Source organism: Triturus cristatus, chromosome 1_1 (genome assembly GCF_964204655.1).
Source record: "Triturus cristatus chromosome 1_1, aTriCri1.1, whole genome shotgun sequence".
Lineage (NCBI taxonomy): Eukaryota > Metazoa > Chordata > Amphibia > Caudata > Salamandridae > Triturus > Triturus cristatus.
In genome coordinates, this window is record NC_140579.1 from 1,076,795,493 (window position 1) to 1,076,939,671 (window position 144,179).

Consider the following 144,179-nt stretch of genomic DNA (forward strand, 5'->3'; position numbering starts at 1 on the left):
CAAAGAATACACAAAGGGGTATTTTCAATATTTATTTAACCAGAGTGATTCTTGTATAGAATATATGGGCTGCAATGATTAATAGACAGGAGCAGATAAAAGTTATAATGAGTGTCAACACAGAAAATTAAACAAAGAGCTCCACCATCTTGTTGAGACAGGTTATATATGCATACATACATACAAAAGATTATAACAATCGAGCATACCCTTATGATGCTAACCCTAACCTATGTGTCTAGGGTTTGAATGTATGGGTTTGAATGTATTTTTGTTGTTGTGGTGTTCTTCATTAAATTTTACCCTATTTTTCTCAGGTTAATTTAGTTACTTTTGTGTTTCACTCAGGGTGAAACACAAAAGTAATTAAAATAACCTGTGCTTAACCCTCTGGTAGACTGGCACAAAAACAGTCAGGCTTAACTTAGGGGCCATGTGTAAAGTATTTATGCAGCACACAAACAGTAGTAAAGTGAAAACACAACTCAAGAAAAATCCCACAACAATTGAGAACAATAGGGTACCATTTTATGAAGTATTTGACACCAAAACAACAAAAATCTTATCAGTAGAACCAGACATATGCAATTTCACAGATTTATGTAAATATAGCATCCAAAATAACAAAGCGCCATTTGTGGTTATCTGGTCATGTTAGGCCGGGAGAAAGTCAAAGATTCTGACTGACTAGGATGGAGCACGGGCCAGAAACAGGTAACGAAATAGTCCCCCTGAAAAAAATGACCTTCTCAAAATCTGGTGTGAAGAGTCCAGTTCATAATGTAGGAGGCCACGAGGAGCAGGGAGAGCGTTGTGGATGGTAGTCGCTGTAGCACAAAGAGCAGGCCGGGCATTGCAGACAGCCCCCGCATATCGTGAAAATCCTGTCGGGCATCGTTGACGGTCGTGTTTGGAGTTTCGCAATGGCAGTTACCACAGGCAGTTGTTGCTGTAGCGTGAGATGCAGGTATTGTGTTGCCGGTCAACGCTGGCAGTCGCAGTAGCACGAAGAGTCGGGTTAACCAGAGCTTCACATTAGCAGTCAGCGGGGAGGGCAAGATCTCAGCACAAACAGGTCCATTTGCAGTGACGAAGAGCCCAAAACTTCAGGATTTCTTCTTTTTTCTCAGAGGATCTCACTCTGATGCCAACTAAGGGCCCAGGATCTCGGGATCTGGGACTCACTCTAGCAGAGGCCAGCAGGCATCAGGCAGGTCCAGCTGCAGCTTGTTGTGTCCCTGTAGCTCCGACCAGGTCAACCAGCTGACCCTTGATGTCATTCTGACTAGGATGAAGGCAACAGAGAGCAGGTCAGGCCTCAAGCAGCCATGTAGTCCTCTGGCAGCAGGTCAGTCCTTCTTCTGTTGCATCCACAGGTCTAGGAGTGTACTGAAGAGTTGATCTGAGAGTGTACTATTTATACCTGGTGCCAGCTTTGAAGTGGAGGAAACCTTTGGGTCCCCCCCGCCCCCCCCTCATCTGATGGTTCTGAAATTTCCTTCCTCCTTGCCCTGGTCCCAAGATGTCTGGGGTGACAAAAGGCTAGTGCCTCACGCAGAGCAGAGCTCCCATTCTGGTGGCTGTCCCTCCCCACCAGAACTGGAACTCTGTTCCACAAGGTTTGTAACAACCCGCCTCCCTCCTTATACCTACGGAGCCGTGTCAGGGCACACCAAAGATGAGGATATAATATCCACCAAGTTCTCCAATAAGAGAACATATTCGCAACCAGGCGAAAGAGTCTCAGCTGGTTTATTAGCGGGATCCAAATGTCGACTCACGGTCCTGATGAAAGCCACAGACCCCAGAGGGTGCAAGTAGGCTGAAACATGTTGACTAGATATTTTACTTATAAGTGCAGGAAACCTAATCTCTCCCTACATCCATCCTTTCTCTTTTTTTAACCTTGCCACTGCCCCCATTTTTAATAAATCCACAAGTTTTAGGAGGTAGAAGGCAATTTTAATACAATTTTTTTAATCAAAGTTCCAAACTGTCTCTGGTGTGAGAGACGCTCCCTGCAGGTGGAGGCCAGATCCGATGATGTTACCATCAGTCATCTGTATGCTAGCGGGGAAACATGCCACTGACAGAACATAACTGTTGAGGGTCCCACAACAATTTCCATTAGAGATCCATGTGATTTGACACTGTTTTCCCACTCTTCCTATTTTACTCTCTAAAAGTGACATTTTCGGAATTGTGACTTAAAATTCGATTTTACCATTAAAGAGGGGTTTACATTATAATAAATTTGGGTGAAAACATTCCTACCTGTTCCCAAACAAAAGTTATTACTTATCAAATGTAATAAGGTAAACCAATGTTATCCTATAGGAGAGGTAGGCCTTGAAGTAGTGAAAACTGATTTTAAGAGTTTCTCACCGCCAGGACATGTAAAACTTGAAAGTGTGTGTTCAAGCTTTTAAATACATTGGACCCTGCCCTAGGGCTTTTTAGGGCCTACCCTTGTAGTGACATATATATTAAAAAGGAAGATTTAGGCTTGCCAAAAGGTTTATTTTGCCAGGTCGAAATGACAGTTTAGAAATGTACACAGGCTGCAATGTCAGGCCTGAGAACTGTTTTAAAAGGGCCACTTAAGTGGTAGGCACAAAACATGCTGCAGGCTAGAAACATTTAATTTACAGTTGTGGCTCTCACCCTAAGTAAATTACAGAGCAAAGAAAGAGGGATGAAGTGCTACTGTTATCTTTGACATGTGAGGAAATTGAAGTGATCAGTAATTCTTGGTGTGCGCTATGTCTTGTGCATCAAAGATACTTCTTTCTTGGATCTGTCCATATCACTTGCTTGAGGAGCTGTTTTATAGCAACTAAGCTGCAGATGTTGAAATTAAGGGATCTAGGACCAGATGTATGAAAAACTGGTTGCAAATTTCAACCATTATTTTTCCAAATGCTATGGCATTTTGTGCAATAAATTAGATACAAATAGGTAGGTTCACAAAATTTCGAATTGTACTTGACCACAACTTGACCCACCTTATGGATATTCATGCGGACGGTCACAAATTGTGACCCCCACTAGGATTATGGGCCATAATAGGGATGGTGGCCTTCTAGGGAATGTGATCACTTTTTCAATATTTTTTTTTTTAAAGCAGCCCATATTCTTTAAAAAACAGTTCGAAACGTTTTAGAAGTTTGTTTAAGATTAGGCAGCGGTCCCAAGGACCATTGCCTACTCCCGAACAAACTTTTTTACATTCACAGAAAGGGGAATGTTACAGAACATTGGCACATACCATTGCATATCACTATTTAGAAGTATAGCCCTAAACACGCCCTTTCCAAGTAACGCTTCATCACTGTAGAGATTAATCCACACTTGTGGTAAATAACAAGTATGATTTATTCCAGCCCCGATGAAAACCTAACTGTAGCTTCCATTGCTCTAGTCTTAATCTTCATTCCAGAATACATAATACTATGATGCATAAATGACATCATGGCAAGTTAATAGGCAGCAAGACAACACTGCAGTTATGCCCTTCTACACCTATTTTGTGATTTGACAACCTGTTGCTAAATTACAAAAAAGGTTTTGAACACTTTAAAAAAATTATGTGTGGCCGCAAATTTCAAATCGATCAGTTTGTGACTACAAAAATGCTTTGTACTGACCCCTAACCACTACTTCAGCTTTTGACTGAAAATCCCTTTCTCTAAATATGTGAAATCTAATTGATTTGTAAACCCCTGCTTGATGTACAAAATCTTCTTGTGTCATCTCCAAGCACCCTAACCCATAAAGTAAAAGTACAGGATGACTGGGCCTCCTACGAAGGTACACGCCATATACATCCAGAAATTCACGAGTATAGCTGCAGATGTAATAATGGTTTGTGTACCTTTCTATTTGCAATTTCTTACCAAAGAGAGAAGATGAAAATAAATGAGTCTGTCTATTAAGAAGTAGCTTCTATTTCATTTAAAAATTGATGGCAAGGTGTCACCTGTTCTATTTTTATTTTCCAAGAGACGTTTTGTCGTGCAAAGGCCATTTCACCCACACTTCCTGCCACCAAGCGCTAAATAAAGGGACAGTGAAGCACAACCTCTGATGCCAGGGGAACACCTTAGAAATAAATGGAGCACAAATGACAGTCCAACTAGCAGGGTCTATTCCTTGCAGCATTATTACCAGAGGAAACGAGGCAGAGGTTGGGAATTAATTGGAGCAAGAACCATCCTGCATTAATGACATGCAGTGTCTGCACTGTGGGATTACCACATGTGCGGCGTCCACACAAAGGTAATTCATTGAATTTAAGTATATATATATATATATATATTCACTGAAAAAACCATAGGTTTCACACATGTTATAGTTAGCTGTACATTTTATTGATAAAAAACCAATGAAATTCCCCCGTTATAGTTACTGTAGGCAACTATAACTCACACGACCGTAATCCTCTGCTGATGCTAATACTGTATTTAGACACTTATTTGCCCATGTCTTCTTCCATTAAATTTAAGCTATACATATATTACAAATATTTTTTTTCATAAAGACACATATGTCATCAGCAGAGGATTACGGTCGCGTGAGTTATAGTTGCCTACAGTAACTATAACGGGGGAATTTCATTGGTTTTTTATCAATAAAATGTACAGCTAACTATAACATGTGTGAAACCTATGGTTTTTTCAGTGAATTTGCAAGGTTTTTTAAATGCTAATTCCTAACTATAACGTGTGTGAAACCTATGGTTTTTTCAGTGAATTTGTACGGTTTTTTAAATGCTAACTTACTTTACGCCATTCGTGGCGTGCGCACCCAGTTAACGCAGTTCGTTCACCGTGCGCGCCCACTTTACGCAGTTAGTGCCATGCACGCACGCACCGCGTGCCCACATTATGCGGGATGGGCCATGTACGCACGATGCGCTTCGCGCACCGTGCGCACATGGGGGACATATTATGCGCATCGTTGTGAAATGTTTTGTTTATTATTTTCATTTATTTGATATGCCATGCACAAATGGAGCCCTTAGGGCACCATTTGCACATGGGGTGTGGAAAGTGTGGATAATTATTATTTTTTTTTAAATTTTTTACCGTACGCGTACGGTAAGCGTAATCGGCGATTTTTCGAAAAAAAAATAAAAAATTTTTTTGGGCTTTGGGGGTTGTTTGGGGGCCCGTATATCACTGCTGGGTGATTATTATCTCAATATACTGCCCCTTTACACATTTTTGGGCTTCATTTATGCTGCCCCACTCTGAGTGCGAGAGAGAAAATGGCGGCCGCCGCTTCCTGGTTTCGGCCGATTCGAATGTTTACTAAGATCTAAGAGCCAATCAGAATCGCGCTCGCGCACGCCACCGTACGCGTACGGTAAGCGCACCGTAAGCTGGCTCAGATATATATATTGATTTAAAGGCTATTTTCTCAGAATCTACTGAACATATTTACACCAAACCTACAAAAGGCACTTCCTTGACCTGAGGACTACCTCTCTGCCAAATTTCAAGTAATTCTGTTCAGCCGTTTGGGCTGTAGCTGTGTCTAAAGGTCCTATGGAAAAATGCATGGGAAAAACGCGTTTTGGGACCCCCCTTTTATCTCAGCCCCCGCTTGACGAATCCCCCCGAGACTTTCAGGGTAGGAGCGGAGCGTAGCGCCCCACCTATTTTGAAAAATTCACGAGGATTCGTCGACCGGCGCAAAAGTTATTCAAAATAGAATGTTGCGGATTTCCTATGGAAACGTGGTCCTAACTATAACTACCTACTGGCGACCGCCAGTAGATAGTTATAGTTAGGACCGTGTTTCCATAGGAAATCCGCAACATTCTATTTGGAATAACTTTGGCGCCGACTGACGAATCCTCGCGGAATTTTCAAAATAGGTGGGGCGCTCCGCTCCGCTCCTTCCCTGAAAGTCTCGGGGGGATTCGTCAAGCGGGGGCTGAGAAAAAGGGGGGGTCCCAAAACGCGTTTTCCCCACGCATTTTTCCATAGGACCTTTAGTCCAAGCTACAGCCCAAACGGCTGAACAGAATTACTTGAAATTTGGCAGAGAGGTAGTCCTCAGTTCAGGGATGTGCCTTTTGCAGGTCTGGTGTAAATCTGTTCATTAATTCCTGAGAAAATTGCAGTTAAAAGCATATATATATCTATAAGCGCGCACCGTGCGCGTACGGTAAGCATACCGTACGTGCACGGTGATGTGCGCGAGCGCAATTCTGTTTGGTTGTTAGATGTCAGTAAACATTCGAATCGGTCGAAATCAGGAAGTGTCGCCCGCCATTTTGTCTCTCGCAGTCTGAGACAATAAAAAACAAAGGGGGAAAACATGAGAAGGGGGCAGGATGGACAGGTCCTGACCCCCTAGCCTTTGTCAGGGGGTCACCGAAGGACCCCCAAGGGTAAAAAAAAAAAGTTTTTTTCTTGCGAAAAATCGCGGGGTGCGCGCACTGTACGTGCACGGCACGAACAACGGTACGCGCACGGTGAAAAAACTTTAAAAAAAAAAAAAAAATACATAACTTAGCATTTAAAAAAACGTACAAATTCACTGAAAAAACCATAGGTTTCACACACGTTATAGTTAGGAATTAGCATTTAAAAAACCTTGCAAATTCACTTAAAAAACCATAGGTTTCACACATGTTATAGTTAGCTGGACATTTCACTCGTGAAAAACCATTGAAATTCCCCCGTTATAGTTAGTGCAGGCAACTATAACTCACGCGACCGCAATCCTCTGCTGATGACGTCAGATATTACATCACTGATGACATATGTGTCTTTCTGAAAAAAAATATTTGTAATATATGTATAGCTAAAAATTAATGAGAGAAGACATGGGTAAATAAGTGTCTAAATACAGTGATGTAATATCTGACGTCATCAGCAGAGGATTGCGGTCGCGTGAGTTATAGTTGCCTGCACTAACTATAACGGGGGAATTTCAATGGTTTTTCACGAGTGAAATGTCCAGCTAACTATAACATGTGTGAAACCTATGGTTTTTGAAGTGAATATATATATATATATATATATGCACTGAAAAAACCATAGGTTTCACACATGTTATAGTTAGCTGGACATTTTACTGATAAAAAACCTATGAAATTCCCCCGTTATAGTTAGTGCAGGCAACTATAACTCACGCGACCGCAATCCTCTGCTGATGCTAATACTGTATTTAGACACTTATTTGCCCATGTCTTCTTCCATTAAATTTTAGCTATACATATATTACAAATAATTTTTTTTCATAAAGACACATATGTCATCAGCAGAGGATTGCGGTCGCGTGAGTTATAGTTGCCTGCACTAACTATAACGGGGGAATTTCATAGGTTTTTTATCAGTAAAATGTCCAGCTAACTATAACATGTGTGAAACCTATGGTTTTTTCAGTGAATTTGCAAGGTTTTTTAAATGGTAATTCCTAACTATAACGTGTGTGAAACCTATGGTTTTTTCAGTGAATTTGTACGGTTTTTTAAATGCTAACTTACTTTACGCCATTCGTGGCGTGCGCGCCCACTTAACGCAGTTCGTTCCGTGCGTGCACGGTGCGCTGCGCGCACAGTGAGCACGCGGTGCGCTTCGCGCACCGCGCGCCCACTTTACGCAGTTAGTGCCGTGCACGCACGGTGGGCACGCGATGGGCCATGTACGCACGATGCGCTTCGCGCACCGTGCGCACATGGAGGGCATATTACGCGCTTCGTTGTGCAAGGTAAACTTTTACATTTTCATTGCATACATATGCCATGCACAAATGGTGCCCTTCTGCCACCATTTGGACTCGGGGTGGGGAGAGTATGGTTAATTTTTTTTTTTTAAATATTTACATTTTCTTTAATAATATTTGCAATGCACAAATGGTGCCCTTCGGGCACCATTTGCACACGGGGAGGGGAGAGTATTTATAATTTTTTTGTTTTTAGATATTTTTTACCGTACGCGTACGGTAAGCGTAATCGCCGATTTTTCGAAAAAAATAAATATTGACTTTTTGGCCTTGGGGGTTCTTTGGGGACACCTTCATCAAGGCTAGGTGGTTAGGAGCAGTCTAAACAGCTCCTTTATATGTTTTTTCCCTTTGTTTGTCCTCCCCCCCTCAGAGTGCGAGAGAGAAAATGGCGGCCGCCGCTTCCTGGTTTCGACCGATTCGAATGTTTACTAAGATCTAACAGCCAATCAGAATCGCGCTCGCGCACGTCACCGTACGCGTACGGTAAGCTTACCGTAAGCGCACGGTAAGCGCATCGTAAGCTGCCACAGATATATATATTGATTTAAATGCTATTTTCTCAGGAACTACTGAACAGATTTACACCAGACCTACAAAAGGCACTTCCTTGACCTGAGGACTACCTCTCTGCCAAATTTCAAGTAACTCTGTTCAGCCGTTCGGGCTGTAGCTGTGTCTAAAGGTCCTATGGAAAAATGCATGGGAAAAACGCGTTTTGGGACCCCCATTTTTTCTCAGCCCCCGCTTGACGAATCTCCCCGAGACTTTCAGGGTAGGAGCGGAGCGGAGCACCCCACCTATTTTGAAAATTTCGCGAGGATTCGTCGACCGGCGCCAAAGTTATTCCAAATAGAATGTTGCGGATTTCCTATGGAAACAGGGTCCTAACTATAACTACCTACTGGCGACCGCCAGTAGGTAATATATATATATACACACATATTACCTACTGGCGGTCGCCAGTAGGTAGTTATATTTAGGACCACGTTTCCATAGGAAATCCGCAACATTCTATTTTGAATAACTTTTGCGCCGGTCGACGAATCCTCGTGAATTTTTCAAAATAGGTGGGGCGCTACGCTCCGCTCCTACCCTAAAAGTCTCGGGGGGATTCGTCAAGCGGGGGCTGAGATAAAAGGGGGGTCCCAAAACGTGTTTTTCCCATGCATTTTTCCATAGGACCTTTAGACACAGCTACAGCCCGAACGGCTGAACAGAATTACTTGAAATTTGGCAGAGAGGTAGTCCTCAGGTCAAGGAAGTGCCTTTTGTAGGTTTGGTGTAAATCTGTTCAGTAGATTCTGAGAAAATAGCCTTTAAATCAATATATATATCTGAGCCAGCTTACGGTGCGCTTACGGTGCGCTTACCGTACGCGTACGGTGGCGTGCGCGAGCGCGATTCTGATTGGCTCTTAGATCTTAGTAAACATTCGAATCGGCCGAAACCAGGAAGCGGCGGCCGCCATTTTCTCTCTCGCACTCAGAGTGGGGCAGCATAAATGAAGCCCAAAAATGTGTAAAGGGGCAGTATATTGAGATAATAATCACCCAGCAGTGATATACGGGCCCCCAAACAACCCCCAAAGCCCAAAAAAAAATATTATTTTTTTTTTCGAAAAATCGCCGATTACGCTTACCGTACGCGTACGGTAAAAAAAATTTTCCAAAAAAAAATTATCCACACTTTCCACACCCCATGTGCAAATGGTGCCCTAAGGGCTCCATTTGTGCATGGCATATCAAATAAATGAAAATAATAAACAAAACATTTCACAACGATGCGCATAATATGTCCCCCATGTGCGCACGGTGCGCGAAGTGCATCGTGCGTACATGGCCCATCCCGCATAATGTGGGCACGCGGTGCGCGCAGCGCACCGCGTGACCACCGTGCGTGCATGGCACTAACTGCGTAAAGTGGGCGCGCGGTGCGCGAAGCGCACCGCGTGCTCTTCGCGCACCGTGCGCGCACGGAACGAACTGCGTTAACTGGGCGCGCACGCCACGAATGGCGTAAAGTAAGTTAGCATTTAAAAAACCGTACAAATTCACTGAAAAAACCATAGGTTTCGCACACGTTATAGTTAGGAATTAGCATTTAAAAAACCTTGCAAATTCACTGAAAAAACCATAGGTTTCACACATGTTATAGTTAGCTGTACATTTTATTGATAAAAAACCAATGAAATTCCCCCGTTATAGTTACTGTAGGCAACTATAACTCACGCGACCGTAATCCTCTGCTGATGACATATGTGTCTTTATGAAAAAAAAATATTTGTAATATATGTATAGCTTAAATTTAATGGAAGAAGACATGGGCAAATAAGTGTCTAAATACAGTATTAGCATCAGCAGAGGATTACGGTCGCGTGAGTTATAGTTGCCTACAGTAACTATAAGGGGGGAATTTCATTGGTTTTTTATCAATAAAATGTACAGCTAACTATAACATGTGTGAAACCTATGGTTTTTTCAGTGAATATATATATATATACACACATATATACATACATGAATCCTGTGGTGCCCTCTTTAGAAAGTCGGCGCTCCTCTTTTGGCGCGGTGCGAAATTCGTACGGCAGAGCAGCCGGTAAATATCAAAGCAGGTGACCTCTGAGCCCAGAAGTCAGAATGAAAACGCACTTTCTCGGAATTTGCTGCTTTTAAAGTTGCATTTAATCCATATTCACGAGCAAAACAAAGCTATGCCCAACGCGTTTCGGTTCGCAACTCGAACCTTGATCACGGGTAACAACCAGGCATGACCAGACATCATTTATTTCCATTATTGCAACTACTTCCTGTTACCATAGTTGCAAAGCATTCTGGTCAATGTAGTGCACTCAATTTTCACATGTGCATGTTGTTAAAAATTCTTAATGAAAATTCGTAAAGAAAAAGGGGGGGGGGGGGATTATTTACAAAATCATGTATAACACCCTGTCCCAAATAATAATCAATCCTTAATTTGATGACTTATAATAGTGTCGAAGCGCAAACGGAATATTTCGACAATTCTACAATGGATCAACATTGCAATCTAAACCCGCCCGTGGGTGTATATGTTAAAGATCCTGACAGTATAAAGGGGACAATTCATTCATTTGAACATTTCCATTTTGCATTGAGTTACGGTGCATAATTTAAGTTGTCCCGCTGCCAATGTTTTGATAAGGCTGATGTCAAAAGGGCTAATGAAAAAAGGCGTTAACATCCCTCTAGTGGGCATATCCATATTTAGCCTTATTCTTGCATATGTTGCCTACCGACATACAATTAATAACATCATTTATCAGTTTTGACAAGCCCTATATTGAATTAGGATTAACATTGATGACATTTATCAGCTTATCCGCCAGAATTGTTTTCTAGAAAATTTAAATATAATGCTACTGTCCAAACTTATGCGTGCTAAATTTTACAAGTGTACAAATAGTTCCTCATCCTGATTTAACCCGTGGGGGGTCAGAGTTCTGAACGACACAATGTGCTTTGATTCTTTTCGTCGGAGAAGTTTTTCACGATTACCTCCTCGTTCTAAGTTGGGTACTTGTTCAATTGCATAGAATCTCACCAGTTCCCATTTACTCTTGTGCATTCTTTCCATGTGCTTGGCAATTGCATTAGAGCGATCCATGTTCACAGTGGCTCTAATGTGTTCTAAAATACGTTTTTTGATTTCACAAATCGTGCTGCCTATGTACTTCAAATTACATAGGCACTCCACTATGTATACCACATATTTACTTTTACAAGAGATATGTTGTTTAATCTTCCATTTTACGCCCTTTCTGACTTCAACCTCCTTTTTTGTTGTTGCTATTTTGCAGGCTTTGCAGTTTTTGCATGGCCAGAAACCTTCGATATCAGTCCATGGTCTCTGTGGTTTTAACTTGAAGTGGCTGCGGGTTAGTTTGTCACCCAAGTTGGGCGCTCTCCTGTATGTAACATTGGGGTGATCCCCTATAAGACCAGAAATAGTGGTGTCTAGTTTCAAAATGCCCCAATGCTTTTTGAGTATGTGGACCAGATCACTGGTTTCAGTCGAGTAGGTGGTAATCAATCGTATTTTAGAGAGATCCTCCTTATTTCCTTTCTGTTTGTGCTTTAGTATTTCAGTTCGATTTCTCAATTTTGCCTTCATTAAGCTTTTCTTGATTACTTTACCAGGGTAGTTTCTTTTCTCAAATCTGATTTGCATTGCTCTGCTGTGATTTTCAAATTCGTTGTCCGCTGAGCAATTCCTACGTAGCCTTAGGAATTCTCCATAAGGTATATTCCATTTTTGGTTGGTAGGGTGGAAGCTGCTTGCATGGAGAACTGAATTGGTGGCTGTTTGTTTCCTAAATAGAGTGGTTTGTAGTGTGTTATCTTTCACATATATCTCAATGTCCAGAAACGAGATTTTATTGGAACTAATCTCATATGTGAATTGTAGTTTAGTCTCATTGTTATTTAAGATTTGAAAATATGCTACGAATTCCTCTTCTGAACCATCCCATATTATGAAAAGGTTGTCAATGAATCGCCACCATGCAATGATTTTTTGTACATATTTGTCCTTTTCACAGTTCCAAGCTATTTTTTGTTCGTACCAACCCATCACAAGGTTTGCAAAGTTTGGAGAAAAAGAAAAGCCCATGGCTGTGCCTTTCATTTGTTGGTAGTGTTTTTTGTTGAAGGTGAAAATGTTATTTTGTAGACATAAGGTTATCATTTGCAGCAACATTGTATTATGTTGTTTGTATTGGATGTTCCTTTTTCCCCAGAAAGAAGCTACACGCTTTTAAGCCTATTTGATGTTCTCTACTGGTGTATAGTGAGACTAAATCCATTGATATCAATTTTTATCTTTGTTGCCAAGGTATCCCTTCAAGTTTTTGAAGTAGATCTGTTGTGTCTCGCAAATAGGAAGTGAGGTCTTTCACCATAGGAGCCAAGAAATGATCGATGTAATTTGACATTGGTTCCATTATTGAGCCATTTGCAGCAATGATAGGTCTGCCTGGTTGTTTAACTAGACGTTTGTGCACTTTTGGTAAGAAGTAGATCGTAGCTTCGACCGGATTTGCAACTGTTAAGTATTTTTTCTCATCTTCGTCTATCAGACCCTTTTCAAGCCAATCATTAAGATGTTTATTTATAGTCTTTTCAATTTCTTTTGTTGGATTAGAATTCAGTTCTTTATAACATGGCTCATCCTGTAGCTGATTGTTTGCTTCCCATATGTAGGCTTCTTTGTTTTGGATTACCACATTAACGCCTTTGTCCGCGGGTTTTATTTGAATTGTGGGATCCTGCTGGAGGTCTTTTAAAGCCTTTCTTTCACGGACCGATAAATTGTCCTGGACTTTACGCTGGTTAAGATGATATAAGTCATGTATAATTGTTTCGTGGAAGAGATCAATTTTATTGCCTGGTGGTAAAGTAGGGTAGAAATAAGATTTTGGTTTTTTGCCACTCACCCCTGCTCCTAATGATGGTAATAATGCACCCAGACTGTCACGATGATCTGCTGGTTCTACTTCTCCCATAGTTATGAGAGTTTCCAAGGCTTGTTCATCTTCTGCAAGTAGTTCACTATTGAAAGTTGTTGTAATTTTATCTTTTGTCATCATTGTCTTTTCCGCAAAGATTTTAACCAATTTGATTTTGCGAATATACTTATAAAGATCAATACGTGTTTGTGCGATGTCTAGATGTATAGTGGGACAGAAATTAAGACCTTTCTTTAGTAGTTGTTCTTCTGGGTTCGTAAATTGTCGATTTGAGAGATTAATGACATTGAGTTCTTGGGTATCACCTCTTTTATCTTTTTCTTCCTGGTCTCTTGTTACTTGGTTCGTTTTGTCCTGCCCCGGGTCTCCATTGATGGATTGTTGCCTTCCTTGCCCTCTTTGTCCTCTCCTTGTTTGCCTCTTCCTCCTCTGCCCTGTCCTCTTCCTCTTCCCCGGCCTGCTGGTTTTATCTTTTCCCAATTTTGTTGTTGCAGGGCCAGGCGCATTTCCGTTAAAACAGGAATTTTGTTGTTAATTGTTGGGGTTTGTTGGGGGACGCTAGTGCTTTCATTTTCACTTACGTCAGTGCTTGTCAGGGATTCATAGCTAGAAAATTGTGCACTGGCAGTTTCCAGCTGTTCTTTACTTCTTTGTTGCTCAAACTTTCTAGCAAAAGTGAAAATACGCCCTTCCTCGAAATCTAACTTGTCCCTCTGGAATTTGAATTGCTTACGTTGTTTGACACGTTCTTCGTGTTTTTCTAAGTTTTTGGTCATTTCCTCTTTCAGTTTTTGATGTTCTTCAGATAAAGTTAGCTTTTCCAAGAATTCTTCTATTGCACTTAATTCTTTTTGAATATCATCAAGTACTTTTTCTATGTGTTTAATGAGGATTGTTTAGTCCCATTGAGGAGCCCAGGAGGTGTTCACCCCATTCTTGCAGTAACTCTCCACTGGTGTCTTGATGACTGGGCATGAGTGTTAGGCGTAGACCTCTGGGAATTCCTTTTACCTCCACGTATTTCTTTAAAGTGATCAATTCCCACCATTTATTAATTTCTTTTCTGGCCAGTCTCTACCAATACCTGAGAGCTTCTTTATTGTCGTTCAGAGCATTGACACTAGGTTTGCCTTTTGACTGGAATGAAGTTGGAATGGTTTCAAATACTTGAGCCACTTCAGCATTACATTTGGCTTCTCTTCTTTCCATAGCTAATGTGTTGCTGGTTTGTTCTCTTTTTTTTAAAATGGATATATTGAAATTCACCTTTTCTTTGCACTATTTATGAAATAGATTCCGAGTTCTCTCTCATACAGCACTGTATAGCAGGATGAAATCAGAAATCTGCTTAAATTTTCTTGATTAGATAAATGATGTTATTAATTGTATGTCGGTAGGCAACATATGCAAGAATGGGATGTTAACGCCTTTTTTCATTAGCCCTTTTGACATCAGCCTTATGAAAACATTGGCAGCGGGACAACTTAAATTATGCACCGTAACTCAATGCAAAATGGAAATGTTCAAATGAATGAATTGTCCCCTTTATACTGTCAGGATCTTTAACATATACACCCACTGGCGGGTTTAGATTGCAATGTTGATCCATTGTAGAATTGTCTAAATATTCCGTTTGCGCTTCTACACCATTATAAGTCATCAAATTAAGGATTGATTATTATTTGGGACAGGGTGTTATACATGATTTTGTAAATAACCCCCCCCCCCCCTTTTCTTCACGAATTTTCATTAAGAATTTTTAACAACATGCACATGTGAAAAATGAGTGCACTACATTGACCAGAATGCTTTCCAACTATGGAAACAGGAAGTAGTTGCAATAATGGAAATAAATGATGTCTGGTCATGCCCGGTTGTTACCCGTGATCAAGGTTCGAGTTGCGAACCGAAACGCGTTGGGCATAGCTTTGTTTTGCTCGTGAATATGGATTAAATGCAACTTTAAAAGCAGCAGATTCCGAGTGAGTGCGTTTTCATTCTGACTTCTGGGCTCAGAGGTCACCTGCTTTGATATATATATATATATTCTTTATTCGATCAAAAATATGATCATTTGCAGAATTAAAACAATTCATAGACATAAAAACAGTTAACATTTAGTATACAATATTTCATAAAAAAGTTATATAAAACCAGATTATAGCAGCAACTAGAAAGATATAAAAATACATGGGTCCATTCCCTGGAGCTATGTTGATATGTATTATCCGGTCGTGTTTTCGGAACAGTTTTAGACATTTTTGACCTCTTCCACCAGGCAAAGAGCAAAAATCTCGATATTGCAAATACGAGCCACCTTGTGGTATCAGATCAAAAGATACGTAATGCTTCACTGGGACATGTGAACGATAGTAAGCAACAGACTGGTATTATCCAGGTTTTCCTATAATCAACGTATGAGGGACAGCAAAAGAGAAAATGATCACGGGTCTCCGATAGAGTGTGACATGTGGGGCACAGTGGTGTTACAGCTGCATTTTCCCAGGCACTTCTTCTATTGTTTAAAGGGAGAGCTCCGTATCTAAATTGAATGTTCAGAGCTCTTGCCTGGGGCGGTTCGATATCATCCAGGAACGTTTCGAAGCCAAACCCTCCTTTAAAGTGTAAACAACTAGCGGTTAAAGTGCCATGTGCAATGTCTTCTACACTTTGCAAGTCCATGTACTCCCAGAATCTTTTTTTGAGAAGGGGAACCATCGATTTTAGTATAGACCCTGGTTCCTCCCCGATACACCCCAGCCCTAATTTTAAAAAACAATCCTTGACTTTGTTGAACCACTCAATGCGGCATGATTGTTTGTGCAGAGCAATCAACTCTTCCAGGGCCTCTTTCAGTGGGACCTGTGTGTTACTGGTCCAGATTCTAATCCAAAACAGGAGTGCCCTAAGAATAGCAAAGTGGTCTATGGGTTTTACGCCAAGATCAAGTCTTAGCGGCAATAGGGGAGTGCTCACAGGTAGGTTCATGATCGCCCTGATGAATTTATTTCCAGCTAGGTTTAAGTCCTTTAGGTTTTCCAGCCCCCATAGCCCAGCCCCATAGAGGGCTGCTCCTAGACCTTTGGCCCTATGAAGTTCCAAGATGGGCGACACCAGGCAGTATGGAGACACCCTGGCCCTCCGAACTATTGCACAATCAGAGTGTTGGAGGGTCAGAGTGCTCTTCTCGATTTGTGGTGTCCAAACCAGCCTATTGCTAATACGTACACCCAGATAGTCAAAAAACTTGATCGGCTCCAGGGTTTGTGCGCCCAGCATGAGTTTTCCCTTATGAGATTTGTAGGGGTTGAATGTCATGTATTTTGTCTCGGAGCAGTTAATTTCTAACCCCCTCTCCCTGCAGGCTTTATCGAATTTGTTGAAGAGGTTTTGGATCCCTTTGGGTGTTCTAGCAAAGAGTAAAGTCTCGTCGCGAAAAGCAGACAGGGAACTACCCTGCCTGCTAATCTTGGGGGGGTCGCCACCACAATTATACAATTCTTCTATTAAACCATTAATGTAGAGGGTGAATAGTGTTGGGGCAAGGATACAACCTTGGCGTACACCTTTCCGAACGGATGTCTTTTGTCAGACTGCCATCAGAGTTCCACCTGACCTTTGCATTTGTATTGTGATGTAAACGGATCAGGATATTAAGTATGTATGATGGGAGTCCAAGTTCACTCACGGCTAGCCAAAGTTGGGTGCGATCTATCGATTCGAAGGCCGTTTTTAGATCCAAAAATACCACATACAGGTGGCCACCACTGATGGTCACTTCCTTCCAGATTATTAGGAGAAATCTAAAAACTTGGTGAGTGGTACTTGTGGAGGTCCTAAATCCCGCCTGTAGGTCTGACAGGATGTTATTTTCCTCGATCCAATTTTGGATCCTAGATAGGATAATTTTAGAAAATATTTTTCGGAAGACATCTATAAGGCTGATGGGCCTGTAGTTACTGGGAGACCCTTTATCTCCCTTTTTATATATAGGGATAATCTCGGCGCCCCTCCAGGTCGCCAGGATTTCGTCGCCAGAGATGATGGCATTAAAAACCACTTGGAGTAAAGGTACCCATATTGTAAGTTCGGCCTTGTACATGTCTCCCAGAAGCTTATCTAGGCCTGGGGCTTTCCCACTCTGTAATGAATTTATGGCTAGAATGGTTTCCTCTAAGGTAATGACAGTCTCCTCAGTTAGTTCTATATTTAAAAATCTCGATGCGGGCCTGGTTCGGATAAATCCCCTTGTCCTGCATATAACTGTTCAAAGTACTTCTCCCACACATGGGGCTGTATATGCAAGTCAGTTTCTATTTTTAAATTGGGAGACCCTTTGGACAAAAGGTGCCAGAACAGTTGGCTATTCTTTTGCTTTGACACCTCGACAAGCATGCACCAGTTTTCTGTCTCCTATTCCCTTTTTGCCTTGGCTTGAGCCAGTTTATACAGCTTTTATATATAAATTTTGATGTCTATGAGAAGTTTCAACTTTACCGCCACAATTAAGTCAGCCTTGGCTTTACCGCAGGCCTTATTAAACCAAGGAGCTGTTTTCTGTTTAAATTGAGGACCATTACATTGTTTATAAAAGAATGGTCTTAGTGTGGTGGTTAATTGTTGGAATATAGCCATGGTATCATCTGTACTGATGGCAATGGTACTCCGATCAACAAGAGTCTGCTCAACGTCAGAGTATATTTTCGGAAGAGCAGTTGGGTCAGCCTGTATCATGGGCATTTGACTCTTTTATTATTGTTATTAGTGATGACTGGGGCACTCTTGGGCCAAGGATCGCCATACAGTAAAGCTGTACCAGACAGCGTGAGAGCCAGAGCATTGTGGTCGCTATCTTCCCAAATTAATATGGCCATGTCTTTAACACTAGTCCAAAGTTCAAGATCGACGAGGATGTAATCAATCCTGGTTTTGATTGCCCCCCTCTTAAACGTGTGGCATGCTTCTCTATCGGAGTCAGTCCGACCGTTGCAAGCTCGAACCCCAAGAGTAATAGTAAATGATAGGACCTGATGCCCCACCCTAGTGCATTTCTTAATGGGTGGTATCTGGAGCTTAGCAGTCCCTCTAGATTTAGCTCCGTCTATTGTTAGTTCTTGTACATAGTCTACAGGTTCAAAAGTTGTGTTAACGTCGCCTGCAACAATGAGTTGGTGATTCCCCTTGGCAATCTCAAGGTAATTAGTTAATGTTGTTATTGTGCCGGATAACATATGGGGACTCTTGAAGCGATTGTAGATGTTAAATAACCTAACTTGGATGTTCCCTTTGAGAGAGGATAATTCCAGCCCAAGTATTTCCTCAGAGCCGAGGTTTAAGACCTTGATTTTGCAGGCTAGTATGTTTTTGACCCAGATTAAAAGACCACCAGCTGGGTGACTAACGTTAGACTGCTTTGCTTCGATGCTGTATGTGGTGAAACCCACCCTATGAACACGTCCTACCGCCCATGTTTCCTGTAGTAGGCATAGATGAAATTCGTCCACTAGCTTGCACCAGTCAGGGTCAATTAGCTTAGACTTTATGCCTGCAACATTCCAGGATAGAAGTTTAAGTTCCTGGAGTTCAATTATAGGTTCCCAAGTGAGTCCTATGATGTTAGTTACTCCCTCGGGCTCTATTTGTTGATGGTGGTGACAATTCATAATTACTTGGTTGCTAGGGACAATATTGTTATTATAAATCACAGGGGTTTCATCTGACTGTAATGTGGGTGGTTCGTCAGGGGTGCTTGTTGGGGTGAGAGGGAACTACAGGTAGTCAGTCTTGGGAATCTAAACCACTCAATATTTAGTATCTATTTCTTGTTTCCTGAGGGGTGACCTCCAGGTGCATAGAGTGCATCTTACAAGGTAGCCCAGTAGCCAATGAGTTCCCCCCTCTGCATTCAAGATGCCTATAGAAGAACCCAAGCGGTAGAATATCGATCCCTTGGCCCAGCCTCTGATTTATTAGGTGTGGCCCCCTACAAAGCAGCCGACTAGCTAAGATTGGGGAGCTGCAGTTAATCACAATGCAATCTCCTGTAAAGGATTTGCTTAGTGGTCCAACCCAGCTTACCCGCCTTAGGAACAAAATGTCATGAAAGTTTTTGTTTGAGAAACTTGTGTTCTGTAGTAGCCAGTGACATACTTTGTTCTTCAACTGGGTCTGCGATTTATTTTGGTTTTCTTGCAGTGGGGGAACATTAATGAGAATTGCCACATAAGGGCAACACTCAGGTGGAAGGTGGAGGGTCGCCTTATCATCTCAATTAACTAATTCATTTTTGCGTGGCAGTGTTGGGGTCGTTTGTTGATTGGGGACTACCCGGATCCCATTAGTGATTATGGATAAGGGGCTAGGCCTGGTCTTGCTAGGGGATGAGCGTGCTTTGCCCTGAAGTCTGGTGTTCGGGGGCCCTGGGTTCTTTTGTGACACTGCATTAGTAACATTTATGGGGTGAACACTATCAGCAGCACAGGATAATAAATCGTCACGCATTACTGAGGACCCCTCTTCAAGATTGGTACCCAGTCTATGATCAGGACCCCTATCCAAAACTTTCCTTTTAGCCCCACCCCCTGATGTCAAATCAATAAGCAAAGAATGCATTAGTTCCATTGTTGACTCTAATTTGTCAAGTCTTGCTAAAATAGATAAGAAGTTCTTGGCAATTGTTTCTTCTATAAGGGATGTGAGTGCCACGGTGATTTGCGGAGATTTGTCCTCTGAGTGGGACGGCAAAGTTAAGTTGGGACCAGTCAAGGTGAGCGAACTTTGTAGTGGTTCAGCATGGGCTACTGGGCTTGGGGCAGAGGTTTTTTCCTGGGTCTGGTCTGTGTACACCGTGTGGGCTCCCAGTGTTTGACCTTTCTTTTCCTTTTGCCTACGGTATCGCGTGCTGGTGAGGCTGGAGGTATTGTACAATGCAGCGGGACAGGTGATGAAACTGCTAGACCTCTAGTAGATACACGATTGTTTTGACTAGTGTCATTAATTTAGGCTGCCTGTGCAACAGCAACAACAGGTGGATAACCGGCGCTCCGCAACTTGGATCTCCATATCAATGGCCTTTGCGGCCCGAAGAAGAGAACAATCAAGTGTAGAGTTAGTCAGAGTTTTGGGCTTGGCCACCTTCCCCCCTCGAGATTTTGGATTAGCCGCCTTTCCAATAAGATTTGGATTGCAAACAAAATGTGCTTACTTGAGCGGGAGGGGCAGACCGTTAGTGGGGGCGTGCAGATATCCAAGAACCAAGAGCCAAGAGACCAGGCCCTGCCCCGGCTCTTCCTACCGCTGACGGGCACAGACGGGCCCGCCCTCGCTCGTCCTGTGCTGCGGGGACCCAGGGGTGGCTTTAAGCGCCCCCAGCGCAGCGGTGGCGACGCGGCTGGTGAGCGCCTCCTGGCGCGAGCGTCACTGGGAGTTGGAGTCCCCCAACCAAGCGGCAAGTTCTCTCGGGCGTCACCTTATGTTAAAATGTTTAGTTTCTGCCATGTACGGTGTTTCTAGTGACGTCATGTAGGAAGTCATTTGTGGTGCCATAATTAATCAAATCAGTCATCAGTGATGTTACTGATAATGACTTATTGTGTGAGTGACCTTGACTGATGGTTTTCTGCACCATGCACCCCGACCACTTAAGACATTGTAAGTAAAAGTGTGCTGTCCATTCCATCCATTCGTGATGCCATGTGAGATGAGAGGATTGATGTCATTGATTGTTCAGGCTCCTCTGCTAAGGTGGAGGAGCGTCGCCCCACTGCTCAAAAAGGGAAAAAAATGATAATAACGTATCTTTATTATCATTTTAGTTTTCCAATTGAGTCAGGGGCTCCTGGGTGGGGCGGGGTTGGCAGAGCAGGGGGGGGGGGGGAGTGCACATAACTGCCCTCTTGGGCCAGCCAAACAGTCATGTGCGCTCCCCCCACCCCCGCTCTGCCATCCCCACCCCACCAAGAGCCCCTGACTCAATTGGGAAACTAAAATGATAATAAAGAGCAGTCATGCACACTTTGCATCTTTCCCACTAGGCTGTAGTGCACAGCCTAGTGAGGAACATGCCCAGCCTCCCATTCTCTGCCTGAGCCCCGATCCACGTCGCTCAGACCAATCACAATGCTGCATTACTGCATTGTGATTGGCTCAGGGGAGACTGTGTGCCCGGGTGCTTCCTGCTGCTCGACCAGAGACAGGAAGAAGAGGACGGAGGAGAGGTGGCGGCTGGCCGTTTTCAGGTAAGTGGGTTTTAAAAAATATATATTTTCAGCCCCACCTGCGGGGTCTAGCAGCAGCCGCTGCTGTTGAAGTCACTTGTGATGCCACAGGTGGTGACAAGTTCAACTTGGTCAGTGAAGGCACTGGATTGTTATTAATGATATTACATATAATGTAATGTGTTGTCTCATCAGCACCAATTTCCTGAAGAAAAAATGAAAAAACAAGAACTTCCATAACTCTGTTACACCTTGGCAGGCCAAACCAAAGACATCACGATTGATGCTGAGGAACAAACTGTAAAAGTAAAATATAGCTGCATGCAGAACACATGTGAATGCAGATATCACTATAATGGCTTCAGCTGAGACCAATCCCCAAGTATGGTGACTGACGCACTGACAATAGGGGGCAGTACGCTTTGGCAAAAGAGTTTAGGCCAAAGCGCTGTTTTTCAGTGGATGCCACAGCCCATGAATTACTTGTAAAGTCTGAACATCGCAGATCAACAGGTTGGCAGCACACACAGTAATGAAGTAACAGTGCCTTGACTCTCCGGTACCAAGAACAGGCGTTTTTTCACATATCTGCTAAGACCATAACAAGGCTGACCTTAAAGACAGCCCAACCAGAGGCACAGTCAATATGCAGACCTCAAGTACCTTTGCCAGCCAATGAAAACCCTCAACTATCTAGGCCATGGTGCATCACTCCAGTGCACACTCCTCCAGGCACATGTTTGGCAAAACAGGAGACAGCCTCACCCTGCCCCCATCACCGGGGTCCATCACAGCAGCAGGGCTTTCAGAGGCACCAGGAGATCATGGACAGATTAATGCAAAACGACACCAGAGCACAGCGGATTACAATAATCCAATCCGTAAATCATTGCTGGTCTGTAGACTTGTCTTGCAGCTCTGCACAGGTCTGAACTCTGCACTCTGCGTCCTTTCTGGTCTTCTGATATGAACTTTCCCCTGTCCGTGCCACAGGCAGGGGCGCCATCTCCAGGCCCTGTGCCTCAGCCATACGCACTACTGGGGCTCAGGCTGGACCCGCTCAGCTCTAGACTAGAACACCTCCACCCCTTACGGGTATCTACGTGCAACGGGTTAGATCTAAACTATGCCACAGACCGTGAGAATAATGTAGGTGGGGGCTGCTTCATAGTGGGCAGTGCCTACCCTGGGAACAAATAATGCAATGTATTTATATCCTGCACACTTCCAGCTATGCTTTTTCCAGTGACTGAAAGTATCTTTCACAGAACGTTTCATTAGCGTGTTCCCCTCATCACTGACTGCTCCAGGGGCGCTGGAAGGTCCAGCCCGGGCCAGCATGCTCAAGGCGGATCAGGGCGCCGGTGACGCTTCCAGAAAATTAACCCATCACTTGTGTCCATGGCAGCAGGAAGAGGAGTTCACTTGTCCTCACAGTGGGATTCTGTGGGTTTCTGGCGTCACTATGGCAGCAATAAGAGTTTACATGTGTCCTCAAGAGTACCGGGAGAAGTTATGTACATCCATAAGATCATGAAGGGGACCATGCATGTGACACTGTAGAAATGATAACACGTTATCCGAGCATTGCGTTGGCTTCGCAATTTTGCACAAGTGGACAGACGTGGTAACACGTGAGCCCATAGGTGTAGTGATGAGAAACCACACCTGCTCACAAAAATATGACTAAGGTGTCACCTATGTGTCATAGAGAAGATCTCAGATGAGTGGTTATTTGAGCATTATGGAAACTTTATATATGCCCATTGCGGCATCAAGGAAAGTTAGCACGATTGTCACTTAGGATATAGCACACTTGTTTCTAGGAGGAGTTCTTCGTTCACCCTTTAAAGATTGTCTTAAGATGTAAGAACTCTCATTTTCTTTTCACTGAAAATCCACCTGCATTAAATTGCTGAACGACAATATAGTTAGAAAAAATGTAAGGGTCCTAAAAAAGTTATTTTATAAGACAATACATAGAGATAATTAACTACAGAAAACTAAAATCGTCCCCTAGAAAGGCAGTAGAAAATGTTTTTCTGTGGTAAATGCAAAAAAATATAAAAATGTCTTCTATGTGGGTGGCTAAGATCCAGATACCACCTGCAGGTGACCCATGATAAAGCACGGTCTGATTAAAGTTTATGGTCAGACCTGCTGAAAGGTTTCACCTTGGAACTTAGAAATGTTTCAAGAGGAAAATCATGTCCAGTAGGTATATCTGAAGATTGTATCTGTCTTCGTGGAGGTCTCATCAGACACTATCAATGATTTAACCATCTCCATTTGTAGCTTCAAGCTGCACACCATTAAGCTCTGTGCAGGAAAAACAGCAAAGTTGAACCTGTCGATATCACCTCCTCTTCTTTGGAGGATGCCTGTATCCTACAGTGGAAGCTTTTCGCCAAGCATTAGTTTCTACCACACGTTCTGGTAGTTCCACCTCCTTGAAAAGAGCACCTCAATCTACAGGTCTAGTTCCTCAGACTCTAACCCATTTCCTGCAATTGTAAGTGAGCATCCAGGTCCACAAGGCAGGACCAGTACCAATTGCTCCACTAGAACTATTTCAAGCAGTCTGTGGACCATCCTGTCTCAGGTCCACCTGCACTGTCTAGTCTCAAGAGGGAAGTTCCACGGGGACAAGCAGGAAATAATGGCAGAACCTTCATCTTTTTTTGCCCCCGGGGGTCCACACACCAGTGATTTTACAACTGGATCAAAATCTAGGAAGCCAAAGCTCAAACAGAGCAGTGACTGTGGAAATCACAAAAGAAGAGAAAGAGAACAGTTGTGACCCTAAGCCCTCCATCTGCCCTGCCCATTTGCAGCAGCAAAGCACTTTTAAGAGTAGAGGAAGAGGCAGGGGCTGTGGAGACTTCACCATAACCCCATCCACGGATGCCAATATTGATGATTGCTGTTGCTGCCAGGTGCGTGCATGATAGCAAGAGCCACTAACCAAAGAATGCGACATGGTTTTTTACAAAGATTGTATAATATTCTGCTATCATTGGGTGGAGTGGTTTAATAACATTCTAGCACTCACAGGAGGCTATACTGGCCATTAAACTGTCACTGTATTTTTCCACGCCAATAACACTGGAGTTGGAACACACTAAAAGGCTGGTGTGCCTTGCTGCCCAGGCTACAAGGATAAATTCCAACACTGAAGTGTTGCACACGAATATAGCACTTTACTATGTGATGTATTACATCGCATGCTATTACAACGCGGTCATTACAACTACCGCGTTGATAGTAAGCGATGCATTTACAGTCTTTACAACGACTTCTACTAGGGGGTGCACTGGACTTAGGAATAGTATTATTAACTATTCCTCCTCCAGTTTGTGCAACAGTAGGGAAGATGTTGGAATTAACTTCCAATACCTCAGCACCCCCTAGTGGAAGTCGTTGTAAAGATTTGCGATGTAAATGCATAACGTACTAACAACGCGGTCGTTGTAACAACCGCGTTGTGAAGGTATCGCGTGTAATGACTGCGTTGTAAAGGTTGTTTCCCTTTGCACACTCACTTCAGGCCATACCCCAGAGCAGCAGAGGGCCAATAGTCAGCTTCATGTTTCCATGTTTATCTTTTTGATTCTATTTGTCTAACTTATATAGTTAGTATCTTACCATCAATAGGTGGAACGTTCTGATGGGATTATAGCCTTCTGCTTTGGCTTCGATCTGTATTAGTCGATAAGTACCTTCTTCTTTGTTGTGGGCCCTCGTTTGCATCTTGAGCCTGTAAGTTGGGAAGAGTACTTTTAACCACCAACACAGCCACAGCAGCAGGCTATAATATTAATATCATGAACAAGTGGAAGATTGTGTAATATCCAATTTTTTGTGCTACAAGAAATTACTTCAATAAAGAAGGAACATTTTGCCCCACCAAGACACAATTTCACAAATATTTACAACTTAGGAATGTTCTCTACATGTATAGGGGTCGCCTGACCTCACTTATGGAACACAGCTTGTTGGAGGCTTCACTACTACTGGGAAAACTGGGGGGGGATTTCCTGCATCTACTCCACATTGATTAACAATGCCCCTGATGTCCTCACCCCTGAGAAGTAAGTGGGAAGCCTGGATCAGTGGTCTGGATGATGAGGTCTGGGGTCCGGCAATTTGTCCGCATGGCTCCCCGCGAGATCGCAATAGCTTCCTGACACAGGTTGATCCAGATGCATTACTTTCACTGTACATACATAACCCGCGGAGGTTATGGCAGGTGGGGAAGCAATGCACTCTGGCCTGTTTCTGAAGCCCTTGCCCAAATGCAGTCTTGCCGCATGACAAGGTCCCGCCCTCCACTGGGAACATGTAGCCTCTACACTTTCACAGGTTTTAGGATACACACTCACGCTGACACCCAGGGAGGCCTTACTAGGTATACCGGATGGCCTTGGCAACACTGGGGGGAATGGGACAATAAGTCATTGGCTGGCCACGGTGGTGGTGAAAAGGGCATTGCCTGAAACTGGAAAGGGTCCGCCAACATTGTATGAGTGGAGGAGGGAATGGGCCTGTGTGCTACACTGGAAAAATGCATGTAAGTGCCACAAGGCTGTCCTCGCTTACAAGAGCGTATATGGGGGATATGGATGGAATCCTATGGCCTATAGGTTTTCACAGAGACATATTTATGTATCCTTAGTGTGTATTGGGGAGGAATTATGACTGTGGAAGCAATGGCAGCATGGCGCTTGGTTCTTTCTTTTTCCTCCTTTCCTTATAGTACGTGCCTTTGTTGGAAAATAATGCAAATTGGTTATCAAAAAAGAAGGTAAGTATGTAAAATGATTATCTGGCATTGTTTTGGAACAGTGTTTGGGCTCTGGCTTATAAGCACTTCATGTAATCTGCAGGGGTGTCTCCTTCGCTTTGGCGGGGTGCGTCGCCTCACTGCTTTCTTGCAGTGCGAGAAGCCAAAACATAAAATGACAATAACTTGTAGTTATTACAATTTTCTGTTAGCTTGCGGGTGGGTGGGCGGAGCTGATCTGCTCTCCAAGCAGGGAAGGGGAGAACTGGTTTGCCCACTCTTGAGTGCGCAAAGACTGTTTGGTCGGCCCTCTTGGGCTGCCCAAACCAGTCATGCGCACTTTGCCCTTCTCCTTGCAGGATGCATTGCAGCCTGCATGGCGAACATGCACACCCCTCGAGCCCCTGGCTGAGCGCAATGTCACGGCACTCCAGACCAATCACAACGCTGCATGCAGCATTGTGATTGGCTTAGTTGAGGGAGCCTGGCTGCCTGCTCCTGTTGGAGACAGGAGAGCAGGAGCAGTGAAGAAGCGGCACCTGGCGGCAAGGGAAGTTTCTAAAGATTTGTTTTTATTTTTTATTATGACCCCTCCACATGCGAACCCCCCATGGCACTTTTCCCCCCACCACCCAGCCATGTCGGCCGCTACTGGTAATCTGGATATTAATGTTGTCAAGCCTAATTCACAGAATAGTATAAAAAGTGCAATCATACAATGTTCAGTCCAGAGAAATTCAAATATGCTGTTGTTTCCTCTTACTGTTAATTTTGTGTCTGTCCTGCACTTTCGTTTTTGTAAAGAGGAAACATGGTTGTTGCATTGTAATAAGAGGTTTAAAAAAAACATTTATATAGCACACCTGGACGTCATCAGTATTAGGGATGTTTACAGAGAAACATTCTAAAATAACATGGTACATGGAGATGAGGGAGGAGGAAGATCGTCATATTCATTAACAAATGTATTAAACATTAAAGACGGAATTCATCAGATTTGTTCAATACAGTTAGAGAAAGCACTGCCTAAGGAGGTGAGCCTTCAGTTGTTTCTAGAAGATAGTGATTGGTGTCAGATTCCGGAGGTATGGAGTGAGAGTTCCAGGTTACAAGGACCACACCAGAGAACGACTACCTTTGAGCAAGAGAGGTTATAGACTTGAAGGTTTCAAGGAAAAAAGAATGATGACTTATTAGTCCTCTTAGACCGCCGAACATCTAGAGCAAGGCAACCAGAAAATGCTAAATTTACATGAAATTACTCGTAATTACAAAAAATGCAAAACTGTCAGCACTGTATTTTAGTACAAAAAGCATTTTTTTGTCAGTTTTAGAAAAGAGGACAGACGCATTTCAGGTTAAAAATAGTGTGAAAAACACAATTACAGTAAGTACAGCCACTCATGTTCTGGCTGGTTGTTTTGTTCTCGTGCTCCTAGACTATAATTTTACCAGAAGCTGTGGCATAATAGCATAATTTCAGGAATTTTGCATAACAATAAAGCAAACTTTTAAAAATTATGCTAATTATGCATGATTAAAATTTTGCAGAGGCCTATAAAGCAACATATCTTGAATTTGATTCTTGCTGAAATGGGCAGTCAATGCAACTCAGTAAGTATAGTCATAATGTGATTGAATATACTTGTACAGTAGCTACAGGTCCAGATGTGCGGGGACCCCTCTGGTTGGTTCTTTGAGTGCCCTATGTGGCCTGTAGAGTGTAAAGAAAAAACACTGACTGGACAATAATTTATTGAATGTTGTTGTTTATTCCAGTGAATTGGGTTGCTAGCCCCTGCCATCTCCCCTGAGCAGGGCTTGGATTGCGCTCCTTTGCTACTCTAAGGACTCAAATGCTACACAGGGATACTAAGGGCCTGATTATGAGCTCCGTGGTCCATCAGATTGACGAACCCGTGGTTGAGGTGCAGTGGCGGTGGGGGACAGCCGCACCAGTGGTCCGACCGCCGTATTACAAGTAAGGCAGTCGAACCGTTTTGGGACCACCGCAACAGCAAGGGAACAACATTACCTGGCCGTGGTGCAGCTGTCTGGGGCAGCAATATGCTTGGCAGTGCCGCTGCAGCACCGCCAAGCATATTCTGAGTTTCCCCACTTTCAGCGTTGAGCTCGTCATGAAAAGGCTGGTGGTGGTGAAACAAAGGGGTCCCTACAGGGCACCCTGTTGCCCCTGTATTCTGGGATGCATGCGGGGGGCAAATGGTGGGCCCCCTGTATGCATGCACGCCCAATTCCTGCACAACATGGACTAAACAGTCCATGCCGTGCAGGAACTTGCTTTGGCATTCCCATCTTTTTCAAAGGTACTGCTGTGGGAATGCCAAAGGTCCGCCCGCCAGACCAGGAGAAAACTCCTAATCTGGCGGGCGGGCGGCGGGTGACTTTGAAGGATGCGGGCGGCGGCGTGTGCACACAACTGTCACTTATACAATAAAAACATACCGCTGTGAGCGACGCTAATGCCTTAATGTTAGCTGCCCAGCAGTCCCAGGCAAATAACAGAGACAAACACAACTTATTGTAAAAAAAAATGAGACCAGTGGAACCTTCTAATGCCCAGCCCCTAACCTATTATCACTCTTTCAGTCCTAACCCTTTAAGTTTTAGTGGAAATTTGCGTGCACACTGAATAGCACCCACTGTCACAGTGCCTATTCCTTCGGGAATCTAGATATGTGATATCAAAGCACATGTGCACCACACGAGAAAGTTAATGTTCATAATCATAAAGTTCATCTCCAACAATGTGAATTCTTCAAAGTTTTTTCTTATATTCCATTTTCATTTTACGCAGGACAAACCGAGTTCATTTCTTGTGACACAACAAACAGAACAGCTGACGCGTTTCGTCCTGATACAGGACTTCTTCAGGGCTGTTGATTACAAACAAATAGACATACATGTATAAATACACTATACACCACAAAGACAGAGCAGTAGTATACATAGGTCAATAGGCCATTACAGAGCCCTCAAACATATTACAAACAAAGATACCTATTTACATTGACATAAAAATTACAAACCACAAAGTGCAAAGTGATTAAGTAATTGACTACATTGTACATTCTGTTACTATTGTTTTCACTCATAATTTATTAGTCAAACTGAAATTTTATATCATAATAAGAAATATATTAAATATCAGAATTATATTAATCTATTGGGGCTGCAGAAAAAATGAAGCTAAAAAGCACACTAACTTAGAAGGGCAATATTCCTCAACTAATATCTATATTTATATAAATATTGTGGGTAAAAAAGGGGAGGAACTAAGAGTCAAAGGGAGGACAAAGGACAAGAAATAATAATATTTTGAGATTCGGGAAGATATAAGGGCATAAGAAAAAAACATGAGAAAGAAGCAAGAGTAAGTCGATACCCACCGCTAATAGATGATGGGAAACGAAGTTTTGTTGTGCTGGGAAGTCGTAATTAATTTTGTATAGGGAGAATTATCCTATCCAGCAAGATCTATAATGTAAATAACAACAGAAAACATCACTAAGGTCTTTTGTAGTTTAGGTAGAGCTGATAAAAATGGAAGGAGCAGGAGGGCTGCCACATATGTGTATCCACTTATTAGCAACTTACTTTGTATTTTCGTTTCTAGAGCTCATATCAGTCAAGTCATTTCCAGCAATCCATTACCACGTGCAAGCCGCAGTCACGAATACCAAGCATGCCAAAAGAGGAGAAAGGTACTTTTATTGTAAAGAAATTCCGTCCAGATTCTCTAAAATAAAGAGACGTGTCTTATAGTGACAACATCTATAAATAAATCATTCGGATCTAATAGAAGTACTCTATGTATTCGATCGGAGTAAGATATTATTGCTTAGACAGAGTTGATAATATAGCTCTTTAAATTGCCCACTTCAAAGTATAAAACCTGTTCCTCCATCCCAATCTGAAGTATAACCACACTGTATTATCCATCAGTGGACAGATGGTACATGTTATATCAGATAATGAGCCAGTACTCATCTCGTATTAAAACATTGAGTCAATAACCTCCTAATCTTACGAGGATTAAGCTAGCAAAATAAAACAGGTAAAGGCATAACGGAATTTGGGAAGATTCCATGTAAACCCAGACCCGCATTTGTAAAGCCCTTCCCTAGAGATTATCCAATATCAGCATCAACATGAAGTATCTCTTATAAGAACCAATTAAAGCCAAACCTAAAGCAATCTGAAAAGACAAAAACGCAAAGGCTCACTATGAGATTTCTAACACAGACGTCTTCGTTATCAATATACCACTCTTCTGACGGATGTAGTTGATGACCACCCCCAAAGGAGACCAGCATTCCTACATTTCCTTTCCTTTACATCTATTACCGTCAAATAGACTAATCGCAACCAATAAATACTGATGAGAAAAGGTGATCTCAGCGTCATATATAAGAGACTACGGCTGAGCGATAAACTAACTACCATAATTAACTGAAAATGCATCACTGAATCCAAAAGTTAAGTCTAATTTCCCCTCACTATTATGGTATTATATGGCGCCTGCGCGGCCATTGATGCGCAACTCAGATAGTAATAAAAGCTGGGGGGGAGAAGCCCCTCCACATGATAAGCCCCCTTAAAACCAAGTGGATGTCAACCGCATCAAAGAAATTAATACTTAGGTATTAGCGGACCAATTATTCAAAAGAAACGGGATAACGGCATTCCTCGATCAAGAAACTTACCGCAATGTGCGGTTGCCCGCGTCCCCCGCAGGGGGCCATCCTAAGCGGGCGGCCACCCTTAGTCGCATTTGGCACTCCCCCACCCCCACTAAGACGGGGGACTATAGGAGGAGTCCCCTGACCAGCTACGTCACTTCTGGCACAAAGAGGAGGGGGAAGTATTTATGCCTCCCCCGGCCATCTTGGCGTCCTCTTTGCGCCGGACACGCCGTCTGGTCGGTCACGTCGTGGTCGTGTGTCCAGCCCGTGGACCCTCCTGCTGCCCTTCACGCCGCGCTTCTCGTCGGGTTCGTGCGCGGCCTCAGCGCCTCGTGGGTTTCTGGTCTCTCCTGGAGGCGAGGTTTCCATCCCACTTCTGTCAAAACTTTGGTGAGTGCCTTCATCCCCCCCCTCATGCCTAGTCACCCCTGCTGGTGCATCATGGCGGGGCGGCCCTGGATTAGGCTGCTTGGCTTCCGGAGGGGGGGGGGCGGACGTTCTGAGGCTGCGCCGTGACCAGGTCCCTATATCCCATTAAGGGAAGGGGGGTCGCGCCCAAATTAATAAGGTGTTTTCCTGTGGGGCGGCTTAGGTCCGTGAAGGCGGGTAACAGTTTGGGTCGGCGGCGAAAGCCCTTTCGCGGGCACTAAGAGGCAATAGGGTGGGGCGAGCCCACGATAGCTCAGTTGGTTGAGTGGAGGACTGTAGTGAGTAAGCTGATATCCCTAGGTCGCCGGTTCAATACGGCTCGAAGGACATTGTGAAAGGAATTGCAGAGCTCAGCCTCAAGTCAGGTGAGAGCATGTGGCCTATCGGCCAGAGTTGCCAATTTTGGAGGTGGGGACCCAGGTTCGAGCCGTGGTGTTAGCTTAACATCCGGTCATTACCCCCAGGTCCCTCCGTCCTCGACACCGTCAGTGACAAATGAGATTTACTATCTCAATGACAGACAAAAGAACGAAGGAATGCTGGACCTACCCCTCCCCCTCCCACTGGGAGTACTTAAGGAGTACCGTCCCAGCATTCCTCCTGTTCTTTTTTCTGTCTTACTGACAGTGTGGACGCGGCAGGAGCTGGACGCTCCTGCCTTCTTCTGGACTTACTTGGGGGCTGCTGGTTCTCATTCCAGGTTCCGGCGGACCTCCGTGGATGTCCTCTCCCCCCCTGCCGGGCTTGGGGGGAGTGGCGCGGGCTTCTTCATGTCTCTGGGCCTCGCGGCGGTGTAATACCGCGTTGGCTTTCTCCTTGCCCGATGGCCGCCCCTCCTGGCCTGCCGGGCTTGCTAGGGGGCGCGGCCGAGCTGCTCCGATTGGTTGTGGCTCCTTCCTCTTCCGGGTTTTCGTCTTGCCTGACTTCCGGTTTAGGGCTTTGAGGACGGAAGTCAGGCGCCTCGAGGTTCCCGGCTGGAGGTGGCTCGTTAAAACGAGCTGAGGGGGTGAGTACCGCATAGCGGTTGTTATTTCCTTGTGTTTTGGCGGTGGTTGGTGTGTTGTTGGCGATGGGGAAACATTCCAGAAAGCGTCATCACAGGGAGAGGTCTTCCTCTTCTTCTAGTACTTCCAGGTCTCCCTCCCCTGCCAGGTCCAGGCGCCGTGATGCTGGTGCTGATGCGCATATTAAGCGCTTGATCAGGGAAACCTTGACGGAGATGGGGGATGTTGGATCCCGTCGCAAGTGCCCTGCTCCTGTTTCTTCGGACTCCAGTGGCGATGAGTCTGCGTGGTTGGGGGATGAAGAGTTGAAAGGGAAATATGTGGACAAGGATGCTATGGCTGGTATTTTGCAGCATGTTAAGGAGAACATGGGGTTCCCTGACGGGGACGCGCCTAGTACCTCTAGGGGCCCTTTGTTGCGACAGTTTCAGAGTGCTGCCACTGTCGATGTGCCTGTCCATCCCTTCATCAAAGATGTTTTGAAACGCGAGTGGGCTGATCCTGATCGCATCCTGATTCCGCGATTCATGGCGAAACTCTATCCTCTGCAGGATATGGCTACTGAACTGCCTGATTCGATTCCTATTGATTCTTTTGTGGCGAGTTTGGTGGGGCGTACTTCCCTTGCTGAGGACGCTGTGCTGAAAGATCCGGTTGACAAGAAGGCGGATGTGGCGCTCCGTAAGGTGTATTCTGGTTCCCACCTGGCCTTGAGGGCGGGCATCTACGGGACTTATGTGTCGCAGTCCCTGTTGTCTGACCTGAAGTCTCTCTATCAGTCGATGGATAATGCCACGGACTGTTCTGGTTTGCTTGAGCAGATTGAGCGTCAGGTGGAGCTGCTGTCTGATGTCTCCTTTGACGTTGTGCGTGCTTCTGCTCTGTCCGGGGGGGCTTGTGTGGCTGCCCGTCGCAGTCTTGTCCTTAAGGACTGGAAGACGGACTCTGCGCAGAAAGCATGCGCTTTGAGGTTGCCCTTTCAGGGTACAATGTTGTTTGGGGGGGAGTTGGAGGCGAAATTGCACAAGTTATTTAAGGAAAAGAAGCATTCTTCTTCTTTTAAAGTCTCCTCTACTGCTCCTGTCACTTCTAAACCCAAATCTTTCTTTCGCCCTACTTCTCGTAGGCAGTTTGTGAGAGGCCAGGGTAGGTTTGCTTCTGGCCGTGGTCGGGACCGTAAGGCTAAGTCCCCTCCTCCTGCCAAGCCACGTTCCTGACTCTTTGGCGGTGGTTCCCGGGTTGTTGGTTGGAGGGCGGCTGCGCTTCTTCCTGGATGCCTGGGTTCAGTCTTGTTCCGACGTCTGGGTGTTGGACGTGATTCGCCAGGGTTATGTTCTGGAGTTTACGGCTACTCCTCCAGACTCGGGTGTTCGGCCAACTCCTTGGCCTTCGAGTCGTGTGAAGCGGTCTCATCTTTCTCTCGGGATTCTGGACCTTCTTCGGAAGGGTGCCATTCAGGAGGTTCCCCCGTTGGAGACGGGGTTGGGTTTCTATTCCCTGGTCTTTCTGGTTCCAAAGAACACGGGGGGTTTCCGCTTGATTTTGGATCTGCGGGTGATGAACAAATGGGTGGCCAAGATTCCTTTCCGCATGGAGACCTTGCAGAGGGTGATTCCGTTGGTGCTGCCAGGTCACTTCATGTGTACCCTCGATCTTCAGGATGCGTATTATCATGTCTCGGTCCATCCTCGGTCCCGCAGGTTTCTGCGGTTTTGTGTTCAGGGGCGTCATTACCAGTTCATGGTATTGCCCTTCGGTCTCCGGTCGGCGCCGCGGGTGTTTACGAAGGTGGTGGCGCCTTTGGTCGCGTGGCTTCATCTCCAAGGGGTGATGGTGTACCCCTATTTAGACGACTGGTTGATCCATGCTCCATCTCGGGTCCTGTTGCTGGAGGCCAGGGAAGTGGTGTGCTCGGCGTTGCGGGCCCATGGGTTTCTGATCAACTTGCCCAAATGTCAGCTGACGCCGTCGCAGGACATGGTTTTCATTGGGGCCCGCTTCCGTTCGGATCTGAACCGTGTGTTCCTCCCCGAGCCTCGGGTTGTGACGTTGGTGTCCCTTGCTCGTCGTTTCCGGGTGGGGGGTGCTTTTCCGGTACGCCTTTGGTTGCGTCTTATGGGTCTGATGGCGGCGACAGTTTTTACGGTGGCCTGGGCACGTTTTCATCTGCGCCCCCTTTGGGTGTACCTCCTGTCTCTCTGGGATCCCCTGTCCCGCGACTTGGATGTTCTTATTCCTGTGTCTCCGGTGGTCCTCCCGGTTCTTCTTTGGTGGTCTGTGAGGGATCATCTGTCTTCGGGTCTGCCCCTGCAGTCTGCTCCTTCTCTGGTCTTGACGTCGGATGCCAGCGCCTTGGGTTGGGGGGCGACCTTGGGGTCTCGTTCCCTTCAGGGTCGTTGGTCCCTCCTGGAGAGCCGCCGGTCGTCCAACTGGAGAGAGCTCACGGCGGTGTCCCGAGCTGTGATGGGTTTTCGGGATCTGTTGCTCGGTCGGAACGTGTTGGTGCGGTCCGACAATATGGTAACGGTGGCTTATCTGAATCATCAAGGGGGGATTCGTTCGGCTTCCTTGAATGCGATAGTGGTGCCCCTGTTTTGTTGGGCGGAGGGCCATCTGCTGTCTCTGACGGCGGTTCATCTTCGGGGAGTGGACAACTTTGTGGCGGATGCCCTGAGTCGGTGCTTTCCGGATTCTCTGGAGTTGTCTCTCACCCCGGTTGCGTTTCGGCTTGTGTGCGGGAGGTTTGGGCGTCCCTTTCTGGACCTCTTTGCCTCCCGGCACAATGCTCAGCTCCCTCGGTTCTGCTCCCGGTTTCTGCAGGAGGGTTGCTGGGGGGTGGACGCTCTGTCTCTCCCGTGGCCTTCGCGTCTCCTCTATGCCTTCCCCCCCCTGGCTCTGGTTCCCAGGTTTCTGGCCCGTTTGTGTCAGGAGGATCGGGTGGTGGTGGCGGTCCTGCCGTTTTGGCCTCGGAGGTCTTGGTTTCCGACGGTGCGTCTTTTGGCGGTGCAGGGTCCCTGGTTTCTTCCCCTGTCTCCGTCTCCGCTTCGATCTTCCCCGTGCCTGTCGCTTCTCCGGTTGCGGTTGTCGGTGTGGAAGTTGAGAGGCAGGGTTGGAGACGGCGCGGTTTCCCAGAACATTTAGCGGTGGCTCTTCAGCGTTCCCGGCGGCCTTCTACCCTTAAGGCTTATGATAGGCATTGGGGTAATTTTGATCGTTGGTGTTCGGCGTTGGGGGTCTCCCCTTTGTTCTGTTCCTTGCAGGTTGTCCTTCAATTTTTGTGGGAGGGTTTCGAGAAGGGTTTGGCTGTGTCTACTCTGCGGGCCCAGTGGGCCGCTGTTCGGGCTTTTCGTTCCCCGTGGGGGAATCTTTCGGATATTGAGGACTTGGTTTCTCGTCTTCTCCGCAGTTTTTCTGTTTCTCGGCCTGTTCCTCGTCCTTCTTTTCCCCTGTGGGATTTGCCTTTGGTCCTTCGGGTTTTGATCGGTCCTCCTTTTGAGCCTTTGGATGTGGTGGATTTAAAATTTCTCACTCTCAAGGTGGTTTTCCTGGTGGCTGTCACCTCTGCTCGTCGTCTTGGGGAGTTGGGTGCCTTGATGGCGCGGCCTCCTTTTCTTTCATTCACGGAGGGGGGTGTGGTGCTCCGACTGGATTCTTCTTTTGTGCCGAAGGTTTCTTCGCAGTTTCACAGGTGTCAGGAGTTGGTCTTACCTGCCCTGGGCTCTGTTTTGAATTCTCCTGGGGGTCCCCAGTGGTCTTTATTGGATGTGTGCAGGGCTTTGCGCATTTATCTGGACCGTACGGCGGTTTTTCGCTAGTCGGACTCCCTTTTTGTCTCCTTTGGTGCGGCTTCGCTTGGGAGTAAGGCTTCTTCTGTGTCCATCGGCCGTTGGCTGAAGCAAGTCATTTCCTTGGCCTACTCTCTGTCTGGTTCTCCTCCTCCTTTGGGGGTTCAGGGTCGTTCTACGAGAGGGGTGGCTGCTTCTTGGGCGGAGGTTCAGGGTGTCCCTCTCTCTGAGATTTGTAGGGCTGCCACGTGGGCCTCTTCCAATACTTTTATCAGGCATTATCGCCTCCTCAATCTGTTGGGGGATGATGGAGGTTTTGCTTTGGGGGTGTTGAGCTCTGTTCGCTCCTAAATGTTTTTTTCTACTTTGTTTCCAATAAATCTCTGGGTTTGTTTGCTATCCTGGTGGTTTGTTGTGTTTTCTGGTATGAATGCCGGGGTTTGCTTTGGTATTTCTCATTTGTCACTGACGGTGTCGAGGACGGAGGGACCTGGGGGTAATGTCCTATTACTTACCGGTAATCTTCATTACTCCGGGTCCCGTAGTCCTCGACACCGTCATGACTTCCCTCCCTCCCTCCCTGTCTGCCGGCCTTCATTGGGGCTTGGTATTTCAGGAGGAATGCTGGGACGGTACTCCTTAAGTACTCCCAGTGGGAGGGGGAGGGGTAGGTCCAGCATTCCTTCGTTCTTTTGTCTGTCATTGAGATAGTAAATCTCATTTGTCACTGACGGTGTCGAGGACTACGGGACCCGGAGTAATGAAGATTACCGGTAAGTAATAGGACATTCTGGGCAAATCACTTTAATTTCCCCGGGTCTACCAATAATGAATTTTTGTCTCGTAAGCGCTCCAATACCTTCGGGTAGAGTCCGCGCTATATAAATGTGCACAAAGTTAGAACTTGAGTTGCAATGTTGTTCTGTCGGGTCGCCAACTGCGGGAGAGGGTCCGGGGTCCGCGCCTTCGGGTCCATACCCACGCAGGCGAGTGGCGGCTAGCGGGCGGGTGGTGCGCGAGCATGTAAAAAGTGGCTCCTTCCTGGCCGCGGTAGCCTCGGCTCAAATTGTGCCCCCCTCCCCCTCCTTCCCGCTTGAAGTATAGTCCTGGGACATGAATCACGGAGTCTCGTAAGGCGAATACGGTGCTCGGGTTTGGGCTCTGATATTTCGGGTCGAGCAGGCGCCATTTAGATATGTGCTAAGAGGTTTGCATTGGTCTCAAGTTGGCGCCAAGAGTCTAGCGATTGGCGCGCATGGGGGCGCGGGAGGGGCAGCCTCCGCATCGACTAGGCTACGCCCACCCCTCCCCCCGTTATGTTTACAGTTTTTGAAGCGGTGTTGGCGGTCATTGGGTTTCTCCCCTCCCGCAGCCCTGGCCACATGCGGTGCGGGGATCGGCAGGGCTGGCATGTCAGGTACTTGGAGATGGGGTGGGAGCAGAGGCGGGTGCCGTGAACACGGTCCTCGGGATATTTCGGCCACATGGTTAATGCGAGTGAGGCGGCAATCCGGGGCGTGCACCCATGTAAATGATTAATGGTCAAAAAGACACCGACGCCTCATAAAGTGCCGCTTCTAGGCCGGCAATGGTATACCATGTGGCACATGGCCTCGCTAGCTCTCAAATAATTGAGGTTTCCTCGCTGCTTGCTTCAGGCGTCCTTGCCACACAATTTGTTCGACAAGTACTAGTGGCTGTTAGCAAATGTGCTGAGGCAGCATATTTATCGCGATCGGAGTATGGGGGCAAGCCAACACCCGGTGTGCCCCGCGAATGCAACGAGGCTACAGCGGGTCTGAAGCCACTAGGGATGCTTTGAGTGATTTCCCATTGCCACCCTCAGCTAGGCCAGGCACTGGCTTCCGCGCACACTTTATCTAGATCGGGTTGATTTCTCTATCTATGCGCTGGATGGTTTGTTTCGGTAAATCGCTTTTCCACAGTGTTTTGTACCGGCAGGCACTGTTGCTTTGAAGAGAAATGTAGAGATATGGCTCATTCTGGAGCACATTCGGTTGATTCAGGCAAACGTGTTCATTTGCAATAAGTTCTTCTTTGACAGCGCTCTTTGAATACATACAGACAGAGAGCCATTTGGACAGGCAAGGTGTTCAGCTGTCGGGGGAGAGAATGTGGCCTAACGGCTAGGGCGTTCGACCTCCGAGCTGGGATACCGGGTTCGAGTCAATACCGATGCGCTCAACACTCTGTGATCGCGCCGCGAAGTGGCACGGTAGCTCAGGGCGTGCTGCTCGCGACACCCCCTTTGTCCCCCCAGCCAGCAGGTGCTTCTCTGAGAGACACGGGGGTGATCAAGGTTGGCTTGGTTTCCGACTCGTCGGCAGTCCACCGGAGGGTGTTAGTGGGGCAAGTGTACCTTGTGAGGCTGGGCGCCGGATTACCACCGGCTTGCAGGGCCCCATCTTACTGGGGAAAGTAGCAACAGAAGGCGTGTGGCTGTTAGCGATGTGTCGATGGTGGCTCGTGTTGGGGGGCGCACTGGAGTAACGCAGCGAAAACGTTGTAGTGGTAGACATTGGGGATGGACACTGAAGCGAGTGTCCTTTCGTTTTCGGTATTTGGAGCATTCGGAGCCAGTGGGGCGTTGAGGCGCTTCACAACCCCCCCCCCCCCCCCCTTTTTAGGGGCAGGGACTCAGGGAGGAGTCCCCCCACCTATAATCGAATACAGTTGATAGTTGATGAACTCCACAACAATTTCATCACGGAATACCCCCTCTTAGTGTGCTGTCGACTGCCTTGTCTGAAATGGGCAGAGGGTAGCTGGCATGGGTAGGTTGTATGCACCATATCATTGTTTGATGATTTTGCACCCAAGAAAGTGTAATTCATAGTGTTTTGAATGTCATTCACAGTTGCACTGAAATGATGGAAATGCCACACATAGAAATCTGAAACCTGGGCAGCTGTGGATGGGGGCGGACAGCTCTCGGTTGGCTAGGCAACTGATCTATAACGGTGGCTTAATTCACCTTATGCAAATGGAACCACTGATCAGCCAATAGTTGGGCTCCTTTTGTAGTAAATATAGGGATGCTATGGCTTCGATGAATATGTAATGTATCTGGCGCTCATGTGTAGCGTGTCAATGCCTTTGCATCCACATACACGTGACATTTGTATAACGGAGATGTAATTCTCAATGTGCGTTAGCTTAAGGCAATGAATGGAGGATCGGTCAGGCTTTCCACGGAGCGGAATACTTAGTAAATGCGTGGTGTGCCGGTGGCCGGTCTGAATGCCATAGTCATTGCCTGAGCAAGCTGGGTAGCCCGGCAGATTAGTTTTTTCCCTTAAACAATCATTGAAGCTTGCTCAGGGCTCCCTCAGCTCTGTTGGTGTCATTTTTATGGGCCAGGTCCTTCTTTTCTTTCATAGAACTATTTTCGCTAATGGTAATCAGTAGTTTTGGATGGCGCCTATGTTTCAAATCCAACACGATTGCATTGATCTGATTACTCACATTTAAGGGGATGTCCATGGTTCTTTGCGTGGCTAGTTAATGCTTTCAGTACACAAAGACACCTGTTGCTTAAGGCCGCATGCTCCTATTGCTTGACCTTTGTCACACCACTGCCTCCGGTGGGCCTGTTCAGGTCACTTGAGGGCATTGCTTCACTGTTCCTGAGCTAACATTGCCGATAAAGTAGTAGCATGAGCGGTTCTACAGGGAAGGCAAGTCTCTAGCAAACACGAAGCCAACCTCATCCGGGATGGCTTAAAGCCAAGTAACTGGTATTCAATCCACCCAGTTGGGGTGTTAACGTATAAAGGAGAGAATGATTGTGCTTGCAGGTCTCGTCGGCTGATGATTTTGGGACCGCGTTAGCGCACTATTTTACGCAAGCTCAGTGGTAATCCTTGTGCATCTGGTGGAGCACGCTACCACAAGACAAGGGTTCAAATCCTGCTATTGTCCCCAAGGTATCCCATGAGCTGAATGTTCATGCACGGCCTCTAGCATGCATTTCACATGTTCTCCTCGGAAGGAGTTGACTTGCTTATACGCTTGTATCTGGATATTGATATGTCACCCTCCTCTTCATTGTTGGTTTGCTCGCAATAAAGAGTCAGTCTTAGTACTTAAATGTCCCCATAGTTCATCCTTTGTCCCAACAGGGTCAAAAGATACGGGCAGGCTCTGTTTGCAAAGAATAGTTATTTTGTACCCGCATGGGCCTTGTTTGCAGTTCAGTGAGGTCAATTTTGTCTCCAACGCGGAGATGGTGCGCCGTGTTTCGTTTCCAATGGGCCCCCGCTTTCCGCATTGCACCACCTGGGTCACGTGCATGTGACCTGTCAGGCTGTTGTGGAAGTTGATTAGGGCAATTGTCCCCAGTTGCGGTAGAGCTTGCTATCCATCGAAGGGAGGCATTTAAGGAATGTTCAACACGTTAGGCATTGTTCAGGGGTGGACCCTTCAGCGGTGTCTTGGTGAGGGACTAGCGCAGGGGGTTAGGTTTGTGGTGCCTTTACTTTTGAGCTGGGATTTTCGGTGTAATCCTCGGTGTCCTGTCCGGCGCCTGGGTGGCGTGCGTCGCGAGAAGTCTTTTTCGTAGTTTGCATTGAGCGAAGATTTCGCTGCTTGGCCAACAAGGCCCTTGGCCACCAGGAGTTATGCAGGTGGCCCTTATCAATGTCTTATTGAGGTATGTTCTACTGATGACAAATGGTAAAATGGTTGTCGGTTTTGGCCGGGGATCGGCAAGTATGGTTTCATCTTTCACTTAACACTTGTGCATTATCGGCCTAGAAGCCAAGTATACTTTGCAGGGATCCGCTCACACATAAGTGGGCCAAGATCACACAAAGCACAGGATGAGTGATTGGTGTCAGACAGATATGGCGAATCATGATAGATCCCAGAGGTAGCGTATACATATCTCAGACTAGATCAGTGTATTATCATGGTTCATCCTTGTCTCAATATAGACAAAAGTTACGGATAAGCTCTGTTTTGCATGGAATAGTCAATTTGTCTCCACATGTGCCTCTTTCGCAGTACAACGAGGTCAATCTTGTCTCCAACGCGGGGACTGTGCGCCACTATTCTGTTTCCAAAGGGCTCCCGCTTTCCGGGTCCTTGTTCACGGGCAGGCGACCTGCCTGGTGGTTGCAGAAGTTGATTAGGTAATGGTCCCATTTGCGGTAGAGCTTGCTAATCATCAAAGGGAGACATTTAACGAATGTGCAACACGTTAGGGTGACAGTCCCACCAGTCAGAATGGAAGCGTTTTCAATAGACTATGCAGGGAAGAGGTACCATGTACACTGGGTGGGTATTTCCCTGCAGCCAAGGGACGGTGTCAGGTAGACTCAGGATGACATATCCACCCGTGCTTTAACCAGGGCAGCAGGCGGGTAGTGGGAGTTGACAGCTAACAAGTGTGCTGTGGCGCAAAAGTGTGGCAAACACTGCGTCAGTGCCAAATGGCGACAGGGTATTTTCTACCTTTTGGCATCCCATAATCCAAGAAAGGGTAGGTATTTTCACTCTCGTTCCCCCCTGGTTACACAGACTTGTCTGCCCCCGCCGGGTTACCCAGCTGCGGGCTAGAACCAGACAATAGAAGGGCATCTTTGGGACTGGGGTCCCTAACACATTGATAGCCAAACGCTGGGGTGATGTACCATGTATGGCATGGTCACCACTGGGGTTGCCCCCAGGTTCTGGGGTCAAGGTGGGTTTGAGCATTTAGTCTTCAGGCCTGGGATAGCATCCTGCAACCCCCCAATCCAAGTACGGGCAGTTAGGATGGATAAGTATCAGCAAGTGGGTAACATACACTGGCTAGTCAGCGTCATCGTGCCCCGGGGCATGCGCATTTTATAAATACAGAAAGCTGCAACCAGAAGGGGGCCAAGTGGCATAACAAGTAAAGATGTTAAGAGGTGTGTCTCTGGCGTTACAGCTGGGTGTAGCCAGTCCCCATAGAGGTACGTCCGGGGGATAATGGTGTGCTCCTTTGGATCCCCATGAGGTTTGCTCCCGGGCCGGGCTACGGGTCGCTTCAGTGATGCACCAAATGCCCCGTCCACATAGCCACGGGTATAGGCTGGTTTTGGAAGCGGTCCTATAAACGAGTGGGCTGCGGTTCCATTGAACCAGGTGATAGGGTGCACATAAGGCTAGAGAGCTGCAACTACAAGGTTTCAGGAGGTGGGAGCCACTTCAGCTTGAAGGAAGATAGCAGCGTTTAAGAGTAGAGCCCCCTCCTGGGAGGCCATCACATCCTTGCAGGGCATGCGGGGCACTGGTCCTTCACAGAGAACCATATACCGCTCCATGCGCGAATTCGCAGGGCAGGGGCCTTGGCTTCCACCAGTTGACTCTGGGGACCTTAGATTCTAAGAAAATCTCTGGTAATATACACACTATTCCGTGGTCTCGTGGGTTATGTAGTTCCACCCTTTCGGGTAGAATGCAACAGAACTGCGCATTGCCACTATTTAGAGCGTGACAGATGCAAAAATTTATTCCCTGCTAAAGCAAACCAAGTTTCTTGTGGCAGAAGGTATGTCTGATGTGCGTCCTGTGAGGCCATCACATCCTTGCAGGGCATGCGAGGCACTGGTCCATTCCCAGGCAAGCAGGCACCGCTCCATGCGCAAAATGCGCAGGGCTAGGGGCTTTGGCTTCATCAGGCATGAGACATGCCGGGCGAAACCCAAAGCTTAAGTTGACATAATTTGGGTGCACTTGGCACAGGTGGGCTTTGATCCGTTCTTACAGGACATGAATATGGCCCGGGAAGTTGCAGGTGGCAGTGAGAAAGGAACTGTTTTGGTGGGGGGCTCTTTAGGCGACGGTAGCCGCCTCCAGAGCTGTAGCGGAGTTACAGGGCGATCTGGAAGCATATGGGTACAGAAAGTTTACCTCTGCAAGAGCACAATAGGGGTGCCAGAGCCAAATCACAAGAACCTCATGTGGAGGGTCCTGGAACAACTACGTCGGCGCCCCGTTAGTCCTTCGGGCGGTTGTGGGCCTGAACAACCGGGGGTTCGCCTTGCTACGCTCCGCCCTGAAAAGGGCGTGAGTAATAAGGGACCAATGTGTCACATGATCCAGTAAGGGGATCACCCGTGATCCAGTAAGGGGATCACCCCCCATAAGGGGAGCGCTGATTGGTTTCTCCACAGTGCGTGGCTCATCAGGTGGGCAGGGCAGCATAGGTTTATACAGCTGCCTGCCCTTGGATCGCCCGTAAGATAACCCACCATATTGCATACTTTTGTATGGAATAAACCTGCAGCAATATTTTTCCCAAACAAAAGTTGTGTAGTGTATTTATTTATGCATGCATACTCTGCTGTGGTACGGGTAGGGCCTGGTGCCATAATGGGACTATGCGGCTGCCCGCGGCCCCCGCAGGGGGCCATCCTAAGCGGGCGGCCACCCTTAGTCGCATTTGGCACTCCCCCACCCCCACTAAGACGGGGGACTATAGGAGGAGTCCCCTGACCAGCTACGTCACTTCCGGCACAAAAAGGAGGGGGAGGTATTTATGCCTCCCCCGGCCATCTTTGCGCCGGACACGCCGTCTCCCACCCTACCGCTTACCCGGCGTGGGGTTGGCAGGCGAATTACATAGGATGTTGTAATGTTTTTCTTTGTCGTTGCAGGCGGAGTTACAGGGCGATCTGGAAGCATATGGGTACAGAAAGTTTACCTCTGCAAGAGCACAATAGGGGTGCCAGAGCCAAATCACAGGAACCTCGTGTGGAGGGTCCTGGAACAACTACGTCGGCGCCCCGTTAGTCCTTCGGGCGGTTGTGGGCCTGAACAACCGGGGGTTCGCCTTGCTACGCTCCGCCCTGAAAAGGGCGTGAGTAATAAGGGACCAATGTGTCACATGATCCAGTAAGGGGATCACCTGTGATCCAGTAAGGAGATCACCCCCCATAAGGGGAGCGCTGATTGGTTTCTCCACAGTGCGTGGCTCATCAGGCGGACAGGGCAGCATAGGTTTATACAGCTGCCTGCCCTTGGATCGCCCATAAGATAACCCACCATATTGCATACTTTTGTCGGGAGACGACGTAATGGTCCAGACGCCAAGGCAGAAAGCCTGGAGTGGTGTCTCAATGGGATTTAAATAGCGCGCGCAATTGGGGAGATCTGGATCACCTGTGTATGGAATTTTCACGGAACTCCGCATCAATAGTCCCTGGCGTCGCTATCTCGTCGGCCATATTGTAATGTGCAAAAAAGTTCCCGACGCGTATAAGCAACATAATTAGTAATTCTAACTAAATTCAAAAAAATAAAACATAATAAGGACTTGGGGGTATACTACATAGACGAGCCAGTGTCATTATGAACACTGAATGATAAAATGGTCAGAAATCTATAAAAGACGAATGACGCAAAAGTCAGAATGAGATATAAAGATAACAAAAAGTTCGGACACGATAAAGCACGAAGGAGTGCCGCGTATTTACAAAGTCTTCAAATCAGCTCATGAATAGTCAACCGACCTCAGTAAAAACGCCATCATATTCAATAGCATTAAGTGAATGGAACATGGAATAAAGAAAAGAGTGGGTCACAACAGAGTTTAGTTCAATGCACAGATGATAGTATCACCCTAATGTCTTGGGGAGGAACATACCAATGCGCAACAGAGTGGAATAAACAGGAAGGCATAAAACAACATAAGGTGTGTGAATGAAAGGTACGATAATCCATGATGGAAAACCCATTGTGTTTGCCATTCCTGAGACGCCTCGTTTGTAATCAGCCGACCCCAGAATAGACCATCACATTTAATAACAATCAAAGAGTGAGTGGTGAATGACCAAAGACGGGTTCATCAAAATCTATTTTAAAATGAGGGTGATAGTATCGCCTTTTTGTGATGAAGGAGGCCATTTCAAAATGCAAATAAAGAAAAATGGGGGAAATAAACCACCTAGTTATACCCTGTAACAATCGCTACTGTATACTGGCAAACCTTAGACAGCAATATGGAAGGGTACGTAAACAAAGAATACAAGAACTAAAACAGAAATTATGGGACGATCTGCACATTAGTGCCGTCTCTAAAAACAGTGAGGCTTTCTGGCAAACCGTTAAATCCCCCTACCTAACAGACGATAACAGTCCCAAGATAGAACTGGCCATAGAGGAAGATAGTTGGGTGTCCCACTTTTCTAAAATCTTTAAAAATACAGTACCATAAGTAGGGACAGAAATCACACATCCAACAGTTGAATACCCTGCATTTTGACATCTCCGAGGTTTTAGTGGCACTGGAAACAAGTAAAAACGGGAAAGCCCCAGGCCCAGATGGGGTCCCAGTGGATCTTTTTAAATTCAATCTGGATCTCTGGGCCCCCATTCTTACTAGAGTGTGCACTGCAGCTGCAAAAGTGGGTCTGATAAAATCTTGGACCAAATCTATCATGGTCCCAATTTTCAAAAAGGGGGATCGTCAGGACGTCAAATGCTACCGCCCCATCTCACTGCTGGATTCTCTGGGCAAGGTCGTTGGCAGGGTCGTGCTTGAGCGACTCCGGCAGTGGGCTGAGGAGTGAGGCATTATTTCCGATCTCCAATTTGGATTTCGGGAGGGGTTTGGAACGGTGGAGCAGGCCCTCAACCTTAGTCTGATAGTGGGCAAATATATCCAAGCAAAGAAGGGCACGGTCTATATGGTGTATGTAGACCTGTCCGCGGCTTTTGATTGCGTTTCACACGCAAAACTCTGGATGGTTTTGAGACAAATGGGAGTGGATCCCCCTCTTAGATTTTTTGAGAGAGCTCTATTCTAAAGCCTCTGCGAGGGTGCGCTTTGGCATGAAGGGGGAGTTGACAGCGTCTTTTGGAGTGGAGCGTGGAGTCAGGCAGGGGTGTGTCCTGGCCCCTTTTCTCTTCGCATTGTATATGAATGGCCTGGAGGAAGAGATGTTGAGGGGGGCCCAGGATCTCCCACGGGTAAAACAGCGCCTGATTCCCGCTCTGCTCTATGTAGATGATGCTGTCATTTTGGCGCGCACTCCGTGTGAATTACAGAAGTCCCTGAATAGGTATGTTGATTTGATGGGTGGGCTGGACCTACATGTGAATGTCAATAAAACGTTTGTCATGGTAGCAGGCAGTGGGAAAAATCGAGCAAAGGATATCTATCTCAAAGACCAAAAACTTGAGGTAACTGCCCAGTATCCGTATTTGGGTATCATGATTGACGAAAGGCTAAACTGGAGGCCAGCAGTAGAGGCCAGGTGCCATCTTTTTAAAAGAGCCATAATGGCCCTGATGAGCTTCTCCCAGAGACTGGGGAGAAGGTCCCCAGTGGAGCTACTAAAAATCTATAGCGCCAAGTGTCAGGCGATTGCGTTGTATGGGGCGGGAGTCTGGGGACACGTAGATGTTAGCGCCCTTCAGGTGGCAGAAAACACCTTCCTCAGATTCCTTTTAGCAACACCGAGATGTACATCAATTTACGCATCCCACTTGGAACTTGGAATCCCTTACTTAGAGGATTTGTTAAGGATCCAACCATTATTGCTCTGGCGGCGCATTTGGACCTCTGACAAAAATGCGCTGACACAGGCAATCGTGGTGGACTCAATGACTCTTGATCAATCCTTAAAAATAAAATGGCTTCGGTATGTCAGAAACTTCCTCAAAGATCTTGGTTTGGAGAAATATTACCTTGAACCCAAAGATATCATTGATCTACCAAAGAGAGCGTTGAAACAACTGGCTCTGAGTCACCTAGAGTCCCTGAGGCTGACCTCTGAGTCGACAAAACCCTCGGTCCTCCATGCCAACATGATCCAGTCCACTTATTTTATCCAGCCTTATTTAACACTACAGATTAGTACGTACGATAGAATGTTATTGACAAGATTCAGATTAGACTTCTTTCATAGACTAGTAGCTTTTCCCGAGAGAAACAGGTGGGATCCAATTCTCACTGCTTGTCCCTGTGATGAGGAATCAGTACAGACTAACTTACATACAATATTGTTTTGTAAATTCCATCATCCACATCGGAAAATTTGGCTACTACCTCTATTAAGGCGATGGGGACTTAGACAATGTCGCCCCGCAATGCTACGCCTCCAACTGTTAGAATCTGAACCGGTTTGTTATCACGTCCTTAACTTTTTAAAATGCATTATGAAGCATAGGAAAAATCTCTAAAAATTACGCTGGATCTAGTCCCAGACGACGTAATGAAATAACTTGATTCTTTGTTTTTAATATATATGATTTTGTGTCTGTATGAACTCTATTTTGTAAGATGATCTCTCTTTTAATATGAAATTGTATTATCAAATGTTGCTTTTATGGTTTTCCAATGTGTAAAGCCGAATAAAGAAAAATTATTACTATTATAATGGCAAACCATAGATATGCCGAAATATTGGCAGTCGTCTAATATCCAAAAGAGGGCAGAGGCGGCCATCCATTATCCAAGAATCTGTGAAAGACCAACAAAAGCTAGCCTTATAAGTAAGATAAAGGATAATATTTCCCAAGAGAGAACTGCTCACGAGCAGTGGCGGCTGGTGACATTTGAAAGTGGTGAGGCGTAAAATTATTGCAGCTAGATTGAGCCTGAACAACCTACGGGGATTCAGGAGGGTTCTCCACCGAGATAATTTTGAAAAAAGAGTGGACAAATGGTGCATTTTTAAGCAAATTTTAGGGAGCAGGAAGGTTGATAAAGCAATACGATTTAATTATTTATCATTTAAGAGGAGATGGGCGATGAATGGTCCGGGGAATCAACCTCTCAGATAGGAATAGAGTGATGATCAGTATGCCCAGACCTTGCACAACATGGTGGAATTCTGTGGAGTGTGATTGAGTATTTCTGGGTTTATCGCATGGCTGCTACCTGTGCAAAGAAGTTGCTCGCTTTGCCAGGAGGCTGCTCGCATGACTGCACATGATCCGCATGATACGGCCGAGTCCAGTGTGCCTGGAAGCTGCTGTGTTTTAGAGCGCTGCATGTGCACAATATCCAGAGGCTATGAGATATGGCTAGAGTGTGCCCATGCCATGCTCAATACACCAGCCAACATAGCCATACCGCGCGTCTTTACAAGTTCTAATCTGACGTGATTTGTAAATGTGGGCCCTTTCTTTGCTATCTGGTGCGCTAATGGGGGCCACTTTTATTTTGATGCCCTGGCCTATTTTTTTATTCCAGCCTTAAGTGTAGTATACACTGCCGAGCGTCAGCGTACCCTCCTTCAGGCTGGTACTACGTTCAGGGGTTGCATGGTTGATGCACTAACACAGGGCAAATAGTTTGATTTTAATCCCGATCTCTGCATTTCATTTAATCAAATAGAAGTACAACCCCCAGCGATTGAATCGGGCTTTCATACTGGTACTTGGTGCAAACCCCGGATGGCACACAAGTCTAAAGTATTAGCTATCCCCTCCCCCCACATACACCCACCCACCCACTGCAATTCAGCAGGTCAAACGTATCGACATTTCCCAGACAAAAAAGCCATGTCAATCAGGAACATGCAGATTTTAATGACATAAACACCCAAATCGGCATGGTGTTTACCATGTTCACAGGGAAGTTTACAGTCGTGTAATTCATCGCATCGGATAAACAGCGGTCACCGCAGTGGCATCATCTATGGGGTTCCATGACTCTATTCTTCTCCGTAATTGCCAGAAGAATGATTCTGGCACTCCCTCCTTCTGACTGACCACATCACAACCCCTTCAAAAAAGACTACAGCGCTCCCCTATACACTTGGCTAACTATGCATGCTTTGCAGTCGCGGCTCGCGGGGGGGGGGGGGGGGGGGGGTTCGCGCACGGGGGGAATGAAATATATATTTTTTTAAATTACCTCACAGCCGGTCCACGCCACCTCTCAGACCTCTGATCCCCTGGGCGCCTTCACTAACGGTAGTGGAGGGGCCTGCCAACCCCTCTCAGCCAATCCTGGCGCTGCCAGCAGCGCCAGGATTGGCTGAGGGCACAGCTTACGCTACGCCCGCCGCCTGCCCATTAGGAGACCGAGGGGCTCCTAATGGGCATGCGCAAGGCAGTAAAAACACAAGTGCGCATGACTGGGCACGGACTAAAAATTAATCTCCATGCCCACTCATGCGCACTTGTGCTGCCTTTCCCTGGCTTGTGACAATGCATGTCAGTCAACATGACGCCGGACCGCCCACGGTCCGACGTCATGCTGACTGACATGCATTGTAAGTTAGTTCTCCCCACCCTCGGCGCCCCACCCTCGGCGTCTCTGAACTTAAGTAAACTAAGTTCAGTGACACCAAGGGAGCGGGGGTGGGGGGGCTACGCCCCGATGGACGATCTGCGCCTGCTCATAAGGGAAAGAGAGATAGCCACGAGGTCCATGGGTAAGACAAGATGAGTCAATCATATTCAGATATCTAAACAATAACATCTAGATTGTCCTATATTAGTGTGCCCCTCAGATGGAACACTGAGTCGATATGAAGGGAAACAATCGAGGGAAAAAGGAAGGTAAGATACAGAAAAGAATATAGAATTGTAAGGAAAGAATGAAAGACTACAGTGGTTCAAGATCAAAAATGTAAACGCCCATGTAATGTTAGCATCATGCATATAATATATAATTGTTTGGACAATTAAGGTCATTTGCATGTTTGCTCAATTCACAACAAAACCAGTATATCTTACTGTTAGTTCAAATAAAGGACAATTTTTCAAAACAGGAGCAATGAAGGAGAGATAGCAGAGGCAGATTGTTATAAAAAGTAATGCATTTCATCATCACTATTATAACCTAGTTCTACACTTCGTCATTTGCATGTTTGCTCAATTCACAACAAAACCAGTATATCTTACTGTTAGTTCAGATAAAGGACAATTTTTCAAAACAGGAGCAATGAAGGAGAGATAGCAGAGGCAGATTGTTATAAAAAGTAATGCATTTCATCATCACTATTATAACCTAGTTCTACACTTCGTAATCTACAAATCCACCCTGCCTCATTTCTTCTAAGGGCCAATTCCAGATTACCACCCCTTGCGCTAACTGGTATATGGTCCCATAAACCAGAATGCTGGTATATTGATAACAAAGACGTCTCTGTTAGAAATCTCATAGTGAGCCTTTGCGTTTTTCTCTTTTCAGATTGCTTTAGGTTCGGCCTCAATTGGTTTTTATAAGAGATACTTCATGTTGATGCTGATATTGGATAATCTCTAGGTAAGGGCTTTACAAATGTGGGTCTGGGTTTACATGGAATCTTCCCAAAGTCCGTTATGCCTTTTCCTGTTTTATTTTGCTAGCTTAATTTTTCGTAACATAAGGAGGTTATTGACTCAATGTTTTACTAAAAGGCAACTCATTGTAGCTTTTGAACCACATGACTTTGGTGGCAACTTCTGCTCAAACGTGTACATCTAGCCACGTTTTTAATCAAAGGAGTTTACACAATTGGCCAGTTCTGCCGTGAATAAATTATGAAATAAAATCCTTCCTGGCGTCTCAGCTTTTGGGCTATTAAATCATGCAGAATGGATCTAATAGGTGGATAGTCATAATCAATACTTAACATATCTCTTACTTGACATAACTCAATCTAGAATTGTAATGGCCCAGATTATACTCACTGGCTCTTTGTACTCTCACGGAAGCAGAATGTTGAATTTTCCAACTTCCTCCCACGGACCTCCACCTGAGTTCTCTGATAAGAAGCTCTTGTGTGAACCCCGTTGGGGGAAGGGGACTGTTAGAATTGGGAATCTCTAGTTGGCACAGGTATGCACTTGCAACAAGCAGGGACTCTCAATTCTAAGTCAGAGTAAGGGGATCACCCTTTCAAATAACCCCTGCTCACCCTTTAGGTAGTGTGGCGCAAGCAGTCAAGACTATTCTCAGGGCGTCATAGGTTAAGCATTTGTGAACACATACAGTAATACAATGACACACCACAAATGGACACCAGTCAAGGTTATATCAAAAATAGGTTTCTTTATATAAGGCTTAGCAAAAGACCAGAATAACGATTAAAATGACCACAGTATTATTTTAAAGTTCAATGTTCTTGTAAAAAGGCTTAAAATGCAAAAATAGGCTTCTTTTACTCAATTCTGCTTCTTTTCAGGCTTTGTACGGTTCGTACCTGGGTGTGCGACTCGTCCGCATTAAAAACAAGGAAAGTACGAGTCAAACAATCGGTGCGGACTCCGGGGTCCGTGACATGCACGCTGCGGTGCGAACAGAACAAAGTACCTTAAATTCGGGGGGTCCGCGACGGACAGCGAGGGACAAGTTGATGGGTCCGGGTCGTAGTTCGGCAGCGTATTCAGATGCTGGTCGGGTCGCGGCGTCGGGACGCGGCGTTGCTACGGGACCTTCAGGGCTACGTGTGGATGGCCCGGATCAGCTTGCAGAGTCCGTGGCGTTCGGCGTTCGAGCCGTACCTTCGGTGCGGATAGGCGGCGACACTTCTCGACACCGTACAGCGTACGGGGAGGATCGGTTTGATGCAGCGTCTCAGCTCTGAGTACGGCACGGGCAGTACGTTAGCAGCGTACGGACAGCGAAGCTTGTTTTCAGCATACAGGGTTCGGCAGCCAGGGCTGTACGACTCGAATCGGCGGGGAAGGTTAGGTGCGATGCGGCCGGGAGGGATACGGCACGTACTAACGCTTTTGTATCAGCGTAGACGCACGGTGCCGGGCGGCAAAGACATGGCTTCGCGGCGGATGGGGTACGAGTCGTACTGGGGCCAAATCCAGCGGGAAACGAGCAAGAATTTTCCAGGCAACTCAGTTTTGGAAGGCCAATGAGTCCAATGGTCCTGGGACTCAGTTCAGGGGGCAAGCTCTCTTCCAAGCCCTTGGAGATAGTTGAAAACAAAGTGCAAAGTCTCTTTCAGTCTTTTCCTCTCCTTTCCCAGCAAGGCACCAACTGCAGGCCAATCCCCCAGGTCAGGGAAAGTTACTCCTCCTTCAGCTTCTTCCAGGTCCTTCTAGTCAGGCAGAGTTTCTTCGTGGTTCAATCAGGATCTGATTTCTTAGGAGCAGGGCTCCTACATTTATACTAAGTTTCTTTTGTCTTTACAGGCCAGGGGGGCCTTTGCATAATCCCAGTCCAGTTCTTTTCAGTGAGGAGCACTTTGTTGTTGGGACTCTGGCTTCTTCTTTCAGCAGGCAGGGCAGAGACATCAGACGCTCCCCAGGGGGTGGAGCCAGCATTGTGGTGGCAGAGCACTGCCCTATTCAGAGTCAAGGTGCACTCCTCCCACCCATCCTGGTGTAATCTCTCTATTCACCACCTGGTAGCCCCAGCCTGTCTCCTGGAACTTCCCAGCCCTGTCACTCAAGCTACACACAAAGAAGATAACCCCTCCCAGCAGAGGCGGACTGAAATGGTTAGGCACGCAAAGGCTAACTTTCTAAAAGTAGCATTTGCAAACCCAGGATAGTAAAATAACCTTTGCTAAAAGATGTATGTTATTATTCTGAGTTCAGGCATACTAAACATGAATTTCTACCATGCTTCCTGAGCCTGCTAGGATTATAAAGTGTTATAATCTAGCAGCCCATTCTGGCCTATGGAGAGCAGGTAGCCTTACAATAGTGAAAAACGAAAATGGCTGTAATTCGCTATTAGGACATGCCACACACTTCAGGGCCTGTCCTACCTTATCCTTACAATGCACCCTGCCCTAGGGCCTACCATAGGGGTGACTAACATGAAGGTAAGGGAAGGTTTAGGGACTGGCAAGTGGGGACACTTGCCCAGTCAGCATGACAGTACCAGACTGCATGCAGGTTCTGCAATGGCAGACCTTAGACACATTTTACCAGGATGCTTCTGTGGGTGGCACAACCAGTGCTGCAAGCCCACTAGCAGCATTTGGATATACAAGCCCTTGGCACCCCTGGTGCACTCGACCAGGGACTGATAGTAAACCAAATAAGCCAAACATGGAATCCGATGAACATCAACATTTTACCATAGGGAGAGCATATGCACCTTAGCACTGGTCAGCAGTGGTAAGGTGCCCAGAGTCATAAAACAGCCAACACCAGGTCAGAAAAAATACAGGAGGAAGGCAAAAAGTTTAGGGATGACCCTGCAAAAAGGGCCAAGTCCAACACAACCCCCTTCCAGCCAAAACGCAGAGTAGACCAATCACCACCGTGATGGTCTCCCCTGCTTGGGGCGATAGAACAAGGACCTGGCCCGCAACTGCAGGGGCAGACTCCCGTTCTACGCCAATCTGAACCTATTGGACTCCCTCTGTCCATACTCTCAGGGCCCACCAAGCCAATCCATGGGGAACCCTTCTCCTCACCGGTGGAGACCACCTGTGCAACCCCTAACCTTAACTGGCCCACAGGTGTGTCCCAACAGACAGACAGCGAAATGATACAGTGGCCACTGACAGTAGTCGGGGATGAGACCCAGGCCGTATGCCTCTCAGGGCTCTCAAACCTCTGTGGCGCCAGGGAGCGGGGGGCAGTAGCCCCAGGTGCTAGGCACCCTTTGTCCATTCTCCCTCCTGTCAGGTCAGGTATGACATCATGGCACTGACCCACCAGCCCCAGGACTGTACCCGGCGGCTGGACTAAAGACTGGGGTGGCCTCTCCCACACCCGGTCCTCCCTCTTGGGGCTCTGTACCCTCCCATCTGGAGTGGTACCCCCTTCCAGAATTGCCAGGGCACCTGGGGCAGGTGTCCTGCGCAATTCGCCCACCAGTTCAGGGGTTCTATCCTGCAACTGGGCGTCCAGGTCAGGGGGGACTCCCTGAACCTGGCCCTCCAACCTAGGGTCTAAACCCTTCAGTTGAGCCGGGGTCAGAGGCGAGGACTCCCTCCCTCTGCACCCCCTTCCAGAGTACTGCCTACTCCCAACTGGCGTGGTACCCCTAGAAGCAACATGGGTCAGGACACTGATTACAGTGGTCCCACCCTCCAGGTCAGACAACACCTGAACCTGGCTTCCCAACCCTGGGTCCAATCCATGCGGTTGAACGCTCGCCTGGCGCACCAGGACTTCCCGGGGAGCACGCATGCTCCCCCTGAGGGTGACACATAACTCATGTGTCGTGTGACAGTCTGCCTGGCGCTGATCTCCCGACCCCTGTCCATCTGACAGTGCCTGAAGATCCCACAGGACAGAAGTGGTGTCACCATGGTCATTCACTGGTGACGCAGCCCTTCTGGCTGGCCCCTGACCCACTGTTTCTTCCACTGGGGACTCTTTCCCCCCTCTCACCCCTCACTCTGGACTTCTGCACCCTCCCAACTGGAGTGGTACTGCCCGACACCAGAACCGAGGGAGGCCTGCTTACAGACACTCCCCGTCCACTAGACACTAGGGGATCCCCCTCAACGGGCGGCCCATCAGGACAGCCTAGGCGTTCCCTTAAAGAACCATCCAGGCTCTGAGACTGGGTTTCGGGCACCTGGGGGCACGCAGCCCCACACTCACTCCTTCTCCACTGAGACAGGACGTGAGCCCCTACACCCCTCCCACTACCATGGGACCTAGCTGGGCTACTCTGCACCACTTCCACCACTCTGGGTTGGAAGATACCTGAGCCACTCCCCATGGGGTCACTCCCCAATGCCCCTCCAGACCCTCTGGAATCCACCAAAAGGTCTGCCTCCAATGTGAGCCCTCTGCGGTCAGAGAACTCACCCTCACACAGGTGTTGGCATAGCTCTGGAAAACAGGGACTTACAATATGCTCTCCCACAATTGGATCACACAGCCCCCTAGCAGGGTTAACCAAACTATCCTTCACCTTACCATCCCGTGCCTCGCCCACGTACTCCACACCACTCTCCTGAGACTGGCTAGACAGCATCTGACTGTCTCTGTCACACAACCCACACTCTTCTGGGCGGTCTTCACACTCACCCACCAGGACTTCAATTTTGGGGGAACCCCTCTCCCTGTACCTCTCAGCTAGAGTCAGTAGAGTGTCCCTCCCTCCACTAGGACTATGAACCCCTGCGCCAGTTACCCTATTCCCTTCAGGGATACTGCGCACTACTGGAGCTACCTCATGCCCTTGAACCTCCTGGTGTATGTTAACCCCCTCCTTCAAGTCAGGTGCCACATCTCTGGGTGTGCGTACTACTCTCTCAGCACTATAAAATTCAATATTGCTGCCACCAGAGGGAGAGCGGTCTAAACTCTTGGCCTTGAGATCCAACTCCCTCATTTTTACCTCATGCTCCATGGCCAGCCTTTGACTTTCCATTTCCATTCGAAGTTTTGCCATCTCAACTTCATGTGCTCTTGCAGCAATCCTGTCGGCCATCTCCTCTGGCGACAGGCCTCTGCCGGGCTCAGAAGCACCTTCTGGGGGTATCGCCTCCAGCACATTCTCTGGGAACTTGGATTCGTACCAGGCCCTCAGCGCCTTTGTGTACTGCTCCTTGTTTTTCAATCTAGTTTGGTTAATTCTGTACTTGGAGAGGTATCCTTTCAAAACATTACTTGTGCACCTCAGCAGTGCCCTCTCCTCCCAATCGATGTCATCAACCCCAGAGAATATAGAGGCCGGTCTGCCTCCATTGACTGAGCTAGGCATGGTTCCTTAAAGTGGAGATTCTTCAGCAAAACAAAAATCAATACTGTGTGGCTGCGTTATCGGTCTGAACTCACTACGTGGCGTTCACTCAATCACTGTACATGAATCACAAATTCAAATCCTCACCGCTGACCACCAATGTTAAAATTGGGAATCTCTAGTTGGCACAGGTATGCACTTGCGACAAGCAGGGACTCTCAATTCTAAGTCAGAGTAAGGGGATCACCCTTTCAAATAACCCCTGCTCACCCTTTAGGTAGTGTGGCGCAAGCAGTCAAGACTATTCTCAGGGCGTCATAGGTTAAGCATTTGTGAACACATACAGTAATACAATGACACACCACAAATGGACACCAGTTAAGGTTATATCAAAAATAGGTTTCTTTAAGGCTTAGCACAAGACCAGAATAACGATTAAAATGACCACAGTATTATTTTAAAGTTCAATGTTCTTGTAAAAAGGTTTAAAATGCAAAAATAGGCTTCTTTTACTCAATTCTGCTTCTTTTCAGGCTTTGTACGGTTCGTACCTGGGTGTGCGACTCGTCCGCATTAAAAACAAGGAAAGTACGAGTCAAACAATCGGTGCGGACTCCGGGGTCCATGACATGCACGCTGCGGTGCGAACAGAACAAAGTACCTTAAGTTCGGGGGGTCCGCGACGGACAGTGCGGGACAAGTTAATGGGTCCGGGTCGTAGTTCGGCAGCGTATTCAGATACTGGTCGGGTCGCGGCGTCGGGACGCGGCGTTGGTACGGGACCTTCAGGGATACGTGCGGATGGCCCGGATCAGCTTGCAGAGTCTGTGGCGTTCGGCGTTCGAGCCGTACCTTCGGTGCGGATAGGCGGCGACACTTCTCTGCGCCGTACAGCGTACAGGGAGGATCGGTGTGATGCGGCGTCTCGGCTCTGAGTACGGCACGGGCAGTACGTTAGCAGCGTACGGACCGTACCTCCGGGGGGCAGCGAAGCTTGTTTTCAGCGTACAGGGTTCGGCAGCCAGGGCTGTACGACTCGAATCGGCGGGGAAGGTTAGGTGCGATGCGGCCGGGAGGGATATGGCGCGTACTAACGCTTTTGGATCAGCATAGACGCACGGTTCCGGGCGGCAAAGACACGGCTTCGCGGCGGATGGGGTACGAGTCGTACTGGGGCTAAATCCAGCGGGAAACAATCAAGAATTGTCCAGGCAACTCCGTTTTGGAAGGCAGATGAGTCCAATGGTCCTGGGACTCAGTTCAGGGGGCAAGCTCTCTTCCAAGCCCTTGGAGATTGTTGAAAACAAAGTGCAAAGTCTCTTTCAGTCTTTTCCTCTCCTTTCTCAGCAAGGCACCAACTGCAGGCCAATCCCCCAGGTCAGGGAAAGTTACTCCTCCTTCAGCTTCTTCCAGGTCCTTCTAGTCAGGCAGAGTTTCTTCGTGGTTCAATCAGGATCTGATTTCTTAGGAGCAGGGCTCCTACATTTATACCAAGTTTCTTTTGTCTTTACAGGCCAGGGGGGCCTTTGCATAATCCCAGTCCAGTTCTTTTCAGTGAGGAGCACTTTTTTGTTGGGACTCTGGCTTCTTCTTTCAGCAGGCAGGGCAGAGACATCAGACGCTCCCCAGGGGGTGGAGCCAGCATTGTGGTGGCAGAGCACTGCCCTATTCAGAGTCAAGGTGCACTCCTCCCACCCATCCTGGTGTAATCTCTCTATTCACCACCTGGTAGCCCCAGCCTGTCTCCTGGAACTTCCCAGCCCTGTCACTCAAGCTACACACAAAGAAGATAACCCCTCCCAGCAGAGGTGGACTGAAATGGTTAGGCACGCAAAGGCTAACTTTCTAAAAGTAGCATTTGCAAACCCAGGATAGTAAAATAACCTTTGCTAAAAGATGTATTTTATTATTCTGAGTTCAGGCATACTAAACATGAATTTCTACCATGCTTCCTGAGCCTGCTAGGATTATAGAGTGTTATAATCTAGCAGCCCATTCTGGCCTATGGAGAGCAGGTAGCCTTACAATAGTGAAAAACGAAAATGGCTGTAATTCACTATTAGGACATGCCACACACTTCAGGGCATGTCCTACCTTATCCTTACAATGCACCCTGCCCTAGGGCCTACCATAGGGGTGACTAACATGAAGGTAAGGGAAGGTTTAGGGACTGGCAAGTGGGGACACTTGCCCAGTCAGCATGACAGTACCAGACTGCATGCAGGTTCTGCAATGGCAGACCTTAGACACATTTTACCAAGCTGCTTCTGTGGGTGGCACAACCAGTGCTGCAAGCCCACTAGCAGCATTTGGATATACAAGCCCTTGGCACCCCTGGTGCACTCTACCAGGGACTGATAGTAAACCAAATAAGCCAAACATGGAATCCAATGAACATCAACAGTTTACCATAGGGAGAGCATATGCACCTTAGCACTGGTCAGCAGTGGTAAGGTGCCCAGAGTCATAAAACAGCCAACACCAGGTCAGAAAAAATACAGGAGGAAGGCAAAAAGTTTAGGGATGACCCTGCAAAAAGGGCCAAGTCCAACAGGGACATATAAGAGACTGCTTAGCTTCTCATGTTTTCTCTGCTCCTACTCGCTACACCTTCTGTCTCATTTTCAGTGTTAGTGTTTTTAATGGAGCTGTAATTAGAATAACACAACAGTTATTAACTTCTGACTATCGCTTCTCTCCTTTGCAATTCTCTTTTTAATTAACCCTTCAATCTCTTACCCTGTGGAGCTAAGAGCTGTGCCCTCTTCTGTAACTTTTCTGTTGTATTGTAATTGTTTTAGGAATATGTACATTTATATTATAGAATGACAGTTCTGTTTATCATTGACTAATGACATTTTACACCTTCTTTTATTTTATCTACTTGCGATTCTTCTGTGAAAGAACTCCTCCTGAAGTCCGAAGAACTCGAGACCAACTGGTAAATAGATTTTGGTAGGTATTTGGCTTCTCTTTTTTCCTTTTACTATTACTCTCCTTTTGAAATAACTAACTGGCTACTCGACGAACACAAAACGAAATCTAACCTATTCTAAAGCTGAGACTAAGACTTGAATTCCCTACTCTGACCTTCTAACCAAATACAAATTGTGCCTGTGCACTCATGAAGTCCGCTGGTGAAGTGCGAGGCTTAGAACGCCGTCAACACACTTCACAGCTGAATCTTCTCTCTTGCCGGTCCTCGTGACGGCACCCGCCCGTGGAAGACTAGACTGGCAACTGCTGCAGGCTTGAATGAGCATCCGGAGCACGGTTGCGGACTTTTGCATTGGGTGCTCGTTGACCTAAGCGGAGCGCGTCCCATCCTGTGTCCTCCCAGTCGACTGTGGTAGATAACTGCCGCACATTGAGCTAGTGGTTTCTTGGCATTTCTATCCTTAACAAGAATGTCACTAATTTGGGAGATATGTAGAAAACGTTGGCCTCTGTCCTTCAGACATTAGGCAAAAAGAACAATTGATGGACAGAATGCAGAACAATGTCATACATTCACCCCAGTACTAGGATGCTTGTTTCTGTTCCGGGGGGGACCTGGCTTGGCAGTTCGGGCTGGACTGTTCCCATGAGGCACAGGGCCAAGACTGAGTTGCATATAGCCAGGTCTAAACTGGGGTGGCATGGTGAGCAAAAGAATGATGGATTTAACCCACATCTCTTGACTCGGGGTAAATGTTTTGATTGGTTCTGCATTCCGTCCATCAATTGTGTGTCTTTTGCCATCAGACATTCTGGGCATATATCCGACTTCCTAGTCACAAATGCAGCAGCGGCCACTGCACTGAAGAGTGATGAGGGCGGTGGGGCCAGGTGAGGGGGGATTTCGAGAGACGACCACAAGGGAAAATTGAATAAATAATACATTTTCTCTTGTGGTCATGTCTTGAAAGGCCCCCTCACCGGGCCCCACCGCTCTTACCTGCAGCGGCCGCGGCTGCACAAATGTATATATGTGTCCTACAGTATGATATATTGAGTGAATCTTTTTCAAAAGAATCAGTCTTCTTTACCAACTTGAACTGAGCCAGGATCCACCAAAGCCTTTGACAAGCCTCTACTTAAATATTTTAACTAATTCCTGGTCCCCTGAGTGGCATAGTGTAATCCATTATTGTTACTTTATCAGCAAGAAACAGATTTAATAGATTCTGAATAGATAATTTATTTAGGTGCCATGTGTAGGAGAGTAGGATCTGCACTTATGTTGCCCCCACTTTTTTTTCTGATGTATACACTGGTTTCTGACTATAGTCTTGCTGGGTCCCTGCTAATCAGGGCCCCAGTCTCACTGATCTCTCTAAACAACTTGGTGTGCATATTAGATGCACTAGTGATTGGATACTGTGGTACCTTATGAGCCCCTAGTATATGGTACCTTAGGTACCTAGGGCATTGGTACTTCACAGGCCTACCAGGGGCTGCAGCATGTATTATGCCACCCCTGGGAAGCATTCACAATCTGACACCACAGGCCTGCTACTGCAGCCTGTGTGAGGTAGTGTTAGCACTCCTCACTGAGGTATAGGTTCCTATATCTCACCATACACACACATATAAACCTATCAGTCACCTCTCTTGCAGGCCCTAACAATCCTGAGGGCAGGGTGCTTGGTTTACCATGTGAGGGGGTGCTTCTGCCTGAGCAGGACCCCTCTGCAGCTGGCAGAGTCTATTCTCTGCTGCTGTTTGTGGATGCGGTTAAACCATATACTCTTAAGTGCATTATAACCTCGCGGTAAATGCTAACTTTGAAATGACTGCATCAAAACATGTCGTGTTTGGTGTCAAACAACTTGGAATCATACCCCCACACCAGTAACTGGTGTGGGAGTATGATCCCACCCTTCTAGAGGGGACGACATGTACCCACTGTACTAAACGGTAGAAATCTTCTAGAGCCCTGGCATCACAAAATGGATAATAACAAAAGGTGTTCCTATAGTTCCTCAGAAAATGAGTGGTGTCAACATGAAGGCTGATGTGGGTTAGATGTACTGTGTAGACCTGGTTGGAAATCCATATGTCGGATTTGAATGCCCTCACACACCCTTTCAGGTGTCATGCTTCATCATTTGGGCTTCTCCTCGTCGGGCCGGCGGTGCAATGCCCGACGGGCTCCCTCAAAAGGGGCACTTTAGTCCGACTGCCGTATTGGTGAAGTGCGGGTGTGGGGCCTGATTAATGTAGATATTGAGGTAGTGTGGTTAAAAAGAGGTCAGGAGTGCCTGGTGAAAATGATTTTTATTCTGATGGCCTCCTACTTTGGATTAAAAGCGTGTGTACATAGCACTTATTCGAGTGTAATGTCTCTTATTAAAGTGGCATGTAATTGTCAGAAGTTGGTCAACATGTTTCTCGCCTAGAGTAACTATACTCGCGATTCTTCAGGACCTTATCAGAGAAAATATCTACATTTAGCAACCTATTCAGGTTAGGGTTGTAAAAAGTCTACGTATTATGTTCAGACTCAATACCTGTTGGTGTCAGGAGCTACCTGAAAAGAAGAAAAGGTATGGTCAAACATATACAGGTGACTCTGATATAGAACAATTGGAATGAAAGCCTTCAGCCTTTGATTTGATTAAGGAAATACTGAACGCATCCATCGAGGGGTCATCTACCCCACCATCATTCATTATGGAGTGCGCCACTCTGGCACTAACTGAGAACTTTTGAATTTAAGGGCCAACTTTACCACCAGACGCAGGGTACTTCCATGGGGAGTACCTTCGCTCCTAGTCTGGCCTGCCTCTATATGGCAGCATTCGAGGGAACCCATATCCTCAATGAAACTAATCCTTACCGTAAACACATCCTTCTATGGAAACGTTTCATTGACGATATCCTGATCTTCTGGACAGGAGATCAGGACAGCTATGGTGACTTCTTTGGATGGATCAATAATCTTAATCCCTACCTCAATTTCACCATTACGGCATCCTCCTCACAGATAGCGTTCCTGGATTTGACGATTCAAATCACACAGGGTAATCTCAACACCACCATGTTCAGGAAACCCACTGATCGTAACAGTTTACTCTATTTCAACAGTCACCACCCCAAAGCTCTCAAGGAAAACCTGCCCTTCGGTCAGTTCTTGCGAATTAGGAGGAACTGTAGTACACTAGATGAATACAGAAGTGAAGCATTCGATTGCAAGACAATTTAGGAACAATGTTTAAAAATACAGAAACCTACAAAACGGACAGAATGCGTAAATATATCACTAGTAGATACAAAATTGTTAGATATACTTTATGTCATTTTATATATACATTATGAAGGATTACGTATCATTCATGTGTTTTGATACTTTCAAAATCAAGACAAAAAGTAGGACATTTGTTTCTTGTTCCTTTTAAGATGAGTCAAAAATTCAAACATAACATATAAACTCAAGTGTGTTTTTACATAAGTTTCGTACAGAATAACCGATTACAATTTCAAATAGTCATGGCAGGATCGATGATGTATCCATACTCAATACAGGCTCTATGAATATCGATCCACCCGATTCGCATACAGACGTTCGAGAAATATCAGGGATATGCTCATCAAAACTAGACCTAAACTCAAAACAACGAAAAACTCACAGCAAACATTGTGGCACCTTCCAATGGTTAAAGGACACTACCCATGTGGAGGATGCAGTGCATCTGCCTTTACATCCATACACAAGACTATAACCTTTAACAACACCTTTACTTGGGAAATGAGAGCACATACCAACTGCAATACTGCGAATTGCATTTACCTTTTGATGTGCCCCTGCCACCTCTATTATATAGGGATGACAACTCGCCCTATTAAACTACGCATTACGGAACATCGTAGTAATTTCCGCTGTTTGAAAAACAACACCAAAATAAGCACTCACTTTCTTGAACACAAAATCTCACCAGACTCGGTTAGATGGCTGATCTTAGAAGCTAACCCTAACATAACTAAACAGAGCCTGTTTGCCAAAGAACAGCGGTGGATACATCGCTTATCAACCAACACCAATGGGCTTAACGATGATATCCCCTGGGGTGCAATCAAGGTCTAACTCGACCATCGCACGGAGATTACTTAATATTGCCCACATGGGCTTATAATAGACGTATGGTTTCAGAGCAACCAATCAATATGCATTAAATATTCTCTCCACACTATTTATGATGATCTGATCATCTATTCTAGGGCGATGGTACAAAAAGTATTTTAATTGTATATCTAGATGTTGAGATTCCATCATTATACCCACATGGTATAGGCGACTAACCATTGACCAAATCCTTTGACACTCCGTGCTCCACTACTTTGCACACCCCACCCCAATATGTCTGCCAGACTTCTGGTATAAACAACAACAATGGCCTGATACAATATATATTAAATAATAAATGAATACCTATTGTCTAGTCTTCGTCGTTACACCCAAACGATACTGGCTTTTAATTTCCAACTTATTCCATTGCCTCCAGTGTATTAAGACATTGAACATTCGTTTCCTAGATGTCGGCCTAACTTCAAGCGAGAAATAATTAACCTCTCATTACACCTCATTTGATAAGGTCCATATGAATATAGCACGCCGTAAGTCTAATAAGGCGCGCATTCGATACCATTCCCTACACCAAGGCATGGCATCAGTGACTACGAACCCTACTCTAAAATGGCGACCAAAAGCAACCCCTTTCTGGTACTACACGCAACCAGGAGACTAATTTGCGAGTCACGTGACTAGCCCCCACGCAGAAGTCCTACCTTTCTCTCCACCACGTCACCTCCCGTACTCGGTGGTGAGGGTAGGTCGATTCACGCTACATGAGGAGAAGTAATGTAAGTACAAGACCAACTTCAATACTTTACACTTCCTCTACTATACGTGTCTTCCACGACGCTTACTAAAGCTCTAAGATGCGTTAGGAGACAATTATATTTCAAGTAGTTACGATTAATACTGGGGATTGCACAAGGTAATACCGTAACAGTCAGACCTATTCCCTCGACTATGTAAGTGGACGTAACCATCCACTGACTCCTCCGTGGGTCGTTAAGAAAACGTTGTTTCTTCCAGAACCGTCACATTCTAAGAAGCTTGTGAATATAGTGACTAATAAAGCATTGACGATTAATTTTGTAATTGCGATAACGCACAATGTCAGTACTTCGACCCAACCCCTTGATTACGCTAGAAGAGGTAACTTTGACTTGGGTTATTAATAAAACGAAGAATATACAACAACTCTTATGAAAAAAACTTTATTAAGAGCAGATTCGTGGTGACTATGCCATGTTAGAACGAAGGGTAACCCTTCCTTATATCATGATACTGACCCTACGACAGGCTACACACAGTCCTTATCGGTCCCAGAACACACATTTTAACAGTCAAGTTGAGGTGTAACGTTCTATAGACACTGTGAACCAGAGGCAGTTTTATGTATTTTAATATTACTTATGTAAGTCTCTTTCATACCAGACTTTTGCTTTACAGACCACTTTTTAGTGTTTAATCTTTGTTTGCCTAAAAACAACCATACCAGATCATATGATTGATGCAATTCTCGTCCAAATACAGTCCTATAACTTTGAGGAATTCACACTCATGCACAGTCCACCGAGTACTGTTGATGCCAGGCTAATGACTGATTAGGGTGAGTCAAAAATGCATGGATGCCTGCTGCTTTTAATAGATGCTCCACATCGGTGAGTAGTCACTTTAGCTCACCGAGAGATCCACCACCCCGTTGTTTTATAAATTCTGATGGATGTTGCGACACCGCACCACGTTTTATTTAAGTTACAGAGTGCGAGTCACATTGAAGGCTTTCATACCAATTGTGCTATATCAGAAGCACGTGTATATATGTTTGACCATACCTTTTCTTCTTTTCAGGTAGCTCCTGACACCAACAGGTATTGAGTCTGAACATAATACGTAGACTTTTTACAACCCTAACCTGAATAGGTTGCTAAATGTAGATATTTTCTCTGATAAGGTCCTGAAGAATCGCGAGTATAGTTACTCTAGGCGAGAAACATGTTGACCAACTTCTGACAATTACATGCCACTTTAATAAGAGACATTACACTCGAATAAGTGCTATGTACACACGCTTTTAATCCAAGGTAGGAGGCCATCAGAATAAAAATCATTTTCACCAGGCACTCCTGACCTCTTTTTAACCACACTACCTCATATATACATTAATCAGGCACCACACCCGCACTTCACCAATACGGCAGTCGGATTAAAGATCTCCGCTAAAGTGCCCCTTTTGAGGGAGCCCGTTGGGCATTGCACCGCCGGCCCGACGAGGAGCAGCCCAAATGATGAAGCATGACACCTGAAAGGGCGTGTGAGGGCATTCAAATCCGACATATGGATTTCCAACCAGGTCTACACAGTACATCTAACCCACATCAGCCTTCATGTTGACACCACTCTTTTTCTGAGGAACTATAGGAACACCTTTTGTTATTATTGTACTAGGGGCCTCTGTTCCTACTGGACCTCCCACTCAGTTGTGAGTGGAAAACTGCCTCTTTAGTCCCTCTTTTTGCATTCCATCACAAAATGGATGCCACCAGCACAGACACTGGGCTGCCCTCCTGCTGCTGACCGAAACTCGCAGTGGAGGAAGCCCAACAAAGGGTATCCTGTCACAGGGAGGTGTCACCACCCCCCAGACAGGATTTAGTGTATTGGAGCTGGGCGGGTGCACTCTTAGAGTGCTTTGAAGTCCTGCACTGGGGGAGCAGTAGGCTCCTCTGTGCATATGCTAGCTCAAACCGGTTCAGGGGCTACCTGCCCCTGCTCTGGCGCGAAACTGAACAAAGGGAAGTGGGTGTAACCACCCACTACCCTGACCCTCCTAGAGGAGTGGTCATAGAGCTAGTCCCTCCCCTATCTTCACTATAAGATACCAAGCATTGCCAATGCAATTCAGATTACACCTGGACGATGCTCTACAAAGAAGAATCCTGGCCCTTCGACGTTCCACTATCTCTGGAAGACTGAAGAATCTCCCTTGGAGTCAAGGAGTGACTCCCCAGCTTGGCAGGCACCAGTAACTTCGATCAACGGTTGCAAACTTCACCGCTCCCGCCGGAGTCCGAAGTCCCTGCATCCCCTGAAGCAGACTTCCTGACCTCTCGATGGCCATTTTGAGTCCCCAGCGAAGCTGTGGCATCTGGACCCCACGAGTGATGAGGAACAGCAATACCAGGGAACCGTGCACTGATTTGGAGTGCAAACCCTAAACAACGTTCTACGAACTTGTGCTTTGGACCATCTGTAGTCCAAGTCCCTAGCAGGTCCTGGACCGAAAATCAGTGGCCTACCCCATCCCGAGTGACCGTGGGCTCCTGTGGAACTTTTCCTGCAAAGGCGTCTTTGCGGTTGCTTGCCCGTTGGCTAGTGACTCACCCGAATACTTTCTCATCAACTTCAAGGGCTCTCCTGGTTGCTCCGTGCCTGCCCTCACTTACCCTTGCTGGGTAAGTCCATCAGACCTTGCTGGTCTGCACCACTGTCAATCTTCACTCCACACAAGACTTGCAGTTGCCAAGGTTTGTTGGCTCCAATCCGGTTGCTGACACCGTCATCAGCTGCAGACATTGTGGGACCCTCTGAATCCAGCTGCTGGTCATCGTCGATCTCTCCTGGACCTCGTGAGCAAAGAGACAAATCACCATCGACGACCTGAAGCGACGCGACATCAGTGGTCATCCATCCTGCTGGCCACCGGTCACTGGCAAGTGACTTTGAACTCTGTCCCCTCAATTTTCAGGTCCTCTTCAACTCCAATCCATCTTCAGATTCCAGCGGACACCTCTCCAGTCGTCACAAGCAGCAAGTCTTCAGTGATCTCCATTGAAAACAGCATCGCGACCCGACACCAAAAGACACCTATGCACCCGGCTTCCGTGGGTGAGGTAACTCGTGCACTCCAGTGCCCAAGTGTGTGTTGGCCCTCGAAATACTTACCCTGTAAGTGGCTTGCTTGTTGACTTCTCCGAAGTGCCCTAAATCTTTAAATTACAAACCGCGACTTGTGCCATTGAAACCAATAGGAAACCCGCGGCTGTGTTTAGACACTGCACGCGTCTCCCGTGGGCTGATTACTTACCTGCTAACACTGCAGAAGTGAAGCCCCAGCGATGCCCTAGGCCTTTTCATTTTGCAAGTCGAGTTTGTTAAACCATTTTCTTAGTATATGGTCTGGTACGCCCCTAGGGCTACAGCCATATTTGTGCTTAATTTATTGAGAAGTGTTGACATTTGAATGTGTATCTGGGTTCTAATCTCATAAAGAGATTAGTAGAGTGTATCTAAGAATAAATACATATATATTTGATATATATACCTGTGTGGTGTCCTTTTCATTTGGTAATTCAAGAGATTATAAGGTAAAACAAGCTGCTTTACATTCCTCAGAGACTTAGCCTGAAGGCTGCTCTCCACAGCTACCACTAGGATAGCTTTCTTTAAAAGGTTGTCTTAAACCTATCTTCAATAAGAGTCGAATTGGACTGTGCAAGGTGGCCACTAAAACTAGTGACCAGCATATGCCAGGCCAACTTCTCACATTGGTGGGCAGCGTGTGGGATTCCAGCTTGCCATTGTTTTACCAGAAAATCTCTATTTGAATTACTAACTGAAAACCACTAAAGGTACTCAAGGTACATATAAAGTCAAGCTAGTATCAATACATTCTACTGAACTTAGAGCTGTTTGTGAAGGGATAAGCACACCCTTGCTACAGCTCAAGCTAGGTCCAGTAGGCCTCAACTAGTGTAGGTAGTACAACACTGCACAACACTAGTATGTCTCACCAAGGTGGAGCCAGTGGGTCCACCCCATCTCAGTACAAAGATATAGCCTACACTGAACTGAAGGCCTTATGCTTTGACAGACAACTGAGGGTGGGCAGAAGTCCCTCATCACAACACCTGATAGATCTGTTAGTAGCAGATGACCTGAGACAAGCTCTAGGAGCTAGTGGGTCTGCATCAGGGAGTGGGTCAACCATAGTCTCTGGTCTGATGATGAAAATCAAGATGACCTGGAGTCTGTGATTGAAGGGCCAGACCCAGAAGGGTCTGAAAAGAACAGAGGAATTCTCCTTAAGAGAAATGACAAAGTGGGAGAAAGGGACTCTGGCCATTTATACCACTCTGGAAGAGAATCTGTTCACCAGAGGAGCTCCACCTATCCCAGGGAGTCCTCCTCTGAAAGAAGGTTCAAGATGCTCCAGTATGAGGAAGCTAGGCTTGCCCTCAGAACCAAGCAATTGGCCTTAGATAGGGAAGCCTTTGAGCTCCAAAGAGCTTCTAAGAAGGAGGGGTTAGATACCCCTGGTGGCAGCAACAGTGTCCCTAGAGGCAGAGATTATATTCCAGACCATAGGAACCTGTCCAAGGTTGTTCCTCCCTACCAGAGTGGGGATGATATCCACAAATGGATAACTGCTATGGAGAGGGCCTGTAAAGTTCAACAGGTCCCCCAGACACAGTGGGCAGCAATCTTGTGGCTCTCCTTTTCAGATAAAGGGAGAGACAAGCTCCTCACTGTTAGAGAAGAGGATGCTAATGATTATGAAGTCCTTAAGAGTGCTTTGATAGATGGGTTTGGCTTAACCACTGAACAGTACAGGTTGAAGTTCAGAGACACCCAGAAAGCACAGACTCAGGATTGGACTGACTTTGTTGATTGTGCAACCAAGGCTCTAGAAGGTTGGCTAGTTGGTAGTAGAGTAACTGACTTTAAGGGATTGTATAATCTTATAATGAGAGAACAGATCCTTAATAATTGCCAGAACCAGTTGTTGCATCAGTACCTGGTGGACTCTGATCTGACCTCTCCCGAAGAATTGGGAAAGAAGGCAGACAAATGGGTCAGAACCAGGGTGAGGCAGAAAAACTAGAACCAAGGTGGTGACACTAAGAAGCAAGATCCTAAAGGCTCAGAGAAAGGTAGGGATAAATCTAAAGATCAGAAGTCTTCACAAGGGCCCCCAAAATCTGCAACTGGTGGGGAGTCACAATCTGCAAAGGGAAAAGGCCAAAAGAAGCCCTGGTGCAAATTCTGTAAACAGAAAGGGCACTGGACTTCTAACTGTACAAAGTCCAAAGACCAAACCACCACCACTCCAGCCCCTAAGGCAACTGGTCCCCCTAGTACAGTCATTTATGGAGGTAATACTCAGAATAAGGGTGTAGTAGGGTTGACCCTGGGTTCTGATGTGGACTCTGGCCTAGTCAGAGTACCAACACAGGCATTGCTAGTTTGTGAGGGAGACCTTGATATGTCCTTCCTAGTGAGCCCCAGTAATCTGGGCAAATACAAACAGCAGCCTATCATAAATGGCAAACAGGCTTTGGCATTTAGGGACACAGGTGCTAGTGTCACCATGGTGGCAGAGGACCTAGTGGACCCTACACAGATCATCCTGGGTGAAATGTACCAGGAAACCAATGCAAGCAACACCAGGACCAACCGTAGCCTGGCAGTTGTGAATTTCTCCTGGGGAGGGGTAACTGGCCTCAAAAAGGTAGTAGTCAGTGCAGACCTCCCTGTCGAATGTTTGTTGGGCAATAATCTGGAGACTTCCGCCTGGTCTGAAGTAGAATTATGGACTCATGCTGAGATGTTGGGCATACCTGCAGAGGTATTTGCTGTGACCGGGTCACAAGCCAAAATGCATAAAGCTGAACCAGCTCTGGATCCTGACTATGGAGCAGGTGCTACCCAAGAGGAGGAGCAGTAGGATTAAGGCTGGGCCTTCCCCTCTGTCTCAGATCTCAGATTCCCCTCCTGATGGAGGAGAAGCAGAGCCTGAAGAAGGAACTGCCCCAGAGGAACTTGAGCCTGGTCAGGTTGAGTTCTTGGGGGCAGGGGGACCTTCCAGGGAAGATCTGAGCAAAGAGCAACAGTGCTGCCCCACTCTTGAACCCCTCAGACAGCTGGCTGCTGCTGAGGCTGCTGAGAGTGCTAGTGGGTCCCATAAGGTTTATTGGGATGAGGGGCTCCTATATTCTGAGGCTGGAGATCCTACCCCTGGGGCCACCAGGAGGTTGGTAATTCCTCAGAAGTTTAGGGGGTTCCTCTTGACCCTAGCTCATGACATCCCATTGGCAGGACACTTAGGCCAAAACAAGACCTGGGACAGGCTTGTACCACATTTTCATTGGCCACACATGTCTGAAGACACAAAGGAGTTTTGTCGCTCCTGTGTCACTTGTCAAGCCAGTGGCAAGACAGGTGGCACCACAAAGGCCCCCCTGATACCACTACCTGTGGTGGGGGTTCCCTTTGAAAGGGTAGGGATTGACATTGTTGGTCCCCTTGACCCACCAACAGCATCTGGGCACAGATTTATACTGGTGGTAGTGGATCATGCCACCAGGTATCCAGAAGCTATACCCCTAAGGACTACCACAGCTTCTGTGGTAGCAAGAGCCCTCATTGGAGTCTTCTCCAGAGTGGGTTTCCCTAAGGAGGTCATCTCTGACAGAGGTTCTAACTTTATGTCAGGATATCTAACTGCAATGTGGAAGGAGTGTGGTGTAAACTACAAATTTACTACTCCCTATCACAGTTGAGAGATTCAACAAAACCCTAAAGGGGATGATTAAAGGACTCCCAGAGAAGCTTAGGCGAAAATGGGACCTTTTACTTCCCTGCCTTCTGTTTGCATATAGGGAGGTTCCTCAGAAGGGGGTTGGCTACAGCCCTTTTGAACTTCTGTTTGGGCACCCTGTTAGAGGACCATTATGTCTGGTGAAGGAGGGATGGGAGTTACTGTAGTGGACTATGTACTTGGTCTCCGCTCCAGGATGGCAGAGTATATGAAGAAGGCCACTAAAAACCTTGAGGCAAGCCAAGAACTCCAAAAAGCTTGGCATGACCAAAAGGCTGTCCTGACTGTTTACCAGCCAAGCCAGAATAGTGTGGGTGTTTGGAGCCTGTGGTCCCAGCAGCTCTCCAGGACAAATGGAGTGGCCCCCATACAATTGTTGAAAAGAAGGGAGAGGTCACCTACTTGGTAGATCTTGGCATTCCCAGGAGCCCCCTTAGGGTGCTCCATGTCAACAGACTTAAGGCATATGTGGACAGGGCTGACATGAGCTTGCTCATGGGAACTGATGAGGACCAGGAGGAGGAGAGTGACCCTCTCCCTGACCTGCTCTCACAGAACCCTGATGATGGGTCAGTTGATGGTGTTGCTTTGGCAAGCAGCCTCACTGAACATCAACAAACTGAATGTAGACAAGTGCTACATCAGTTTAGACATATGTTTAGCCTGACCCCAAGTCAGACTTCATGGTGCACCCATGAGGTGGACACTGGAGACAGTCTGCCTGTAAAGAGTAAAATCTACAGGCAACCTGACCACGTCAGGGACTGTATCAGGACTGAAGTCCAGAAAATGTTGGAGCTAGGTGTTATTGAGCCCTCAGATAGCCCTTGGGCTAGCCCAGTAGTCCTTGTCCCAAAACCTCACACCCAGGGTGGTAAGAAGGAGATGAGGTTTTGTGTTGACTACAGGGGCCTCAATGCAGTCACCAGGACTGATGCCTACCCAATACCAAGGGCAGATGAACAAATAGACACTTTGGCCTCAGCCAAGTATCTCAGTACATTTGACATTACAGCAGGCTATAGGCAAATAAAGTTAGCTGATGATGCCAAGGCTAAAACAGCATTTTCGACCCCTGGTGGGCACTATCACTTTGTGGTAATGCCCTTTTAGTTTGAAGAATGCACCTGCCACATTTCAGAGGTTGGTGAATAAAGTTCTGACTGGTATGGAAACCTATTGCTCAGCTTATCTTGATGATATTGCTGTCTTTAGTTCCACCTGGCAGGATCACCTGGTCCACCTCAGGAATGTACTGGAGGCCCTGCAAAAAGCAGGCCTCACTATCAAGGCCACTAAGTGCCAGATAGGGCAGAGTCAGGTTGTGTACCTGGGCCCCCTTGTAGGTGGAGGCCAGGTTCAACCATTGCAGAGCAAGATCCAGACCATAATGGACTGGGTAGCTCCAACCACCCAGACACAGGTGAGAGCCTTCTTGGGCCTGACTGGGTATTACAGGAGGTTTGTTAAGGGATATGGATCTATAGTGACCCCCTTAAATGATCTGACCTCCAAGAAAATGCCAAAAAAGGTTCAGTGGACAGCTAGCTCTCAAAAGGCATTTGATGACCTCAAGCAGGCAATGTGCACTGCCCCCATCTTACAGAGTCCAGATTACAAAAAGAAGTTCATTGTTCAAACAGATGCTTCAGAGCTGGGTGTGGGAGCTGTACTGTCTCAACTTAATAATGAAGGTCCAGACCAGCCAGTAGCTTTCATAAGCAGAAGGCTGACCCCTAGAGAGAAACGTTGGTCAGCTATTGAGAGGGAAGCCTTTGCTGTGGTGTGGGCCCTGAAGAAGCTGAGGCCATACTTGTTTGGCACTCACTTCATAGTTCAGACTGACCATAAGCCCCTCCTATGGCTCAAACAGATGAAAGGTGAAAATCCTAAACTGCTCAGGTGGTCCATTTCCCTACAGGGGATGGACTATACAGTGGAACATAGACCTGGGACCCAACATGCCAATACAGATGGACTCTCGAGGTATTTCCACTTAGAACATGAAGACTCAACTGGTCAAGGTTAGTTTAATGTCCCTGCTTTTTTGGGGGGGGGGGGGTTGTGTAGGAGAGTAGGATCTGCACTTATGTTGCCCCCACTTTTTTTCTGATGTATACACTGGTTTCTGACTATAGTCTGGCTGGGTCCCTGCTAATCAGGGCCCCAGTCTCACTGATCTCTCTAAACAACTTGGTGTGCATATTGGATGCACTAGTGATTGGATACTGTGGTACCTTATGAGCCCCTAGTATATGGTACCTTAGGTACCTAGGGCATTTGTACTTCACAGGCCTACCAGGGGCTGCAGCATGTATTATGCAACCCCTGGGAAGCATTCACAATCTGACACCACAGGCCTGCTACTGCAGCCTGTGTGAGGTAGTGTTAGCACTCCTCACTGAGGTATAGGTTCCTATATCTCACCATACACACACATATAACCCTATCAGTCACCCCTCTTGCAGGCCCTAACAATCCTGAGGGCAGGGTGCTTGGTTTACTATGTGAGGGGGTGCTTCTGCCTGAGCAGGACCCCTCTGCAGCTGGCAGAGTCTATTCTCTGCTGCTGTTTGTGGATGCGGTTAAACCATATACTCTTAAGTGCATTATAACCTCGCGGTAAATGCTAACTTTGAAATGACTGCATCAAAACATGTCGTGTTTGGTGTCAAACAACTTGGAATCATACCCCCACACCAGTAACTGGTGTGGGAGTATGATCCCACCCTTCTAGAGGGGACGGCATGTACCCACTGTACTAAACGGTAGAAATCTTCTAGAGCCCTGGCATCACAAAATGGATGCCACCAGCACAGACACTGGGCTGCCCTCCTGCTGCTGACCGAAACTCGCAGTGGAGGAAGCCCAACAAAGGGTATCCTGTCACAGGGAGGTGTCACCACCTCCCAGACAGGATTTAGTGTATTGGAGCTGGGTGGGTGCACTCTTAGAGTGCCTTTGAAGTCCTGCACTGGGGGAGCAGTAGGCTCCTCTGTGCATATGCCAGCTCAAACTGGTTCAGGGGCTACCTGCCCCTCCTCTGGCGCGAAACTGGACAAAGGGAAGTGGGTGTAACCACCCACTACCCTGACCCTCCTAGAGGAGTGGTCATAGAGCTAGTCCCTCCCCTATCTCCAATATAAGATACCAAGCATTGCCAATGCAATTCAGTTTACACCTGGACGACGCTCTACAAAGAAGAATCCTGGCCCTTCGACGTTCCACTATCTCTGGAAGACTGAAGAATCTCCCTTGGAGTCAAGGAGTGACTCCCCTGCTTGGCAGGCACCAGTAACTTTGATCAACGGTTGCAAACTTCACCGCTCCTGCCGGAGTCCGAAGTCCCTGCATCCCCTGAAGCAGATTTCCTGACCTCTCGACGGCCATTTTGAGTCCCCAGCGAAGCTGTGGCATCTGGACCCCACGAGTGACAAGGAACAGCAATACCAGGGAACCGTGCACTGATTTCGAGTGCAAACCCTAAACAACGTTCTACGAACTTGTGCTTTGGACTATCTGTAGTTCAAGTCCCTAGCAGGTCTGGTACCGAAAATCAGCGGCCTACCCCGTCCCGAGTGACCGTGGACTCCTGTGGAACTTTTCCTGCAAAGGCATCTTTGCGGTTGCTTGCCCGTTGGCTAGTGACTCACCCGAAGACTTTCTCATTAACTTCAAGGGTTCTCCTAGTTGCTCTGGGCCTGCCCTCACTTACCCTTGCTGGGTAAGTCCATCAGACCTTGCTGGTCTGCACCACCGTCAATCTTCACTCCACACAAGACTTGCAGTTGCCAAGGTTTGTTGGCTGCAATCCGGTTGACGACACCGTCATCAGCTGCAGACGTTGTGGGACCCTCCGAATCCAGCTGCTGGTCATCGTCGATCTCTCCTGGACCTCTTGAGCGAAGAGACAAATCACCATCGATGACCTGAAGCGACGCGACATCAGTGGTCATCCATCCTGCTGGCCACCGGTCACTGGCAAGTGACTTCGAACTCTCTCCTCAATTTTCAGGTCCTCTTCAACTCCAATCCATCTTCGGATTCCAGCGGACACCTCTCCAGTCGTCACAAGCAGCAAGTCTTCAGTGATCTCCATTGAAAACAGCATCGCGACCCGACACCAAAAGACACCTATGCACCCGGCTTCCGTGGGTGAGGTAACTCGTGCACTCCGGTGCCCAAGTGTGTGTTGGCCCTCGAAATACTTACCCTGTAAGTGGCTTGCTTGTTGACTTCTCCGAAGTGCCCTAAAACTTTAAATTACAAACCACGACTTGTGCCATTGAAACCAATAGGAAACCCGCGGCTGTGTGTAGACACTGCACGCGTCTCCCGTGGGCTGATTACTTACCTGCTAACACTGCAGAAGTGAAGCCCCAGCGATTCCCAAGGCCCTAGGCCTTTTCATTTTGCAAGTCAAGTTTGTTAAACCATTTTCTTAGTATATGGTCTGGTACGCCCCTAGGGCTACAGCCATATTTGTGCTTAATTTATTGAGAAGTGTTGACATTTGAATGTGTATCTGGGTTCTAATCTCATAATGAGCTTAGTAGAGTGTATCTAAGAATAAATACATATATATTTGATATATATACTTGTGTGGTGTCCTTTTCATTTGGTAATTCAAGAGATTATAAGGTAAAACAAGCTGCTTTACATTCCTCAGAGACTTAGCCTGAAGGCTGCTCTCCACAGCTACCACTAGGATAGCTTTCTTTAAAAGTTTGTCTTAAACCTATCTACCATAAGAGTCGAATTGGACTGGTGTAAGGTGGCCACTATAACTAGTGACCAGCATATGCCAGGCCAACTTCTCACACCATGGAAATAAAATTGCACTGCATTGGTTTAATTGCATTGCTAAATTTACCAGTTCAACAACCTACCTTCGCTAATGAGTTCTAGAAGTGGATCCTACTGTAAAAAATGTAGATTCTCTTTAGTAAGTCCAGTGGACTTACACCCAACATTCTACAGTACAAACTAGGAATTACATTTTTTCGATATTATTTTAGACTATAAAACAAAAGTTTTTGGCACCTGTGTCATGGAGCAAATCAAGACTTGTCTGAGAGTGCCTGTGAAGTAGATGCATGACCATAAAAACTGAAATATAGATTTTAAGAATCCTAAAAGCAAAACTTACTCACTGCAAATACATTTTATTTTTGATTCTAAAAAAGTTAGTAGATTTCCATGTGAATTAACCCTTATTCTACTAAGAATCTATTATGATTCTTAACTAAAGGGTTTGATAATTGTATCAAGAGCAAATATTTCACAAAGGTAATTAATGCAAAACTTTCTTCAGGTTCTGCAAGTTATAACATATTCACTGAACTTACCTTGACACTAATCTACACAGATGACCTCTAAATTAAACACTAAACATACCTTTGAGGAATTGTTGCAAAGTCATCCTGTGCCTTGGGCACCCCCCAACTTTTTGCTGACTGATGCTGGTGGTAACTGACTGACTGACTCTGGGCTCTGCCTAACCAGGCCCAGGGCTATACTGAAAGAAACACATTAGAATACAGTTAAAGCACCTACATACACTAGGGTACACAATGGTATGGTGGGGTACCCCTGTGATTGGCATGACCTACCCTATAAGCCCCTAGTATATAATGGGGCACGGGGATTGAAACTACCTAGAAGTCCCTAGTACCCTAGGGTGTGGCAGTTTAGAGGCCAGCAGCTCTTTTTGCACTTGCATGTGTGCACTGCTGAAGCCTGAGGTCAGTTTAAAAGCAGCGCTGGGTGCCAGGACTGCTTTTAAAAAGTAAATTGTGCCCAAACTCGACTTTGGTGTTTGGGGCACTTAAAATGGATAACCTATAATGTTTTGGCATATTAGGGACCCCCAGGGTCTCCTCTAGGTATCCCTGGGGTGGGGGGGTCAGATATTTATAAGGTACACCCTTATAAAATGAGTTTTTATATGCCTGGGTGAAATGAAACTTCACATTTCACTCCCCATATTGTGGTACAGTGCTACTCAAATTCGACTTTGATGCTAGGAACACTGTAGAGGGAGGATCTGCAATATTTCTACAGATTCAGAACCCCTAAAGTCTCCCCTACTTGCACATGGGGTGGGGTTCCTGTAGATATAAGACAAATACTTATAAAATATGTTTTTGTAAGTCCTGGTGCTGGAAAAATGGCCCAAGTCATTTTTACCATTGCAAATCCCTTGTTACATAGGTTAACATGGTAGGAAGTTATTGATTAAAAACTATTGATAGGAGAGGACTAGAAATGCCATTCAAAGACTTCCCAGAATGGTATTAATAAATCCAACAATATATTATTGTTGAATTTCTCCTAAAGTGTACATACAAGAAATTATAAGACTTTCTTGTTTGTAAGTTCAAATTCAGCCTTCCAGGTGGAGAAGAGTCTTTTGCCGGTGGCAGTGGCAGGCTCTATCCGCTCGTGCTGTGTTGAATCTTATTTTATGTGTGTCGCACCGCTAGCGCTGATTCACAGCGTGATATTTTAATTTTAGCAAGTAGGCTAAATTTTAATAAGTTCTGTGTGTTCACCTTCTGTTCTGTCACCCACTTCCTTGCCGACTCCCGCCCCGGTCCGCCGCGTCCATTTCTGGGCGATTGTTGCGGAGGGTGAGGAGGAGCCAGCACTTCCGGGCTCGAGCGGCCAGGTTAGCGCTCTAGTGGCACTGTAGGCGATGTGTATTTAACCCGCTGCCTCACGCAGTCGCGCTGTGGAGAAGAGTCTTGCCGGTGGCAGTGGCAGGCTCTATCCGCTCGTGCTGTGTTGAATCTTATTTTATGTGTGTCACACCGCTAGCGCTGATTCACAGCGTGATATTTTAATTTTAGCAAGTAGGCTAAATTTTAATAAGTTCTGTGTGTTCACCTTCTGTTCTGTCACCCACTTCCTTGCCGACTCCCGCCCCGGTCCGCCGCGTCCATTTCTGGGCGATTGTTGCGGAGGGTGAGGAGGAGCCAGCACTTCCGGGCTCGAGCGGCCAGGTTAGCGCTCTAGTGGCCCCTACTGCCTATAAATGTGTGTTGGCCAGCGACCGCGCAGCGGACGCGTGCAGCGGGCGCGCCGGAAGCGCGCCGAAGTCGAGCCAAAGTCCAGCCCGTCTGCGCCCGTCCGCGGCCGGACGGGGCGCGGGGCTATACACCCTGGCCTACCAAACCCCCGCCACTTACGGTACGATAAACAAACTTTGTTGAATTTCCGTCCCGCTATAACACTACCCTGTCTACACTCTATGAGGGCTTTATCAGTTCACAACTGTTCTATGTGCCCTTTTACTCCTGAGGTGGCCTCCATAACAGTCCCCCCTAAAAAACTGATAAAAGCCGCTCTGCTTAACTGTAGATCTCTCAGTAAACACTGCATCCAAGTTTACAATCTACTTGAGGATGAAGCACTTGATATTTTGATGTTAACTGAGACCTGGCTCGGCGAACACTCTGACCCAGACATCATAGAGGCGATGCCTCCTGGATATTCTCTCGCAAGACTTGACAGGCAAGACAGTCGGGGTGGAGGAATAGCTATTGCTGTTAGAGTCCCACTGGAATGCTCCTTACTCCCCCTGACAATTGACCACTGCGAAGCTGCTTCATTCACTATCTCACTGGGGCCCCAACACTCCCTATCAGGTATTCTTATATACAGACCCCCAGGTAGACTGTTTGATTTTACAACTAGTCTAGTAGAGGCGACAGCACATCTCGCCTTGAGGAAATCCAGACTCCTGGTACTCGGCGACATGAACATTCATTTTGATGATGTCCAAGACAAGGATGCCTCCTGTATAAAAGATGAATTACTCTCCCTGCAGCTTACTCTTAAAAACCAAGAGCCTACTCACAGACAAGGTCACCTGCTCGACCCCATATTTGGCAACTGGAATGGAGTAGAAGCGCTTCCTCCAATACCCGTTCCTTGGTCTGACCACTTTGTCATTCCCTTACGAATATGGGTGTCCGAGTCTGAAACTAGGAGTGATAGTACGCAGATTTACCAATGTCGAAAGTGGAAAAACTTCAACTTAGACACCTTTATCGACAATCTTGAAGCGGCAGGACCTCCTGGAGGGTCCGATTGTGAGGCTGCATATACATGCCTTAAGAACTGTGTCCTAACTGCCCTAGATAATACTGCTCCTACCCGTAGGTCAGTAATTAATAAGAAATTGAGAAAACCCTCCCCGTGGTTTACCTCTGAACTTCAGGTTGCAAAATCTGCATGTAAAAAACTGGAACGTGTATGGCGCATTAAATTTTGCCCCACAGCCAAAATCCAATATAAAAAAGCACAAGCGGGATACTATAAACTTATTCGTTCCGCTAAAGCACTGTATTATAAGACCCGCATTGGAGAGGCTGAGAACTCCTCAAAAGAGCTCTTTAAAATTTTTAAAGAAATCTCGGTAGTATCTAATGAGAGCAATGCCCAGAGTGACTCTGTTGAATCATGCAATAATATTGCTAAATACTTTGCCAGTAAAATCACCAACATCTATGCAAACTTCTCTAAGGATCTACCCTTGGGCTCTGACTTTACTGAGAATCTGGAGATTACTTATGCTAAGGCATGCCTATACTGCTTCTCTGTCCCTTCTACTACAACCCTAATTAATATCTGTAAAAGCATCAAATCAGGCTCCCCTCGAGATCCTGCCCCTCCCAAGATATTAGCAGCTAGCCTTAAAGTCTTAGAACAACACTTCAGACATATTCTCCAACTCTCCTTTTCTACGGCCACCCTCCCTGTGGAGTGGAAGCAAGCCATTGTACTTCCAATAAAGAAAAAACCGAACATAAGTCAGGATATCCTAGAAAATCTACGGCCTATTTCGCTGCTACCGTATCTGGCGAAGGTGGCCGAAAAAATAGCTAACAGCCAACTCATGGCCCATCTAGAGTCTAATAATGCCTTCCACAGCTCTCAATCTGGGTTTAGGGCAGGATATTCTACTGAAACCGCCCTTCTGAGAGCTACCGAAACCTTACGAGCAGGCGCGGATGAGGGCCAGACTATGGCATTGATTATGCTTGACCTTAGTGCCGCGTTCGACACTGTGGCACATTCCATCTTACTGCAGTGTCTGAACAAAGCCGGGGTCACCCAGGAAGCACTGGGCTGGCTTAAAGCCTTTCTCACCAACCGCTGCTTCCAGGTTCAGAGAGGCATGCATCGCTCTAATAGCATAGCTTTAGAACAGGGGGTACCTCAGGGCTCCGCCCTGAGCCCCACCCTGTTCAATCTCTACATGGCCCCCTTGGCTGAAGTGGTTGAATCGTTCGGCATTGAATTAGTCTCATATGCCGACGATACCCAACTCCTCATTTCCCTGTCCCAAGCACCCTCCATTGATGCTAACAACTTTAAAACCTGCATGCAGGCTCTGGCAGGCTGGATGACCCAGCACTGCCTGAAGCTAAATGGCTCAAAAACGGAGGTTCTGGTAATTGGAGGAAGGGACGCGAGCTGGACTAAGGAGTGGTGGCCATCATGTTTGGGGCCGCTACCCACTCCCTGCAAAGCAGCTAAGAATCTGGGGATCTGGGTTGATCCCAGACTCTCTTATGACAACCATGTACACAAAGTGGTAGGGAAATGCTTCGGGGTGATGAAGACCTTGAACCGTACCCTAGACCTTCTCCCTCTTGAAGCCAGGCGCACTATGACTCAAGCTCTAGTGACCTCGAGGATAGACTATGGTAATGTGCTTCTGCTCGGAACTACACAAAAAAACTTCAGGAGACTTCAAGTACTCCAAAATACAGCAGCACGCCTAGTCCTTAGACTTCCGAAAAGATCAGCCTCTATGCCAGCCCTAGCCACTCTGCACTGGCTCCCCATAAAAAAGAGAGTCCTATTTAAAGCACTTCTAATGTGCTATAGGATCATCTCACACAAAGCTCCCCTTTACATGACAGAACTGGCTATCCCCTACGAGCCTAGCAGAACTCTCCGCTCTGGGGGAACTGGATTGCTTAAAATTCCCCGCGTCAAGAAAGCCAGAATAGGTGGCTGTTCTTTTCGTGTCATGGCTGCCAAAGAATGGAACTCTCTCCCCATGAATATCAGGCTAGCGGATTCAGAGACCTTGTTCAGAAAACTTTTAAAAACCCATCTGTTTTCTCTTTAACTTCCCTCTCTTGGCCCTGACTTTTCTCCACAGCGCGGGGACACGCCGGGATGGCGTCACCATGCGCTTTACAAGCCCCTTTATTATTATTAGTGGTCTGCCCTGATTGGTCAGAGTTAAGTGGATTTAGCCAGGTTGCCTTGACGAGGTGATAGAGTCCCTGGGGTTAACCAGCTCTGCTGGCAGGGCAGTGTGCTGTTCAATAGGCATGCCAGGCCAGGAGTAGGAGTCGTAAACCATGGTCTTCAAAGGCAGAGGGATGGCCACAGTCTCAGGTTCCACTTTACACTTTTGACCCCCACCAGCCCCAGGAATAGGGAAGGTATGTGCAGATGGTAGGGGGAGAGTCTATGGAAATAAGCCATCCTAGGGTTTGTGTTTAGCCAGCTCTTACCTCCTTGCTGGAAATTCAGCCATTATGGACTTGGAAGATTTGATGCACTCTGGGACAAAATAATGCCACACTCTACAGGATGTGGTCATAACTTTGAGGAGTTACCCTGCTCCCATTGGTCAGAAGTGACCTCCTGCATGACCCAGAGAACTTGAAATAAGTACCTGAGAGGGGCCGAGCCCTTCAGATCTGCTGCTTGAAACTTACTGAAGCAAGAAGTGCCCTGCTGAGAAGTTTTGCTGTGCAAAGATTTCTAATGCCTGACCTCTGAAAACTGCACCATCTGAAACTACAGCCCTGTGTAATATTTTTCTGAAAAAGAACTAAAGAGTGGACTCCCTGAAAGCTACGGGTTAAAAGAGCTCAACTGTAACATCACCAACTAAATCTACACCTTGGAGAACCATCAGTGGATTTGTAAGGGTTTTGTACCAGTGGATTGTGGGAACTGACATCCTCAACTTTCAAGGACCATCTTGGAGCTTCCAGACCCTTGGAGTAAGTTTGAGACACTTTGGGATCCCTTGAGGAACTTCAGGAAGAAGTTCAAGAAGTTTGGAGAACTTTGAAGCAACTTTGAAAAAAAGCTCCCTAGAGGGACCGACTCAACGTGGCCCGCCAGGCCGCCTGCCTTCAACCGTGAGCCGGCCAAGCCAACCAGGTTCATTCCACTAAAAGCTCGATCGCTCCAACTTCCAGAGATTGACCAGGACTAGAAGAAATCTGAAGCCGGCGAACCCTCACCGGATCTGGCTACATGAGGAGCATCGAGAGACCCCACGAGAAAAAGCTCCGAAAAAGTTTCTAAGTCTGCTCGTAGAAAAGGTGACCGGGAGCAACCGCGACAGCCAGGCCGCCTGTCTTCCATCGCGTGTCGGCCTGGATTCCTGGGTTGTCCCGCTGAAGCAATCTTGAAATAGATCAGTCTGCTCAAGGGAAGTTGACTGGGACCTAGTCACAAGACAAGCCGGCAAACCCTCACCGGATCTGGACTGGCTGGGAGCTTTGAGGATCCTCGGGAAGAAAAGCTCCAGAAAAGTTTCTAAGTGTGAAGGTAGAATCTGAGACCGGGACCTGCCGGGAGCTGTAGCCGCTGAGGGCTCCATTGCGCCCGGCCTGAAACTTTGACTTTAGTCCAGTCTATCGCGAGCAGGTATCACAATATGGTGCTATAATCTTCTAAGTGCTATATATTATTAAATCTTTGAAAATTCATATCTCCGGTTCCCTACATTGGATTTTTGTCGTGTTGGTGTCATTTTAAAGATAAACATTTTTCCTATTTTTATAAATTGGTGTTGGATTTTTATTATGTGTTGTGTCGTAATTATTTACTGAAATGGTGTTTTTAAATGCTTTACCTACCTGTCTTTGAAGTTAAGCCTGTCTGCTCGCAGCCACGTTACCAAGGGTTGAGAATAGGAATAATTTTCTAAGACCTATGCTGAGTCCTATCATGTGTTAGTGGCCTTATTGCCAGTGGAAGACCTACATTTGCCCCTACCAATAACCCACTTGCCAACATTTGGTGGCAGCTGTGGGATGAGGACTTGTGTTTAAAAAGTACACCTTTCAGTGAAGGATTTAAGATGATAAAAATCCTCTAAATTGCCTTAGAACAAAACTTTTGAGTTTGATTTTGGAATTTGGACTAAACTGTTTTTAATCTCTTGCTTTGATTTTTCCAAATTATTCTAAGTCTGTTGTGCCTAGTTTTTTGTGACCCAAAACTAGGGAACCATGGAGCTGGACCTGGCTAAACTGTCCCAGTTCAAGCTTTCTGTGCTTAGGGAACAGTGTAGGCTTAGGGGGCTGCATGCTGCCAAGAGGATGAGGAAGGCAGGTTTGCTTGAGTCCCTAAAGGCCTGGCCCGGGGCAGCTGAGGAGAACCCAGGGGGTGGGAGGATGTTCCCCCAACCTCACCCAAGAGGGGGGTGAGGATGAGACCTCTTCCATTGTGACTAGTGTTAGCCAGGTGAATCAAGGTGGTGGTGGGAGTGGGGAAGGGTCCCTTAATCAGGTACCACTACAGTCCCTTGCAGAGAGACAGCTTCAGGCTCAATTAGAGTTGATTGCCTTGTAGAAGGAGAAATTCGAATTGGCTAAGAGAAAATGGGAGAGGGAGGCAGCGAAAGCGAAGAAGATGCTGAGATGTAAAGGGGTGGTAGATTTGAACCTAAACTTCCCAAGGGCATAGTGCCCAATTACATTGAGGGGGATGACATTGACTGGTCGCTAGCAGCTTTTGAGAGGGCCCTTAAAATGAGTAGAGTCCACTCTAGGTATTGGGGTGCACTCCTGTGGGAGTTGATTCCAGTAGCTGGGAGGGATAGGCTCCTGACCCTGAAGGGAGAGGATGCAGAATCATACCAGCAGATGAAAGTATGCTTAGTCAAGAGATTTGGTCTGACTCCTGAACAGTACAGGGTGAAGTTTAGAGGCTCCCAGAAATTGAGTTCAAAGTCTTGGGTGCACTTTGTGGACGTTTCAGTAAAGGCACTGGAAAGCTGGATTGTTGGTAACACAGTTGGCTCATATGAGGGATTGTATAATTTGTTGTTGAAGGAAGATATTTTGACTCATTGTGCAGAAGAAAAGTTACACCAGTATCTAGTGGACTCTAAGCTGACAGACCCCAGAGAGTTGGGGGAATCAGCTGATGAGTGGGTGAGAACCCGGGTTTCCATTCAGCACCAGGGGGGTGACCAGAAGAAAGGAGGACAGGTCCCTTCCCAAGGGAAAGCCCAGGAAAATGAAGGTCAAAAACCTGAGGAGTCCTCCAAAGATCCACAAAAATCTGCACAGGGGGGGGGGGGGGGGCCCGAGCCAACCCAACCCAACCCAAATTCAAATGGAAGGGATTTCAGCCTGGTAGGTTCTTTGATCCCTCAAAGGTGGGTAAGTGCTTTGACTGTAACCAGCTAGGGCATAAGCAGGGAGATGCTGTCTGTGCCAAGAAGCTCCCCCCTAAGGGGCCATCCACAGGGATTGCCAGTGTCAGTGTAGGGGTGGAGAGTGGTGCCCCAGAGAGGGGTAGTCAGGTGGTGGAAGCAACCTTAGTGTCCCTGGGTGGGGCGAATATTGCCACCCTTGCTGCCTTACCTCCAAACATGGACAAGTACAGGCAAAGGCCTAAAGTGAATGTGACTGGTGTTGAGGCTATCAGAGACACTGGGGCTAGTGTAACTATGGTCCTGGACGAACTGGTGCCTCCAGAGAGGTTGTTACCTGGTGAGTTTCACCAGGTGACTTATGCAGACAGCACTACCAAACTCCATCCTATGGCTGTGGTGGATTTGGAATGGGGAGGTGTGACAGGCCCTATGAAGGTAGCTGAGTCAAAGGTGCTCCCAGTCCAGTGTTTACTGGGCAATGATCTTAAAGCCTCTCAGTGGTCAGAGGTGTAGAGAGGACTCCATATGAAAATATTGGAGCTCCCTGAGTGGGTATGTGCTGTGACTAGGTCACAGACTAGCCAGAAGGGAGGGGCTGGACATTTGGACCCCCGGAACAAAGGGCCAAGCATCCAAGGACAAGGGTATTGGCCTGGTGAGCCAGCCCAGGGAACTCCAGAGGTGCAGGAAGAATCTAACCCTGATGGGGAGGATCTGGCCTCTGAAGGAGGGACTCCATCCCTGCCAGAGCTGTCAGATTTGGCAGAACTGACAGGAGCAGGTGGACCCTCCAGAGAGGAGTTTAGTCAGGGACAGTGTGACTGTCCCACCCTTGCAGGAAGAGGGAGATGACAGTGGGTTTCACAAACTCAACTGGGAAGATGGATTGCTTTACTCAGAGGCCAGAAACCTCAAGGAGGGGGCCACCAGGAGGTTGGTGGTGTGCCAGAAGTACAGAGAGTTCATCCTGACTTTGGGTCAGCAAAGGGGAGGTGAGCATTCTCCACACCAGAGGGACATTATCAGTTCAAGGTAATGCCCTTTGGCTTAAATAATGCACCTGCCACCTTCCAAAGGTTGGTGAACAGGGCCTTGTCTGGGTTGGAACAATTCAGTGCAGCTTACCTGGATGATACAGCCTACTTAGACTCTAACAGTTTGTTAGACTCTTCCCAACACGGCTTTCGGCCACGACATTCGACGGAATCAGCTCTGGTTAAGACAGCTGAAGAGATCCGTAGGGAAGTCGACAGTGGTGGAAAGGCAATCCTGGTACTCCTTGATTTGTCGGCTGCCTTTGATACCGTCAATCACCTGGCCCTTGCACAGCGGCTGAGGGAAATTGGGATAGGAGGAACAGCCCTGACCCTTCTGGTATCCTTTCTCAGTAGCAAGGAGCAGAAGCTGTTCTGGGAAGGTATGACATCAGATGACTTCTTCCTTCCCTGTGGAGTTCCACAGGGGTCAGCCTTGTCTCCCACTCTGTTTAATGTATACGTGACACCTTTGGCTGATCTCGTCAGGAAACATGGCTTTGTCCTGGTTTCATATGCCGACGACTCACAACTTGTCCTAGCCACCAACAATCAGTGTGGAGCTATAGCAGGCAGATTACATTCTTGCCTCACAGAGATCATGTCCTGGATGGGTCAGAATTATCTAAAGATAAACACGGATAAAACAGAGGTGACGGAGTTTAGGCCAGGTTTGCCCCTGTGGAATAAATCATGGTGGCCATCAGAGGTAGGTATATGTCCGACTCCAGTAGAGAAAGTCAGAAATCTGGGCGTCCTCTTTGACAATAAACTTAATCTGGGAGCCCAGGTGAACAGTCTTGTATCTTCATGCTATTATCTCTTGAAAACGTAAACTTTGAGAAAGGTTTTTCCTTTCATACCATCAGAACTCCAAAAAACAGTAATGGTGGCCCTACTTCTTTCTAAGTTGGACTACTCCAATGCTTTATTCTTGGGGATCGAGAAGTGTCAGTTGCTGAAGCTGCAATCACTACAGAACGCAGCGGCTAGGCTGCTGCTGGGTCTTAATAGAGGACAACCAACTTCAGCAGGACTAAGATCTCTGCATTGGTTACCCATAAAACAACGTGTAGAATTTAAGGCGCTTACTTATGTGCACAAGGCAATATATGGTGGCGCCACAGAGGATCTAGAGAACTTTTTTGTACCCTATGTCCCTGAACGCCCCCTTAGATCAGCTATGCAGGGTCTTGTTAGAGTCCCAAAAATCAGAAGGTCACGCTGGGGGGGTCGGATGATCACATATTGTGCGGCCAGATTGTGGAATAATTTGCCTCAGGCCATGAGACTGCAACCCGACCTCCAGGCCTTCAGGAAAGGATTAAAAACTGGCCTTTTTGAAACCGTATGAGTGATTCTCTTATGTTCCCTGCTACTACACCTCAGCGCCAAGACGCCTCGGCATTCGAGCGCTTTAGAAACCTATAAACAAAACATATAGCTGTATACAGTTCTACCTGGGGGGCATCACTTAAACCACCTAAGGGAAGTGCTTCAGGCCATGCAGCAGGCAGGCCTGACTATTAAGAAAAGCAAGTGCCAAATAGGGCAGAGTTCTGTGGTGTACCTGGGCCACCTGGTAGGTGGGGGTCATGTATAGCCTCTCCAAACTATTTTGGATTGGACAGCTCCTGTTACCCAGGCTCAGGTCAGGGCATTCCATGAACTGACAGGGTACTGTAGAAGGTTTGTTCAAAATTATGGGACCATTGTGGGGCCCCTAACAGAACTCACTTCTAAAAAGAGGCCCAAGAAGGTGATTTGGACCCCAGAGTGTCAGAAGGCTTTTGACACTCTGAAAGCTGCTATGTGTTCAGCACCAGTGCTACTGACCCCTGACTACACAAAAGAATTTGTGGTTCAGACAGATGCTTCAGAGCAAGGGATTAGGGTAGTGTTGTCACAGCTAAATGAAGGGGGCCTTGATCAGCCAGTTGCCTTTATTAGCAGGAGGCTCCTTCCCAGAGAGCAGAGGTGGGGTGCCATTGAGAGAGCGGCTTTTGCTGTGGTGTGGTCACTGAAAAAGTTGAGACCATATTTGTTTGGGACTCATGTTTGTGTTCAAACTGACCACAGACCTCTCAGATGGCTCATGCAGATGAGAGGGGAGAATCCCAAGCTGTTAAGGTGGTCCATTTCCCTACAGGGAATGGACTTTACAGTGGAACACAGACCTGGGGTTGCCCATGTCAATGCAGATGGACTTTCCAGGTTTTTCCACTTAGCTGATGAGGACAACCAGGGTGTAGGTTAGTAACCCATCACCTTTCGTTTGGGGTGGGGTTATGTTGCAAAGTCATCCTGTGCCCTGGGCACCCCCCAACTTTTTGCTGACTGATGCTGGTGGTAACTGACTCTGACTGACTCTGGGCTCTGCCTAACCAGGCCCAGGGCCAGTGCTATACTGAAAGAAACACATTAGGATACAATTACAACACCTACATACACTAGGGTACACAGTGGTATGGTGGGGTACCCCTGTGATTGCCATGACCTACCCTATAAGCCCCTAGCATATAATAGGGCTCTTTTTGCACTTGCATGTGTGCACTGCTGAAGCCTGAGGTCAGTTTAAAAGCAGCACTGGGTGCATGGACTGCTTTTAAAAAGTAAATTGTGCCCAAACTCAACTTTGGTGTTTGGGGCACTTAAAATGGATAACCTACAATGTTTTGGCATATTAGGGACCCCCAGGGTCTTCCCTAGGTATCCCAGGGGTGGGGGGGTCAGATATTTATAAGGTACATCCTTATAAAATGAGTTTATATGCCTGGGTAAAGTGAAATTTCACTTTTCACTCCCTACATTGTGGTACAGTGCTACTCAAATTCGACTTTAATGCTAGGAACAGTGTAGAAGGAGGATCTGCAATATTTCTATAGATTTAGAACGCCTAAAGTCTCCCCTACTTGCACATGGGGTGGGGTTCCTGTAGATATAGGACAAGTAAGATATGTTTTTGTAAGTCCTGGTGCTGGAAAAATGGCCCAAGTCATTTTTACCATTGCAACTCCCTTGTTACATAGGTTAACATGGTAGGAAGGTATTGATTATTGATAGGAGAGGGCTAGAAATGCCATTCAAAGACTTCCCAGAATGGTATTAATAAATCCAGCATTATCATATTGTTGAATTTCTCCTAAAGTGTACATTCAAGAAGTTATAAGACTTTCTTGTTTGTAAGTCCAAATTCAGCCTTCCAGTGGTCTACCCTGATTGGTCAGAGTTAAGTGGATTAGTCAGGCTGCCTTGAAGAGGCCACAGTGGATTGTGGGAACTGACGTCCTCAACTTTCAAGGACCATCTTGGAGCTTCCAGACCCTTGGAGTAAGTTTGAGACACTGTGGGACCCCTTGAGGAACTTCAGGAAGAAGTTCAAGAAGTTTGGAGAACTTTGAAAAAAAGCTCTAGAGAGGGACCGACTCAACCTGGCCAGCCAGGAAGCCTGCCTTCAACCGCGAGCCAGCCAAGCCAACCAGGTTCGTCCCGCTGAAAGCTCCATCGCTCCAAGAGATTTACCAGGACTAGAAGAAATCTGAAGCCGGCGAACCCTCACCGGATCCGGCTACATGAGGAACACCGAGATACCCCACGAGAAGAAGCTCATGAAAAGTTTCTAAGTTCGCTTGTAGAAAAGGTGACCGGGAACAACTGCGAGAGCCAAGCTGACTGTCTTCCATCGCGTGTCGGCCTGGATTCCTGGGTTGTCCCGCTGAAGCAATCTTCAAATATTTTCTAAGTCCACTCCAGGGAAGTTGACCGGGACCTTGTCACAAGTCAAGCCGGCGAACCCTCACCGGATCCTGACTGGCTGGGAGCTTTGAGGACCCTCGAGAAGAAAAGCTCCGGAAAAGTTTCTAAGTGTGAAGGTAGAAACTGAGACCGGGACCTGCCGGGAGCTGTAGCCGCTCAGGGCTCCATTGCGCCCGGCCTGAAACTTTGACTTTGGTCCGGTCTATCGCGAGCAGGTATCACAATATGGTGCTATAATCTTCTAAGTGCTATATTTTATTAAATCTTTGAAAATTCATATCTCTGGTTCCCCACATTGGATTTTTGTTATTTTGGTGTCATTTTAAAGATACACATAGTTTCTATTTCCTATTTTTATAAATTGGTGTTGGATTTTTTATTGTGTTGTATCTTAATTATTTACTGAAATGTGTTTTTAAATGCTTTACATACCTGTCTTTGAAGGTAAGCCTGTCTGCTCGCAGCCACGTTACCAAGGGTTGAGCATAGGAATAATTTTTTATGACCTATGCTGAGTCCTATCATGTGTTAGTGGCCTTATTGCCAGTGGCAGACCTACATTTGCCCCTACCAATAACCCACTTTCCAACAGGAATATCTTACACTCAAACACAGTCAGACACAGTTGATTACCATTTCCTTTCAAGGGTGTTCCCAGTCTGGAAATGGGCTGCATTGCCACCTGCTCACGCTATATAATATCAATGTGAGTGAGGAGGCATTACATCAGTGGTGCTGACTATGGGGTGAGGGTGAACAAGGGGATCTTTGACCCCCCCCCCCCAAAACAACTTCTAGTAGGGTGTCATATCCCTTGCCTTATTTCTGACTCGGATCTCCCATATATTAGCTTGATGGGCTCATAATTCCCAAATAATTTCACATGTATCACTGTTATGTGCAATTTCATTTACAGACATGTATAATCATAGTATAGCAATGTTTTATTACTCCTTTTTAGTATTTCTATCATATGACATGAATTCATTAACAGTGGCATTTACAGAAAATCCCAGTGAAGTTGAACAAATGTGCGAGAGTTTACACGTTGTAGTTATCATCATACAGCACAACTAACTAGGTTAATTCTTCTCAACATAAGAATGAGAAATATTAAATAAGGCTCGTGAAAGAATCTCGCTGGGAGAAAGGAGCTTTTGACATCCCAGAATGAGCACCTATGACAAATAATCTGTGGCAAGTCAGAGCTTTTTCCCTTCATATCTGGCTCTTGGGGGAGTATCAACAAAACAGCAATGAAGACAGACTGGCCTTTCCCATGAGCAGGGCAACAGACGGGAACTTTATCAACAATGAGCAGGTATGAGTGCATGTAATCTCGGAAGCTTCTATTTTTGACAAACGTTTGGTGCTAATGTGGACATTCTCAATCATGGTCCCAAGTTTCATTTTGTTTGCATGCTGTAAGAAATTGTATTAGTATTTGGAGTGGGCAACTGCCTACCTCAAGGAATAATCACAACTCTTGGAAGGGTGAACCCTTAAAATTACTAAATTAACCTGAGCTCAACCCTGCACAGAGAAGACAGGCTTAGCTTAGGGCAATGTGTAAAATAATTATGCAGTTCCAAAACAGTAATAAAATCAGAACACCAAGGCATAAAAATTCAAAACGGATTTGGTAAAATGGAGTAAAATTTATTAAACCAAATGATAAATATCCAATTGGGGGTAATCACAATATATGTTTTTAAAGATATAAGCGAAAATAGAACTAAAAACACAAAGCATCAATTATAGTCTATGGCCGTTGGAGACAGGGACTTGGGTGCAATTTCAGGCTAACACAATGGAGCATGGCTCGCATACAACAACAAGGTTTGCCCTAATCGAATATTTGACCTTCTGGCTTAGTCTCTGAAGTCCCAACCAACCAGGAGTACACTTCCAAACCCACAGAACCCCAGAAGAGGCACTTAGAGACTGATTGGGTGTCAGGCAAATGTCAATAGTAGGGTTGTGTCAAGGGCAGGTGGCCGCTGGTCACACTGCTACTTCCAAAGTAAAATCACTTGCAGCATGTTGTCAGACCTGTAGCCACATAGGAGGTCAGCCATATGACCTTTAGAGTCCACGTCTTTGCCCTGGCTACAAGAGGGAGCAGCTTCAGTACCCCAGGGCTCCTCCTAGGTCACAGACAGCAGATCCAGTCCTCTTCTGATCTTCCGGAGGTCCAGAAAGTGTTGTGAAGTGGGTGCCTGGAGATGCCAAATGTATGCTTTGTGCCATATAGGCAGTGTGGTGATTCCGGTGCATCTCCTTAGCAATAGGGTAAACGTTCCCGGTGCCAACCCCACCCACTATTTCAGTAGTTCCTGTGTACATTCCTGCAAGAAGGCTCAAAATGCCATGTACAGGGCATTTTCAAGAAGGCGAAAGTATTCTGACACACTAAACTTAGGCTCCGATGGCTGGGGGTGAGTGTGGGAAGTATACTATAGGAATCCTAGTGTGCTCCCACATATAACAATAAACTACCATTTGAAGCACACACTGCACCCAGAACAACCCCAGAGACAAACGTTTTGTAGGACAAAAGCAGGGTGCACAAGAATTGTCTTAGCATCCTGTTCTATCCCTTTGAAGTGTGTCCCGATTAATATATTTGGCTCAATAGACCTACAAGCAGGATTTGACAGTGTGGTGTCACTGGATTCCCCCAGGCCACTCTATATTCTGTGGAGTTAAAAGAATCATCTATACCGATTCTGGTCAGCCTATTGTTTGCATCTGAAAGCATTGCACAACTATTTACACTTTTTCAAGGCTGAGCATGGCTGAGAACTGACAGATGCTTTTGCTAAGTAGCCTTCTGACAGTTCAAGCAGGTAAACTGAAACTTTCCTAAAGTTTCTTTTATTTAACAATCATTAAAAATCCGACTTCTCCATTGAATGGGTTTTCAAAAATTATGAAAAATAATGGTTTATTTGTTTTCCAAGGTGGGAACCATTCTCAAGATACAGTAGTAGTAATTTAGTTTGTACTCTAGTTTTCTACATAGGACAGCGACTGTAAAAATAGCTTTTAAGACCTTGAACATGGTAATATTAATTTTTACATACCATGTACCCTACCATGGGGGTTACAAGGCTGACACAGGGGTGATTTATTAATACTTAAAAGGTACACTTTCACCTTTGAAAAGGGTTATCTTGACAGGTCAAAGTGCAGGTTTTACACTGTAGTAGTCAGGATACACAGGGTAGGTCGGGCCAGGTTTGCTCTTTCACTGCAGAGGGTGGCACAATTGGTGCTGCAGTCCTAAAGTGGCATTTCACTTCCCAGCCCTGGGTACTCTTCCTACACCATATTCTAGTTTTGGGTAGGCAAGTTAAATGTGCCAAATAGGGATAAACCAATTTCGCTTTGTTTTAGGGCTCTGAGCACATACACTGGCACTTGACAACAGTGCCCCAGTGTTCAGAGTATAACACTCAGCAATAAAATAGGGTGTAGCAAAAGGCAAAAAACATGGGGTGACCACGTAGAAAAGGCAGATTTACTACACATGCAGGACCCTTGATCTCTTAGTCAGAGACCTGCTCTCCCCTCGCAGCTCCGCCGTCAAGTGCCAACGCTCCTACTGGATGTTTTCTGGATGTTTTCTGTCTCCACATGCCCGTGTCTGCCTTGTGCCTCTTGCCAATCTCTGTCTCCTTTGTGCCCTGCCTTCCCTTGAGGCTCTTGCTGATCTCTGCCTCCGTTGTGCCCGTGTCTGCCTGTGTCTGCTCTTGTGCCACTCTTCTGCCTTATTTTCTTGTGCCCGTTCTATTTCTGTGCCTTTATGGTGCCCGTTCTGTCTCTGTGCCTTTCTTGTGCCCGCTCTGTCTCTTTACCTTTTTCCGGTTATTTCGCCCCCCTCATGCCCATCTTCTGTCTCTGCTTTCCTGCTGCTACTGCCCCGCAGCCCCTCCCCTCTGCCAGTTCCCGCTTCCCGCCTCGCTCCCCTGCTTAATGGCGGCCACGTGCAGCGGGTGCACCACAGGCGCGCCAAAGGCAAGCCCGTCTGTGCCTGTCCGCGACCCGACCGCAGCGTGCACCAGGGACCCTGGTTCTCTGGCCATCCACCCCTACGACACTACCCCCCCTCCTCCCACTCAACCCCGGAAGACACAGACACTGCTAACAGGCCTCGCCGAACATGACCCACGGCCAGTTCTCCTGCCTCCACTGCCGCCAGAACCTCACCACCATCCCGGCCTCTAACACCACCGACGCACCAATGCATCCTCCTCAACGCGCGCTCCGTACACAAACACACCATGGAAATCTAGAGCCTACTCAACTCTCTCTCGCACGACATCGCCTTCTTCATGGAAACCTGGACCAACGCCTCCTCCGCCCCCGACATCAACACCGCCATCCCGGATGGATACAAGATCCAGAGGAAGGACTGCCCCCATCTCCCACAAGAGCACCCTCCGCCTCACCACCTCCAGCGAAACCTTCCCCTCCGCCAAACACCTGCACTACCAGATCCAGACCAGCCCTAACGCCGCACTGCGAGGACCCCTCGTCTAATCACCCCCAGTCCCCCGGACACCCTTCGCCACCACCATCACCGACTTCATCACGCCCCACGCCATTGCCTCAATGAACTGCATACTCATTAGAGACCTGAACTTCCACCTTGACAACCCCAGCTACCCCAACTCCACCATCCTTCATGACAACCTCGCCAACATCAGACTTAAACAACTCCTCACCACACCGACCCACAGATCAGGACACACCCTCGACCCCATCTTCACTGCAGGAAACAGCGTTCTCTTCAGCCACACAACACAACCGCCATGGACCGACCACCACTGCGTACACTTCACCGTCGACAAACCCAAGGCACCCAAACTAGCCCCGCACCCACCATGAAAGAACTGGAGCAAGGTTACTGACGAGCAACTTAACTCCACCCTCACCCGAAACAACCACACCTGGGCATCCAACGCAAACATCGCAGCCAGAGGACTCCACACTTGGATCTCCAACTGCGTAGACAAACTCACCCGCTACACAGACAAACAAAGCCCCAGGAAAGCCGCCTGGTTCACCACTGATCTCCAAGAAGCCAGGCGCACCTGCAGACGCCTGGAGAAGAACTGGCGAAAAACCAAGACAACCGAAAATTACTCCACCTACAATGACGCCATGACGGGACTACTACAACCAAATCAGAACCACCAAGAGGAACTTCATCCACAACAAAATCCTCGCCAACTCCACCAACTCCAAGGAACTCTTCTGTGTCATTCAGGAATTCACCAACCCACGCAGCGAAGCCACAGACATCACCACATCCCAAGACCTCTGCAACAAGCTTGGAACCTACTTCCACCTCAAGATCAAAAACCTCTATGACAACTTCGTCAACTATTCATCAGACGCCCTCCAGAGACACCAGCCGGCCCACCATCTCCAACTGGACACCGATCACGACCGAAGACACCGCCTCAACCATGAAAGGCATCCACTTGGGGGCCCCCACTGACCCCTGCCCTCCTCACATCTACCACAGAGCTGCGGCCATCATCGATCCCGAACTACAATGCACCATCAACACCACCTTCAAAACAGGCACCTTCCCAGATGACTGGAAGCGCGCTGAAGTCAGGCCCCGGCTCAAGAAGCCCATAGCTGACCCCTCCAACCTCAAGAACTACCGGCCCATCTCACTCCCCTTCGCAGCCAAAGTTGCAGAGAAAAAAGTCAACAGGGAACTGACTCAATTCATCCAAGAGAACGCTGTCCTAGACCCGTCGCAACCACAGCACCGAGACCGCAATACTCACTGCCACAGACGACATCCGCACCCTCCTGGACCAAGGCCACTCCGCAGCCCTCATCCTACTTGACCTATCAATGGCCTTCGACACCGTCTCCCACCACACACTAGTCGCCGGACTACACAAGGCCGGCATTCACGGAACAGCCCTGGACTGGATCCGATCATTCCTCACCGGAAGAAGCCAAAGGATCAGACTACCACCCTTCCTCCAATCCCACGAAAATCACCTGCGGAGTCCCACAAGGGTCATCACTGAGCCCGACCCTCTTCAACATCTACATGGCCCCCTCGCAGCCATCATCCGACAACACAGCCTCAACATAGTATCCTATGCCGACGATACCCAGCTCATCCTCTCCCTCACCAAAGACCCCACCACCGCCAAACTCAACTTCCAGAAAGGAATGCAAGACGTCGCAGTCTGGATGACCAACAGCTGCCTGAAGCTCAACGCCGAGAAGATAGAAGTCCTCGTCCTGGGAACCACCCCTTCAGAATGGGACAGCACCTGGTGGCCGACCGCCCTCGGAAGCCCACCTACCCCCTCAGACCACGCCAAAAACCTCAGCATCATACTCGACTTTTCACTCTCCATGAACTGACAGGTCGACGCCGTCGCCTCCAGCTGCTTCAACACCCTCCGCAAGACCTTCAAATAGGTCCCGAGTCAAGGAAGACAGTCACCCACGCACTCATCACCAGCAGACTGGACTTTGGAAACGCACTCTACGCCGGCATCAACAAGTCCCTACTCCACAAACTCCAGACAATTCAGAACACCGCCACCAGACTCGTCCTCTGTATCCCCCGGCAGAAACACATCAGCCAACACCTACGTAGACTCCACTGGCTCCCCGTGGACAAAAGAGTCACCTTCAACTTCCTTACTCACGCCTACAAATGCCTACACAACAACGGACCCAAACATCTCAGTGACAGAATCAACTTCCACGTACCCAAAAGAAACCTCCGATCATCCAACCTCGCACTGGCCGAAACCCCGAGCATCTGCAAAGCCAGAGCGGGCGGAAGATCCTTCTCTCACATTGCAGCCAAGACCTGGAACGAGCTACCGGCAGACATCAGAAGCGCCCCCTCCCTGAACACCTTCAGGAAGACCTTAAAGACCTGGCTCTTCGGCTAAACAGCTCTGTGGACCCCCCTCAGCGCCTTGAGATCCTCACGGGTGAGTAGCACGCTTACAATTCCCTGATTGATTGATTTATGCATCATTTTCATCTTGTTTAACATAATGTTTATATCTGCAATTATGGTTTTCCATATATTCTGCACTGAAACAGGACTTTAACACACATGTAAAGAAAGCCTTTTTAAATAATAGTGCGGATTTCTTGCATCCTTTAGGGCAAGGGTTTTACAGTAACCCACTAAAATAAAATATTCTCCAGGCAGTCTCTGTTGGAGGAACTCTGAAGCTTTTAGCTTAAGAGACAATCTGACCCTTTAACTAAAGGCAGTGGAAATAGTGGTCATATCAATAGCTTTCTATCCACATGGATATGCAAGCAGTTTTATGGTGTACGTTGTCTGCCAGTGACTCCTCATCTTCACTTAGCCAGAGCTCACAGTAAAGTCTGGATCTGGGCAGCATCTGCAGAGTATACCTCATCGCTGGCATAGGTGGACCCATAGAACTGAGATGAGTGGCCAGACTGTAAGTGTTATTCAGCAGTGGCCCCAAACAATCATTCCCATGAAAGAGTGAAAGAGGCGATCCCTGCGGACTGGATGTAATAGCGGTATATGCTCAGAAACCCAGCAGCTTAACATTGTCTGCTGCAGACATTCCATAAATGTCCTAAAAAGGTCCGTGGTCATCTTTGAGACACAAAGCTTGTTCTGCAGTCACTGTACTGCCACAGAGGGATCGCCAGCATTAAGAAGCCATGAATGGCGTGCTGTCAGGGACATCTCTTCAGGGGGATGCATAGCTGCCAAAGTTTCAGATTGCTATGTGTGACTTTTTCATAATTTAATTGCAATTATGAGTAACATTTCAATGACTATGAGTGACATTTTCTTGCGAGCAAATCAAGCAATGAAGATGAGGCCCACTGCTGGTTCTAAAAGTTTCAAGAGCCAGGCCAATCAGGAGCTTAGATGGGATCATTCTTCGGACAGGCCACTGCAGGGGAATCTCACTCCAGAGACATCTCAGGCGTCATTATTGGAAGTAATTCATCAAGAAATTATAGCTCACCGCGAGGAGACCCGCCAGGACAGCAAAAAATCACAAGCAGCTATGAGGAAAATGCAAGGGGCCGTGAGGAAGTTATCTAAGGCATGTACAACATTGGGCGATAGAGTTTCCAATCTGGAAGAAAGGATTGTAGCCACAGAGGCTCAGGCCACCGAGGCAGTGGCCAAAGCTGATGCTCATAACTCACAGCTTTCAGATATACAGTGGAAACTCGAGGACATGGAGAACAGATTGAGGCGGAACAATCTCAGGGTCCTGGGGATCCCTGAGGGGGCTGAAGGCCTAGATATTAGAGCTTATGTCATTAAATTGTTTGGTCAAGCCTTTCCCGAGCTATCTAGCTGGAATTGGTCCTGTGAAATTCAGAGGGTTCATCGAACTCCGTTCAGAATACGCAGAAATGCGAAAGAGGGTGACAAGCCCAGAGCTATTCTGATTTTTTTTTTGGCAATTTTGTTTTAAGGCAACTTATTGCTGAGAAGGCGAGACCGGACATGAGGAGGTCTAGTGAGGGGGTGTCCTTCTTCGTTTGCCCAGACTTCTGTCATGCCACGGTAGAAAGGAGATGGAGACTGCGGCAGCTCATCAAACCTTTCCAGGACAAAAATCTGCAAGCTTATCTGATTAATCCAGCCCAGTTGAAAGTCATTAATGATGGGAAGATTAATTATTTCTCCTCTGAGATTAAGGCAAAGGAGTTCCTCGATGCCTTGGGCTAACTGGGTTAATTGGGAGTATTGAAACAAGGAGAAAATAACTGAGCTTAAGTTTTTTTTTTTTTTTTTTTTTTTTTTCTTTTTTCTCCCTCTCTCCTTTCGCAATTTGAAGGCTCCAATGATTTGACGGGCCGTTGAGTTTCACTTGGGTTAATTATCTCTCTCTTGCGACCATGCTCGCATCACATGCTCAGACAAGCTCTGAGCGCCTCGATTGTGGGGAAGGTATGGGGGTGTAGGGGGGGTTTGGAGGTGCGAGAGGGTTGGGGGAGGGGGTGGGGGTTGTGGGAGTGGGGGGAAAAAACTAAAAAAGAGTTTATCTGGTGTGGTAGGGTGGTAGGTCAAATTGAAAGATGTCGATGGAGATGTAGTGAAGGTCCTATGTGGCAGGGCTCTTGTTTCTTCTTCTTTGGTTTACTGCACAAATTTATGATGAATTCAGATGGGTACTTTGGGGTGAAGAAGGTTTGGAATTATGAGAATGGTTAATATTAATATTTGTACTATCAACGTTAACGGGCTGAACAACTGGAAAAAGCGTCAAAATTTGTCTCATTTTGCTACATTTAATAGGTTAGATATAATCTGTATACAAGAGACTCACTTGCCTTGGGCCAGCCGCAATCTACTTTGTATGAAAGGGTTTGATATTATAGCCTGTACCACACAGACCTCCATCGTAAGGGGGGTCGCAATTCTGGGTAGAACCTCTTTGGGGGGGGGCGAAGAGGGTTAAATGCGACAGAATGGGCAGGTGGGTGATCGCAGAAATGAATTTTGGATACACAATCTGTTCAATATATGGTTCAAACTGTGATGACCCCGACCTATTTGATTTTCTGGAGGAAGAATTAGCGGACTGGCCAACCCCATTGATAGTATGTGGCGACTTAAATATCTCCATTGATAGGCATAATCCACAGAAATATTCTGGACGGAAGCCAAGGGTCTTTCGGGCCCTTTCCTCTCTTAGTAGGTCTCATGGGCTGGAGGATGTTTGGGGATTTAGGAAACCACAGAATCCGGGCTACACTTATTTCTCAAATCCGTTTCAAAAGTACTTTAGACTTGATTATTTTTTTATTTCATCGTCAGAATTGAGTACGGTTTGTATTAAGAAGCTTCCCAGAACAATATCTGATCACAATCCTCTAATCCTATCTTATGGTGGGGCGAACCCGCACTAATTGGACCTTCGAAAGAAGATTATTATCTGATTATAGATTCATAGAACATATTTTAAAATGGACTAAGGAGTTCTTTGATGCCAATCGATATAGTACTTCAAGGAATGTTGTGTGGGAAACTTTCAAGGCTGCTTTTAGAGGGGAATCTATTAGCTGCTCAGTGAATTTAAAGAAAGCAGATACGTTGGAGCTGGATAGCTTAATGTTGGATCTAGTTAAGGCAGAGGAGCTCCATGTTAGGGATATCGGCAATGGAGTAGATGGTTCAGAAAGTCTAAAAAATTTGGCTATTATTAAAGCTAATATACAGAAATTAGTCACACAGAAGGAGGTAGGCGAGTATCAGGCCTCTAAGGCCAAGCGATATGAGACAGGTGAGCAAGCAGGTAGGATCCTTGCCTTACGCATAAGACAGGATAGAACGAGGAACTTTATCACAAATATCGAAGAGGACGGTAAAAATTACTCAGTCACAAGATATCCTTAGAGTCTTTAAAAACTTTTATCAAAAATTGTATGATTGTGAGAATCTCCATATCGATCAGCAAGATCATCAAAGGTGGGAGTTTGACAATGGTGGACGAGTTCTCGATGGGCCACTCAGAGAAAAACTAGATAGAGACATCACTGAAAGTGAAATTAAGGTTGCCTTGTATGAGCTTGCTGCCGGGAAGGCTGCAGGCCCCGATGGAATTCCTTTAGAAGTCTATAAGAGCATCGAATCTGAGATCGTTCCTATTCTTTTGGATTTGTTTAATGGTATTCTGTTTACAGGCAATATCCCCGACTCGTGGAAAGAGACAAATGTAATCATCTTTCATAAAAAGGGTAAACCTAAAGAAAACCCAGGCTCGTATAGGCCTATATCACTTATTAATGCAGATACTAAACTGTATTCTAAAATTTGGGCTAAAAGGTTGGGGGGGGTTATTGGCGGTCTTGTATCCCCTTGGCAGCATGGGTTTGTGCCTGGGCAGGGCACAACAGACCACATACGGAGAGCAATTGCTCTGTTTGACACTCATGCTGCCAGGGGGGGCGAGATGGCCATGATCCTCCTTGACGCAGAGAAGGCATTTGACCGTGTAGCCTTGGATTATCTCTGGGGTATTCTCGAAGATAGGGGATTTGGTTTAAAAGCGATTAATGCTATTAGAGCCATGTATAAAGATCCGGTAGCCAGGGTATCAGTAATGGGAGAGAGTTCCGAGCAAATTATGATTAGGAGAGGTACTCGTCAGGGCTGCCCCTGTTCCCCGTTACTTTTTGCGCTATATATAGATCCCTTGATCCACAGAATCATGAACTGTCCATTGATCAGCCCAGTGATTGTCAATGGGTATAGCAATAAGTTTTTGGCCTACGCCGATGATCTGGCAATTCTTACGACCCATCCACAGCAGGCGATGACGGCACTCGTAGAGTTGGCAAAAGAATTTGGTAGCAGATCCGGGTACCTGTTAAATGAGGGGAAGACTCAGATCATCGGCACTAAGAACATCATTAAGTCAGATGATAGATATGTTGATTCAGCAGTTTATCTAGGGGTGAGGATTAATGCAGCAGTAGACAAGATCAATGCAGAAAATTACTGTCCTCTTATAGGCTCGATCGAAGCGGAGTTAAAAAGACTAGACGTTTTACACCTCTCCTTGGTTGGGAGGTAGAACGTTCTCAAAATGGCAATGTTTCCCAAGGTTCTTTATTTGTTTCGTGCCATTCCCCTCCTGTTGGAGGAAAAACTTATTGAAGAAGTTGGAAGCAATTTTCAATAGGTTTATATGGCAATATGGGAAAATAAGACGATCTATGATGCTTATGTCACTCCCGCACGATAGAGGCGGAATGGCCCTCCCAAATCTTCGACTATACCATTACTCTTCCCAGTTAGCCCAAATGTCAATCTTATATCAACTAAATGATAATCTACCAGGGATTCAGGGAGACAGTCAGGACCCCCCAACTATATTCGAGCTTTTATTGGGGAAGAAGGCTGTAGGGCTACTTCTGAGGGAGGTCGACCGCAGATACTATAAAAAGGTTAGGCTCAAGATTGTGAGCGGGGTATGGGGGATGTGGAAAGCTATTCAAAAGCTGCTAGAGATTCCCAAGATTAATACATATTTGTCTTTATGGAATTCTAATCTGTTCCCATATTTGGATATAGGTACGCACTGTCAATTTTGGAAAGAGCAGGGAATCAGGACCATTGGGGATGTGTGGGAAGGAGGAGCGGTTGTTGGGTTTGATGTAATTCAGCTCAAATACGGGGTCCCACCAACTCACTGGCTGCTCTATAGTCAGCTATTCCAGTTGTTAAGGGCCATGAGACCGAGAATCACGGCAATAACACGCTGTCCTTTGTTGGACTATTTAGGGAATGGGGGAAATAAAATTAAACACACCTATAATCATCTTATGGTAGGCATACAGGATGACTTGGAAAAAACTGAACATTCATTATCCATTAAGTTAGACGATCCGGATGTGGATCTTGATTTAGCTCTTATATTAAACAAGAAATTGCTACGTTCATCTAATTTAAGGGCCCAGCACTTTAAAACATTGTTTAATTTGTATTTTACTCCAGCTAAATTGTTCTCGTGGGGATTGGTGGAGAATGATAAGTGTCCTAGGTGCCAGACTGGCCCTGCAGACTTACTACATATGTTTTTTGAGTGCGACAAGCTATCCTTGATACTTAGGGAAATTTCAGATTTTTTGGCTGGATTGTTAAAATGCAGAATTGTTTTATCCTCTACACAGGTGGTGGTAGGTATAGATCGCAAAGCCGAACTGTCCAACACTGCAGAAGCATTGGTTTTGGTTGCTGTGTTGCGCATCCTTATCTCAACAGGATGGAAAGATCCTTCCCCGCCCACGTTTCAAATGTGGATTGCAAGGCTCCTTGCGATACATAATATTGAGTCTTGCCTATATGACCTAAAAGGGGAAAGGGTAAGGGATATGGGTAGGAATATGTGGGCCCCTCTCGATAGTTGGAGAAGATCAAACTGATGATTCCTGGAGTGGTTATTCTCTGATCTTGTGTTATGTAATTTTTTCACTTTGTTTGGTAGTAGAAGAATGTGTATATATTCTATTACTGGTTACCTGTATTGATTGATTGGATTACTGTGTATATTGGAGTGCATAAGATCGATAATTTTTCTCTGTATTGTACAGATTAATGTCGACACCAGAAAAACTTTCAATAAAAAAATTTAAAAAAAGATGAAGAAACAAATATCAAAAGTTACACCCATTTGAGCAACATGACTGCGCCAGCAAAAGCTAATCTTCACAATATAGCAAGTCAATGCAACAGTAGGAGATCATGACTTATTTTACTTTCGAAATGAGTCCGTGTCGTTTCTGTTATACATTACACGGGCAGTTGGTTGGAGAGCAGGCAAGTGGTGTTTTTATCGTGTGCGTTCCTTGAAACCTCGCCAACATAAAATGCGCCCCTCAGCACAGAGCCGGACCCCTGATTCCTTCCTCTACCTTCTAGGCGGAGGGATTGCATTATTCTTTCAGCGACCTCCGAACAGTCTTCTTTGCAGCCATTCTGGACAGGGATGCGATATCGGAGAACACAGACAAGGTGAGGAGTTAAGGTGCATGGACAGAGAGGTCAGGGGACTCGGGGTACACGGACCGATAGGTCCAGCTCTTCGGCTACAAAGGAACTTGTGGATTATTCCACAGTGTGAGGCACTTGGGCCACAGAGGGGAAAGACAATGCGAGGCAGGGCTTTAAGCAGGGTGCGTGCCTCCAGGTCTCAGTTTTTAGTAATTAAAAATGGACATCGAAAGGGCTTCCTAACAGGCTGTTTATTCATGTCCCTAACATAACTGGCAAACTGCAAGATTACTTTAGGACGGATTAATACCGGCTCACTCTCTTTCAGGCACTTACTTCTCGAGACGAGCCGGCACCGCAGCAACAGGCGAGCCCCCTGCGTGGTGGCAGCTCATAACGACTCATGGACTCCTGGGACAGTGCAACGAGCAACGCCACCGGCGCATGATTCTATGGCAGAGGTCTTCAAACTTTTGTAGGTTGAGCCCCCCAACTGAATTTTTTGAAATGTCGGCCCCCCCCCCCCACCTGACAGAAATTTCTGGAATCTGGTACACTACATAATTGACCGCCACCCGCATATCCCGGGCCATATCCAGCAAATAATGTTCAATGCAATAGGGGTTTAGTGAACTGTAGGTTTGTGAGTGGGTGTGGTTAATGACAGAGGCTTATTACACAGCTCAAAACAAAATGTTTCAAGATAAAATGCGTGCAAACTGTTTTTACTAGGATGCTTTGTTTTACACATGACAGATTGATAATAACACCACCAACATTAATGTGACAGGTGTGCCTGTTTTTCGCCACAGAGACGGTCAGTCTGTGGATGGATTTTTGCTATTGCCATCCTCAGGTTGTGCTCCACATCCAGTCTTGAACGGTACTTAGTCTTTAATACAGCAAGTGCTGAGAACCCAATCTCACATAAATACTACGAGCTGAAAGGCAAGAGAGTTTTGATAGCAGTTTCTCTCAAAGCTGAATATTCTGCAGACATTTTCAGCCAAAACTCTCCCAGTGAGACTTTGCTGAAATGCATCTGCAGAGTGCGGTCACTTTGGAGATCAGTCAGTTCTTCCTTCATATGAATCGGGAGATGGCTTGCCACCTCTGCCAGAAATGGTTGAAAGAGCCAGTCATTAAAGTGATCGTTGTTCTCAGGAAAATACTTTTGCAAACTGTGCCTGAGAGACGTCAGGTGATTTTTTATTATCTCAGCAACACTTGGAAGTTCATATTCAGTCTCCGCAAGAGCATCTACTAAACATGGAAACTGCTCAAACAGGTCATCTTTAACTAGTCTTCTCCATAATTCAAGCTTCTTCTTGAATGCAGTTATTCTTTTATTCATGGTAAAAGAAGTCATATCAGCTCCTTGCAGCGACAGATTCAGGGAATTTAATTTCTCAAAAATGTCAGCAAGGTATGCTAGAAGCACAAGCCAGCGGGGATTGCATAGTTGTTCTGCTTTGCAGCGGTCCAAACACAGAAGAAACTGCCATACTTCATTCCTTAATTCAAAGATGCGAGACCACACTTTCCCCCGGGATAACCACCGCACTTCTGTATGAAACAGCAAGCCATCATGCTCAGCTCCCATTTCTGCACATAAAATTGCAAATAGACGAGCTCTTGTGGGATGGGTCTTTATAAAATTTACTATTTTTATAGCAGAATTCTGCACATCCTCTAGTTCGCTGTCCATGTTTTGAACAGCAAGGGCTTCCCGGTGTATCATACAGTGAGTCCACAGAATATGTGGAGCCACTTTCAATACGTTAGCTTTTAGGCCAGCCCTAGCACCACACATTGAAGGAGCACCATCTGTGCAGATTCCAACACAGTTTTCCCATGTTAAGCCATGGATATTCAGGAAGTCATTGATAATGGCAAACAAATCGGATCCTGTTCCCCGCCCCTTGATTGGCTTGCAAAATAAAAAAATCTTCTAATACTAGTGTTTCATGTCAGTAACGAACATAAGCAATTAAATGGGCATCCTTTGACACATCAGATGCTTCATCCAGCTGCAAAGCAAACAAACTTGATTTCAGCCGGGCTATGAGCTGTCCCTGGATATCTTCTGACATGTCAGAGATGCGTCGGCAACCTGTTGTGTCTGAAATGGGTATACTTTTGAACTTCTCTGCTGCTTTTTCACCAAGCATTGTCCTAGCTACGTCGAGCAATGCTGAGAGAACCACCTTTTCTCCATCTACAAAGAGCCTTTTGTTTTTGGCAGTGTGGTATGCTACTTGATATGAGACTTTTAATGCATTTGCAGGAGTATTTGCCACATGTTTCACCGCTTCCTTCTGCTGAGTTATCTCTTGCAACTTCCTGGCAAACAAATCTCTGCTTTTTCCTGCTAGAGACCCATGTTTCGTTTCAAAGTGACGTCTTAATTTGGTTGGCTTCAAGCTGTTAGCTAAGATCACGCCACAAACCACACACTGTGGTCTACTTTCTCCACTAACAACAATGCAGGTGAAACCAATATCCAATTAGGAGGAATCATATTTCCTTGTTTTTGCAGCTTTTCTCTCTCCATCTGTTTCACCCTTTTCGCTTGAGCACTCCTTTGGGAGCAGAAAACGATCCATATCAAATGCTTGCTTAACCTAAGATACAAAATTTGAAGCTGTATGTTAATGAATAGTACATGGCTGCAATTTTACAGCTGCATGCGGTACAGGAGGTTTTTAACTTTGTAGTTTAAAAAAAAAATCTTTAAAAATAAGGTAAGTGGATAAAGACTCATTCCAGCTCATCCAGGCTTTAAAAGTAGGTGCTTCCAAAATTGCTCCAGTATGTATATGCTGTATACCACCGATGAGGCTCTGCAAGTTACTTGTTCAAAGGTTAGTGAGGGCAAACTTCAGCACTGCCCCTTCACCCATCACTCAAAAACAAATGCATACCTTCTTATTCACTTCCTCAGATGTTTCTTCTGCTTGAATAGGAGTCCTCGGCCTAGCGATCAAGTAGCTTTTTCCCTTGCAATGAAGAGAAAATGTTTAAGAAATATTACTTGCATGTTCTCAGTATGTTTGCATGAGACACCATGAAACTTCGCGAGATCAGAATCATAGAGATGGGCAAGGGAGTGAATGGCATGCCTAGAAGTTACTTGCTGCCTTATCGTAAGGGCAAATAAAATACGCCAGGATCTGCAAGTTATTAGTTGATGTCCTGATGGCTGGTAAGATAGTCATGATCTGCAAGTTAAAAATTTGATTTCTGGCAAGGCCACATTAGCAGTTCCTGGCACATGTGACTAATGTAATGTGCACTCTGCAAAGAAGCGCAGGATTGGATGAGCATGCATTTAGAAAAACTTTAGGACCCAGTGACAGGCACTGTGAGAAACTTGCGCTGCCTTTGATTCTCAACTTTGGATGTCATAATTGTGGTTTTTGGACTGTTTAAGTATGGACGCATAATTTTCATCGATCCCTGTCCTTTGCTCATACACCTTTGCAATATTACAGACGGACGGCCAGGGCAAAAACGCACTGGGAAAAATAACTTATTCTACTGCATCAAAAAGGGTTCATACAACATGTGGAGCTGAATGGCATCTGGAACAGAACAAGGAGGGCTCCTGGGATACTCCGTACCGCCACTCTGTACCTTTTTTTAAAATTTGTATTAAAAATGTAAATCTGTCCTATGCCAAAGCTAAGGCTCCATTGGTTAAGATACCACCTTGATATATTGGGAAAAATTGAAGGGCGAAAATGAGGAGTGTGTTGTCTGAATGTAGGGTGCATTCCCAGACACTTGAAGTATGTCAGCATGTCATTTACGGCGGCGTAGGATTTCACATATAAGTTAAACTATCGCTATTATGGCATTAACCAGGGATCGAGGGTGGAGGAAATAAATAATGTGCTGATCCTGCAACAAACTACCAGTTTTATGATTAGGGTTGCCAGCTCATTATTTTGATGTCCCAGCCGGTACAAAAATAAGAAGTCACCTAAAGTGGTATTTTCAGCAATTATCTGTGCATACTTCGAACAGCAAATATAAATAAAGCACTTTAAATTGTTTTCTAGGGCTGCCTGAAAGATCCATGACTGAAAGGGAACAAAGACAGAAAAGTCACATTACAAATGAATACATACTTCTTTATTTATAACCCATATTTAGTGCCAAGACAAGCAATTTGCAGGGTGTTCATACAACACATGGCTGGCATTTTTCTTTTGGCAACTTGAAGCCATTCTAGCCCTGTGGGTGTTGCTGCCGGCCTGTATAATTCTAAAAGAAACTACGTATTTTCCAGCTTGGCTGTTGTGCTCTTCTAAATGCAGCCCAAGTGCAACATTCAACACAATTGCCTGGGAGACCTATGTAGTTGTTGAACTCCAGTACGGGAATATTTTAGAGAAAGTTAAACATTTCCCAAATATATACAAACAGGTTTGAAATAGTGTAATTTAGCTTCTCTGTGCAGACCCAGGGGCTGCTGCCCTAAAGGTACCTCTTAATACATCCCCCTGCGATGGTGGCGCACCCCCCCTTGATTGATGAACTCTGAATTAAGTGTACCCTAACACCTCATCCACATTGTACATGTCACACCATTGCCCCCAAATCTTTCGGTATTTCCATGTGTAGGACTCTTAAAGTCAATTGGTCTCCTGAGAAGTGCAGAGCTGCCAAGGTTTCAGATTGCTATGTGTGATATTTTCATAATGTTAGTGTCTTATGAGTGACATTTCAACGACTGACACTTTCTCGCAAGCAAAATCAAGCAAAGAAGATGAGGGAAACAAATATCAGAAATCACACCCAGTTGAGCAAGGAGAAACTCTTAAGAAGTCACTGAACTAAAGTGTGCAACAGGACTCAATACTTAATGACTAGGTAAAGCACTTGGTACATGTTTCATTTAGACTTGGAAGTGGTCCTAAAATCTTACCAAATAAAACAATCAAAAACACTTAAAATTTTTGTTTGATTCTTGAAACAGCCTGTACTTAATGAGTTTCACAGATATGTGCGCTTTCCCACCATATATTTTTACAAGTCCCTCTGTGAAGCATATGCTGCAAAAAGTACTTTATTTTTCCCATAGACCTGTTTGGATACCTGACCTAATGAAGAACCAACATCTTGAACAATCAGGGTTGAAACCCAACAAACTGACTGTAATAATGAAAGATGTCTCGTAGACAGGTCACTCAGAAACAGGTTGTAGGTTTAATGGTTAAGTTACAAAGTCCATGTAAAGCTAATGTAGATCTCCTGTAGAGCCCCACCAGGAGCAGCCTCCCTGCTGCTCAGCCCCTCTCTTCCAACTGCCAACTCCTCCAGTCCCACACACTCAACATTCCAAGTGACATCACTCATGGCTGAGCAGCAAGGGACAGAATAAGGAAGATGCACCACAACAACAATAGGTTATAACACATCTCCCTTTCTTACGAAAACTAAGCATAAAGATATAAAAGCATCAAAACTAGATATCACCAAAATACCATCGCTTACATAAACAGGAATCAATAAAACATTATGCAAGTAAATATACATCAAATCAGAAAATACTTGCAAGAAAATAACTAAAGCAAAAGAATAATGAACCCCATCCCCTTCCCTAGGGAAACTAACTAGATGGGTACACACCACCAACAAATTAACATGAATAGGGTAGACACACCACCCTATAGGGAAATACACCTCCCTTACAAACACTGTAATAGGGTAAACACACCACCCTATAGGGGAATACACCTCCCTTAGAAACACTGTAATGGGGTAAACACACCACCCTATAGGGGAATACACCTCCCTTAGAAACTACAACACCTCCCTTAGACTGCAATAGGGGAAACACCTCCCTATAGGGGAAGACATCTCCCAAAGACTCCTTGAACACTGTAATAGGGAAAAACATTTCCCTATGATACTCCAAAATTCCAAATACTGTAATAGGGGAAAAACACCTCCCTATAGGGGAAAAAACACCTCCCAAAGACTCTCCGAACACTGTAATAGGAAAAAAAACTTTCCCTATGATACTCCAAAATTCCAAATACTGTAATAGGGGAAAAACACCTCCCTATAGGGGAAAAACACCTCCCAAAGATTCTGCGAACACTGTAATAGGGAAAAAAACTTTCCCTATGATACTCCAAAATTCCAAATACTGTAATAGGGGGAAAAACACCACCCTATAGGGGAAAAACACCTCCCAAAGACTCTGTAATAGGGAACCTCCCTATGAAACTTACACAAAGTAATAGGGAACACAACTCCCTGTGAACTGAAACTGGGGCACATAGCTCCCAAAACGTCTCAAAAATTGAACTGGGCACTCCGCTACAAAACTTCTCAAAATTGAACTAGAACACACACAGCTCCACAACTTCACCGTAACAGGGTACACACATCCTTATGAAACAAAATTGAAGTACTCACCACCCCACAACCTCAACATAATAAGGGACACACACCTCCCTATGAAACTAAATTGGAACACTCACACAGGATAGAGGCACTCACTCACACCCCCACAAAACAGTATTGTAGCAATGAAAATAAAAAGACATGAAATCTCTGACTCCGGTGAGCGATCTCTCACCCGAAGTCCTCCCACAAAGTGAAATCCTTGTCCATTAGATCTATGTAGCTGTAATACGATACAGTACCTTCCTCTTCCCAGTTGACGTCACACTTAAGGAGTGAGAAATAATTAAAGATGTGCTCCACCTTTCAAAACCACAGAAACTGCAGGCAAGATCCAGTGTCCTCCGTGCGCTTCAAAACACATGACGATAAACTTAAAAACGTGGTTGGCAGTCACGAATACGAAATAACACAACACCAATCATGTGCTACTTCCAAGCACAAAATGGCCGCACGTCATCATCGTCACGCCGAGTGGCTCGCGGCACATCAATGCTGGACACCTCTATGAAAGCAGCTAAGCTCCATCAGAACGGTCACGGAGCCGCTCCCCGCGACAGTTGAAACCGGTAAGAATTCAGCGCATTCGCCAGCTCGCGCACTGCTTTTATTAAAATTTCAAAATATCATGCGTGGCGGAAAGAAACTAAGAAAGTCAAAAATCACTACACAGTACCTTAGTACCCTGTGACAACCGACGGCATAAGGGCAGAAAACTCGTGGAAATAATTCCACGACAGTCACTCAAAGATCCCCTTGGCACACAAAGTCGGAGAAACAGGGCACTCAGACTGAAACGCGATGCTTTGAAGTGCGTGTGTGATGCTGACTCCCTCCGGAACACATCGCTCCCTTTCCCTTGCGCCGAAGTTCACATTGTCAGCATTGTCACCTCAGCAGCCTCTTAGAATAAACAGTAAACCACCGGGCAAGGTTGCTCGCGCTATAATTGAATGAAGAAGATGTGCGTGCTTGTAACGGCCACAGTATAGTCCAAGCACAACTCAAACCTCAAATAAAAATGCCCAAAAAAAAAATGCCAAAAACGCCTCACCAGGGGGCACCTCCGTGTTCATGTCTCCTCAGTCAGCAACACATCAGATAGCAGGAATCACTGCACGAGAGCCGCAACTTTAGACAAGGCACGGGGAGAAAATCAATTCCAAGTCAACCAACTCTTAAATTTTTGTGACACATCGATTTTCACGCTGTCGATTTTCACACTTGTTCTCAGCCTTGTGCTCAGATTAAAGCTGTCAAACACCCCATCAATCCTCAGGGTTCTCGTAGGCAGGCAGCAGGAACTAGCACTTGAACAGTAGGGCGACCGGTGGAATGGTCACTGGTGGGGCTCTTAAATGTCAGCTTCCTAAAATGCACAGCTAGTTCCAGTTCTAGTTAAATTTCTTTATTTCAGCCTCAGTTCCAGTACAATTTCCATCAGCAACACACAGGTTCTTTAAATACCAGCTCTTAAGTTCTCTTGAAGTTCCTTTGTCCTTGTAAATCCTTTAAGCACCAGAAACCATAATCCATTGAAGTAGCACACACGTAGATTCTTTCCAATCGTCGCCAGTGTAATAATGAAAGATGTCTCGTAGACAGGTCACTCAGAAACAGGTTGTAGGTTTAATGGTTAAGTTACAAAGTCCATGTAAAGCTCATGTAGATCTCCTGTAGAGCCCCACCAGGAGCAGCCTCCCTGCTGCTCAGCCCCTCTCTTCCAACTGCCAACTCCTCCAGTCCCACACACTCAACATTCCAAGTGACATCACTCATGGCTGAGCAGCAAGGGACAGAATATTAATAAGGAAGGTGCACCACAACAACAATAGGTTAGAACACTGACTTTCAACAAGGACAACAACTTTGTGTTTTGAGTCTGGGTGAGGCAGAGAACTGTGACCGTACCCTTAATAAGACTGCGCATGTTGCCCACTCTGCACTGATTTCAATAGCCACAGGGCTCTGATCATGAAGCCCAGTTTGCTCTGATTTTCCTTTAGAATTACTACTGTCACCCTACATTAAATATTACGGCTATATTACACTGAATATGAAGGCTACTCTGCACGAATGAGGATTCCCACTTTTCACTAATTTTCATGGTTATTCTGTCTCGAGTTAGCATTTCTACTGTGAGACTGACATTAATTTACTATTAAAACGAAACTCTCAACCAGCTCTGATTTTCCAGCAAGCATTGGAGTTACGGAATATACTTTTAAGTCCAAGAATGCAAAACTGTCTTGACTAAAATGGCAGGAATAGCCAATATGTTATGAATGACATGGAGGCTACTTGGAAGCTATTCAAAACAAACGTTTTCACCTCTGCTCAAATGGGCACGTAAAACTGCTTTGAAAATTGTGTGCAACAGCTGAAAATCCCCAGTGGTTGCTACTGCTAATAGAAAGCCAAAACCAACATCATTGCCAGCTCCACACCATCCCTCTGCAAACCGTGCAATGATGTTGGTTTTGGCTTTTTATTAGCAGTCGCAACCACTGGGGATTATCAAATAATAAAGATTTATTGATGAGGATAGTAGGTCTGCAGCCGTACACTCGGAAGTGGTCTAGCAGCTTCATGCGAAGCGTCTCACCTGAGAAATCACCAACATAAATACATTTTAAAACAATTTAAAAGGATGTTTCCTTGGACATTTTTCAAATAAAAAAAAATCAGTGACATGTTGAACACTCGAGTAAAAAATAATGATTGTTTGCATACTGATATGTGTAGTCCCTCCTACTTAATTGGAAAAGACAAACCAGATTGTGAGAAACACACAAGCACTGTACTCACTCTGGACATGGGACTGATCTCAAAAGTTCTTCAGCCTTCTTACTCTTTACCTCGAATAAGACTAGGAGCCTTGTAAGCGCTACAATAGGCTGCTATCACATGCCAGACGTGCGCTATATGGCTGACAGTAAAAATACAGGCTTGGGTTTGCAAAGGCTGCACTGTGGGATGATGACATATGTAAGTGAAGAAATAAGCAATGTATGGGGTACCATTGTAGGGACCACGTTCTGGCTAGAAAACTTCCCTTCTGTAACATTCATGTGCCCTCCGCCTCAGACACTGATATAATGAGTAGGCAAGGGACTTGTGCGAGCTTCGAGAGGAATCTGAACCACTGCAAATGAAAACTGTGGAGCGCCGTGAGTCAAAGATCAAATGCAATTGGAGCTAATTAGGCCTATGTACAGGCACAGAATACTAATTTAAAGAAGGTGGTTTTTGTGAGATTATGGTTGAGCACTTTATCGAAAATCCAAGCTCATGGTAAGCGTATTAGGAAATATATCGGTTAAGATATTTACCCACTTACAAAATCTAATTACAAGCAATAACATGCTCACATTTTAAAACAAGCCTCAAACACTTCTCCATAGAATTCCGCCACAGCTCCTCAAGATTGCCGAATCTCTCTGCCATGTCGGCCGTCTCCTGCCTGACTAAACAAATTCCTGGGTCCAGTATAAACCAGTGCAGCCAATCAGCAGGACGAATGCTCAGACACTGCCCTTGATGGGAACATGATTCACAACACCACAACATACTAATTCAAGGCTGTGGTGAGCGTAAGGAGGAATCATCTGCAGCAGCGGGGGAAGTGTTAAGGTAGCAGGAACATAGCGAACTGGGCACATCAACAGTAGCCATCGAGGTGATTTATATACGACTGAAAAAGTGCAGGCCAGCACAAACCCGACAGCACAGAACGGTTCCAGCGTGGGTGAATGATCACCACGTTGTAGGACGGCCCTGTAGCACCCAGGAAATAAGTGATGCGGACCACCACACTGAAATGCATTAGTCCAACACCTGATGCGTAGTACTTGGCAGGGCAGGGGGAAGTGTGGGATGGAACACCCTACACTGTTTACTTTCAGTCAGATAACATGCCACAGTGGACTGGCTGGCCGAGTCAGCTCATCTGTTGATTATTTCCCTGGCCACAGAGGATGATGTTGCTGCAGGGCCCTGTTCTAGACCTGTTCACAACATTGGAAACTGACATTGTCTGCTTGTGGGCCCCTGTCACTGTGGCCTCAGTGACACAATGGAATGCATTACAGACACTAGTCAGGGCCACCCACAAGACTTCGGTGAGTGATTCGATCAACTCCCACTCTAAGCTGCATTGCAATACTTTTGTCCAGGATTCAAGCGGCTGGCCCTGCATGCTGCTACACGGGGACAGAAGTTAGAAAGCAGACTCCCATCGGCATTGGATTGAAGGAGTTCATGACTGTTGTCCTGCTCAGGCATAATATCGTCATTGGCATTCTTTTACACCCCTCCAACAATATATACATTTCCCAAGAATAAACACACAACACAGATTATTTGTTTGGGTAAAAATTGCTGCAGGTTTATTACATACACCGTTATGTAATAGGTGGGTTATCTTACAGGCGATCCAAGGGCAGGCAACCAACTGGGCCGCCTGCCCGCCTGATGAGCCAGGCAGCACCAGGGCGAACCCCGCATGTGCTGCCCTTACTAGTGATCCTCTTCTATGATCACGTGACCGTTGGTACCTTCTTACTCACGCCCCTTTCAGGACGGAGCGTCGCATAGCAAGCCCCCCGGTTGTTCAGACCCACAACCGCCCAAAGGACTAGCGGGGCGCCGACACGCTTTTAAGGACCCTCGGATGAGGCTCCTCGGATTTGGCTCTGGCACCCCCTATGGCCTGCTTCCAGATCGCCCTGTAACTCCGCCTGCAACGAAAAAGGAAAACATTACAATATTCTCTGCCCCCCTCCTGCCACCACCACGCCGGGTAAGCGGTAGGGAGGGAGACGGCGTGCACGGCGAACAAAGAGGTCACCAACATAATGGGGGAGGGATATATACCCTCCCCCAGGTCCAAGATGCCCAGGAAGTGACGACCCTCGAGTCACGACCATGCAGGAAGTGGGGGGGACTCCAACCGGAGTCCCTGCCCCCAAAGGGGGCGGGGGGTGTAGGGTGCCCAGGCAACACTAGAGAGCCAACCTCTCTAGTGGCCCCCTGTGGGTGCCTCGGTCAGCGGCATAGTATCGTCATTGGCATCCTTTTACACCCCTCCAACAATATATACATTTCCCAAGAATAAACACACAACACATTTTATTTGTTTGGGTAAAAATTGCTGCAGGTTTATTACATACACCGTTATGTAATAGGTGGGTTATCTTACGGCGATCCAAGGGCGGCAACCAACTGGGCCGCTTGCCCGCCTGATGAGCCAGGCAGCACTGGGGCGAACCCCACCTGTTCTGCCCTTACTAGTGATCCTCTTCTATGATCACGTGACCGTTGGTACCTTCTTACTCACTCCCCTTTCAGGGCGGAGCGTCGCATAGCAAACCCCCCAGTTGTTCAGGCCCACAACCGCCCAAAGGACTAGCGGGGCGCCGACACGGTTTCAAGGACCCTCCCATGAGGCTCCTCGGATTTGGCTCTGGCACCCCCTATGGTGCCGCACAGAGGTACCCTTGGTACCGGCCTGCTTCCAGATCGCCCTGTAACTCCGCCACAGCTCTGGAGGTGGCCCCCGTCACCGCCAGGGCCCTCCACCACAGCTATGGTCTTACCTGCAACCTCTCCTGTCTAGAGCTTCCTGCAAATCTAGATGAAAGAGAACCATCCCTACTGGTTATAGATGGCCCCTTCTATATCCCAAAGCCCTTGACGCTAGCCTGGGTCAGATCGTGTCTGATGAAACAAAAGGCCCGAGCCACTCTGGGCGGGGTGGATGCCGACACCCAGGCTCACAAAGCCCCATCTATTTGCTGATCTCACCTAGCTGCCGTCCTTCTAGCACCAAGAGTGTGCCTGAACATCTGTGTCCAACATCTATGGGACTGAGCCCACTTGTTGGGTAACCACTCTCTTACCCCGCCTGCCACATTGGCTTTTAGGGCGAGAAGGGGAGACCTTACACTTGAACAGTCCTTTAGCTTTTGAAATCATGACGCACTGGAATGTTCATGACTAGAGGTGTGGGACAACGAGCAAGGCTGCCCTCCAGCACTTACCCTGCATCCCTTATTCCTAATGGGAATTGAGCCCGCTCAGCTCCCTCTGTGGTGAAACCCCCTAGGAATACCCGCTTAGAGAATCTGTCTGATTTGCACAATGCGCACTGTTTGCAATAGTAGCCCATTGTTTTTGACTCCTTATTACCCCATCTCTTGGAACAGCAGCACACTATGTTGGCTGCCCGCGTCCACACCAAGCATGGCTAATACAGCTGGCCGTGCTTGGCTTATGAGCTGGACTGCAGAAACAGGTCACCTACCCTTGGTTCTGGGGTGCACTTACTTCCCCCCGTTGACCAGACAATTGCACAGAACCCTCTGTTTTATTGTGAAGCGTGCGTGCCCCCGGGGCATGATGTCGCTGAAACCGGTGTGTGTTACCCACTCGGTGATGTTTATGTATCACCAACAGCCCATCCTAGTGTTGAAGGAATGCTGGATGATTCCTAAGGACTGAGGACTGGAGGAGTTGGCAGTTGGCAGAGAGGGGCTGAGCAGCAGGGAGGCTGCTCCTGGTGGGGCTCTACAGGAGATCTACATGAGCTTTACATGGACTTTATAACTTAACCATTAAACCTACAACCTGTTTCTGAGTGACCTGTCTACGAGACATCTTTCATTATTACACTGGCGACGATTGGAAAGAATCTACGTGTGTGCTACTTCAATGGATTATGGTTTCTGGTGCTTAAAGGATTTACAAGGACAAAGGAACTTCAAGAGAACTTAAGAGCTGGTATTTAAAGAACCTGTGTGTTGCTGATGGAAATTGTACTGGAACGGAGGCTGAAATAAAGAAATGTAACTAGAACTGGAACTAGCTGTGCATTTTAGGAAGCTGACATTTAAGAGCCCCACCAGTGACCATTCCACCGGTCGCCCTACTGTTCAAGTGCTAGTTCCTGCTGCCTGCCTACGAGAACCCTGAGGATTGATGGGGTGTTTGACAGCTTTAATCTGAGCACAAGGCTGAGAACAAGTGTGAAAATCGACAGCGTGAAAATCGATGTGACCCAGTTTGTGCCCAAAATTCGGGGCAACCCAAGAAGTAGTCATGCCCTTCAAGGTGCATCTAAACCAGCGCTGTCTATCAACGTGTTAGGGACACCGGTCGCAGAAGATGCCCCTTCCAGTTTCTGGTTCTAGCCCATACCCGGAAAACCTAGGGGCAGACAAGTCTGTGGGAACCGGCGGGGACTATGTGCAAATACCTGTCCTATCCTGAAATTCGGAATGCCCATGGTCTAACTACCCTGTTGTCAATTGGCTCTAACCCAGTGTTTACCAAACTGTGCACTGCGACACACTTGTTAGTGACAACTACCACCACCCGCCTGCTGCCCTGGGTAAAGCACGGGTGAATATGTCAACTGAAGCGACCTGTAACCTACCCTCGTTAGTAGAGGGCCAGTCTTTAGCTGCCTCGACCAGACATAGCAAGATGAGACGAGCTTGCAAGCCCCACTCCCACAGAATTAAAATTAAACATAGTCCATCAGGGGCTGAAGCATTGCCTTCGCAGCACCCCTCTTTGCGTTGCAATTGCCCAGAGTAAGTTTAAATTTGAACTTTCCCACCACAGGGCTGGTAACCTGCGTCAAAGAGAGACAGACCTGGGCATAAGGTCCCCGTTTCCTAACGTAAAACAATAATTAACCTGCACCATTATCAAATGTGCCACCAGCACCCAATGCACCGTCCACCTGTTGCTATGCAGATGTCCGCCAATACAAAGACATTGGCAACCTATCCCTGTTCTGCCTGTGTGGTCAACAAAATACCATCTGCCGTGATTTCTCCACTCATCCTATGATGCTGAACCTGGAATTTGAAGGCACACATGAGGTTCGGCGATCGTCCCAATACTAGATGCCATGTGTTCAACTTATCCAATCGTCCCCCTTAGTGAGGGCCCTATGAGGACTCGTGGAACGGAATAGGTCGAAAGCATTCGTGCCAATTCAGAGACCGTCAGAAAACCTCCGCATCATCCAGGAAATAGCCAATGGGGGCACTTCCCCAAAATTGGACCCAAACCAGTGACCCCCCATAGTACCGCAATCCCGACATACACCGGGGGGGGGGGGGGGGGGGGGGGGGCAAACAGGCGACTCTGGTTAAGGTGAAGAAACGTGCGAACTCCATCCTTGCCACGTGGGCATAATACTAAGTTAGACCGCACATCGATTTAAGCAAACAGAAGGACAGCGGGACACAGCCGTGCCACCTCCAAGAAGAACCAGTCACCGGTTTGAAACCCACTGAGGGGAGAAGTACAGTTCCTGCTACTAAGGGTAGAAGTACAGTTCCTGCTTACTACGAAACCAAAAACAGAAGAGAAGGGAGCCCTCTCTGAAGTGCCCCACATTGGCCCCCTGGCAAGCGCGTGTGCTAGGGGGGTGGGGGCAGAGAAACATTAACCACTGAGTGGCCTCCCGCGACACCGACTGGGTCGGATGCCCAGACAGAACTGATATTGAACCTACATGTTCCATGATTTAACTCTGGCGCCATTCCACAGCTTCGTGAACAAAACCGTTGTACCGCTGGCCCAGTGAAGGCAGTGGTCTGTCCAGTTCACCTCCGAATTATCCGCTAAGGGGCTACAGATAATCTCAGGAGTGAAAAAGTATTTCTAACGTAGCCAACAGACGTTTTATACTTGCGAGACTGCCCCCCATTATGGTCGACCAAAGCAAGGCTAAAGCAGTGGGAGCATGAGGTCTTAAGCCATGGGTGTCTGTGTGCTTGCAACATTAATTTAGCCACGCAAAAACCCATGGACATCCCCTTAAATGTGAGTCGGCGAGATGGTGTGCACGGCGAACAAAGAGGTCGCCAACATGATGGAGGAGGAATTTATACCCTCCCCCAGGTCCAAGATGCCCAGGAAGTGACGCCCCTCGCGTCACGACCAGGTAGGAAGTGGGGGGGACTCCAACCGGAGTCCCTGCCTCCAAAGGGGGTGGGGGGTGTAGGGTGCCCAGGCGACACTAGAGCGCCGACCTCTCTAGTGGCCCCCTGTGGGTGCCTCGGTCAGCGGCATTCTTGCAGTCCATGGAGCCAGCCAGTGGCGTAGCTAAGGGGGGGCGGTCCGCCCCAGGCAGCACTATTTTGGGGGCAGACAAAGGCATTCAGATAAGGCTTGGCTTGCTTTCGTGGACGTTTGGGGACGGGCAGACAGAGAGGGAATAGGACTCGGGCAATGTCCTCTTCTTTTTTGTGCTGGCAGCTGTCACCCCTCTCTTCCTATTATTCCCTCTCTTTCTGTCTTGCTCCTGACTTACTGAAAACCATAACTTGAAGAAACGGTTCACAACCTCTTTCCTTCTTTCATTTAGTTGCTTCCCTGTGAAATGGATCCAAAAAAGAAAAACACTCTTGTGGGAAATGCCCTTTTTCTGACATTTTTCTATTCCAAAGTGCAACGGGATGGAGAGAAATAGAAGGTTTTAAATATGTAAAATAAATACATAACTAAATAAAGCAAGACAGAGGGGTTGCAAAGTGGCCAGATTGGTTTTATTCACATCCAAACACATCAGCCTCACTTTACAGACTTTGCAGTGAAGCGCTACTTTTGTTTTCTCGTCTTTCTTTGAACAGCATTGTTGTCCCCAGGTGGGGAAGTGCACCATTCCTGGAGGTACTGCAATACCTGGTTGATGGATGGATTGGAAAACAAAATGTGTACCATGGCCCTGTTTATGGATGTGGTCTTTTTAAACCATACTGCTTACGTTTATTAAGGATATAAGCAATGGACATTGAAACGGTTCCCTTCAGGGACCTGTAGTCATGTCCTTAACTTTTCAGGTAAAACCACTCGCTGATTTCTGAATAGTGAGTGATCGTTTCGTTAAGGTAACCATGTTGTTTCTTGTTAGACCTGGCACCTTGGCGTGAGTCTCCCTTCCTCTTTTGTCGCTGTGCCTCATGTGCTTGTATGGTGTCTGCCAACCAGTGTCGCGGTGCGAGTGCTCCCTATGTAAATTGTATATGTTGGTTGGACTCCATGATTGAATTGTTTGGTTTACTGTCAGACCCCAGTAAAGTGCGCCAGGGCATGTAAATGCAAACACCGCTGGTGGGCTTGCAGCACTGGTTGTGCCACCCACAGAAGCGGCCGGTAAAATATGTCTAAGGTCTGCCATTGCAGAACCTGCGTGCAGTCTGGTACTGACATGCTGACTGGCAAGTGCCCACACTTGCCAGTCCCTAAACCTTCCCTTAACTTCATGTTAGTCACCCCTCTGGTAGGCCCACGGGCAGGGTGCGTTGTAAGCATAAGGTAGGACAAGCCTGGATGCGTGGCATGTCCTAGTAGTGAATGACCGCCATCTTGTTGTTCACTACTGTAAGGCTACCCTGTTCTCATAGGCCAGTATGGGCGGCTAGGATTGTTACATCCTATGATCCTAACCGACCCAGGGAACATGGTAGAAGACCGAGTTTAGTATGCCTGAACTCGGAATGATAAGGTACATCTTTTCCCAAGGTTTATTTTAATATTCCGCGTTTGCAAATGCCGCTTTTAGAAAGGTGGCCTTTGCTTGCCTAAACATTTCAGCCCGTCTCTGCGTAATGTGTATCTGATGTCTGGCTGGTGTGAGTGACAGGGCTGGGGGAACCCAGATGGGCAGGGCTAGGTAGCCTGGTGGTGAATAAGACGATCGACAGGTAGATGGGGGGGAGGAGTACTCCTAGGCTCTGAATAGGACAGTGCTCTGCCACCTCAATGCCGGCTCCGCCCCCTGTGGAGCGTCTGAGGACTCTGCCCTGCACTCTGAAAGAACAAGCCTGCATCGCGTAAACAAAGTGCTCAGAAACCGGACTGGACTAGGCAAGGGCCCCCCTGGCCTGGGAGAACAAAAGATTTGCTGTATAAATGTAGGAGCCCTGCTCCTAAGAAACTAGATCCGCTTTTGACCAAGAAGAATCTCTGCCTGAGGAGGAGGCACCGGGAAAGCTGTAGGAGGAAGACTGTCCCTATCCTGGGGGATTGGCCTGCAGTGGTGACCTTGCTGCCAAAGGGGAGAAGAGAAACTGTTGATGAAGACTTTGCTTTATTTTTACTTTCAAGACTTGTGCTTTTAAAAAACGATCTCCAAGGGCCTGAAACGAACTTGCCCCCTGAACTGAGCCCCAGGACCATTGGGCTCTACCTGATCTTCACTCGCCTGCCGCTGGACTGTGGTGTCCTTTCCCTCGCCGGAGCTGTGACCCTCGTGCCCCAGTCCCTCCCTGAGCCGTGACCAGGACTGCTTAGCCGCCCCCGCCTTGGGAAGAGCCTCGCTCGATCGGAGCCGCTCCCCCTACGCTGTGCTCCCCTGTCACCTCGCTCGCTGGAGGCTCGCTGTGCACCTTCACCCTCCCGCCGGAATCGGCGTTGTGAGCATCTCCAAGCCTCGGACGGCCCGGACGTAATCTGCGTGCCCGGCTGTCCCGCTTTGTTCACCCGCCACCTGCAACACCCCGCTCTTGTCGTGAGCCTGAAGATCAGACCCCCATCGTGAAGTGTGGGAGCCCCGGACGCCGCCTCGCCCTTCTGTCGAAGAGCCGCTGAAATCCCGCACCCGCCTTCGCGTCAAGCAACAAGGTACTGTACTTACGAACTCGACCGCGAGCTCGCATCGGATCCAGGGTCCGCAACGTTCTGATTTCCCTGTCATCTGCCGTGTGCTTCCCGGTCGCCGCCTCAGCACGAAGTGCGCTGAGGCCCACAGTTACCTTGTGCCCGCCTAAGAACTTTCCGTAACAAAGAGAACTTTACCGTATTCCTAAGAGTTGTGGCCCCATCAGTTTAACGTTACTGGGCCTCGTATTTGAATCTGCTGAATCTACATAAAAGCTTATTTTTATATACTTCCTGATTGGTGTCCGTTTGTGGTGCATGCAAGGGGTTTACTGTATGTGTAATTGCATTTGCTTAACCGTGTACGCCTGAGACTTAGCCTAGACTGCTCGCGCCACGCACCTAGAGGGTGAGCAGGGGTTATTCTGGGGAGTCATCCTTCGCCCTGACAAGAAGTAAAGGGTCCCTGCTTGTTGTGGGTACACACCTGCGCCAACCAGAGCCCCCTCATTTCTAACATTTCTCCTTACATTTCACAAGCTTTACTTAATCTTGCATTCCCTAGGAGTGTTTGCTTTTACTTTTTTTTTTTAGGCAGCATATTACTCTTATCAAGTGCATAATTTGAATTGAGCCACATCCAAGTGTTTATAGCGGGCACAATTAGGTTGTAGATGAAGGCAGTGCGAGTTTCTCTCAGTGGGGCAGTATGGTGTTCAGTGGGGGAGAGGATGTGGCACTATGGCCAGAGCTGTCGAATTTGGAACTGGGGAACTGGGTTCAGCCTCTGTGACCAGTCCACCAGACCACTCTACTGAGGGAGCATAGTCCCATGCTAGACCTTACAAGGCCCCACTAGACCTTAGAAGGCTTGATGTCTTAGCACAAGCAGGTGTACCCTAGTGGTGTCAATTGTGAGTTAACCTTGAAGGCCTGTCCACCACAATCCATACTGAAGTTCATCTCCAGTCTTGCGGGCAGGCCTACGAAGCAGCACACCCTAGAGTATGGGTACTCACAAACTTTCTCTCGGGGGCCAAATTTACAGTGTGGTTTGTGGCCGTGGGCTGCACGGGTGGGGGTGGGGTCAGAGGGGGAGGGGCGGGGCTAAAGCAAAAAAAAATTGTGACCGTGAGGTTGAACACAGGTGCCTGCAGCAGACGCCTTCGTCCACTGAGCCACCAGACCCGGCATACACACATCTCTCTCTCCCTCTCCCCCTCCCTCCCCCTCTTCCTCCTCCCCCTCCCCCTCCCTCTCTCCCCCTCCCTCCCTCTCTCCCCGTCTCTCTCTCCCTCTGTCTTCCTCCCTCTGTCTCCCTCCCTCTCTGTCTCCCTCCATCTCCCTCCCTCCGTCTCCCTCTCTCCCGCTCCCTCTGTCTCCCTCTCTCCCTCCCTCTGTCTCCCTCTCTCCCTCCCTCTGTCTCCCTCCATCTCCCTCCCTCTGTCTCCCTCCATCTCCCTCCCTCCGTCTCCCTCCCTCCGTCTCTCTACGTCTCCCTCCCTCCCTCTGTCTCCCTCCCTCTGTCTCCCTCCCTCCGTCTCCCTCCCTCCCTCTGTCTCCCTCCCTGTCTCCTTCCCTCCCTGTCTCCCTTTCCTTCCCTGTCTCCCTCCCTCCGTGTCTCCCTCCGTCTCCCTCCCTCCGTCTCCCTCTCTCCCTCTGTCTCCCTCCCTCCATCTCCCTCTCTCCCTCCCTCTGTCTCCCTCCATCTCCCTCCCTCCATCTCCCTCCCTCCGTCTCTCTACGTCTCCCTCCCTCCCTCCGTCCCCCTCCCTCCCTCTGTCTCCCTCCCTCTGTCTCCCTCCCTCTGTCTCCCTCCCTCCGTCTCCCTCCCTCCATCTCCCTCCCTCCATCTCCCTCCCTCTGTCTCCCTACCTCCATCTCCCTCCCTCCATCTCCCTCCCTCTGTCTCCCTACCTCCATCTCCCTCCCTCCGTCTCCTTCCCTCCCTCCATCTCCCTCCCTCCGTCTCTCTCTCTGTCTCCCTCCCTCTATCTCTCCCTGTCTCTCTCCCTCCCTCTGTCTCCCTCCCCCTCTGTCTCTCTCCCTCTGTCTCTCTCCCGCTGTCTCCCTCCCTCCGTCTCCCTCTCCCTCTCCGCCTCCCTCTCTGCCTCTGTCTCCCTTCCTCTCCCTCCATCTGCCTCCCTCCCTCTCCCTCTGTCTTCCTCCCTCTGTCTCCCCCAGACTGCGCCTCTCTGTCTCCCTCTCTCTGTCACCCTCTGTCAACCTCTGTCTCCCTCCCTCTCTCTCTGTCTCCCTCACCCTCCCTCCGTCACCCTCTGTCATCTCACCCGTGTGTGTGTCAGCACTCAGCCCGGGCTGAGACAGCTCTCCAGCGCGCACACACAGCCGCACCAGAGTACTTCACAGGTCTTTAAAAGACCATTTACATGTTAATAAAGCTTTGTTGCATTTCACTTCTTAGGCCCCTGCATCTCCACTTTGACAATCACTGGAATCCCCCAGCCCCCACAGAGCAGAGTCTCAGAGTCCGGGCTGCTGCAACCGGCAGTGTTTGCTAACACTATTTATTTTTTTTTTTCAAACACAGGTAGGATGTCTGCAAGGTCCGCAGGCCGCCAAGGAAGGCTTGCCGGGCCGCTGGCGGCCCGCGGGCTGTACTATGAGTACCCGTGCCCTAGAGCAACAGTGATCCAGTCACTGTGACTCTGTCACTGAGGTCACATGAACCTTGAGCAGGTTAGGGCAGTGCAAACGGTGTGACTGCACTGGGTACCTATTTTGGGTGGGTGCGTAGTGTTTGCAAGTATATTATGGTTTTAAAAAAACTTGCTGTCACCTTCCTGGCCTCCAGCAATTTTCAGAAACAATAAAAATGTCATGATAACTTTGGTGATTAATGTTCTTCCTAGAGAGAGATCCGAGTTTTGTCTAGTGGAAGGGTTGACTCCTGGAAAGGTAGCACAGAGGGTTAATATGCCTGCTGCAAAGAACATGTACCATGTAGATCAAAGTGCACTGCTTTAAAGGGGGGACCATGATGAATGGTCATTTAATGTCAGCTGTAGATGATGGATCCCTGAATAGTGTCATGTATGTGCATGTTTGCATTGTGCTGAGGGGATTACCAGGTAATTGTTCACGCAGCTCTCTGATGGATGTCACAAGCGGTTTTTCTGAGTCCCCCGATAGATCATGCAGTCTGTGTGTTCTCTTTTGTACTGCCAGTCACCAATGTATTCAACTGTGTAGCCTTGGACCGTGTCATGTATGTGCATGTAACTTGCATGATTGAGGTAACTATTAGCGGCGATACTACGTGTCTCTCGGTCCTCTTTCAAGTGCTTGCCGTCCTTTTTCCCCAGCAACCCCCCCCAGGGGCGGCAATCTGAGGGATAGCCCCGGGCGCCTCAAGCTCTAGCTATGCCTCTGGTTCAGGGCGGAGAGTGGAGGATGCATGCGTGGAGTGAAGATCTCACCTGTGGAGGGTAATTGAGAGTGTGGTGGGGAGTGAAGCACATCCTCGTAGGGACAGGGGAGGGAAAACGAATGTGCCCTTGTGTAATGTAACCGGTGCTCGGGTAAAGAGCTTTAACGCCTTCGGGGCGAGTTGGCGTTACATACAACTGGCAGTCACAACAATGAGCAGAGAAGGGTGTGAAAGAGATTTATTCAAGGGCAGGGGCAGGAGGCCCCTCGTTTGTGATGAAAAAGAAGAAGAGTTTTCACCTCTGGGGGGTGACTTCCACCACTTCCCCCCACACTCCGTCGAAAGCAGCCTCTGCTGCCCCAGGTTCTCCCTGTGACCCCATGCAACACCCATCACCGGCCCCCACAGACAAGTGCTGGGGGCCCCGCCTGAGATCCTACCAGTGGAATTAGAACATGACGCCTTCCATTGCATTCTGGACCCTGTAGTTTTTGCGTAAAGCCAGAGGAGAGAGGCGTCCATTAGATGCGCCTGTTCTTTCTTGTCAAATTATATGCTTCTGTTTCTAGATTAACATTTTCCTCAGCTGCCGGGCATGTATGCGTTCCATCCAGTAATGGATTAAAGATCTCACGTCTGCTGCATCTAAAGCCCATTTGGTGCCCATTGTGTGTGTGGGGGGGGGCTTCACTGCAACAATAGTAACTCAAGTTTGGGATGTGGCTCAATTAAGAGAGCTGCCGACTTTGGTCCTGGGGACCCCGGTTCGATCCTCAGCATAAGCTCTATAAAAATATGCTGGTGTTAAATAAATGTAGCAAATGTAATTTATTTACACCCTCGTGGGACTCTTACCTGGCCATGCCCGAGCCTCGTGGGACACTTGTGCTAATTGTTTATTGAAGTGCATTGTAAAAGGCATGTTGGCTGTGGGACGGTTGCAGGATCAAAATCGCTAGCCCAGACCTTAAAATGGATAGTAAGGGGTTGGCTTTTAGGCACTGGTTTGCACTGTTACACTGCACTGTTGGCTTTACCTTTCACCCGACCGACCAGTGGGAGAATGCCACTTAGCCCCAGCCAGCCGGTGCCCAAATAAAATATATATGTTACAGTCAAAGTGTGAAATCCCGGTATTGTATAGAAAGCCTAGGTAATGTATAGAATGCCTGATGGTTTTCGGCAAACTATGAAATATAAGTTTTTTGGGAAAATGTTACATACTTTTCCTAGGCATTCTATACAATTCCTAGGCATTATACAGAATGACCAGTACCATTTACGCAAACTGTTAAAAGGGCACAAGATGAGATTCCTAGGCATTATACAGATTGACCAGTACCATTTACGCAAAGTGTTAAAAGGGCACAAGATGAGAAGCCTTTATTAATTAATACACATTTGAAGCTGAAAGAACAAAACTACGAAATAAAGCACAGGATATTCTTACCGGAAAACAATGAAAGCAGAACTGAGATTGAAGTACTTGTTACATTAAGAAAGGCCGGAGTAACACGTGGAATTGTACTCACTTTTATTCTTCACACAAAAACACCTTATATTTTGGCACTTTGATCTTGTACATACATTTCACGACTTAAAGAAGAATGCGAACAGAATATTGTTACCAGTAAAACACAAAGCAGAACTGGAATGACCTACTTGTTGCAGCACAAAAACACCTACTATTTTGGCACTTTGATCTTGTACATACATTTCACGACTTAAAGAAGAATGTTAATAGAATATTGTTACCGGTGAAACACAAAGCAGAACTGGCATGACCTACAGAATGCGAACAGAATATTCTTACCGGTAAAACACAAAGCAGAACTGGCATGACCTACTTGTTGCAGCACAAAAACACCTTCTATTTTGGCACTTTGATCTTGTACATACATTTCACGACTTAAAGAAGAATGCGAACAGAATATTGTTACCGGTGAAACACAAAGCAGAACTGGCATGACCTACTTGTTGCAGCAGGGAAGGCTGGAGTGACATTTTGAATTGCACTTAATTTTCTTTTTCACACAAAGGCACCTCATATTTTGGCATTTCGTCTTGCACATACACCTGATGAATCCTTGGCCGCTTCCTGTGGACTGAGAAGTAGCTGCAGATCGGAGAGGTATTTCGTGGTCAGGAACGTCTTCAATTCTCATTAAGTTCTTTGGACATACGGTGAATTGTGATCTGGCGTAGAGTTGCTTCAAGATTCCTTGTGCAGTTCCAAGTCGGTCAAAGCCATCTTCCGTCACGTTCATAACAACTGCCAAGAGATTGCGTGAGTCACCCCGCCCTTTGTCGACGTTGGGAATCGGAACTCGCACAGTGGCACCCAAAGGCACAGGAGGATTTATTTTGTCAGAATCCCGTTTCATTTTTTTGGCCTGAATCTCAAGGTTCGATTTCGATTCCATTTTACTTTGGATAGCTTTCTCAATATTGAAGCAAACATTGCACAAAATGCTAACCCCATAACCTTCTACATCGTCGCCGTCATCGTCTTTAGGAGAATGTCCACAGATGGCATGAACGTTTCGGCCGCACTTTCGACATGTATGAGCACCGCTGGTTTCTTTTAAGCAGACGCAACAGATAGCAGAAGAAGAAGGATTTTCGGTAACCACGGAAATGGAAGGCTCTTCGATAACTATGGCTTCATCACTGTTTTGGTTTCCTCCATCATGGATTGCATTCTCCGCTATGTCTTCTGCAGGGAGCTGTGCCTCTTGCATTGATTCATCTCGTCTTTCTTCCTGCTGTTGTGTTGTTTGTACGCTCTCTATTATTTTTTCGAGCTCTTCCTCAGTCTCTACATCTTGTAAAACGTCATCAGGCAGGGACGACGTTGAGAGACCTACTCTAGCTTTGCAGCCGAACAGAGCTTCGTATGGTGACCTCTTAATCCCAGAATGAAAAGCTCTGTTCTTCATAAGTTGGACGAACCGCAATTCCTCACTCCAGCAGCTAGTTTTTTTTCATCTTGCATCCAAGCACACTGCATATTTTCAATGTCCTGATTAGCTCTTTCGACGCTCCTCTGACTTTGTGAGTGGCGCGGCTTACCATGGATGATCTTCAAGGTGGGCCAATACTCCTTGAGGCTGCTTACCACATTGTTTGCAAATTCCCTGCCGTTATCGGACTGTAGAATCGTTGGAGCACCAAGCAACGTAAATATGTTGACGAGCTTGTAGGCTACTTCTTCCGCTCTCTTTGATTTCAGAGTCCTGAGAACTACAAACTTAGTGAAATGATCTTGGTACACCATTATAAACTTGTACTCTCTGTCAGGATGGGACTGAAAATCGATGAGATCGACCTGACAACGGGAGTTGAATTCAGAAAAAAACATTGGCTTGACCACAACACCTTTTTTAACACCTTTTTGCTTCTTCTGGCAAGGCTCACAAAGGTGAATGTACAGCTCAATATCATGACGGGTAATGTTCTTATACTTGGGTGAAAGTTCTTTCAACATCCTGTCCCGTCCTCCATGACCAATAGCCAAATGGGCCTTATGGAGTACGTCAAATAACTCGGAGTACGCGACGTAAAACTGAATAGCACTCGTACCTTCTTTAACAGGATAGATCAACTTAGTCGTATTTTCGACCATCATTACGTCATAGTGTTTCACCAGCCAATAGTCCCGTGGTTCCTTCTTAATGGTCGTCTTAGCCTTTTTCACATCGTCCACTAACTTTTGGTAACTGGTTTCGGTTAGGAAAACACAGTTTTTAGCAGCATTGGCTCTTCCATGAGATAATTCATCGCAGAACCGTCGTTGCATGTCAGCATGGCGTGATTCGTGTCTTGGCACTACACTCCCTTCCGACATGGTGATACAAGAACCACGGGAAAGGATGACGGCAGAGCGTCTGTGGAACCTCAGCCGGATGCTATACACGACCTCTGACCCTGCTTGCAGGCAGGTCGCTCCCCACACCACCGCACGGCTGCCACCTGCTCTTTGCCTGGTTACTTGTGCTGTCTCTGCCCCTCACTTGCTGGCAACTTGTGCTGTCTCTGCCCCTCGCTTGCTGGCAACTTGTGCTGTCTCTGCCCCTCCCTTGCTGATAACTTGTGCTGTCTCTGGGATTAGGTCTATTATATACTTTGCCGGCAGACAATCCGGCAAAGTATACAATGCCTAGCCAATGTATAAAATATCAATCATTTCATACTTTGACGTTCGATTTTCAGGCATTCTATACATTACCTAGGCATTCTATAGAACGCGGGATTTCACACTTTGACTGTAACATATATATATTTCAGCGATGGGTCAAATCTCAGTTTTTGCACTTGTCTCTGCAGGTGTCAGAGCAAATATGCACTACAGTCTTGCGGCGTTTTCTGGTTCCTGGCGAATTAGTGTCAGTTGCCATTTCTGTTACACATAACAAATAGATACCTACTTAATACTAAGGGATGCACAACAGCTTTAATCAAACATTTAGGAAAATGAAAAGATACGTATTGCAGAGCCCCTAACCCTGCATCATCAGCGTGCAGGGTCGGTCTCCACACAGTGCACCCAGTGTGCACTGATCCGTGAAAAGATCGATCTTTGCCACTTCTAAGTTGCTCAAATGTTTAATGGAAATATTGCATTAATGCCAAAACATAGAGGAAACAAGTGCAGCGTCATGGGACGGACAGAAAATGTGCATGCAGGGACTGCCTTTACTGGCGACGGAAAAAAAAGTCCCCAGTGTATCACGCCGCCAGTAAAGCATCCAATCCCCGCGTGCACATCTTCTGTCTCGTTTGTCTCCCTGCATGCACGCTGGAATCGTATCGATTCCAAAAGGCCTCTGCATGGCAGAGCAGCGCATGCGCTGCTTTCGCCAGGCCGAGACCTAATAAAAATTATTACATTATTTGTTAAATAATTTTTAAGTAAAAATATTTTTTACATGAAAATTCTTTTTGGATTTAGATTTTAATAATGTTTATAAATGTTTATGATATGTTTTTAACATTATAATATGTAATAATTTTAAATATGTTTTATATGAAATATATTTGATTTTGTACTTTTTATTTAGTTTTTCCAATTATTTCATTGTTTTGCAGAGAATTTGTATGTTTCTAATGTAGTACTAACTGCAGTGGGAATAGTAAATGTTTTCCTTCTGCAGTCCAACAGTTTCCCTACTTTTGCACTGACTTGAGTAGGAATAGTAAATTTTACCCCTCCGTAATCTAACACTTTCCCTACTGTTGCACTCATTGGAGTGGGAATAGTAAATTGTATTCCTCCGCAAACCAACACTTTCCCCACTGTTGCATTGACTGTAGTGGAACTTCCACATTTTAAACCTCCTGAGATCAACACTTTGGAGCCGATTACGATGGCGGACGGAAAAGCACTCCAACCGCTGAAACGTCCTCATGTACCGCAGCAAAAGCGGCGGTCAAATTAGGATGCACTGCTTGAAAAATCCAACTGCAGCGGTCGGATTCCACAAAACTCTGCAGGGAACGTCCGGAAAATCAGTAAATCCGACCGCGGCAGACGGTAATGCTTCGGAAATAACCAATAAGGCGGATCGACCAGCGAAATGACCACTAGTGAAATTATAAGATGGCGGAGCCAGCAGACCGATCAGTTGTTTCTGACCTACGCGGTCTGCCGAAATGATGAATGGCAGAGCTAGCGGAAGGATCATTGCATTCAGACCGCTGCGGTCGCGCGGAAAGAGGAATGGCGGTCGAAAGCAACCACACAACAAGGCTACCAAGTGTGGCTGATTGTTTTGTGCTGCCTCCAAAAACATTTGACACACCCCAATAACACATCCCCATGGCAAAAAAATATACAAATCCCAGGTCAACCCAGATAACACACCTGACATGAAGATTCCATTTGGACCTACCCACATAGCTGAGTATAAAACCAACCCCTTTCCTGCCCAGCATCCTTCGCACAACTCCAGAAGTTAAGAGCCAAACACCATGGCACAAAGGAGAGGCAAATCATCACACATCACAACCACACACACCAACACACACCTCACACATCTCCACCACCACATTCCCACCTGCATTTGTCACCCATTTGCACACCATAGCACAGAAAAAAATGCCAAAATTCACAGACAGTGAGTTGTCAGTCATGGTAGATGAGATAATCAGAGTAGATCCACATTTGTTTGGAAGCATGGTGCAACAGACACCAGTAGCCAGAAAAAATCAAATGTAGGAAAGGGTATTCAATAAAGTTAATGCAGTAAGAACCACCCTGTGTGACATCAAGAGGAGGTGGCATGACCTCAAGAGCAGGGTGAAAGAGCGTGCCAACAAGAACCAGGTGCTGGCTCAGAGGACTGGCGGTGGCCCTCCCATTCCACCATTAACATTCACCGAATGGGAGGAGAAAGTGCTTGCCATACTGCATCCAGAGAGTCTCACAGGAATACCCGGGGGAGTGGAGGCTGGTAAGTACCAACAAATGTCTCCCATTACACTGCTATGTACTGTCTTGCACAACTAGAAAGCTACACTTCCTAGACCTAAATGCACTTATGTACAACACAGTCTTCCCAACACATTTCTCACATACCTAACATTTCCTTCCTCTGAATCACCTCAAAGGTAGCTAGCAATATTTCCATGGGGGCATGTGTACAGGCAGCCAGCACTACAACTCCCACCAGGCCCCCTTGTCCCACAGCAGAGCACTCCCCACACCCAGAACCATGTCGCAGCAATTTCATTGTTCTCATCAAACTTACAGGTAGGTAGCCATCTTAACAGGGAGGGGGGTATGTGGGTAAGAAGCCAGCACTATAACTCCCACCAAGCCCCCTTGTCCCACAGCTGAGCAAGATGGAGCACCCCCCACACCCAGAACCACGTGGAAGCCATTTCATTGTTCTCATCAAACTTAGAGGTAGGTAGCCATCTTAACAGGGAGGGGTGTGTGTGGGTAGGAAGCCAATACTACAACTCCCACCAGTCACCCTTGTCCCACAGGACATGTTGGAACAATCCCCCCACCCAGAACCATGTGGCAGCCATTTCATTGCTCTCCTCAAACTTACAGGTAGGTAGCCTGTAGTGTCTTACTTTAAGAGCAGGTTGTTCTGTGACTCTGCATGGAATGTAGAACCCTTTGGTTGCTAACGGAGGCTGTGGAACTGTTCAGTTGACAGTTACTAGTCTTCAGTGTTGGATGGGGTCTCTGATGTCTTTGACTTAATGAAGACAATTTACCCTATCTCTTAAGCCTCCTGTGTTCCTGTGAGGAAGGATCTTACATTTTACGATGACTGGAAATTAGAAGAAAGACCCACGCTTACAAGAGACCCCAACACACCATCTTATAGAAGACGCTGCCCTGGGAACGACATGCCTCATCTCTCTCAAAGGAGAAGATAAACACCTTGCTTCCTGTTGCCGGTGAGGTGCGTGTTTGTGGCCTTTACCACGGATGTGAGGCTCCCTGCTGAGTGTGAAGCAGATCGAGTTGTAAGACTCTGGTGAAGATTTAATGTTCTATTTAGTTGACTGACATCCTATTTACAGCGTGTGAAGCTGATTGAGTGCTATGACTTTGGTGAAAATGTATTTTGTGACATTTGGCATGAAACGGAGCCCTGCCGCTGCGCATGCAAACTTACTTTGTAGCGCGTGTGGGGTAATGGGTTGCCAAGTGACCATCCTTGTTGTTCTTCGCCCATCAGCAACTACTCCTCGTGCACTCTCGCTTCCTCAGTGTTCCTCTTTGCCGTCAGCAACCACTTTTCGTGCACCCTCACTTCTTCAAGGTGCCAACATCTTTGTGTGACGTCCGCTGTTAACCCAACGTCTACTTTCATTCTTCAAGCGTGTCAGGGATCCTCTCCGCTGACACGCACAGCGTTTCTGCATGTGACGTAACCTCGTCACCACCGTCATCTTTGTTTTGGCTCTTTGCATGTCACAGAATATTGAGTGCTGACACGCACAGCATTTCATTGTACAATTTTCATTTCTCTTTCAGCCTGATCATTGAGGAGCATTGCGCGTGTCTATGCCGTTCACCGCTGACACGCACAGCATTTCCTTGTGGCATTTCACGTGTGTTAACGCAGTTCACCGCTGACACGCACAGCATTTCCTAGCGGCATTTCTGATCCAAGTCATCAGATCATTCAACAGGCAGTACCCGTGTCACGGAGCTTCACCTCTGATACGCACAGTCTTTCATCTGTGCCTTGCGCACCGACTCTCGCTGACACGCACAGCTTACCTGCATTTCTATAAAGTACTGTTCTCTATTTTTTTCTAAAAAGGGATGCTAACTTCATTATAACACAATCTTAACAGTTACAGGTACAGATTTTGTATAACAAGGTTTCTCACTGTTATTTAACCATATATATCTCCTTTTAATTTCAGCTTTCCCTTGTATGCACAACACTTTATTCTTATCTTTCATTACAACATTGGTAGTGTGTGCTATTTATATTTAACTCCTGTGTTTGGATATTCTAAGTTATTTCATTATGCAAAATGTACCTGCGCCTCCCTTCTTCTTATCTTCTCCTGGTCAGCCTGCTCTTCCATGGCTAAAGTGGAAGAAGGTTTTTATCCATTATGCTAGGGTCTGTGGTACATCTCTCAGTGCTGAAAGGAAAACATCTCTATTAATGCATTGTTTGGGTTCTGAGGGACAAGATGTTTTCGAGCACCTTCCTGAACTCTGATGGAGATGCAACGCACCTAAATGAATTTGAAATTGCTATAAAAAACTGGATTTGCATTATCTTCCTAAAATTAGCACTGTCCTAGAAAGGTACCATTTCGGAAGAAGGATGCAGAGGCAAGAGGAGTCCGTGGAGCACTACATTACTAAATTGTGCAAACTTGCTGCTACTTGCAATTTTGCAGCATCTTTGGATGAACGTCTTCGTGACCAATTCATGTTGGGTTGTTGCATTGACAAAGCCAGGGATAGCTTATTGCAGAAAGACAATCCGTCTCTACATGAGGTTCTTACTATTGCTAAAACTCACGAACACTCAAAAGCTTGTGTTAAAACAATTCGCAAAAATTAACCTTTAATAAAAAGTAATGAAAATGGTGTTTTAGTTATTGAGAAAGAAAAAGTAACTAGACCTAAAATACCTGTTAAGGTAGAGAACAAACCTGTTATATCCAAGACTTTCTCTGGCAAATGCTTCAGGTGTGGCAATCCTGGACATATGGCTAATTTTAAAGCTTGCCCTGGTTGGAAAGTCACGTGTAATGTGTGTGGGAGCAAGAGTCATTTCACTAAATGTTGCAGATCAGGTAAAGATATGAAGAAAATCAGGGAAGTAGAGCTCTATGAAAATGATTCTGATTCAGAAGTGATAAACATTTGTCAAGTCAAAGGTTCTGGTAGTAATGGCCTGATGGAGGTTGTCCTAATTAATGATGCACCTGTTAAAATGTTGTTTGACTCAGGGGCCAAGGTGACTTTGATTCCTAAGTAATTTTTTGAACAATGTTTAGTAAAGAAAGTCAAGTTGTCCAAACCTGATATCAGACCAAGGGGGTATGGCGGAGAAGTAATTGACCTTTTGGGTTATTTTTGGGGAACAATCGAGTTTAAGGGTAGAATTATTCCTGGTAAGGTGTACGTTTCCATGAAAGGAGATTCTCTCATAAGCTGGTTCCATCAGCGTGATTTACATGTAATATTGGATCCTAATCAGAACCCCTCTGTACGCTTGAAAGAAATTCTGTCTGTTAGTCAAGTTGGTGACGGATGGAAGCCATAGGTCAAGGAGTTTCCTGAATTATTTGATAGTAAACTTGGGTATCTCAAGATTATTTACATTACATAAAAATTAAGCGTGATTCTGTGTCAAAGGTTGCTAATGTTCGGAGTGTGCCACTTTTAACAAAGGAAAGCATGAAGGTTGAATTAGAGAAGTTGGTCGCCAACGGCATCATACAATAAGTGGAAGCCACAGAGTGGCTTTCTCCTATTGTAATGGCCCGCAAGGCTAATGGTGAGGCCAGACTCTGTGTGGATTTGAGGGCGTTAAACAAGGCTGTGGTGGTTGATCATTACCCTCTACCCAATATAAATGAAATGTTATGTGCCAAACACTTCTCCTCCCTTGATTTGACTTCCGCCTACCACCAGGTCAAATTGCATCCCATCTCTCAAGATCTCACAGCCTTTGTGACGTCTTTTGATACTTTTAATTTCTTGAGGATGCCCTTTGGGCTCATTTCAGCTGCCTCTGTATTTCGGAGAGTCATGGAGTGAATTTTGAGGGGTGTAAACGGAGTGAAAGTCTACCAGGATGATGTCCTGGTGTTTGGGGCTGACATCAAAGAGAACAATTCCAAGATGAGGGCTGTTCTAAGAAGGTTGTGTAATGCAGGTCTCACCTGAAGAGCTGATAAGTGTCATTTTGATGTGGCAGAAATTGAATATCTAGGGCATTTGTTGTCACCTAATGGTATCAAGCCTAAGCCTGCTCTAGTTAACACTATCGCCAATCTCAGAGCTCCTCAAGATAAAGATGAACTAGTACAATTTTTAGGGATGACTGAATTTTATCACAAGTTCATTCCCAATTTTGCAGGTGTCACGGAACATTTAAGAAATCTTTTTAAAAAGGGTTGTGAGTTTGTTTGGTGCAAGTCGTGTGATAAAGAATTTCAGAATTTGAAAGATCTATTAAACAAAGTTCCAGACCTAGGTAGCTTTGACCCTAAGAAAGCATCTTATTTGATGACTGATGCTAGTTCAAAGGGTCTTGCAGCTGTGCTACTTCAGAAATTTGATGGTGAAGAGAAAGCCATATTGTTTTTGTCTAGGCCTTTGAGAGCTGCAAAGTTCAATTATTCGGTCATTGAGAGGGAGGCACTAGCCATATTTTGGGCCATACGCAAGTTGCGCAAGTTTCTTTGGGGCTGTCAATTCTCGGTTTTAACTGATCATAAACCTTTGAAGGAGGTTTTTTCGAGGAAAGGTATAGATTTGGTGTCTCACCGCATTAGAAAATGGGTTGTAGCACTACAGGAATGTAACTTTATGGTTTCATATCTTCCTGGTGCAAGTAACACCTTGGCTGATTGTTTATCTAGATTAGGTAACATGTGTGATGAAGAGGTTGCTGTTCAGGGTGAAGATGAATGGTTTAGCGATGAGGAAACTTGATGAAGAAATTGACTTCTGTCTCATCAGTGAATGCATAACTTCTGAAAAGGAATGGAAGGAGTCGTTGACTAAAGATGAGTTGATGCAGAAAGTCGTTTCAATGGTGTTGAGTGGGTGGTGTGATTAAAAACAAGTCTGCGGAGATGAGCTTATAGGCTTCTGGCAAGTCAAGGATGAGTTGACTGTGGTTGATGGTGTTCTCTTGAGGAACGTTTACTGGTGAGTGCTCATGCCAGTCACATTGGTATTGTCATGACAAAAGAGAGAATAAGGGAAGCTTATTGGTGGCCAGGAGTTGATGCCCATGTAGAAAGCATTGTTAGAAATTTTATAGAGTGTGCTGGCAGCGATAAGGTCTTAAAATGTAGGACGCAGCCCATGGTAGAAAGGAAGCAGTCTGAAGGGCCATGGAGTGGCATTTCCATAGATATTTTGGGGCCAGTAAGAAGGAATAAGTTATGTTATGTTATCTGGAGTTTTATTAAGCGCTCAGCTACTCAGGCAGAGTGTCCCGGCGCTATCAGACCCATAACCGCAGAGCCCCGGCAAGAAAGAAAAGACTTATTGGCCGAACAGCCAAGTTTTGAGCTTCTTTCTGAAAGACATTAAGCTCTCGCTCTTTCTTAAGGACAGTGGGAGGGCATTCCAGGCCCGGGGCACAAGATATTTAAAAGACCGCCTACCGATCCGGGCACGCCTAATTGCCGGGACCGTGGTGATAGACAGTGACGCCGAACGCAAGGCTCTGACAGGCAGATGAAAACCAATCCTCTTCCTCAAATAGAGGGGACCAGGGCCATAAAGGGCTTTAAATGCCATAGTGAGCGCCTTGAATTCAATGCGCCTCTGAATTGGCAACCAGTGAAGAGACTCCAACAGTCCCGTAGCATGGGAGCGATGGCCAAGGCCAAAGTTTGCCCGTGCAGCCGAGTTCTGCACTACCTGTAAGCGTGAAAGAAGGAACTTCGGAAGACCCAGATAAAGGATATTGGCATAGTCCAGCCTAGATCCTATCATGGCCTGCATTGTAATTTTCCTATGGGCAATGGATAGGAAAGGAAGAAATTTTCTTAACATTTTCAGAATCCCAAAGCATTGACCAACCAGGCTCATAATCTGTGGTTTAAAGGTAAGACAATTGTCCATCTTAACACCAAGATTCTTAGCCACCGAGGCCACAGCGGAAGGGGGAAACATATCTGCCGGCCACCAGGACATACAACAGGGATTCAGAGGACAGCCGAAAAAAAGAACCTCGGAATTGTCCGAGTTGCATTTAAGCTGGTTGCATTGAAACCAGGCAAAAACCGCACCCAAACAGCTTTTAATGCGATCTCCGTTGAAGTCCATGTTTTTTTCACATGTGAAAAGAAGCTGAGTGTCATCAGCATATGAGACAATCTGGGCGCCAAAAGACTCAACCAGCGCCGCCAAAGGGGACATATAGATGTTAAAGAGAGTGGGGCTTAATATTGACCCTTGAGGAACTCCCACTTCCAGGGGCGGCACTGCCGCCGAGTACGGAGGAGCCCAGACTGTCTATTGCCGATTGGCAAGAAAGGACTTAAACCATCTGAACACCGTTCCCCCAACACCAATCTCCGCAAGTCTCGCCAATAGGCGATCGTGTGGAACGGTGTCAAACGCCGCCGAGAGATCAAGCAACACCAGCAATGCCTTCCCCCCCGGTGTCCTGAACTTCCTTAATGGCCTCTACCACCTCCAACAGTGCCGTTTCCGTGCTCATATTCGCACGGAAACCGGATTGGGTATAGTGCAAGACACCGTGTGACTCAACAAAATGTGAGAGAACGGACTGTACATGCTTTTCTGCCACCTTAGCCAGGGCAGGGAGCAAAAGATAGGCCGGTAGTTAGCATGGATGGCAGGGTCCAGAGAAGGTTTCTTCAGAAGAGGAAGGACAATCGCCTGTTTCCAGGCAAGCGGCACTGTCCCTGTTTCCAATGAGCAATTTAAAATTGGGTTGACCATAGGGTTGATAGCATGAGCCACTTTGGCTAGAAACTTAGCGGGACAGGGGTCCAGCGGAGAGTCAGATCTCATTTTAGAAAGAAATTCCAGTGAGACTTGAGGCTCAATAGATGGAAAACTCGTCAAACTGGGCTGTCCCGGGTCAGTCACAGCGGAATGGGGTTCAGGATAAGACACTCCCCCTAACGCAAAAGATGGAAAAGTTGCCTGGATGCTTTTGATCTTATTGGCAAAAAAGCTTGCCAATTGCAAAACCCAATGTTCCGAAAAAGAACACTTCGGAGAGACGGAGGCTGGTGATGTGAATTCTTTCACAATCAAGAAGATTTCTTTGCTGGTGTTGGCGGCCTCCCCAATCCTTTGAGCAAAGTAGGCTTTCTTGGCCAAATAGATTTCCTTATGATAGGCCTTAGTGCAACACCTATAGGCCTCCCTCAAAGGATCCAGATAGTTTGCTCGCCATGCTCTTTCGGCTTTCTTACAGAGCCTTCTACTGGTATTAAGCGCAGGCGTGAACCATGGGGCAGACGCTCGCGTAGATTTCTTATCAGACCGCCTAGGCGGGGCCAAATCCCCCAAACACTGCATGAGCCACGCTTGAAAGTGGACTAGGTCCTCCTCTAAGTCACCCGTAAGCGAGCAGGGGTGAGTTAGCCGATACTGATCAATAATTTCCGGTGTTACTCGATGGAATGCACGCGACATCCGGGGTTGGCACCCGTTACCTCTAATAGTCACAGTGGTTTTAGACTGGATATTAAAGGTCACCAGTAGGTGGTCGGACCATAACACGGGAAAGGGGGGCGCAACTGTAACAGGTGAGGTAGAGAAAATCTGATCCAATGTATGCCCTTTGTTGTGAGTAGGCGACACTATGTAGGGTGACAGGCCCAGAGGAGTGGTAATGTCTAAGATTTTAATGGTATCTGCAGCGTCCGCACTATCAAAGTGAACGTTAAAGTCGCCCAAGAGAATGAAGTGCTTAAATTGAACACTCATTGCCGAGATCACCGAGTCCAGCTCCTCGTTAAACGATCCAATAGGACCTGGGGGTCTGTAAACCAACAAACCCACGCAAGATTGAGCGGGTGAAAGTGTCAGACAAAAACCCAATGCTTCTACCCCAGGAATGTCTTCAGTGGGTATGATGGAACACTCAAAGCGTCTGTCTATCACCAGGGCCACTCCCCCTCCTTTGCCTATGCGCCGGTCTTTCCTTAGCATAAAGTAGTTAGAGGGCAGGGTATTTGCTACATCTGAGCCTGATGCTTCGCCAAGCCAAGTTTCCGTCAGGAAAAGGCAGGCGGGATTAAAATCAGATAGAAAGTTAAACAGATCCTGAGCATGTTTGCTCGCAGACCGAGTGTTCAAAAGGGCGCAGCTGAAAAAGCGTTCAGCTGGACTCCACCCCGTTGTTGAAGTTACGTGATGCCCAGGCTTTGCGGGGCCTGTCTCCGTCCACCCATCCTTTAATGACCACCCACAACCAATGCAAAGAAATTTACCCCAAAATGAGAGGTCATGGATACTGCAGCCTCTATTTATACGCGGTCTTAAGGCTAATAGCTGTATGGCGGAGTAACCTTTGTTTCCCCCATGGTACAGTGTCCCTGGGTCCCCGACCCGTCCGCATCCGGGACGCTGACGGGCGCAGACGGGCTTTCCTGAGGCAGCAAGCCTAGTCCGCCGACTAGCAGGCCTGCCTCACCTAAGATGGCCGCCGTACCAGTGCGTCTATCCCGCCGCTCAAATCGGCAGAGAGAGGGTCGCCCGGAAAGCACGGCAAGAGGAAGGCAGAGGAAGGCAGGGGAAGAGCGGCGCGGCCCCAAGAGCAGCAGCGAACTACACCACTGCCCCCAAAAGGTAAGAGCCGAGTCCCCCACACTAAAGAGTGAAAGATTACAGCAAGAGATCTCCCGGTTTTTCGCCTCAGGAGAGAAAGGCAATGCGCAGTTCCCAACAGTGCCACAATGCAAAATAATTTAAAACACAGTTTAAAAACAGCGCGCGAAATGTGCAAAATCCAATTTACTCAGAAGCTACGTAAATGAAGCTCACTCCGACAGGCAACCGCCACGGGAGTCTCATTGGAATAGGTCTGTGATCGGTATGTGTTGGTATGCATGGATATTGTAGGAAGGTGGATATCTGACTATGGTTACCCCCAAATTTTTTGCCTAGTGTCTAGCTGGTTTTTCGACTTAGTTGGCCTGAGATCCTGCTATTCAGGATCTCAGCCTGGCTGTTCTCTCTTTAAAATGGACTCCATGTACCCTAGGTACATACCCAATTGGTTGGATCACCCTGTCAGCCCCTGTACCAGTGTACACTAGGTACCCAGGGCATTGGTGTACCCAAGGCCTGCCAGGGGCTGAAGCATGTATTATGCCACCCCAGGCTTGGCCTAACAATTTGACACAACTGGCTGATCACTCAGCTGGGGTAAGTTGGTGTAACCACCTCTTACTTAGGTGTAGTATACCTATACCTAACCTTAAATGGGACACCTGGTAACCTATAAGTCACTCCTATGGCAGGCCTTAACAATCCTGAAGGCAGAGTGCTTGGTTCCATGTGAGATGGTGCTCTGGCATGAGCTGAGCCTGTCTGCAGTGGTCGGAACAACTTCCTTCTAATGTTTCCAGATATCGTCATACCATATACTCTAAAGTGCATTATGAACCTCGCGGTTAAATGCTATCTTTGGTTTGGCTTTATCAAAACATGTCGAGTAAGGTGTCATACGAATTGGAATACTAACCCCTCGCCAATTCTGGCGACGGGGTTAGCATTCCACCCTTCTAGAGGGACACGACATGTACAGTGCCTGAAACCCGGGTAAAATCAGACATAGCCTCAGCTCCACAAAATGGATGCTGCCACCACAGACACAAGTCTGCCCTCCTGCTGCTGGGAGTCCTTCCAGCTTGGGAGGTGTGGACAAAGGGTTTCCTGCCAGGGGAGGTGCGTGCACCACCCCAGACAGGATTTTGTGTATTGGTCAGGTAGGGCTTGAAAGAAACCAGACATGCCTGTGGCTCACAAGGAGCCTCGGTGCATATGCCAGTTCAAACCGGTCCTGGGGCACACCAGTCCCGGGCCTGGGGCGAGCTGGACAAAGGATTGGGGGTGTAACCACCCCCCTTCCTGGTCCCACCCATAGGGAGGGACCTAGCAGGTAGACCGGCCCCTAGAATCCGCTTAAAGGTAGGAGCTGTGTCCTAAGACTTCAGACATCCTGGAATCAACTTAACACTAAGAAGAAGACGGGAACTTCAACGCTCTGCCGCACAGAGGACTGAAGCCAATCTCCCCTGTGGTCAGGGAGTGACCACCTTGCTAACGCAAGCACCATCCAGCGAATCAACGTCTGCTTTGCCGCCGCCTCCCGCCGGAGCCCGAGCCCAGAGACTGACAAGACCTGGACCTCCAGACCTCTCACCGCCCGATCCACAGTCCCTGAAAAGAGGAGACCCGTGGAGGCACCGAGACACGTGGAGCCAGCCATCTTGGAACGACTACGACAAGCTGACAAGTGCAACAACCGAGGCTCCCTCCAAGTTGTGCTTTGGGATCTGAGAAGCCCAACACCCGAGCAGCATCTGCACCAAAGGTGAGCCCTCCAGCATCTCCACGATCTGCGTGGGGCCCTTCTGCATTTTGCCACTCGACGCGCCTAACCGGTTGCTGGCCCGCTGGCTAGTGGCCATCTTGGCGACGAACTCAACGAAAAACACCGCTGGTCTGGTTGCTCCAGACTGGCCCTTGCTCCTCTCCAAAGGAGCAATCCCTCTGACCTTGCTGGTCAGAACCAACAGCTGATTTCCGAATCCTCCTACAATTGCTTTTGCCAAGGCTTGTTTGCTTCGACCAAGTCGCCGACACCGCCGACAGCGAGAGCCTGCGTGGGACAGCTCGTGAGCCGACTCCTGGACGTCGTCGACCTTCAGGGACCACGTGGCTGCGGAGACAAGCTACCCCTCATCACCTGTTTGCACCCGACATTGCCTGGTACCCACCTGGTGCCACGCTGGTCACTGGCTAGTGACTGTGAACACTGTCCCCTCTGCTTACAGGTCTTCAACATCTCCGATCCACTCTTGGATCCACTGCATCTCTCCCGGACCGACCGCCTGCAGCATCTTTGTCTTCAAGCTCCACGGAACAGATAGAAGAAACCCGACGCACTTCGAGGCCTATGCACCCGCTTCCTGTGGGTGAGGTAAAGCTGGCACACCTGTGCCCAAGTGTAGTATTACATCTCTAGTGCCTGTGTTCCAAATCTTGAGTTCCTAGTCCATCCGGAAGATCCTCTTTGCAGTAACTTTGTACTTTTTACGCACCCATTGAAACCTATGGGAGCACGCGTGTGACTATTTGCTCTGCACACGCCACCCGTGGACCTCCTGGTCACTAACTGACGTTAGCTCCTTGTAGGCCCAGCGATTCTAGAGGCCCTAGGCCTTTTCCCTTTTCTGCTCGTGGTACTTATACCACTATTTTAGTATATGGTTTGAGTGGCCACCAGGGCCTATCCATATAACGTGCAACTTCTGTGTATTCTGTGATAATCTTGTTTGACGATTTGTGCTCCTGTGCTCATAAAGAGACTAGGGGTTACTTTGAGAAATAAATACATATATATTTTGAATATATATCTGTGTGGTGTCCTTTCATTGGTATAAAAGGGGGTTGCATTTGGTAAAACAGCTGGCTTAACACGCTTCACGAGTTTAGCCTCAAAGACTGCTTAGCCTACGCTACCACTAGGGCAGCTAGTCCGAACAGGTTGACTTACAACCACACCATAAGGGTTGCTTGGCATGGTACAAGGTGATCACTTTAACTAGTGAGCATCATATACCAGGCCAACTTCTCACATTGGTGAGCAGCGGTGGGATTTGAGCTTGCTGTGTTTTACCATTGTAATCTCTTGGTTACCAATTGAAAGATCACATAGGTACCTGTAGGTACATATAAAACAAGATTAGATATACATAAGTTCTACTGAACTTAGTTGTTGTAGAGCAAAGGGAGTAGCACACCCTGACTACAACTGCTAGATAGGTTTAGTAGGCAAACCCAAGTGTAGGTAGATTGCAACACATCCACCCACACTTAAGAGCAATGGCCGGGGCAGAGGGGTCCACTGTACCCATCTCTGTTGAGAGTGACCCCCAGAGGGCACCATCCAGCTTTGCTACCCTTAACCAGAATGAGCTCAGGCATTTGGCAACTCTTAGAGGCCTTAAACAGCCCAAGAACCCTACCTCTGCTGAGCTCAGAGAACTCTTACAAAATGATGAGAATCAGAGAGAACTCAGGAAAGCTTCCCAGTTAGCCCCCTTAGGGTCAGGAACAGGAGGCCCCCCTTCTGAAGATGCCACAGAGGTACCCCCTTCCAATAGTCACCCCTTAGATGGGATGCCTACCACAGAGGAAGAAAGTGATGGGGATACAGATGTGAGTGGGGATGAAGGGAGAACTAGCCCAGTGCCAAGTGTTATACTTGGCCCAGCTAAACTAAGGCTATTGGGGACTGACAGTGGGTTCACCCCATTGGATCTCCCCAGTGGACTTAACACAGGGCTTGGAAGGCAAAGGAATCGCTCAGGTGACTCCAATGCTTCCCAAGGCTCTAGAGGCTCTCAAGGTCACACCAGGAAGAGGATGACCACCCCTCAGAGGAGGGAACATGAGGCCAGAATGCAGGAAGCCCAGCTGAGGATCAGGAAGCAGGAGCTAGAGGTAGCCCTGATGGAAGAAAAACTGAGGAAGGCTAGGCAACCTAGAGAGAGTGGGTCTATACCCACTGGTGGCAGCATTGTCCCTAAGGACAAAGATAGGGTCTTTGATAATAGGAACCTGTCTAAGGTTGTGCCCCCCTACAAAAGTGGGGATGACATCCACAAATGGATAACTGCTCTTGAGAGAGCCTGCAAAGTACAGCAGGTTCCTGAAGACCAGTGGGCAGCAATCCTCTGGCTCTCCTTTGAAGGAAGAGGCAGAGACAGACTCCTCACTGTTAGAGAAGAGGATGTCAGAAACTACAGAGTCCTGAAGAGTGTTCTGGTTGATGGGTTAGGCTTAACCACTGAACAGTACAGGTTAATGTTCAGAGACACCCAAAAGACACAGACTCAGGACTGGTCTGAATATGTTGAATGTGCCACTAAGGCTTTGGAGGGTTGGTTGCTGGGAAGTAAGGTATCTGATTATACAGGATTGTACAATTTGATGATGAGAGAACAGATTTTAAGTAACTGTCAAAACCAGCTCCTCCATCAACACCTGGTAGACTCAGATTTGACCTCTCCCCAAGAATTGGGAAAGAGGGCAGATAAATGGGTCAGGACCAGGATCAGGCCTAAAAACCAGGGTGGTGACCAAAAGAAAGATACCACCAAGCCTCAAGAGAAGGGTGGGGATAAAGCAAAAGAGAAATCTTCCTCAGGGCCCCAAAACTCCACACAGGGTGGTGGGTCCCAAGCTCCCTCCTCTACCACAGCTAAAAAGCCCTACTGCCATGAGTGTAAAACTCCTGGGCATTGGAAAACTGACAGCAGTTGCCCAAGGGCTACAAACAAAACTGTTCCTCCAATTACTCCTGTCACACCACCTATTACTGTCAGCAGTAATCCCCCAGGTGGTGGGAGTGCCCCCAAAAATTTGGGTGGGTTTACTTGGGGAACACAGGGGGACCCTGGCTTAGCCAATTCCCCTGCAGCAGATACTCTTGTCTGTGATGGTGGCATGGGGTTTGCCAACTTCACTGCCTGTCCCAACACTTTGGGTAGGTACAGACAGGAGCCCTACATCAATGGTACAAAAGCTGAGGCCTACAGAGACACTGGAGCTAGCATCACAATGGTGGCCCATTGGCTAGTTCCCTCTGAGCAGCTTTTGCCTGGTTTCTCCTACCAGGTGACCAACATTGATGGCAAACAGAACAGTCATCCCATAGCAGAGGTATGTCTCAGCTGGGGAGGTGTCACTGGCCCTAAAAGGGTGGCAGTGTCCCCAACCTTGCCTGTAGACTGCTTACTGGGGAATGACTTAGAACTCTCAGCTTGGGCTGGAGTTGAACAAGACACCCATTCTAAAATGGTAGGCCTTTCACAAAAGGGTAGCGGGGTTGTGCCATTCACAACCCCTGTCCAAATAGATTTCCTCCCTGGAAAGGTTGGAAGGGCAGTGGTAGCCACAGCCCAGGCACAGACAGACTTCCCTGTAGAGACTGGCAGAGCTGTGACAGTCACAGCTCAAACACAATCTGAGTGCCCCCCTGAAAAGGTTGGCAAGGCTGTAATGGTCTCAGCCTATACTCAGACTGACATAGGTGTAGTGAAGCCTGAAACTATGGATCACTCCACACAAACAGAGAGTAGTGGGGAGGAAGAAAAGTCTCCCTCTCCCCAGACATTAGGAAAAAGTCAGCCTCCTCAGGGAGCTGACCTCACCCCTTGTGAAGGAACTGCCCCAGAGG

General features: G+C 46.9%; 2 long non-coding RNA genes across 3 annotated transcripts; one reads left to right on the forward strand and one right to left on the reverse strand.

Annotated features, from left to right (window-relative positions):
* Window positions 1-27,060: 27,060 nt before the first annotated feature.
* LOC146871584 (uncharacterized) lies at window positions 27,061-31,093 on the reverse strand. The gene is made up of 4 exons (XR_014981025.1): window positions 30,973-31,093; window positions 29,864-30,005; window positions 29,656-29,743; window positions 27,061-29,142 (listed from the first exon to the last, which is right to left on the reverse strand). It is a non-coding gene; the product is annotated as an uncharacterized LOC146871584 (long non-coding RNA).
* Window positions 31,094-31,158: 65 nt separating this feature from the next.
* On the forward strand, window positions 31,159-107,071 carry LOC146871585 (uncharacterized). Of its 2 annotated transcripts, XR_014981024.1 has the most exons (5): window positions 31,159-31,341; window positions 50,310-50,384; window positions 58,623-58,673; window positions 102,039-102,131; window positions 102,439-107,071. It is a non-coding gene; the product is annotated as an uncharacterized LOC146871585 (long non-coding RNA). The 2 variants fall into 2 exon arrangements; XR_014981023.1 differs by lacking the exon at window positions 102,039-102,131 and having other exon boundaries at window positions 31,163-31,341.
* Window positions 107,072-144,179: the final 37,108 nt, after the last annotated feature.